General features: G+C 38.3%; 4 protein-coding genes across 4 annotated transcripts in view; 1 reads left to right on the forward strand and 3 right to left on the reverse strand.

Annotated features, from left to right (window-relative positions):
- fzd4 (frizzled class receptor 4) overlaps nucleotides 1–23 on the forward strand; it is a 10,599-nt gene extending 10,576 nt beyond the window's left edge. The window contains exon 6 of the mRNA XM_055028360.1: nucleotides 1–23. This exon is cut by the window's left edge and continues 3,444 nt beyond it. The gene's annotated coding sequence lies outside the window, so the exon portion shown is untranslated.
- A 22,522-nt stretch (nucleotides 24–22,545) lies between these two features.
- On the reverse strand, nucleotides 22,546–29,003 carry rab38a (RAB38a, member RAS oncogene family). The gene is made up of 4 exons (XM_055028361.1): nucleotides 28,512–29,003; nucleotides 25,513–25,793; nucleotides 23,501–23,652; nucleotides 22,546–23,416 (listed from the first exon to the last, which is right to left on the reverse strand). The coding sequence occupies exons 1-4, from the start codon at nucleotides 28,711–28,713 to the stop codon at nucleotides 23,221–23,223; spliced, it is 831 nt and encodes a 276-aa protein (XP_054884336.1). The 5' UTR covers nucleotides 28,714–29,003; the 3' UTR covers nucleotides 22,546–23,220.
- Nucleotides 29,004–30,081: 1,078 nt separating this feature from the next.
- Nucleotides 30,082–37,831, reverse strand: ctsc (cathepsin C). Its single transcript, XM_055028971.1, has 8 exons — nucleotides 37,487–37,831; nucleotides 37,089–37,234; nucleotides 35,398–35,552; nucleotides 34,537–34,692; nucleotides 34,237–34,355; nucleotides 31,923–32,054; nucleotides 31,518–31,750; nucleotides 30,082–31,259 (listed from the first exon to the last, which is right to left on the reverse strand). Exons 1-8 carry the CDS (start codon nucleotides 37,644–37,646, stop codon nucleotides 30,993–30,995), a joined length of 1,368 nt encoding a protein of 455 aa, XP_054884946.1. The 5' UTR covers nucleotides 37,647–37,831; the 3' UTR covers nucleotides 30,082–30,992.
- Nucleotides 37,832–46,267: 8,436 nt separating this feature from the next.
- On the reverse strand, nucleotides 46,268–107,533 carry grm5b (glutamate receptor, metabotropic 5b). Its single transcript, XM_055028303.1, has 18 exons — nucleotides 106,235–107,533; nucleotides 100,956–101,468; nucleotides 99,554–100,003; nucleotides 99,319–99,433; nucleotides 90,965–91,039; nucleotides 90,285–90,459; nucleotides 67,850–68,085; nucleotides 66,120–66,241; nucleotides 64,194–64,318; nucleotides 63,908–64,076; nucleotides 63,271–63,397; nucleotides 60,214–60,331; nucleotides 59,873–60,059; nucleotides 59,575–59,733; nucleotides 59,322–59,447; nucleotides 57,922–58,104; nucleotides 57,119–57,285; nucleotides 46,268–55,497 (listed from the first exon to the last, which is right to left on the reverse strand). The coding sequence occupies exons 2-18, from the start codon at nucleotides 101,103–101,105 to the stop codon at nucleotides 54,420–54,422; spliced, it is 3,762 nt and encodes a 1,253-aa protein (XP_054884278.1). The 5' UTR covers nucleotides 101,106–101,468; nucleotides 106,235–107,533; the 3' UTR covers nucleotides 46,268–54,419.
- Nucleotides 107,534–115,726: the final 8,193 nt, after the last annotated feature.

The following is a 115,726-nucleotide window of genomic DNA, read 5'->3' on the forward strand; positions in this document are numbered from 1 at the left end:
GTTTCTAAGTGGCCTGTGCTTTACATCTGCAAGTTTGGGTGTGTGTTTGTGTTTAATTAATTTCTCAAACGGATTAATTCATGGAATATTTGATTTTGTGTTTACACTGGTACAGAAAATGTAAAGATGTGAGCTGAGATCTTCGATCCTCCTAAAACCCACACTGTGACACTTTTGCACAGAAAACAATTTAGTGAAAGGATTTATGTTTTGCACATTTGATGAACTTTGTCCACTTTTTTAGGTTGGACAATGCTGCCACCTCTTGTCTCAGAAGACAAATTAAGTTTTGATGCTTCACTTTGAAGCAATTTCCTCTCTCCCAAACTTATCAGTAAACCTTTCCATTTTCTCTTTGGAAATAATATACTGGACCAATAAAAATTAGTTTTAATACAGATATCTTAGCCCATCGTGTACTGTGCAGCATGTGCTTTCAATGATTGGTGAACTGTTTGTGAAATTATTACATCAGAGTTGTGTGCTGCTTTAAAAGTACCACTGTACCATAGTGACATATTGGCAGTGTGGTCAGGTGTAAAGTCCTGCTGAAAAATTAAATCTTTGTCTACATTGAGCTTGTCAGATCATTTAGTATGAAGTGTTCCACAATTTAACAAGTAGATAAAACTACTGATTTTCAAAATATCCCTTACTGACAAAATTTCCACCTTTGGCCATTTGGGAGACACAAAATACAATTGTATGTGTCCTGCTTTCTATCTTGGCCAGTATTTGGTTATACAGTGCTTCACCAAAGTGTTCATACATCCAGTAACTAATAGTTCCTTAGATGTTCAGAGTTTAGGATTATCTTTTATAATCTAATCCTGCTTTAAGCCTCTTCATAATTCCCAAACTATCTGCTGTGTTCATCCATTTTCATAATGCACTTTATTTGCTAATGTTGTCTCACGGAACAGTTGTATGCATCCTGAGATGAAATTACACACAAGTGTCATTTGACCATTGTTGATGGTCTTAGAGTTTATTCAACCTTATCATAAAAGCAAACATGTTTTAGATTCTTATTTACTTATAAAAAAACTGAAACTTGTGCATCATCTCCTTCCACTTCTGAGTTATGTGCTACTTTGTGTTAGTCTATCTGATAGACTCTATTACATACAAATTAATTAAAATACAATGACATTTGTGAATGTGACATAAAAATATGTTAATGTTTACATAAAGGCATAAAACAAAGAAACTTGTTTGATCAAACCTGCATTAACAAAAACATTTTCAATCTTGATTTAGAAGAACGAATCAATTCTGGTACGTTTGAGGTTTGAAGGGAGTTTGATCTGAACCGGAGGAGCATAAAAACTAAATGCTGACCTCAACTAGTTTACATCTGGTCCAAGGAATGCTGAGTAAGCAGGTCTCTGATGACCTGAGGGATCTGAATCGTTCGTACTTCAGAAGTATCTCAGCAATACGTGTGTCCGTCTTCCTTCAAGGCTGCAGGACCAATCGGCTCTGTCCAACTCCAAAGAACTTCTATTGTGAAATTTGAGTTGTTAAAATGTTTCACTGTAATTTTCAATTAATGCCCAGTACACTTGCAATAAATATGCTGTTGAAATCTGTTGGTGCACAAGCTGTTACTGTGTCTCCATGAGTAACTGAGCAATAGACTTTCATCCTCAAATGCACACTGTAGCATACACAGTAATATTTGTAACAAATGAAATATGCTAAACATTCAAAGTTAGGTCTCATTTTTTGCAGAAATGCTTTGTAAAAGTTAGGAGGTGCAGGTATTTTTAACTGGAAAAAATGAACTAATTTGTATTTTTGCCTGCATATTTGTGTGTGTGCGCGTGTATGTGTGTGTGCATCTGTACGCATGTGTAAGCAGAGAAGATGAGGCAAAGCGTCCAAATATGTAACCGTGCAGCTCCAGTTGCCTTCCTGTAATTTTCGGAGTGAATTGAGTGTTTGTTTAAGAGCACGCTCAAAAGCCTGAGGTAAAGGGAAAGTGACAGCATCTACGGCTTTATTGTTTCCACATGTGGCCACATTAACACACACACGCACGCGTTCTCATAGTTCTCTAACACACGCATGCAGATAGAGCTGTAAAATTTCCAAACTGCACAGCCTGCATCGTGTTGCTTCTATTTCAGCTTTATGTGTCTGCTTTTATTAATGTGGCCTCAAAAACATTTTCCAGCAAATGCCACAGGTCATTTCCATGCCCAGGCTTCTCCACCGAGGCAGCCATTTGTACATTTATGTGGTTAGCTACACACACACACACACACACAGATACACACACACAGACACACACACACAAATCTTTAACAGCTAACAGCTCAAACTAAATGCTGATTTTCCACCCCAGAAATGAAATAAAAATTACACTTAAACATACCCATAAGTGACAGCTTTACATTACAACCTCTGGTTATTAGCTTCTTGTGGCCAAATTTGGACACATCAAGTTCATACGCAATAAAAACACAGAAATATACACACAGAAATACTCATTCTCTCTTGTATATTTTTTGCCTTTTAGTGGTATTTTGGTGTCACTTAGGATGAAATGTGTAACACCACATTTTCAGCATTGCATTTTCAGACCTGGACCTCTTGTGTGTGAACTTGTGTGCATGCTAAGGATACACAGCCAGGTGTGTGTGTGTGCATGTGTGTAAAAGGACTGCTTAGAGATTTGGGCACATAGTTTTTAAGACGGAGAGAAAAAGTAATGAGCCCCCAAGGACAAAAAAAAGTGAAGTGAATACAAGAGCTGAAGAGAAAAAATGTATGGGGTAAAGGGAAATGAATTGAGTGAGAAAAGGAGGGTGTAAAGGAAATCTCTCATCATCCAGCAGCAGAATGTTGCAGCTGTTCCCTCTTAGAAATGTTGAAATCGTTTCTCCCCGTTCTGCTCAGTGAATATGTTGTACGGCTATTCTGAAGCAACGGTCACCACTGGGGGATTCTGGGTGACGTAGTTGTCTTGGCCAGAGAGCCAGTGCGTTGGAAGACGGATTTAAAAATGTTGGTTCTCAGGCCAAACATGTTAACGAGCTGAGACCGACCTCCAAAAAGCCTGGCCAACAGAGAGATTAGAGAATTAGTCGCCATAAAGTTAAAACAAAGAGGGTCTTTCTGCTTGGCAGGGCGCGTGAAGGACTGAGATTATTCTGTCAAAGACAAAAAGGCTCAGTTTTTAGGGTCAGGCTGGATATTTGAAAAGGTTTTGATGTGTTTTGGTGAGAGGAGTGAAATGATCGTTAATTGTTATGTTAAAATCTATGAAATATGAGCTTTGATTGGTCAGATACATTTCAAACATACATTCAACCTGAGTTGTCTGTAATCTTTAAGGGTTTGTTCTTTTGGTTCATTGGTGAAGAAAATGGTATTCAATATATGTTTTATTCTAATGTCAGGTTTTGTTTTTCCTCCTCCAATTATAAGCTTTGAGTCGCTTAACGATTTGAATCCTTTTTTACTCATTATCCCTCATTCTGAGATCTAACCTCACATTTCCAATGGATAAAGTGTCCTAATTGTGTCCAGTGGTCAATAGGAGGTATTAAAGAACATATATTTCCAAACCAGAGATTTAACAATGAAACCCTTGGAGATTAAGTACTAGTAAATGCACTTGCAAATGTGTTCACAAAAAATATTGTTTTCTCAATGTACACTTTTTTACAGTCCAAAACTACTTTAGTGTTAAACACTGATGCATTATTGATACTGCTGGTAAAAGACCCAATAGGCAAAAACTTCCTGTTTTTTGTTTTGTTTTCCAACAGTAAAAAAAAAAAAAAATTACAAATGATTTGACTATTTCTTGGGCCAATTGCATAATACAGTGTTTTTTCACATGAACATAATATTGTTTGCTTTAAAGTATATATTCACAAAAGCAGAAGAGAGAGATTACTGAATGCTATTGCACTTAGTTGTGGTTATTTTCTGTTAGGTATTTTGCTTTTAAGTCTTTTGCTTTCCATGTAAAATACTCTGTCGTATTGACACAGTAACTATATATAAATAATAACAATACTACTAATAATACTAATAATAATTACTTATTCTATTTCTTATTATATCAAATATGATTGCACTAATAACAAAAAGTCAATGACACATTTAAAGAAGGAATGGGTTAACACCATAAACTGAATTAATTCTGCATTTGTGTGATTCAAATGTTTTGAATCACACAAATGAAGCCTAATGCATTTTGCAGCATTAGGAAACCCTGAGCCTCTTTCACCACTAGATGGCACTCGTTGTCCAATCTATACTCTTTCTGCGGGCATAATTTCAGTTTTTAAAGCTTCTAATGAGATTGGGAGGTAGACGATTTATCATTTGGTCTAATCTCCAGAGACATCAAGCTCCACTTTGAGTTCAGGAGGCACAGGTTCAGGTTGTATCCATAACACTGATGCATGCGGTAAATACAGACACTTTCTCTCATCGTCCACTCAGAACCCAAGATCAACACGGTGCATTAACTGCATTGTTAATTGCTTTTAATAATTCTGCTCTACCAACAATGAGCATCTCAACACTTAGCTTTTAAACTATCAGTCCCATAGGATCACACAGATAGAGATGGTTTCAATGTGCTCATGTAATCATCATCAGCAGTAAAATCGTCATAAATTCAACCATCTTAACGTATTTCAATACAAATATTCCTACAGTACCAATATTTTCTAGCGATAACGTTACAGTAGTGATATGTAGCCTCATGTGGCTAAGAAGCTAACAGAATTTCAGCAAGACATTTGTCATCTATAGAAACATCTGCACTTCAATACAGTCACTGACGTTCATTAAAGGACATTAGAGGGGCGAGCTTACAAAACAAGACAGAGAAAAGATTAAGAGTAAAGCACAGTTTCAACATCAAGCGTCATCTAGTATCTCATAACTAAGTCCTAGCTTGCTGTTTTTCCACAAACTGTACTGGCAAATACATTTCAGAATGTAATCAGAATATAATTGAAAAGTTTAAATTATGTTTGTCTCTAATATTCCACGTAATTTAGCAAACTAAGTTAAGCTTCATTATGATGTTTGTGTAGTTCATATATTGTAGCTAGCGGTTAGCTCGCTAAGCTACGTCTTTTCTCACCTTGATAGCGGTGGATATATTTTTCGTGGAAGAACTTGTATCCTTTCACACGTTTGTTGGTGGATGAATTAGCCGCTGCGATTTCCTCCGCATCAGCGAAAGAAAGGGCTGGCAAATTAAGCAAGGACGATGAAAAGTTACCGGAGGAGGAGAGCCATTTTCAGAGTACTTGAATTACAATAACCAAAACAGGAAGTGTCACAGCCCTATTAGATACAGCTTCCGGTTGCCCTGAAAAAGGTCTATTGTCATTTTGGACAGGGAGCAGGAGGGATACAAACAATTACACAACCAAACCCATTATAAAAAATTTGATTCTCCAATTTACACTGATACAGCCCCCCTGATAACCAAAATTTTAGAAAGTTTACACAAAAAGAAATTTATTAACGCAAAACAAAAATCTTGCTTGTGTGGTTCCCCTGAACCCAGGGCCAGGAGGTTCTACTTGCTCCCCAAAATCCATAAGGAACCTGAAAAATGGAGCAAACCTCATAAAATCCCTCCCGGTAGGCCCATTGTCTCTGATTGTGGCAGTGAGACCTATCACACAGCAGAATTAATTGATCATTATTAATTGATCATTATTTATATCCCCTATCAATTTGGCACCAAAGTTATATTAAAGACACCTATGATTTCGTTGACAAAATCAAATTAATTTCTTTACCTCAGGACTCTATTTTATTTACAATTGACATTGACAGTTTGTACACAAATATTGATATAGATGAAGGAAAAACCTATTTTTGAAATATCCAAATTTGAGGAGGTCAGATTGAGAACTCATATAGTTGTTAGAAATTAATTTAAAAAGAAATGATTTTGTATTTGATGGCCAATTTTTCCTCCAGATAAAAGGCACAGCCATTGGCAAAAAGTTTGCACCGGCCTATGCAAATATTTTCATGGCCGAGTGGGAGGCTGGGGCCCTTAGTACGTGCAGAATGGCCCCTCTGCACTACTACTGGTACCTGGATGACATCTGGGGGGTCTGGACTCATTCGGAAGCAGAATTTCAGGAATTCCTCCAGCACCTGAACATACATAACCCATCTATCACAGTGAAGTCCACTACCAGCGTTAAAACGGTCGACTTCCTGGACACCATCACATATAATGGAGAAAATTTTGACACGATACACAAATTGGATATTTGGGTCTTTTTCAAACCTACGGACACACATGCTCTATTGTTTAAGACCAGCTACCATCCGAGACACACTTATGCTGGTCTTATCAAATCACAGCTCCTCAGATTCCACAGGATTTGCTCACAGGAAACAGACATTGAGGAGGCAACTAGGACTCTGTTTTCTGTTTTAAGTAAGAGAGGATATTCCAGATCTTTCCTGAGAGCATGCAGGAAGAAGTTTCTTGAGTCCAGACCTCCCGATTCCTCCCTCTCTCTCTCGCACATTACAAACGGTTAACTACTGTTGTTCCTTTCACATCTGAACCGCTAACAGATAACTGTCTGAATTTTCCGTTGACATTCCAATTTCTTACCAAGCAGGTAAGTAAAACAGATGATTCTACCTGATTAATAAAGACCAAATACAATATCAACAAAATGTATTTTACACTAAATCAACTTAATTGGAAATAGAACCCGGCCCCGGGACTTGATCACCCTGGGGTGCCACCACCGGCGAGGGCGTCTGGTAGTAACGGTCGAAACGCCCATTGACCCAGTGGTTCACCACTGACGAGCGGGTTCTGAAATTAGCTACACCTATTTGTACGTCTTAACACCGGGGCGGCTCATCTGAACCGGGGTTAACGTTTTTTAATAGATATACATACACCATTGATTAAAAAAGAACTTCATCTTTAACCCTACCCTAACCCTAAATACAGTATTTAGAGCTGTACATTTTTGTACAGCTCGACATTAGGTTGCTTAATATTAACTATATGCCTATAAAGAAGTGTCTCTTCTAAAGCAAAGAGACATTCACATGCATCTGTCCCTCCATCGGTCAGCCACTTCACTGTCAGATTTAAACTTTGTTGCAATCCTGAATAGGAATGAGACAATTAGCTGAAGCCTGTGATCCAGGGCTCACCGTGTGCTGCTTATTAAGGCCGATCCAAAACACCCTGGCTGCACACCTGTCACACTTACATGGAAATCAAATGGCACCTGCATGAAAATAAGGAGCATAGAGACAGAGATGTCCATGCATGCACGTACACACACACACATAAACCACTACACACACACAAAAGTAAACAAGCAAAGTAATTAAATAAGCAACAAAATGTCATCAGATAAGAAATAGGAAAGCAGATAGTTCCAGGAACAGCAGAGGACTGCAGAGTGATGTTTTTTTTTTTTTTTTCATTTGATGCTTCACACCTTCCATCAAGAACAATCAAAACATGTTTTAATGTGAGTTTTTGTACAGTTACATTAAGGTGTGCCTTAGAGTGGCAGTTTGTATTTCCAGCAGATTATCTTAATTTATTCCGGTTAAAAGGTTTTATTGAGCAGATGACAGTAAATGTGATAATTGCAAAGCAAATTAACCCCTGACCACTAATTTGTAACTTAGAGAGATGTAAATGAATAAGCAAAAAGCTGAACTAATCAGATGAAGTCTCATCTATGTCCACGAGGCATATTCAAGCCCAACGCACAAATACTGTATAGAATACAGCATCTGCTGATGTCTACAGCAGCATTTGCTTTGAAAATATTTATTTAGTCATTCGCACGTTTTGTTACCAAGATGCAAACATCTACTTAGCGAAGTCATCTGTGTACTCCAATGTCCAGCTAGAGTTGTAAGAATGAGCTGTGAAGTGTAAGTGTTGTAAAATAATTCATGTTTCTATATTTCAGTGGGTTTTTTTTCTGTGTTTATATAATTTACCCCTTTGTGTTTGGACAAATGTGAAAAGAAAAAAACATTTTCCTCATTTTTACAACCAGTATCCGTTTCCCGAGAAGGACACTATTTTCCAAGGCTATTCTGGGAAATGATTTTTATTTAAAGATATTCTCTGTGTTATTTTTTTATTTTTGCATGCATTTTATTTGTATTTAAAATATAGTCAACAAAATCAACCAGAAGCTTGAAACTTGATTTGACTTGATTTTATACAATGAAATAAGTAGCACAAGGCTAACGTCAGCTTCAACTTTGTTACATAAACATTTACAAATGCTTGTGATTACAATTAGTGATTGAGGCAATCACATGGCAGCAATTTGACGTATTTAGGTATCTAGACATGGTGAAAGAGTCCAACCCGATTACTGACTGGCACCAGATAAAGTGCCCATTAAGGTTATTTTGCTGTGTGATGAGTCTGATGAGTCTAACATTTGACTTTCAAGGAATGGAGAGCTCCATCTCAGTGAACATAAAGGGAGAAAGTCAGACAGGAAAGGCAGACAAAAAGGAAAGAAAAGTACAAAAAGACAGCAAGGTAGACAAGCTGAGCTTCCACATCAAACTATGACAAGTATCCTCCAAGCTGAAAATATCTTAGCACCTGCTTCATACACGTAGACAAGGGGATTTTTCTGGGCCACAACTACAGAATAATATGTCATCCTCTGTTGCCAAGTCGTGTGTTGTATGGCATCTGTATCACTGGTTGTGATTGCAGAGAAACAGGCAGAGGGAAGGATACACCTGCTCCTCCCCTTTGTTCAGCCAGCTGCCACCTGTCGCCTGGCTGCTCTGTAGTGGTCTGTGGTGCAACCTACATCTATTTTTGTTTTTCCATTTGTTGGTGTGCCTTAAATCTGTGATCCCTGAAGCTGACAGTCATGCAAGAAAAACTAGATTTTTATGTTTCCTGTGCTGATGTGTTGCCCTCAGGTGTTTTGGTTACCCACTAGTTATTACTATGTTACAACACACCTTTGAGCAATGGCAATATCTCAGGACACAGTAACACTGATAGATTGGTGTTCCTAAATAAAAAAAATCTCATGCATTCAGCATAAGCTGGCCACAGTGAGGTGAGTGATCCATCTTGCTCTACAGCCAGAAGGTAACTTTCTGCAAAAACTAATGGGTGATTCAAATGTCAGACACACAAGTTTAATGTCACTATTACTGCAATGTCAAGAAAGCAACATCTACAGGGTTCCTTTACTGATGGACAGATAGATGTATACAAATATGAAAAACTATTTGGTTCGCTTTTTTATTTTCATTGCCAGGCCTATGATACGATAAACAACAGTTGTTTTTGTTTCGTTTTGCTTTACTTCTTATTGTCTTTGTGTCATTCTTTATTTTATGGGGGAAAAAGTGTGATGTTGAAAAATAATTTCTCTGTTTCTCTGGTGACCAATTCAGGCTATACTCCACAATGATTGTTGGAGATACACACCAGCCCCTCTCCAACCCTGTGTGAACAAGTAGATATAGAAGATAGATGAATGTCGTCTCTCACTCTCCTACCTGCTCTTATGGTCTTTCATTAGTAGGTTTATTTACCATTTTTTCACTTCATCCTGTGTCCTTCTCAAACACTCACCCCACTTCACAATCACCCTCCACTTCCCACAAACACAACCTTTTCTTCCACCTCAGGTTAAGTCCCCATCGTCCTGTCCATGACTGTTCTTTCCTCCACAGAGAAATTGCAGCAAAGGATTCACTGGACAAAGAGGTATGGCCAAGAGAAAGAAAGCAACAGAACAAACAAAAGCGTTGGAAAGCATCTGAACAAGTTAACAGAAACAATCCATTTCACCAGACCACTGTGTAGGATTTTATGATAAAACTGCAAAGTTTCAGAGTTCACCAAATAATTCTACTTGTCTCACCCTCTTTTCAACCTTTATGTTCATAACAAATCTGTTTTGTGGTACTAAACTGCATGACCCATTTCTACTTCATTATGTTACTACTTGAGACTGATGCCTGAAAATCCTTAAACTTCTGAGATTGAGAATATTGTTGTGTTGTTTCCTTATGTTTCTTCAAACCATTGCCAATACTCACTGAGACCTCATTAACACCAGGTGTAGACCAAACCATAATCTAAAGCAATCAGAGAGAACATAAGTGGTCTCTCTGGGTTTCTGGACTAAGAAAGTGAATTGCATGATTTATGAGAGCTTCCTGACTGTTTTCAGTCATGAGTGTTTCATGGTGGGTTCTACATGGAAGAGTTTAATCGCAGAAGTGCCAATGAATCCACGTTGATGCAAATGCGTGCAAGCATTTGCACATCAATTTAACATTTTTAAGTCTGGCCAGTGATCAGATAGCAGTCCTGTATTGGACTCGTACAGAAGAAATTTCTTGCCTCTTAGAACTACGGCGACAGTGTACAAAGCTACACTGACAGCAACACAAAACACAGGTTCTTTAACACAGATTACCTAGAAATGGAGCTATATGAAACTTCTTATCTCATTATGTGAGGCTGTTCTTTAAAACAACCGCACACACAGTGGGACACACACGTACCCTCACTTTCCGATAACCAAAAATTGGTTGCATGGCTTATGAATGAATGTGAATAGGCAAACCCACAGACAGGTTGTGTGTGTAGGTGTGTATGATGTGCACCGGGCAGTGCAGCATGACAGACAGGCTGTAGATGCTCAGTCTAAATCCTCTGGTGGGCAGGTGCATGGCTTAAATGGATTCCTAAGATAGAGAAATATGAAAGCCCAAGCCACATCTGTGGCTCTGTCTTCATTCTGTCTGTGAATAAAGAATCTGTGTTTGGTAATAATTGGGCATCTGCTTGTTCGGTCAGATGTTTGTGATCCAATTTGCTTTTAGAAACTCATTTTGATATCAGTAATGTAATCGTAATGAAGTTCTCTGTATGAAAGTTGCTCTGTTTTTCAGGATGACATTAATTACATTTTATAAATTTAGGTATTATGGAAGGATTGAGGCATAGAGGTTCACACAAAGACAAAGTTATTTAAGAAATATACAAAAAGCAACCATCTGGTATGAACTTACCATATTATTACATGAAGAGCACTAATCTGGCTCTCCGCTCCTTCAGGTAGCTCCGCAGACCTCCGACTGGCTGTTCAAGCTACACTGTTAAACATCACCTTAGTTCACTTCAACAGCTTTGTTCCTTAAAGGTCCATGAGTACAAAAGAAAAACATAAAATACCCTCAAAAAATAAGTGATTTTTCAAAAAATTCAGAAGCTCGTACGAGAACAAACAAGTCAACAGTAATGTTTAAATCAATGTGAAGTAGGCTCAGCTCGGTTATGGATTTTATGTCACATACACCCGTTCAGTTAACCACAGTAATGATGTGCAGAACCGTTGAAGCATGGATGATAACCCTACATAAAAGAAGAAGTATAATACTGGTGCTCGCTGTGTTGACATCATGACAGGTCCAGTCTCACAATTGATTTCAAAGGTACAATGAAGGAATAGAGCTTGCTGATTGGTAGAAATTCACATCTGATTTTGGTGACATAAACTTTGGATCATAAGGAATGTGCTGTTTAATAATGTACATCTGTGTGTGTGTGTGTGTGTGTCTGTGTGCATAAACTGGTCCAGAGTGGACAGCATCCGCATGAAGCCCTGGAGCAGGAACTTTTGCCAGCTTCTGGCACTACATCAAAGACAGCAAGATGGGCGACAGAAAGAGAAAAAGACATGAAAGTGAAACAAGGGGATGGAGACTAGAGAGACCTTGCGTTACACAGCATATGGCTTGTGTGGGGAGACAGATGTCTCTGTTTTGAGGGGAGAGGTGAGCTCACAACATGCCCTGTTGCATCTGCAATTGTGGAACCCCAGTGGGAGCAAAAGACAGCTGTAGTTCCTCACTGGGACTTTAAGAACTCATCCAACCTTTCTCTAATGATATTTTCTGCTTTCCCCCCAATCATTTTTGTCATTATGTCCTCATCAGAGCTTAATCTAATAAGTCCGGCTAAGTTCCTCAGGCTCTGGCATCTTTTTTGCTAAGTAGCAGACGGAAAAACTCTGTCTTATAAAGCTTTCCTATATATAAGCCATCTCAGTTTACATGACAAGGTTTTAACAACCAAGTTTTTATTGGGATGTTGCTCATCAATCACAATACCTTATGAGATATAAATTATTTACCTGCTCTGTGCCCTTGCATTCTGCCTTCTATCTACATGCCCTCGCAGTAAATAAAGACAGATGACTATTGTTCCCAGGGGGTCTGATGTGTTTGCCCCATTTTTCCTTATTCCCTCTCCCTGGGCCTGAGATTGTTGCTGATGTAGCTGTAAATTACACCACTTGCGTTTATGTTTGTGTCTGCATTGATGGAAACGTGTGTGCAAGAGAGCCCTTATTTAGCAGAAAATGAGGGAATTACAACAAATTGTGTGCTGAAACAGTAACAGCAGCTGCACATTCAACTCTTCTTTGGCATTTGACAGCATTGAGGACGAGATCACCTGCGATAAAATTCACAGTCCCGTGTTGAAGAACAGAAAACATTTTTGCACATTTGCTTCCTGACAACTCATTTGTCATGCTTTGACAAGTTTTTTTTTTCTTGTTAAAAGACAATGGAATTATTGTCAAAAAACATTAGTCACAACATACTAATATGGGAAAAAGATGCAAGTTTTTTTGTTTTTATTTATTTAATTCGTGTTTCTTTACCTATTTGTTAGTATTCAATTTGGATTTTGTTTAAGAGAACAAACATGTGGATTCTAAAGGTTTAATAATTTGATCAAGACCTAAAAAATTACTTTAGCAAAAAAAATTAGATTTTTTTTAAAAGTGTTATTTTGTATGCTTTATTTTTTTCCTGAGGAAAGAAGGAACATGAAATCAGAGAAATGTAACAATTAAAAAGCATAAGACCTAACAAAAAATGGGTAAAACCTTTCCCATGTTGATAAAATCTAACCTCTTACATAGTATACTGCTGTTGCTGAACTCTTTTCAGACTGGATCTTTCAGGATCCAGTCTCTGGTTTGCCTTCATCCAGCTTTCAGTATCAGTGGGATACCAGGAATGCTTAGACCGAATTAACTTGCTGCAATATTTGCAGCCGTTAAACTAGGAATTAATGGGTCGTGTGTGTAACATTAAAGATGGGGCTTTAAAGCTTCCCCATGTATCGTTGCTTTGGAACGTAAAATCCATTAAAGCAGAAACATCTAAGCGCACATACAAAGACAGAAATATACGTCCTGGCAGCTTGATTCCAATTTCTTTCCCTCAGGTGTGCAACACATGAAAAGAAGTGGGAGAATGTGAGCAAGATGCAAAGGATGAGTGAAAGAATGAATGAAAGAGAGAAAAAAGGAGGAATAAAAACAAGGGAGCACACGTTTTATTTTTATGGAAACAAAATCCCAGCAAGAGATAAATAAAGACAGTCGGCAAGAGAAAGGTCTGTAGGATTGTGGGACAGCCAAGGACCGGTGGAATGAGACGACATCCTCTGTTGCCATGACAACTGCCTCCTTGTGAGCCATCACTCGGTCCCATGCTTGTTCGCCCACATAGAGGAGAATCACACAAACACACACGAGCCTTCACTCAACAGGACAACACGTAAACATGCCCCGAAACTCCCACACTGGCTGGAAACTTACCCATCCGCCCACCTCCCGCCTCCTCATCTTCCCTCTCGCTCTGCAGCCGTCCATCCATGGAGTCTGCATCCAACACATCAGCCATGTGCGTCACTGTGGTTCCAGTCAAAAGTTGTGCTTGTCACATGATACTCTGAGGTTTCCCCTTTTTATGTCTTAACACAAAGACATATTGTCGCAGCTGTTTCTTTATTTTTTAATGTGATGGGAGACGCAGTGAGAAACAAGAAGGGACTTGTTGGTATGCAGCGTCTGCAGCGCCAGATATGTATTACCAGATAGTGCTGCTAGGCACAGTCGCAGCTGCTCAGCCTAGTCCGCAGTCACTGATTCCAAAAGTACAAATTCGCACTCTGCATTTCAAGTGAATAACAGAAAAGATGACCAGCTAAATGCATCTGCATAAACCTGGGAGGATACAGCACGGATACACACAAACACACAGAAATACACAAGGTCACATCACTGCAGAGATTCTGTGTGGACTAGGTTTTCTATGGATGCGTAAGAGGCTGAGCGTACTGCTGACCAATATCCCGTGTTGCCTTTTCCCTGCCAAGGCAAAGTGTGCCAGGAAACACACTCCCACAACCTCACAATGACACATGCTGTTGGTTCTACGATAAGATCTGTCCTAGGGACAAACGCACTGCAGAGGCAATTAACTTCCCAAGCAGAGAGAGACTTGATATAAAGACAGAGCAATTAGATTTTTACTGAATTACTCCGACAAGTCCTCCCTCGGTTTTCTGGAGTGGAAAGAGGACTGAACGTACACATTAGAAAAGTGTGATTGTGTGATGATGTGATAGGTAAACATCCAGGTCGTTTCTACAGATGGCAGTGCAGCATCAGACATACAGAATAAAATTGCTTCATCAAAAAAGACCAAGCAACAGCAGAAGACGGTGGAAGACAGCAGAGGGGTGAAATTCAATGTGAGTTGTGCAATCGGAAGAAAAAAAAAACCTTGCAAGATATGAGCCTATCTTAAAATATATTTGACTCCGCACTGCCCTCAGTTTGAGGATGAATTCATCCTAGGCGTTTTTGTCCTCCAGAGAATAATGCACAGCAGGTATTTGGATGACAGGATAAGATGCATTATGCATATCTTCAAAATTCACTCACCAATGTCCTTGAATGTTTTCCTTTCTAGTGTTTGCAAGTTGCAAGGTCAATGTTTTCCCAGCAAGTACTGTGAGAAACCCAGAGATCGCCCTAAGATGTCAGTAATCCTCAGTGGTAACGTACACACAAATCTGTGGGACAACATAAGCATCGCTTCTACCTGACTTTGATCTTGGAAGAGCCTTCGGTGAAAGTAGAGGAAGGGAAGGGTTGTGAGGAAGCCTTGGGAATCAGCATTAACCCAAGGTTCATGTCCCCTCTAACTCTGCAATGTTGATATTTGAGCCTTAGTCTTGACTTCTTGCCACAGAGACAGTGTTTGTAAATTGAAAAGTTGTTGGAAAATTATCAGAAAAAGTAGACCTTCTTGGAAGAATGTGAACGTGACAGTACGAGAATGTACACTTTTTTAACTGGTTTACGTACCAGTCAAAAATTCTGACTTTGGAAAACATTTTAAATAATGGCACTTTTTTCATATCAACGAAAGAAAACGTCTTGCTATCACTCTGTTGAGGAGATAACACACAATTCATTTTTCAGTCTCATCTGGTTAGAGTGGCAGCTAAGATTCTTTGAAGTCAATATTCTGTATGATTCAAGATTAAAAATGAGCTTAGCAGAATAAAGACTTGGCATGGAGATTTTTTTTCCCATGATAAATATTGAGATCTGAATTGTTTGCTTGTTGTGTCATTAAATCAATCAGTTTGCCCTGAAGAAAGGTTTAATGACCTCTGGCTCTCTGCCTGGCAGGCTCCATCATCATCTAAAAAACTGACTTGAGCATCAGAAACATGCTTTCAATTGATGCACAAAGAAAATGTTGAAATCTTCACCTCCGTCCTCATGTCTGCCTTTTGCACTGGTCATTTTTGTAATATGCAGCCCAATATCATCGGTGATATAAGAAACTTGCAGATCTTTTGAAGCACAATCTTACATAGCTCTTCATATAAAGAGTCACAGGGAAGGATAATGTTATATTTGATTACTCAAATCACACTATTTACTGATTTGCTTTTACCTTCTCCACAATTTAGATAAAGTTGACCAAGACCAACTAATAAGAGCAGCGACTATTGTTGTTTTAAGCAACTATCAGTCGTTTAAGAAAGGATGAAAAGAATAGATCTTTCATGAGACAGATATGCTGAGTCATATATAACAAAATTTGAAGTAATTCAAAAGTCGCATAAGTATGAATGTAAAAGGGTCAGTTTGTTTGTGACAGGGATCTAGTAGTCTTTTCTTAAAGGCAAGAATTTAGACGTTTCCACAAAAACAGGCAGAAAGAAACTGGTATGTGTATAACCCTACTAACACACCATGGCTCATGCATCTTCAATAACCTTACTTCATTTCATTAACAAAAACATCCTATTGAGAACAGAATATAGAATGTCATTTTACTTAATTCCCTTTCTATGACTTTTTACTGAGGTCACAGAAAAAATAAGTTGAAAATTACTTTTTCCTTGGATGAAAACATCAGCAATTTTGTCTTCGCATACTGATGTGGACTAATCATAAGTTTCACAAGCAGGTGAGTAACACTACAAGCCCATCGAGCTAAAGGAACAACACACTAAAAACTCACAAACATACAGGCCTATATGCAGGCCTCTTCCGCTAGCTTTTTAAAACATTTATTTACAGATCAAACTTGACACCAACCACTGCACAAATAATTGTGTTCACAACACACTATGATCATTGTTGTTGGAAAAATGCTCCAGTAATTGCATCCTACAAGAATTTGAAGGTTCATTACATCCATGATGATGATGATTTATCATCATCATCATCATCATCATCATCATCATCATCATCATCACCATCATCATCATCAACAACATAACAGAAATTTACAGCTTTCCTGTAATCGGATTGCTGTCACAACTGTCCGATCTGCAACACTCAGACCATTCTCTCCGAACCAGCCCCTGACTTTTTCAGCCAGACATAACTATTCTAAGTCATGTGAGAAGTAAATACTCTCCAGCAAGTGTCATCAAGAAGATAGCAGATACCTAATCTATTTGAGCAGGCTCCCTTTTAATGTGGAGGAGTCCACATTAGAATCCTCTGGGACTCTGTCAAAAGTCGAACATGCTGATCCTGTCCTCAAAGACGAGCCAGACGCCATTCAGAGGGAGCTCATCTAAAAACAAATCTAAAAACAAATCTTAAAGTGTAATCACTGTCAGGTGTGCATGTGTGTATGTATGAGGGAGAATAACTGATGATGAGTTTGTCCTTAATCACGAACCAACTCAAAATTCTGCTTATATTTTTCAATATGAAAAAGCTTGAGGGTTATTTTTTTCATTTTTATTTTTCATGTGTATGTGTCTCATTTTTTTTCTCTTCATGACTGATAGTCTCCTCACTTTGTTGCCCCCACAAAGTGCAGTTTATCATTTCCTAAAACAAGCAGTCAGTTATGCAACAGGGGAAACTGTCCTCTGCTCTCCTGTTGTAGAATTATAAAGGCAACCAGACCTATTATAATGTTTACCTCAGCAAGACAGTACATGTAGAATGAAGATACATCAATAATTTATGTTTCTCAAATTAACAGGTAGAATATCCACTTATCTTCTGTACCCAATTCTGTAGCCGATTGCAGGGCTGGTGCCAACTTCGAAGTATGACATTAAGTTTAAAAAACAAGGAAAAACTAAGTGACACCAGTTTAAGAACAACAGTAACACTCTTCAGTTACAGAAGTCTTCAAAAGAGCTTTAAAACGCTCCCAGAGACAAAGGCACTAGGTTTTCATGTACTCTGAGCACTGTTTCATAAACAATTTTAAAGAGAAGTCTAACTATGAACTGCAATTCATAGGAAGTGTTTGAAGGTGCTAAGACAGTTCCTGAAAAACAGGCAAGTTTTCCCAGCATACTTTGTAGATGAAAATATTCACTAGTGCTGTAGCCTCATTAGGCTTAATGAGGGTTACAGATTATAACATATGCAGGAATGAGCACTCTGCAATCAGTTTTAAAACCGACTGAGCAATGGTACACAGCTTTGAGGTGGCTCAAAGACAAAAAATTAAGCTGAATCAGAACTGCATTATGCAACATAACAGTGACCCAAAACTACCAGTAAAACCAGCAATGATTTATTGAGAATTAAGAAAATTAAAAGTTTTGGGCATATTCAAAGCCCAGAACTCAAAAAGCACCTTTTTGAGATGCTTTTCATTGATTCCAAACACATGCATTGCACATTTGGTGATTCTGTATCGAGATTAAGAATTCTGTAGTCCCTTTGAAGGCTAAATGCACCGCAAATGCTTAACCACAGTCTCAGCCTGAGGGCTACGTTAAACTTATTCTTAATATCCCTCTAATGGCAAATGTTGGCACTGAAAGTGTTCACAATTACGCGTTCTGTATTTTCCAAAAGACACAAAGAAAAACAAGTGGGCGCACAGCAGCATTTATACACACACATTTATCGATCAAAGCTCAAGATGCAGACGCTATTTTCATTCGTCCTGCTAAGTGTCTCCAGGCTCCTGCTATCGATTCTCTTTTACTGCGTATTCATTTCAGAGGCAGGGAAAACCTGCCACAGCCTCCCCTTTCAACACTACTCTCCAAATTTATCGACTGTGTAGTAAGTCTCGTTCTAGCCTCAGTCTGTATTTATACTGCAGCTGGTTTATCGAAATGGTTATAATATTTCATTATTCAGATGGATGTATTTAACTATCGTTGAATTTTATCTCAAGGGTGAATCTGTTGAGGAAAGTGTTCATGCTTTTTTTTTTTTAACCCTTTATGAATAATAATTTAAAAAACTCTTAACCTATATACAACCTCATCTTTTTTTTTTTTTTTAATGAAATTTATTCGAACATGATACAAATATAAAAATAAAATAGTGCACAGTAACAAGAAGTGCATAAGAAAGAAGAGAAATACAGATTTTTTGTTTCAGTTGACATATCATGCTCAAAATGGGGTAGAAAGAAGTGAGAACTTATAAACTCTTACCCCTAAACACTTGAGACTGTAGAATCCTACTGTCATTAAAAAAATCAAAATCAAAGTGTCAGTCAGAAGTAACAGTTACTAATATTTACCTATTCATTTTCCCATTTTTATACTGGTTTGTCTTTCTTAACCCTTACACCAAATTATCTGCAATTCACACCTTATTGCTTTCTATTACACGTATGTGTATCTATTGAAAATTACCTCTTTGTACTTTCTTTTGAATTGCATTAAACTGTTGCTTTGTTTTAAATCTAAATGTAACTTATTCCATAACTTTACACCTGTAATTGAAATACAGAAGCTTTTCCTTGTTGTTCTGAATTTGCGGATCTTGAAGTTTGAGTGACCCCTCAAGTTATACCCCCCTTCTCTTTCAGAAAACGTGCTCTGTATGTGCTCAGGTAACAGCTGTTTAGATATTTTGAACATAATTGAGCCATTTTAAATTCTACAAGTTCGTCGAATTTGAGAATTCTGGATTTTATGAAGAGCAGATTCGTATGGTCATAATAACCGACATTATGGATGATTCTAATGGCTCTTTTCTGTAGGACGGTTACCGGATGTAAAGAGCTCTTGTAATTAACTCCCCACACTTCACAGCAATATGATAGGTATGGTAAAATCAGGGAGTTATATAGAATATGAAGTGATTTAGCATTCAATACATGTCTAGCTCTAGCCAATATGGATATACTTCTACTGAGTTTACTCTGTAAATGTTTAATATGAGGTTTCCAACTGATTTTGTCATCTATTATTAAACCGAGGAACTTATTAGCAAAAACCCTTTGTAGAGTTACGTCCTCTATTTGAACTTGGATTTCAGTATTTTTATAACAGTTCCCAAAGACCATGATTTTCATCTTGTCCAAATTTAGGGATAATTTGTTATGGTCAAACCATATCTTTAACTTACTAATCTCTGAAGTGACTGTTGAGAGAAGACGTTCTAAATTGTCGCCAGAGGCTAGAATATTTGTGTCATCAGCGAATAAGATAAATTTTAATACATTGGACACTTTACTGATATCATTTATATAAAGATTAAATAAAACTGGTCCCAATACTGATCCTTGTGGTACTCCACAGACAGTCTCCTGCCAATCAGATTCCACCTCTCCCAATTTCACAAATTGTTTCCGGCTCTTTAAGTAACTCCTCATCCAGTCAGAAATACTCCCCTAATTCCATAGCGTTCTAATTTTTTAAGTAAGATTTCATGATTTAATGTATCGAAAGCTTTCTTTAGATCTATAAATATCCCTACTGCCAGTTTTTTACTATCTGTTGCGTTGGTTATTTCTTCTATTAAGTCAGTTACGGCCAGTGATTTGACCGGTTTGCTCTGAATCCATATTGACTGCTGATAAGTAGTGAATGTTTTTCTATGAATTGTTCCAGTCTTTTCTTACATAGTTTTTCCAGGATTTTAGAAAATTGTGGGAGAAGAGACACAGGCCTGTAGTTAGTGAAGAGGTGTTTGTCGCCAGTTTTATACATTGGTTTGACCTTAGCTATTTTCATTTTGTTGGGAAATAATCCTGTTTGAAATGATAAATTGCAATATAAGTTAGTGGTTTAGAGATACCTTTAATTACTATTTTAATAGTTTTCATGTCCAGATCATCACAGTCAGTGGAAGTCTTATTTTTACCGTTATTCACAATGTTTATGATTTCTTCTTCTTGTACAGGGCTGAGATATGAGGAGCTGGGATTATTCTCAATTAGATATTGCTGAGTATTAGTAGTGGAAATAAAAACTGGATGAATGTAAAATAATGTTTATATTTTATTACTTAGTGCTGGAAGAGGTAAAGAAACAGGGTAAAAATGTCATCCTGAAATCATGTGCAGTATATTCACTTCTTATTCTGTGTTACTGAGAAGTCTTGTGATCATGTCCCTTGTTGGTGTTGCTCCATCACTCGTTTTCCCTTTTACACGCCAACACAAAAAAACCAAGAAAAAGGGACAGAGTATGTACAAAGAGTAACTGTTTCTCTGCTGGTAGTGGGTTGCCTTAGAGACCAAAAAAGAGTGATATGAATCTGTAAACTGCTCTGATGATTGGTGTATGTTTTTCTTTCTTTTTGTCTGTGTGGGTGTTCAGAAGAGGGTTTTGACTAAGATGACAGCAGAGGAAAATCCCCACACAACTCTAGCCTTTGCCTAACCTTGCTGTCCAATTACATTCACACTGTGATTGATCAAAAATGGGGACATCAATGTCAAAAAATGTCTCATCCAGTCACTAATGACTAATAATCAACAGGCATGGCAAACTGTACAGCCGTGTCTAATTGACTCTAATATTTTACCTAACAAGAAGAGAAGCAAACCACAAAGTTAAATCAAGCACAAAATGCAGAGGGAGATCTGGTAATTAGTGTCTGTAGCTATTTCAATCTAAAAGCCTGAAAGCGCTTTTCTAATTAGTCATCAGTAATAATAAAGTCTACTTAAAGTTTTTGGGAGGGATAAAATGAAAGAAGAGACAGATTTAAGTAAGCGTATTTTCCTGAATGCAGTCCTGTCCTAAGCTAAGGGCAGGTCAATAAAGAACAAATAGTCTCTGTGGAATCTGGGAATATAGAGGGGGGAGGATTGTTATTTTTTTTAAACGTTATTCGTGGATACACTGTATAACAACAGCGTGAAACATTTGTCATGCCTCAAGAAAAACCAATACAGATCAATACAGATATATATAATACAGTATTCAAGAAAAAGCTAAGGGGCTTCGGTTCCCAACAGGACATTCAAAGAAGGACAGATTTTAATTGTAATAGCTATTTTTAGTGAGTTTTATATCACTCTTTGATATAAAACTGAACTTCATTGTAAAATGCAGAAGATTAAGTTGAGCTTTATTCAATTTATTTTATTTGTAACTGGCTTTATGACCCTGTCCCTATATTTTGAAATATTTTAGTTTAATAACTTTTTTATTAAATAACCCCGTTTTAGACAAACTCAGAACTCAAAATGAAATGTGGCAATAAACACAGGAAAAGATAAATGGTTCCTCCCTTAAATATAAAAAAAAGATAGGATATTCTCATAAAGGGATTGGTGCAAACATTAGCGTTAGCTTTTCATTTTAAACGGGTAGGATATTCTGAAGAAGGAAGTGATATTTTTGTGGTTTTGTCGTGTATATAAATTGTTCTAATGCTAAGCTAAGCATAACACTTAAGCTTCCACTTCAAAGTCCAGTCACTCAAAGATTGTTATTGTTCAGTAGGAAAATCTGCGACCGTCATGTTTACAAACAGAAAACTATAGCGGGTTGTGTTAATTGTAAATAAATTAACATTATTATCATTACAGTAGCTACTCCTAGTATCTGCTCTAAGCTATTTTCTCAGCAATTGCCGACTTCTTCAGCCTGCCAGTGCGAACCGCTGTTGCATATGGTGCTCAGTGCCCTCTGACAATGTATGAATATCTAGCAATTCATACATTGTGAGATATAATAGATTATTACTCTAGTTTCTCGCTGGAAGTAACCTTTAACATAAAAAATAAAATGGGGGGGCTACTATTTTCATGCCTTGTTCTCTGTCATAGTGCCTCACATTTCTCAACAAAAAACTTTATTGAGGGCAAACAGTAAAGGGGTTGAATCCAAACGCCGTTTGGATTTCTGCTTATAGCAATTTGCATGATTTCTATTTATGTTGGAAGAGAAATTAGAAATTAAAAAGTTCAATCCAGCAAAGTTTTATTTCGTGTGAACAGCTTGATAATTACAAATACATCTTCAGTTCTACCATCTGTCTTAGCTTGTTGTATATACTATATACATAAGTATTTGCATCTGAAAGTTACAACCATTTCACCGTGGGAAAGGCATTTTATGTAAAACCATCAAATACAGATAACAGTTTTTGATGTAGCACAGATCGCTTTATCACACAGAACTTTACATATTTCCTTATAATAATGCTTGAAAGTATGTCTCTGTGAGAAAAACATAAAAAGTGCAACATCAGTGCACTTATAAATAAAGTGACGACTATCTGTTGAAAACATTAAATAGATGCGTTGGGAAAAGCATTTTAGTTACATTCATTTAATATGCTATACAAGGCATTGCTGGTGCCACCATTTCTGCTGGAACATGGATAAAAAAGACATAAACCAAATGAAAAGATTACTGTGTAAGGATGCTGGCTTTTGTGCACTTTGAAGTAATTTTGCTTTTGCTAGATGGTGAAAATTGTCCCACATTTTAATGGATAGGAAAAATAGATGAAGAGAAAACGAGGGTGGAAGGAGGGAGAGCAGAAGAGAGTCACCACAGTCTGCATGAAATGATTGGCTCCACAGATCTTTAGAACAAATATCCTGTGATTTACCGAAACCTCACTGGGCATCTGCTTGTTAAATGTGTCACCATGATAACCAAAGAGTTCGTGCCAATGCTTGAAGACACTCCGGGGGTGACCCTGCCTCTGACAAGTGGACACAGCTGCAGCTATCTGTCTTTTTCAGCCGATCCAGATCATGAGCCAACTGGCTCTCTGTCACCCCGCCACACTCCCCCAGGAACCCAGACAAGAAAAGAGTTGGTACCAGTATCCTCCACCTGCAAAGACAGTCCACATGCATACAGGTTTGTGTGAAACTACTCTCAAAACAGGGACATCCCACAGCTGAATGTTTTTATTACTGAGATCGAAAGCAAGAGGAGCAAGTCCCGCCTTTATCCTTCTCTAACTGAGGGGTGATCGTGTCGGGAACTTCTGATTGCAGCATGTCATTTTCGTTCGCGATGATGTGTTTCACCAAGCAGTTCGCTGCCTCATCGATGTTGATATTCTCCTGAAAACAACATGGAAAAGAGACAGCGATGTGAGGGAAAACAACAACAATGTGGTTTACAAAGTGATGGCTACAGGGAGACGACTAATTGTTATCGTGAGGCTATGAACGATTCACAGATTGTAAATCTTTACAGAAAGCAAGCTAATGAATGAGAGGGCTGACAGAGAGCCAGTTAGCAGCAATAATACATAAAACAATCTGACCTTTCCATTCTGTAAGTGATCTGTTTGCAAACTCATCCATTTACACGTGACCGTAAAAATAAACAAGTGAAGCAAAAACAAAAAGATGTAACAGGTATGTGAAGGAAAAGGTTATTTTATGTTAACTGAATTGTGCATTGGCTTCCTTAAGGTTACAATACCCTGAAAAATGATTTGCCCCCTTTTGTCACATTGGAATGCACTCATTTGTTCTGTGCTATGCTATATTATCCTATGTTGTACAACACACTGCTACATTATTCAGTGAGATATACTACACAATGTCACAGAATGCTACCCTACTCTATACAGTACTGTACTCAGAAATATCCCAACAATACCACTGAAAACATAACAAGTGAAATAAAAAGACAAGGTTAATTCAGGTGCTCTCCTGCATGCTTGTGTGCTACATTACTGAAATATTTACTGTAATTAATATGCAATATTGCCAATTTCAAAACCATCCCAATGATTAATTTTAGCATTTCAATATAAAATGTTTGATTAATAATTATGAAGGTGATTTAAGCATAGAATTAAGCATGTGTTAGCCATTATAATCATTCAGATAAAGTCATACCGATGTAATTAAACATTACTGTAATGAGTGGCTTAAATTTCAAGCTTAATAAATACTTTTGTAATGAAAATACTCAAGTACAAAGTTGGCAAAATTCAAACCAGAGATGGGAATATAATTTTGACCCTGAACTCATGATGGTTCACTGCTTGCACCATCATGAGTTTGGATCATCATGAGCTGCCATGCACTCAGGCAGCTGATTGCATCCCTGCAATCCATGCACAACATCTCTGTTGTCCACTCAGACTTTACATCCATGGACCATTAATTCTTGGTCCATGAATTCAAGGTCCAATAAGAACAGATCAGACACAGCAATACATGTTCAGATTTTTCTGACAAAACCATTGACTTGCAGACATATAGACTGGTCATAGACCGGTAATATTTATACTGACTTTCTGTCAATGTTTGCTTGGACTTTATTCTCCATGCTAATGTGAATTTTTCCTTTTCCCAAGTTATGTGTCATATTATTGGCCTTTCATTTTTAGCATATTACACATATTTCAAAGGTTCCACATCAGGTTTGGTCACTTATAATTTTGCGTTAAAATGTATTTGCATGAGACAAATTTTGGACAGTCAGAAAGTAGATAGTACTCATATGTTATTAATCAAACTTAATTTCTGCATGACTGACTCACAAAATGTGAAACTACTGCTTCACAGTTTGTGTAGCCGCTAGAGAATAGAGCTAATGTATTCCAACTGCATTCGTGGACAACCCTTTCTGGAAGACAAAGCACCTGATGCAAGTGCAGCTGACCTGGAAAAACACATATGTAGTGTTTGCTGAGAGTCTCTGTGGAAAAGGAGCGTTGCACCATTACTGAGGATTTATTCAAATACAAATAGAAGACTAAAAGTCTGTGAAGTTCAGCTCATCCCATTTTGAATGTGTTGTTTTAGTGGTGTCCTCACAAGATAATTGGTTGTTGGGTCAGAGTCAAGGATGTCAGCTGCCTCTTCAGGACATTTTTATAAAACAGTCCTTGAAACAGGGGCTGCAACCACTGAGCCCGCCTTTAATGTTTCTGCGTGTACACACGTCTCTGTTTCTCTCACCTTAGCAGAGGTCTCGAACCATCCAACGAAGCCGTTCTCCTGGCAGAACTGCTCCATCTTTATTCCATTGTTGGTCAGTACTTCCCGACCCTGGTCACATTTGTTAGCCAGAAGCACAGTGGCTACATTTTTCCCATTGGATAGTGTGAGCTTGGAATCCAAGTCCTCCTTCCATTTGGTGACGGCCTCGAAGGAGGCTGGCCGAGTCACATCAAAGACGATGAAGGCGCCCATAGCTTCACGGTAATACACGCGGGTCATGTTACCAAACCTCTCCTGACCTGAAAAAATACACACATAGACACAAAAAGAGAGGAAAGAGTGATGAGATCAGAGATGAGAGAATAGACTAAACTTCTAAGCGTTTTCATACAGCAGTTGGGCAAATTCATGCAATAATTCATTCATAGCTCTTTTCTACTCAGTACGGTTAGAAAAGCTCCGTCTTCATTCCATTATTGGTCAGTACTTCCCGACCAATAATGGAAGCCTCAAACGGGTGAAGAAGAAAAGATTGGTGGTTCATTTGATGAGTCCTGCCGTGGTGTATCTGACATGAACAGGTGGATAAAAGCACAGTATTAGCTAGAGAACAGCTGGCAGCATGTCAGTTTAACTCAAGGACAAATCAGACAAGCAGGTTGTCTTCAAAGCACTTCCCTACGCTGTTAAGTTCAATAGTGCTGATTCAAAGCAGAAAGTTGCACCTTAAGTTACAGGAGACCTTGGTGTCACACTTTTTGGTGATAACCACTTTTTAAATGAGTGAGGAATTTAATATATTATTAGTCTTTTAAGAGTCCAAGTGTCTGTCCAAAAATAGAGACTATATTACCTAACGATCTCTTATAATAACCACAAAAAATGTATACAGTTGTTACAATAATTATTTTCATTGAGATATTTATAAAAGGATAAGATGAGGTGCAAAATGAGAAAAATACAAATCAAAGTTTTAACAATAACATTAAGGTTTAAAAAAAGCAGTTTTAAAAACTACGTGCATATATAAGTATTAATTAAAGTAGAAATCAAAACATGTCTTGTGGACAACGCAAATTAAAATAATCATCTGAAGATGGAATCTGGAGGTTTATTTCCAAAGGGTTATAAAGAAGAAAACGGCCAACAGATTTTTTTAGAGAATATTAATGAACTTTTGAAAAAAAAAAAAAAACACATTTCAGGTGGGATAAACAAAACTTATACTTTGTGTTTTAAAGCCAAGCTCCAAATTCTTAATGCATTTGCATCACTTTGAAAGACATAAACTTATCTGATTTTATTTTACATGCCAGAGAAACTAGCTTTGCCATCCTATGAGCCCCAATATTTTGAAAGATGGCCGACCAAAATAGCACAGTCAAAGCTGTTTATCCTGGGAAAATACACAGAAACAGCGAGTGATTCATCATGCCACTGACTGGAGAAACTGAAGTTTATCATCAACCACAAAACCTTTTCCCACAAAGGGAAAGCCTTCTGATGTGACAGCTACATTTTCAGTTTTAAATTATGATTTTAAGAACAGATTTATGAACAGTGCATATTATTTAAAAAAAAGCTTTATGTTCCAAACTGAATGGGGAAACAATGCACAACAAATGAGGTTTTCCCACCTCTGGAAACCTTCATACGACTTTGCAATTCTTCCTCTGAAGGAGAAGGTTTTCAGTTCATAATGAAAGCTCTCTGTACACGAAATCTTGGGCCTCAAATCTCCCTCACGAGTCTGAACCACATGACTGCTTGCGCTTACTGGAGAGAGCAAACAGGAGGGGAGAAAGCAGCAGGTCAGAGGATTCTTCTAAACCTCAGCCGACACTCATGTGATATTGGAACCGTTGTAGCCTTCAGGTTTGTCATCATGCCCACTGGCGTTCAATCGCAAATGAAAAGAGGCTGAATTATTACTCATTTCTGTGGGCAACAAAAGTGTGAAAATATTATAAACTCTATCAGGATGTATGAATAGCGTTGCTGTAAGAACAGTCATCGCCAGTCGACCGTCTAAATATCAACATGCTTCCGTTTCACGGTGAAGCAACTACGATGTGATGGCAAAAATGAGCATGTAGCAATGCACTGGCTGATCCCACATGAAGAATTATCACGTTTTTCTTCTGCCTACATATATATGTGGACTTCATGAATCACAACTCTGTGTTTTAAAGAAGCTGCAAGGTAGAATGATTTACTCAGATCAGTTTCTACATTTCAGTTTTTATGTCTGTTTTAAGCTAAGGTTATTCTGATGCACAAATGTTTTTTTTAAAAATAGCTTTATATGTCTTTTACATCATATTTTCTTACTAAACATGTATAAAAATGAAATAAAAAATGGAAAACTCATCTGAAACGCAGCTGACTGATAATTCTCTTTTTTTCGTTATTATTATCTTTCTGACTGCTTGCATCTAATTCCATCAGAATGCCGCCCTGGGTGGTGAGCCACATCATCCATATTAACAGCTGTCACTGTCCTGAAGACCTAGCATGTGTTGAACCTGAACTGAAGAGCCTCCTTCATTAAAATCACTTGAAATGTTGTTTTTTTATGACATGAAATGTTTCTCGTCAAATGCATGCTTAAAAATTGACTCTAGAGTCATTTGATTTATGTGAGGCCTTCACCAAAATATATATATATATATATATATATATATATATATATATATATATATATATATATATATATATATATATATATATATATATATATATGATATAGTGAGATATAGTGCCCATAAAGCAGGTTCACTTAGTTGCTGGTGGAGATACAGACAAAATTAAAGTCATGCTTCAAACGCAACAACTTTTTTTTTTCCAGAGATAAAAAGATGACTTGTTCCTCAGTGTGCAGCTTCTCCTCCACCACATTTTAATAGTTAGTTTGTTAAAAGCCAAGTTGAGACGTTAAAACAAGTTTGACTCCTGCTGGCCTCCACTGGGTGTTCCTCCCGTTCCGCATACTTTGTGCGTAAAAGCGGGCACCGTACCTGCGATGTCCCACAGCTGCAGTCGCACCGTCTCCTGGTCCCAGCTGAGGACTTTGAGGGCGAAGTCCACTCCGATGGTGGCGCGGTAGTTGGGGCTGAAGTTGTGATGCACATACCGCTTGATGATGCTGGTCTTCCCGACCCCGAGGTCTCCTATAACGAGAATCTTGTAGAGGTGCTCCTTGTGGTGGTTATTTTGCATGGCGACCGAGGAGGGCGAGAGCTCAGCATGAATCCACCGTAATGGAGAGGACTCGGAATATGGCAAATAAATAAATAAAATAAAACACTCAGGGAAGAATGCAGAGACAAACGCGGAGAATGAAAGGAGGAGGTAAGGTAGTAAACGCCCTGGCCCCTCGGAGAGAAGTGGAAACGTATGGACCTTGTGACTGAGGAAGGGCCGCTGCTGCTGCTGCTGCTGGCGCTGCTGCTGCTGCCTGGGAGTGACCCTTTCCACTACACTAGAAACACGCAAAACCGGGATTTACGGAAGTCCTCCTGGATGATCGAGGATAAACGATTATCTCCACACGAAACAGGGTGGGAAAAGTACCAAGAGCATTTCCACAAGTTAAAGTAGCAAGCGAAACAATTGAATTCAAAAGTAAACAGATTAGATGTCTTGACCTTTAGGATTCTGGTTTTGTATTGTACTGTAAAAAAATATGATCATTGTTATTCCGGTTTTCAATTATGCTCCACTCTGTGTTGGTTTGTAAATAGATTATGCAAAAACGTTATGGCTGCAACGTGACAAAATGGAAAAAAAACAAAAACAAAAACAAAACAAAACCAAGGAGTTAGTATGTAAACTGCATTCCTTTATCACCTTTTGCAAGTTAAAACCCAAAAGCGTATGACATAATAAATCAATTAATTACAGTGGTTAGCATGGAACTGTAACTTCATCTAATTAAGTTCCCTTCAGGATTTTGGCAATGAAATAGCTTCAAAAACAAGCCCATCAAAAAACAAGAATCACCAAAACCCAAACAAAAAAAAAGTTACACGTCAAGGGTATAATGATCAGTCAAGCACAGGGTTATATACTATAAAATACATGTGAACTCTCTTAAATCCCTGAATGCTAGTGAACTCTGAATGCTAGTGAACTCTACCCAGTTTGAATGAGGAGAAGCAGATAAAACTCTCAGACATCTTGTTGTTAAATGCACTCTCCCACATCAGTCAAAATTAGCTTCTTGAAAGTGCCTGCACTGATTACTAAAGCATGTGAAAAATGCATACATAACAGTTTTCTTTGTCTTATCCTTTTTAAAAATAAACACATCAGAACTTCAAAGCTTTTTTTTTACTTGCGCATACGACTAAAAGGAAAGGTATTAAAAAGGAGAAAGTAATGGATCCCCACTGCACTGATCACAGAATATTTACTTGCTTTTTTGCCTTTTACCAAATTTGTGCTTAAACTGATCAACATAAAGCCCTTGCAAAAACAATTAGTGGCAAATCACTTAAAAGGATTTCTAAACAAAGTCAAGCATTTTACTTCAACCGAACAAAAACAAACATATCAATACAAAAAAAAGGACAAAATAAACACATATTGTTTTTTGCAAAGTGATGCATCCCTTTATTTTGAGAAATTATCTTTGCATGCTCCACGGGGAGCAATCCACCGTGAAACATGGCAGCAATGATGTCAAATTGGAAGCAAGGACAAAAGACACATCGATTCTCTGCAATGCTTTCCTGAGACAGAGAAAAAAGTCCTGTGCCGGACAACTGACAAAACACACACTGATAAATCATTTCCCTTTTAAATGTTCAATGTAGAATTTACAATCCGTTACAGGACAATCAATCCATTCTGGCTTGTGTTGGCAGTAACAGCATGGATTTAGGAACAGCATAAAAATTAGCAAACATAATTGGAGAAAAGGAGGAACACTGGATTAAAAAAATAATAATAATAATCACATTCAACATCAAGATACAAATCTGCTCTATCCATGTCATTAAAATCTAGAATAAGAAGACATAAGGTAAGAGTGTGTGGTGAAACTTTTAAGAATGATACGAATCAAATACAGTGGTTGTATTTTTCAGTTTTTTATACATCCATGTTTCAATATCAGTTTAATTTATTCATAGGTATCAATCTTATAGTTTTAGACTTCAGTAAGCATTTCAGATTTTGAAAACTGGTGGACAATCCTACCCTTTTCAGTTTCAGTATTTTTAAAACTCTAAAAACACTAAAAGGAAGTAGCAAGGAAATGTTTCCATTAAAACTTCAATCAGTGACTTTTCATGCATTTATGCATGTGCTGGGTCAATCTTTTTATACATCCATGTTTCAATATCAGTTTAATCAGTACAAGGAAGCCGGACCACAGCGTTCCATGTGATCAATTGCAGTTTCATATTTTTAAGTCAAGATTGAAACTAAAGACATTCCATTTATAGAAATTGTGATCAAGGCACTCATTTGTTTTGATTTTGAATTAAAAGCATCTACAATTTGGGGATGGGGTTAGCTGCGACTGCGATGCTCTCGATAGCGCACTCGTCGCTTCCCCGGCGAATTCGGAAGTAGCCGTCCTCGCCCCATTGGGCACCCCAGCTGTTCTTCACAATCCAGTACTTCTGTCCGGTCTTATGGCAGCGGCCGTAGCCCACCAGCAGCACTGCGTGGTTGGTCAGCTCGAAGGGATTGATGGAGTCTGCAAGGCCCGTGTGGTGGTAGATGCCTCCTTTGTAGTTCATGAAGTCAGGGTACACCTGTAGACAAACACTAATCAATAGTAGTTCACCTTTTTCTACCATTTTGTTGTGTTGTATGAGGTTAATGTTATCTTTTTGTTTAGGTTAATATCAAAGTCCACAGTCATGCCTATTTTAAAATGAAACTTTTGGCATAGATCGCCTTTCAAAAGTTTATTTATAGTAAGACCTCCATCTTGCAGAGACACACGTAATGCATTTTGCAGCAGAGCTAAGATTTGCATCTGAACATCAGACATTAAGCAGCTGTCGTACCTCCAAAGCAACACCTATCGGTCCATTCTTGACCAGTTCCAACATCATGGCCGTCTCACTGCAGCCACCGTAGAATCCGCCTACGTATCCATACTCTGCGGTGTACATTCGACCGCAGTTTGCAGGCACGCCACAGGGAGTGTCCTTTGCCGTGTACGGAAAGCAAGACTCATCCACAATGCCAAAATCCTGTACATATTTCCCAATCAGGTAAGGGAAGCCCCCATCGCAACCTTACAAGGGTGAAAAAAGTAGAAATCTTTAAGTAAATAAAACACTTTTTAAATGTTTGCTTATCTCACAATAGACTGCAGATATTACTCTACCAACAGAAAAATCTGCTTTAGCAGAAAATGTTTTCATTTGTATTGGAAATAATGTCAATCGTTTAGAGCATGAGTTTACCTTGCGAGTATTCAGAGCAGGAGACCACTTGTTGAGGACTAAAGACAGGGCCATCGCTGTTGTTGGTGAGGATCCGAACCCGAGCTTCCAGCATTCCCATGGTGGCGAAGGAGTAGCAGCTGCCGCAGGATGCTTAACCACAACAAAGATGGAGAGAAAACACTGCTATGAGAAACAACATGGAACAGTGAAAAGGCAGCTTTTTAAAAGACGCTTTGTCCCTTTACATGCAATAGTTGACAACATATAATATATAAAATATAATAACAATAATAAAGTATTTTTTGGACTAAATTCAGCGCTGAATGTTTTTCAATAGTCTTTCCCACAATATACTTAAGGCAAGTGTGTTGTGGCGATGGGTGCATGCCAATAGAATGAGGCAGTCACAGAGAACAGATTAAATAAAGTTTGTATACATGAGTCAGGCGTTAGGTCGCTAATAAAATGATCTAAGGAACCAATTAGGAAAGGAGCAGACGCCACAGGGATGTGCTGGGCGATTTAATTGCAGTAATGATTCAGGGTGAGACAGTAGAGAGTATATTTGGGACTAAAGACTTCAGCTTATTAGTAGCAACAAAGTAAAACAGACTTTCGTTTTGAACCAAAGGTTCGAAAAGTTCTGCAGTTTATGAGAAGACTCGAAGCAAGAACAAAAAGAAATAAAAAATCCATTTAACCTACAAGATAGAGCGTTACAGAGGGTTCATAGAACATGATAAAATTTTGATTAGATAAAAATCACAAATATGTTTCTTTTTTCAATATGTCAATACTGTCTTTTAGTCCAGAGCCGTCACATTACAGGAAACACATCCATGTGTCTCTAATCTGTTATCAGCAGGGCGTGCTCATCATAAGACCGTTTCATATTCCTCCTGATTGCTGCTCAAACTGATGTGATTGATTCGGATTTGGTCACAGATTCCTCTGTGTTCTTTTACCTCTTTGACAAGTGTCACATTCAGACTTTTATTTCCTCAGGCAGAGGAGATTTTCAAAGAGGCCCATCTTCCAGTGATGCACACAGGCACAGCCTATAGATCACACACTTAGACATCTGTGTGGCTGTTTTTTTTTATGATGCTTTGCAGAACAAAGAGATTCTTCAAGCGATGAAATTCCTGGAAAGTTCTAAACAGTTGCCCTTCAAATCCAGATCATTGTAGAGATAAATTATTTACAAAGCAAGTTAACCCCGAGGTGAAGCGCTGTCAGGAGTTGGGTAGAGAGAAGGATTTTCAGACCGTAGATTTTTCAAGCAGAGCTCACAACAGCTAACAAGAAAAAGAGGAAGAAGAATGCTTTATAAAAACAGAGCAGCAGGGATTCAGTAGATTTCAAGCTCGATTATGCAGGAACATTTCTCATCCATCTCATTATAGATATATCTACAAGGTAAAACGCTTCTTCTCGAACTGTTAATGCTCAATGTTTTCGTGTTGATGTAAATGCTTCATATCTGAAATCCCCCTATCTTACTTAAAAGACAGGGGGAACAGAAGGGAAGAGAATTTAGTCAATACTTTGATCAGAAAGAGCAACTGTTTTTACTAAACGAGTTATCACTGGGCTGCGTAAAGTCCTCAGGAGAACATTGCAGAATGTTCTTTTTAGCAACCCTGCTGCAACATGCAATTTCTCTTCTCCAGCTGGAAACACTTCACCGAAGTATCTGCTCATTTAAAAGACACAGCAAAGCAGGAAATAAATGTCTCATGTAATTTGTTCAGATAACTAAAGCGCAAGAACTTTAGATCACATTTGGTATGTAGCTACGTCAAACTTTCTGTGAAAAACTGGACTCGACTCATGCAATAAAAGTAAAATAAGCTCCATAGCCCTCCACAGTACCTTGAAGGGCTATTCCATTGAAGCACCTTGGATTTCTCTAGATGCTTAAACCCCACCCTATAGAGGCTCTCTCAGACACTCGAAGCACTCTGCTTCTGCAATCTCTCCACTCACACTCAGCAGTGTGCAGAAAACAGGAAGAGAGCAGCAAGCAGACCCAGAAGGGCAAAGAGGAAAGGAGGCAAAGCGAGTGGTGAAATGATTCTGAGTGGAAACTATTACTGGCAGCTGTCAAACGTAAACCTGCATCTGATCCGTCCGGCCATTCTAATATTAGTGCTAAAAATTTTAAGTTCCTTTGAATTAAAACAAAAAGATTTGAGTTTCTCACTTAGACTAGGTTAAAAAAAGTTAGATTTAAAACTTCATAAAAATATATATATAATTTTAAAAAGGAAATGAATTGATCAAAAGAGCACCTTTTCAAAATTATTATATGACTGTAATGAAAGGTCACCTTGATTTCTCACAGGGCTAACAAAGTTGACGCCATCAACGTTTCTCCAGTCCCAGTGATCGGGGAGGGCTGCCGCCATCTTGGCTAAACCAGCTTCCACAGGAGCAGGGCGAACACGTCTGAAGAAGACATCAAGACGCAGTTTTAAAGGGGAAAACCTGCGCCACACGTCTGTGGCAAGCCAACGGCAATTCAATCAACAAAGATCATCATAAATTGATGTTATTTAGCAGGAAATCAGATTTATACATTGTCTATCACGCAAAAAGGATGAAATGAGGAATGGACCAAAGCGCTCACACAGGGATACGAGAGGCAGGGCCGCCTGCTCTGTAATGCAGCTCCCGCAAAGTGTACATCTCATGCTCAGGATACGCCACAGCCTTCCAGGAGCTCTGAACGGTGTTGATTAAATCAATGAAGTCCCCGTTGTTTTTATACGGCTTCGGGATCAGTCTGGGGAAAGAGTAATGAAAGAGCTGATGCAGATTTTATCCACGGAAACAAACTTCAGAAAAAGCAATCACTTTGAGGACATACTGGACATTTCACTGGACAGAAAATCTACAATTAAATTAAAAAACATAACATATAGGATCCATTTAGGCTTGTCTCTCATATTAAAATAACATTCTAGCAGATATTCATCATTTTCAGTAAGCCCACAGTTCTGTAGTAAGTGTTATTGATATCCTGTAATACTCTAATCCCTACCATATTGTTTCTTTACTAGCTATAAGCGGACAATCATCTAAATTACCAGAAATAAAGACTTTCAAATGTCATTTTGAGTGCAATTGAGAATGCATGTGAGAAAAAGATGGCAAGAAAAAATTCAGTTAGAAGAACAAAAGAATGTAGACATTTTACTAAACTTTCTGCAAACAAAACTCTTTCCTTGAATCATGTTATCACAGAAAGCAGTTTCATGTGACCAGAAACTGTATGCTCAGGCTTTCATAGCAAAAGTCAGATAGCTAGATAAGGTTTCCTCACACTCACGAGGGGTACTACTGAAGTAGAGAAAATCTAATATGAAGCAGAAATGTAAGAATTGCACATTAGTTCTTTTCATATTCCTCTGGATCCCTTGATCACCAGTTCAAGTTCCTATCGTTTGTACTTTGCCAAAATAGTCCCAACTGTTCGTAATTTAGGTACCCGCTGCTGAAGACCGGCTTAGAATCTGCTCTGGGCGGCACAGGCGTCACCCTCTTGCCCACAAAACAGGCCCAGTTGCGCCCCAGCACATCGTGGACCCATCCTGGCAGGGTTTGGTCACAGTAGCTGGTCACCTTGGAGCCTTCCTGGGTGTACTGCAAGAGTCAGCAGACAAATTAGGACTTCTAGTCTTATACACACAAACACACGCTATATTTTTCTGAAAAAAATATAACACTTTTCAAGGTCAATTATTTACAGTAACTTCTTTAAATGATGTTCTTTATATGCAAACTCAGTGCCAGTAACAACTTCACATATACTCAAAAATTGGGCTTTTTGTGAAGCATTTAAGAAGCAGCAAACTTCTTAAAATAATTTTATACATAACATGGTGCAAAACTTTGACTTTATTAAAAATGTTGCATATATATGTATATGAATTTACTTAAATTAGATGGTTTGCTGCTACAAACCCTACTTTTAAACAAGGTCTATATATTTTTCATTTTCTAGGGTAAATCTTGCAGTTTTATTCACTTGATTTATCTACTTCAAAACCAGTTTATGTGTTTCGGATCAACCTGCCTTAAGGATAGTTTTCTCATCTTTCAAAAACCGTTAGCTCACATGAAAGGAAATTAGATACAACATTCAAAACAGTTTTATGGTCAGAGAAGCCAAAGATTAAGTTACTTGGCCACAATGATAAGAAAGCAAAGAACATTAAAGCTCTCTGGAATGGTAGAAGCAGTGTCATGCTGAGGCTACAGTTGGTTGCCAGCGTTGGTGCTGTACCATAAAATTTATAAGAACAATATAAGAAGAAAACCCATCAAACTGGGTTAAGAACTCATAAAGCAGGCTAACATTAAACCTTCAGAATAGCTACAGACCTCAAGTCTTCTGAAACTTTCTGGACTATGCTAAATGCCAGGTACATGACTGGACCCACTAAATTTAAAAGAGCTCTGTTGTGTCTCCAAATCCACCATGATGATAGTGACAAATATTTGTGAAAGTATTGTATGTACATGTGTGAGAATGTATAAAAATTGCAACCCTAGCTGGATAAGATAAAATGCACAGTAAATGTTTGCGCATTTAAATAGTCACTGAAGTTGTTGCGTATGCCTTTAACCCAAAAAGAATGACTCATAATTAATTGAAAACCCACAATCAGGTCTATGACAAGAATGCATGTATGTTCTGAACACTTGTTACTGGCACTGATGAAGAGTTAAAAAAAAACAAAAACCCAATCAGGTGTTTACTGAGTCAGAGGTTCCAGAAGACAGTATGATACCAAAAAACTTGCAAGTCATAACAAATAATGAGGAAGTTAAATCAGAACAGAGGCTGGAAAATAAAATGGCTGGGAAACTTCCCAAATTTCAATGTCATGTGAGTGACAGGAAAATAGCACATGACCAGGGACTTAACTTTAACTCTACTGCTTTTTACACCGTCCACCAATCTTTACACACTATCAGAGTGCATGAAAATAGGAAATGAGAAAGGGTGAAAGCACAGAGAGTTAAAAATAAAATATTCAACAGCAAAGCCAACAAATTCCATTTACCAGTATCTAAATGACAGATTTGACTATGAGTGAATCAGCAGAGCAAAACATGCACTATCAGATGTGTTTGATTATTAAAGCTAAAATGCTGAATTTGTTTCACTGTTACCTTGAAAAAGGCAAACCATTTGTAGCCACCGAGCACCACCTCAAAGCCCTGGTTGTAGATGAGGGTGAAGAAGCCCGTGGTTCCCAGCTCATTTGTGGCGATGGACAGTTTCTCCAGGGTCACAGTCACTGTGCTCTCACCTGTGGCTGAAGAGAAAACATGAAATCACATGACTTCATAACAATCTAGATAACCTCTCAACTATCAGAGCGTCTAATATAGTTTCAATATTTCATTTTCTGTCTTATTACTGAATCATAACAATCATAAGCAAAGAAATGTAACACTGAGCCAACAGCTTATAATGACACATTCAGCTTTCTTGATCTGAAAAAGGCCTCAATGTGTCACATGATGTCAAAAATCAATCAAGTGCTATTTCCTTCTTAGCTTCTTACCCTCAACAGAGCAGTTGACGGTCTTGTCGTGTCCCCCTTTGGACACCTGGAACACCCATGTCCCCAGCAGGTCTTCATAGGTGCAGTTAGCCGGTGTGTCCCCCAACGACCCCTCCACCCAAAGCAGGGTCACACACACGAGAACAGCGCTGAACCTCATGTTCACTCGCTGCCAGCTCACCTGCACAGACAAACACTGGGAAACCCACGCAGGTGTAAAGACAACAGCGCTCACCCTGACTGTCAGGCACCTGTCCTGCTATTCTGCCCCTTTTCACGGGCAGCAAGTGGCGTAAACTCAAAGTTTACCCTCAATTTAACTTGTTCCGTCAAGATGGTTCGCTACAGCTCGCGTCACAATACGCATGCGCGGCAAACGGCTTCCTGTGGATCCCAGATGCTACGTGAAACCCAAAATGCTAACTTCTGTTTCATACTTTATAGATACTTCATTGATAAATAGCCTGAGTAAACTCTGTGTAAACTCAATAATGACCTTGTGAGTGCAAGACATCATACACTCACGGTAACCAAGACGCAATAAAACCCAATCAATCACATTTCCTACCAAAATAAACGCGCATGACAGCAATCCTCTTGCTGCCGTGTGTTCTTCGTTTCTTCTTCCCCTTTTTAGTTTCGCTTTAACCAGAGTGGTTTTACGTAGTCATATGACCGCTGACGCTGCTTGAGGAAACAAACAGGAAAGGTATTGTGAAGTATACCTTTTCTGTTTGATCAAAGGTAATCAATGTGTGACCTCAGTTACAGACACAAATTAATCAGCCATTTACAAACACAGTTGTTCTGCATCGCAGAGAATAACAGATTCAGCAACAGCATTTTCATGATGCACTTCATCATTTTAGTTATGTAACACTTTTGTTATTTAGATTGTGCAAGGTCTGCATTTTAATGAAAAGCTTCTTTTCTAAAAGACTTTTCACAATATTTTCTATTGTCTATTTTTTTTTATTCCAATTTAATTTCACTATGCAATGAAGGAAATATGGACACTGGCTAGAAAGATCAATATTGATAGTTTTAGACCCAAAGGAATATTGTTCATAGTATATGTTAATTGAATTAACCCTCTGATGTGTGAGTGACTGACTATACAGTCTTCTGTGACCCGGGTTTTTTGACCCGGGTTACAATCAATGTTTTTTGGGGGAGCGTTTTTTTTTTTTTTTTTTTTTTTGCTTCTTTTGTCATTTTGATTCAAAATTATGTTTTGTATCATACTTTGTACTGTGTTTTATTTTCACACAACAATAATTTCATGTTTGAAATATTTTCATTTTTCACTTAAGCATTTTCAGAACAATCTGTAGAACGTTTTTGACAATTTGTTGAACATTTTTAAAACAAAATGGCAACAACAGCAATTTTACAACAGCATTGATGAAATGTCAATAATTGACGATGTCAATATCCATTATGTGGATGTGTGGACATGGGGGAGAGCAAAAGAGCATGTTTATTGAAACTGGGTGGCTAACCAAGCTAGCTAACATTACTGTCTATATTCTTTTATGCTATGTGTATCATGCATGTGAGTGTATGTGTGTGTGTGCATCTATCCATCAATCTTCTTCTGTTTGTCCGGGGTAAGGTCGATGGGAAGCAGCCTAAGTAAAGAGGCCCACGGTTTGCTTTCCCCAGCCACTTGTTCCAACTCCTCTGGGGGAAACCTAAGGGGTTCCCAGGCCAGCCGAGAAACATACTCCCTCCAGTGTGTACTGGGTCTTCCTCTGGGTCTCCTTCCAGTGGGACGTGTCCAGACCACCTCACCAGAGAGGCGTCTAGGAGGCATCCTAACCATATGCTCCTCTTGACGTGAAGGAGCAGCGGCTCTGCTCTGAGGCCCTCCTGGATATCTGAGCTTTTCAGTATCTCTCAGGGAGAGCCCAGACACCATATGGGGAAAAATAATTTAGGCCGCTTGTATCCGTGACCTCGTTCTTTTGGTCGTGACCCAAAGTTAATGACCATAAATGACAGTAGGAATGTTGATTGAAATCTAATCTAATTGAACTGAAAGTAATTAAGCTGTACATAGGGCTGCACAATTACATAATTAGGATTATTGCCTTGTTTTTGAAGGGTCCTAGATCTAATCTTTTCAAATATAAGGAAGCCTAATTCTGATGTATTTCATCTCTTGTCATTTGCTAACATATATGCAATAAGAAGCAATGAAATCTGATATTGAGCGTATTATATCAATTAACAGCTAGTCAGAAACAGGCCTTGAAGTGTCACAAGATATCAAATATTATCTCCAACAAAGGAGCTGACTGTCATGACTGATTTTTGGGGTGTATAACATCACCCCAACATGTCCACATGTATGCATTGCATGCAAAAAATGCCCATAGATCACCAATAAATGACATTGTATTTAACTGTGTTGTAATGTGTTAAATTCACAGTTAGGCAGAATGACAAGTGTCAGCAACTAAATGTTTTAATTTTCTATACAGACATTTTTAATCCTGTAAAAAGTATGTTTTCAAAAAGTGGTTTGAGTGCAAGTCTGTGTTTTATGTGCTGCTGTTATGGTTAAAAGAGACCATGATGCCTTATGCAATGAGAATACAAGGCAACATGATCTGATGATGCTTCGAGATCTAAGCATCATCATTAGATCGTTAGATCTCGAAGCAACAGAAAGTCAGACGTCAAGTGAGATTCTGAGACGCTGCTCAGACCATGTTTGCTGTCTTTGTCCATCACAACCAAAACTGTGTATTCTAACAAGCTCTGTGGGAGAATTTTCTCCTCACTTGTCCGCTGAAAGAGGTCAGAGAGTCAGCCTGCCTCTTATCATGTTTGTGTGTGGGTGTCAATGGCTGCTGATGGCTCTGTTATTAAAGGGGTTAAAGAGCTTATTTTAGCTGGCGGGCACTTAAGGGAAGTGCTGGAGGCTTTTATCACCATGGTAACCATGACATGGACTGACTCATCTCCTTGACAGACCATAATAAGCACTCATCTGAAGAAGGGACTGAAGAGGAATTAGTCACGCAGTCTCATTAGTGCCATTACGCTGGGTTTGCACGGAGGTGCGAATGCATGTGATTGCACTGCTTTTGGGACCATGTGTATGTTATTGCATTTATGGGATTTTATGCCTGCAGGCGAGCACATACATGCGTGCAATAAAGCTAAGAGAAGAGAGGGAAGCTCGGGGGGTGATGTTTCGAATGTTAACGGGCTGAACCCACTAAGCCTCAGTGAGTGACTCATTGAAAGTCGTGTTTCAATCTTGATACAGTTCTCGCTTTCACAGGCAGGAAATTAAAACTTCAGCAACTCTGGGTTCGCCTTTATTGGCAGCCAGAGATTTGTTCTCTGCCTGCTCTGATTCCTCTCTGCCACTTTTACATGCTTTCTTCTTCATTGAAGCTGTTTTTTTTATTCCTCAATTTCCGTTCACTGAAGTGTTCTTCTTTGTTAGTTATTTCCTCGTGTATGTAATAGTTGCTTCATTTACAGCTTATACAAACACTACGAATAATATTTTGAATATTGAGTAAATTATTTCTACCCATCCCCAACAAAATGCTTTTATGGACATTAATCACATTGTGGATGTTTTCTATCCTGGTTTTGAGTGAAACGTTAACATTGCACTAAAACAGCACTGTTTTAGCCTCAGGATATTTAATGCTATTCTTTTAGTAATCAACTCAGAGTTCTGTGATTCTTGTACTTTGAGCTCTTTTTCTTGTTTGAAACACTGGGTTGGGATTAAAGGTGCTGCACTGTATTGGCTTTATTCCTATTTAAATGATCGAATGCTTAGTATAAACATCCAACATTTCTTGTCCCATTCGATTCTTCGTTCTAGAAGGGTTCCCCAGAGTTCAATTCTTGATCCTCTTCTTTTTTATTTGTACCTGGTTCCTTTGGAGTCTATTTCTAGAAAGCATGGCATTTTCTTCCACTGCAACTACCTGATTTACCTACTTCTAGCACCTAATAATCTATGTTTTCAACCCCTGATAAACTGCCTTGAAGGTATCAAGTCTTGGATGGGCTCTACATATTTTGGGCTTCAATGAAAGAAATATAGAAATTGTTTTAACAAAGACCCCGCTTATTCATTTTTTGTTCCCTCAAGTCATTCATCAAACAGCATGTAAGAAACTATGGACTCAGATTTTAGATGTAATAAACAGATTAGCTTTGTTTAGCGAAAAGGTTATTCGTTTTGAGGTAAATAGCAAAACTTAAGCACCAAAGTATGACTTGAAGAGAATAATTTATGCTTTTATGTCAACTTGTCTCAACTATTACAATGCATGCAATGATGGTGTCAGTCAAGAAAACTGTTTTACACCGTAGGCTTATTAAAATTGCTGCTGCCCCCGTCTTTCAACTGGTTCACTAAGATATGAGCCCATCTTACCAGTCACCTCCTTCCTTGATTGTCTCCCTGTGAATCACACAATTAATTTCAAAATCCTAATGTTGACTTATTAATGCTGAAATGGTCTTGCTCCTTCATTCCTCTCTGGTTTGCTTCAGCCTCATCTTCCATCACAGGTCCTTGAATCAGCCGACCTGCTGGTTTTAATTGTTCCAAAAAGTAGGCAGAAAATTAGAGAAGATCAAGTTTTTTTCTGTTGTGGCTCCCAAACTTTGGAAATAAAATAAGGAATAAAGGGAGACAAAGTGTTCATTAAAAGGTTCTGAAACTACCAGCAGGGTCAATAAAAAGGGTCAGACTGGTAATTAAACATCTGACAGTCTGAGGAAGGAGTGTTATAGATGGGCAAAAATGACTTCTACAGGAGTTTGCCTCCACCTACACACCCTGAACCCTGGCAAGTAACATAGATCTCCATTAAATTGATATATCAGCTCTACAGGGAAGTTACAAAATAGAAAATGAAAGAAGTGTTGGCCTGAAAACTGATAGATTTTGAATATTAGACAGGCATATTCACCTCCTGCTTTTAAGTCTCTTAAAAACACATTTTTTCAATACCATTTGCCCCATTATATTATTGTTGTACAACACTGAGTGAACATGCATGCGGTTTTTAAAATATGCTTCATAAATAAATTGTATTGTTACCTAAATAACAGTATTATTTATGCATTTGTACTGATTTGTAAAAGCTTTCATATCTGATATTTTGATACATTCCAATCACAAATTTACGTTTTTTGACATAAAGTAGGACGAGTTTTTTTTGTTTTTGATTTTTAAAAACTAATTTAGAATTATTGAAATTGGATGGAGAGTTTTTATGGGCATGTGTTTTCAAGTCCTGTCACAGTTTCTCAATTGATTTTTTGTCTGAACTTTGATTGAACCAAAAACAAGAACATGCTTTCTTCTAAATTAAGTTAAGATGTTAATATAGGTTGAGGGGAAAAGTCGTGTCTCAACCACACAACTGATCACTCACCATTCTGCAAACAAATACTATATGAAAAAAATGTCTCTGCTGCATTATTTCCTTTCCATTTCACTATTATGTACTCATTTGTGTTGGTTGACAACATTAAATGCCTAGTAAATGAATTCAATTTAGTTTTAGTGATGATGATAGTTGGGAAGAAATTGCCATGATGCCTTCTCGGTTCATTTTATGAAATGGGGTCTGGCCCTGTCTGCATTTAATTTAATTTATTACTGCATTTATGCAAGAATAAGTAATTTATGAAGCAGTCAACAGTTCAAAGTGGTTGAGTCATCATCAGCGCTGTTACATACTTGATGAGATTTGACTGAATATACTTTAGCATGATGTCTGAAAGGCATCAGCCTACTCATTTTGGAGTTGTTTTAGCATGCCTTAATGGGAGTTTTATGATCATTTTAGTACTTAAGGGTTTTTAATTGTCCGAAGCGTGTCTGATGTTATCTCTCAGCAGCAACACTGCCTCCCTCTGTTGTTTGGTGTCCGTGCCGATTGATCAGAATGAAGAAAATCAAGAACAAGTTTGTGTTTTATGTGGGAGAAACTCAAGTTAAGTCACTTTAATCTTACATTGTTACGTGGACTCATCTGGTGGAGCATCATGGCTGGTTATCCATGCAGTACATCCACAACTGAACGAAGTGCAACAAAAGGTTTTCACCTTGACAAAATATATGTTCTTGCCCCATTAACATGATGATTCCCTTATACTTTTGAAATACTGCACAAATATCTTTACACAAAAAAAAAGAAAAATAAATCTTAACCTTAGCCATATTTTAACTCTGAACCAAATCCTTACATATTAAAAACAGGAAATACCTGATTTTATTTGAGCTCAGGTTCATCACCATGGTGATGGGAGGTCTCCATCAATTGGTGTGCAATCAGTTAAGAATCCTCACAGGAATAGAAAAACAAAAACACAGCCTGACACTCACTGTTAACCACATGCTGTCATGACACCCCTTTGCCCACTCAGACTTTATATATAGGCCCCACCTGATTGCACTAAACCAATCTCATTCCATTTGCATACAACTGGTAGCAGTAAATGGAGGCTGTCAGACACTTTGTGAGGATTACTCACTGCATCACAGGGTTCATCCAACCAGAAAGAAGGACACAACGAAGTGGAAGAATTGTTTTATGGGCAAACTAAAGTTCAAAAACTTTTCAGTATCTGTAACTGTACTGTTACTGTAGACAATAACTGATACTGTGTTACCAGATCTAATAATCTAAAAAAACACCAATGTGTGAATTACAGAGACTTTTGTTGTTACAATGGTAAATGTTAAAGGAAGGATGTGATCACGACATCACCCAGACTCATACATCTTCATAGTGGGATCATAAAAAATGAACTGGACCTCTGCACTATTATGTCAGTCATAAAACTGACAGTGGGAGTCCCAATTTTGTGAAATTCATTTTTTGCACGTTTAGAGTAAAATAAGGAACAAAGGGAGATGAAGTGTTAATTAAAAGGTTCTGAAAGTACCAGCAGGGTCAATAAAAAGGGTCAGACTGGTAATTAAGTGTCTGACAGTCTGAGGAAGGAGTGTTATAGATGGGCAAAAATGACTTCTGCAGGAGTTTGCCTCCACCTACACACCCTGTACCCTGGCAAGTAACATAGACCTCCATTAAATTTATATATCAGCTCTACGGGGAAGTTACAAAATAGGAAATGAAAGAAATGTTGGCCTGAAAACTGATACACTTTCCAGTGTCATAATGTTGCTCAAGTTGGGAATCCTCCCATAGTCTATAGTGATAATAACTGGCTGACCCAGTATTTAATAGCATGAGAGGAAACATTTTAACCCTTTTTGTACAAATGTAGTTCATGTTTCCCAATGCAAGATGCAACTTTATTTATTTTGTTTGCATCAGTGGTTCCTGAACCTGATTCTCAGAGCACACATCATTTTTACTTCTACATTATTTTGCATAAATCCTAAAAATAAATGATGGCTTTTGAGCAGGCCTCTGCTGAATGAGAATGTAATTTGTCCATTTGAAACAGGATACAGAACCATCTCAAACCTGCTACACAGCATAATGTGAGGACAAAGGCTGATTTAGACATGATCTAAATCAGATATATCTCCATTTCTCCAGCTGTCGTCCCCGATTTCATCACTCTGGAGAAACTCACCAACATAGCATTTTGTCAAAATGTTCATGTTTGAGTGAAACACATTACTCATAGATGGTAACTTGTTCAGTTTTGTTTTCAGGTTGAAAAGATAAAACTGAATGTACTTAATAGACTATGATATATAGAGGGAACTTTCCAGGGACTCATAAGGCTCATATTGAAAAATGGATAGTCCCTCAAATAATCTGTTATTGACACAGATCTGGCAAATGAGCCCGTTACTACATTACAAGTAAAGCACATCACGCCCAGATAACTTCAAAAGTAAAAAATAGCCTCAATTTGCATTCTTGTTTGCTTAGTTGCATGTCAGGCTTTCCATCTACATGAATCATTTGCTCACTTGCAACAATTCTGTGGTTTCAGAGCAATTTCTCCGCAAAAGGCACAAAAGATGGAAAAAGATAAGTGTGGAACTGAGTGACAGAAGGACATAAAAGAGGTTGAAGTAGGTAAATCAGATGATGTGGAGAATGAATAAACTGTAACAGGATGATTTTGCTGTCTTGACCTGTACACCTGAAGATAAATGAATGCAATGTGTTTTGGGGGTGGCTGTTTTCAGGATATATACTTATATATCCTGTCATGATTTCGATATGACGTGGAAGGAAATGGAGGGGGAAGTAAATATCACAGAGGGTGTTGCGGTGCTGTCAAGCAGCCTTCACTGACTGTGTCCAGCAAATTGGCCAGAAAACTGACAGACAACTCTCTCCAAGTCGTCAGCGATAAATCTGAGAGGTTTTCTTTCTTTTTTGACATTAATAAATAATGGATGAGCAGAGCGTTAGTAATGATCAATGCCATCTGAATGTGGGACTGAAGATATTTAAAATGCGTTCAGAAGAGCTGATAAAGTTAAATCATGTTTTCCATCAATTCTGTGTGGTACAAATATAGACAGAATGTGAAAAGTTTAAGTTCATTTGATTTACAAAAAACATATTTTCAAACAAAAATGTTTCAATCGGCTTTAGTAAAATTTTCAAATGTTAAGACGTCACAAAAACTACATGAAATTAAGTTTATTACTTTAGCATGGACGGCTTAATAAGCCACATCACATCTGAAAGTGCATCTTAAAATCCTCTTTTATCTGTGTTGAAGATGAATGTTCTATATGCTTTCGCTCGGCACTATAAACAATCAAAAATCTGACAAAACAGCGAGTCAAACATAGATTTTTTTTTAATAACAATAATAATATTAATTCAAATGTACTTTGTTGTTCACTTACACAATGATCATCAGTGGCAACAAAAATAAATCTAAAAGGCCGGACATTAATTTTACTCTCCCCACCACAAAAAGCCACATCCCAGTTCTTTTCCCCAGGACCGCTCCATACTGGTCACACAAGAAGAGGTAAAAGAAAACGGTAACCATAGTTTTCACAGTTGTTTGTTAAAAATACAGAGGTTTCTCTGAGCTTTCTTCCATTTCAAGTCGGCTGTCTTTTACTGCCCAGCGGGGGGGGTGTCGGACTGTGGGGAGTCAAACTGCGGTGACTTTTGTTAGTGCCACACTACAAAAGCAGCACACTGTGAGCAAAAAGTGCCCCACACAAGACTGAATTTACTTGTCCTTCCACTACAACATTTTAATGCTTTTTCTGGTTCACCAAGTTTAATTTTGCACAGGCTTCTGATCCTCATAGATTCTAACTCTATATTTTTAGCACAGAGCTACTCGTGAGAAAAGAGCAGATTAGATGATGGCTGAAGCAGAGCAGAGAGGATGCAACATTTAGTGCCTTGCATAACTGTTCACACCCATTGGTTTTTCCCCACATTTTCTTATGTCTTAAACATTAATGTATGTTATCTTATGAGACAGAACAGCAGAAAGGACAGCACAATGGTGTTGTCGAAGGGAAAGTAAATAAATTTCAAAATAAATAAAATTGAAAAACTGATAGGTGTGACAAACATTTGTATTTAGTCTTAATCTGATATCACTGAGTAAAATCCAGCCCAAGTAACTGCCTTAAAAACTTGTTTCATTAGTAAGCAGAGAATACCTGTGTGTAATTTAATCATAAGAAATTACAAGATTTGAAAATGTTCAAAGGTATGTGAATTTTTTACACAAATAAGCATGTATGAGACCAAATTATATTGCACAGCTATTAAGGAGAAAATAAGATAAAAAGAAAGAGAATATAAATGATTAAATAATCTCTCATGTCCCTAGAAAAACGAGTAATATGAGCTAACTTGTAACATTTTAAGGATTTTGGAATTGTAATACAATTTGCACAAGATTTTTTCTAATTTCTCACTGTCCTCTTTATATGTAATTGGGAGTTTAATTAATTCTCTGGTTACTGCTTACATAAAAACATAGCACTTTAAAGGCTTCACTGAAGAGAGGCACTGATGATAAAACTGCATTAATGGAACACCAGCAGAGTCAGAGGAAAGCCTTAAATGAAAGACATTTATCGTAAAAGAAAAAATAAATAAAAATTCTGCAGCAACCATTTTCTGTCTGGAGTGAATTAAGTACTTTCAAATAAAATCCTTAGTAACACAGACTAATAAATCCAGCCCACTTAGCAGAGAGAATTTAACTCATTCCAATTCTCTCTCAATAAGTTTATGATAACTCATCATCACTTTCCTTTGATCAAATGAAAGCCTGAGTACTGCCACTCTGATGAGCGTTGGTTCAATTAGGTTTTTGAAGATAAATCTGAGCTGCAAACAGATTGGAACACAGCATTCGGCGGTAATTTATATGTTGATGAGCTGCTGTTGTGACTGGAATTTGATTTTGTGCTCAGGTCATCTGCACTGGAAAAAAAAGAAGAAGTAAACAAGCACATTTGCTCATAAGTGTGTACAATCTCGCTGTAGCTGAAGTCGGTAATGAAAGTGGACAGTTTCGATTATCTCAGAGGAGCAGCGAGAGGATAAGCATTCCTTCTACAGGCAACGTTATTTTATTTATTTAGCTAATACTCTGCTATTTAAAAGACTCTGATCAGGGATATTAATGAGGATTTTTCATTCATATCTTTTCCATGGCATTAATCTTCAGCAGAGCATCTGTGTGTGAGGAATGTACAACAGCCAAACTGGTGTTTCTTTAATGTTAAGGTTTACTTTTCCATTTAAATGGGAAGAAAAAATAATAAAAGGCAAATTTTATAAACCATACACACACCATTTTGACATAATTCTGCAACCATCTGCTATATAATCTCACAAAATAACTCAACAGAAGCTCATTAAATAACATATCACTTTCTTACATATGTTGAAGATAAATTAATAAATATAGCTTCCTTTCTTGTTCCTAATATACCACACAGGCTAAACTGCTTGTTCTTTTCTTTATGCGCTTCATCATTTCCATTGTACATCATAATAAACGTTTGCTTTGCTGGAACAAAATTAGCACTTAAATAAATTAGCAGCTTTAGACACACATACAAAAATACTTTTTAGTGGTTTGTAAGATGCCTCTCGCCACCCTCAAGGCTTTGGGTTTCTTTATTCTTACTAAATGCAGCAACTTCATCCACAGACTACAAACAAAGCAACATTCTGGACGTTTATGTGTATCTCATAATGTATTTTAGAGTACAACTTTACAGTGAAAGTGCCTTGAAACCAGTATTTTTCTTATGGTGATATTAAAATCTGATTTGTTGATTTGCAAGTTTGGAAAATTGGAATATTATTGAAAAGTTATTTTAGATTAATATGTGGAACATAATTAAGTTTTAATATTGTGTATGTGAATAATCCAGCTAATTTATGAGTGTTATTTTTTGAATAGCATTTCAATAACATTCCAATTTATTTGCTGCACCTGTAGTCCTGTGAATTATTTTCCAAATGTTTGTGCACTTTGTGATGTGCTTTAAAAATAGGACTTTTTTTCATTTATGTTTTGTGTGTAGAGAACATAAACAAAACCCACAGTAAATTTGAGAAAATGAGAATATCATCGGGTTGATCTGCATTAATCAACAATAACAGTCTAACACAAACAATAACAATATAATGACCGAATTACCCTCATAAGAATGTTCATTATCATAATTACATGACAGTATTTAATGGAACATTCAAAACAAGTCTCTCCGGGTGTGTCCTGACAAAGTGCACAACCAGATGTCTAAGTGGTGTCTGGGCAATAAATGCAAATATATTTATTCTGAAAAATAATAAGCAAGCAGGGCATTACTGTTCTAAAGCAGGAGTCCTCAAGGCGCGTCGGAGTCAAACCTGCGCTGGACACACTTCACATTGAGTCTCCGAAGCACAGTTTGAAATGTATTAAACTTTTATTTAATGCTTTCAGTGCTTTTTGGCTTAAGGGACACTTGAGATTGTTGCTGGGGCCCTAAAGAAAACCATTCACTGTGGGCCTTGTTAAAATGAGGGCTGACTCTGGCAACAGCTGAAACAAACAAACAAACAAAAAAAATCTTTTCTTTTTTAAGCAGTCAACAATTTACTTTAGAAAATATTTTTATTAAAAAAAAAAATCCTGACTAGATTTGGAATGCAATCATCTAAGTTTAACCTAGACACAAACTTCAGACTCCTACATTGAAAACATATGTATAAATACAAGCTCACTTCTTCCAATGCAACTGCTTCCATAATGTTTTGCTGGCTTTTCAAAGGTCGTGTTTTAAAATGGTTAACAGCGAGAAAAGATAGCAGACTTGATACGCATGATGAACAACTGATGGCTTGCAGATCAAGCAAAAAAGAAACAAAAACACTTTAAAACTACAAATTCCATCATTGATCTTTATGAAATTTGGTTTAATCATATGTTTGTTTCTCCTTTGTGGAGAAGTCATAATCGTTAAGTGCACTAGTGTCAGACCTTACAAAAAGTCTCATGTTTTATGCAACAGCAATTCAACAAGATCCTCTCTTCGTGACAAAACCTCTGTCATCACCATATCATCAAATAAACCTAAAAGCCTAAACCTTGTTGAAATGATGCTGGGGGGAGGCAAAGGGCATGACATCAGGATCGGCTGACTTTTTAGCGTGAGACAGGAAAGATGTTTTGATAACCACTGAAATGGTTTTAAATGTTCAGAAAAGGGCTTCAAAATATCTGAATCTATTTTTTTCACCAACTAAACAGACGGAGTATGTCCGGATTAAAGAAATGTTAAAGCTCAGGGATTATGTGTTCAATTTATTAGAGTGTATTTATGAAAGTGAGTTAGAAAACAACATTTTGAGAGGAAAAACAAAAATTAAAAAACCGTTTAGACTTATGACTTTATCATGAGCGCAGAATTAATTTGCTCGATAATCACCATTTTTAAGCAGTCTGTATGAAAGAGACAATAAATTAAACCAAGTTGCCAGAGAGTGAGATACATCTTAGCTTTCTGCAGAGGCTGCGCTTCACCCAGGAGGCTCCTACACGCAGCAGAAGTGCTACAGTAAGCTTTTTGTTTGTTTGTGAACCCAATCTGACAGCAGCAAGCAAACCATTTTCTCCAGATCGGTTTGACATCAATGCAGGTGCAGAATTCCTACACAATTTCTATCTAAAAGGTTAATTCTTCTCCAGACTTGTATTTTCCTGTTTCTTAAGAACAATTTTTCACATCTGAGTAAAAACCTTCACTTCAAATGTACAGCTATTGATTGGATAGCAATGTACTTGCATTGCCTGCATGCTTTAAAAATAATATGAAATAAAAAAAAACAAAAGTAAAAAACAAAACAAAAAAAAAACAGTATAATTTTAAATTCTATTCATTCAATTAAAGATGATTACAGCCAGGGATGAACAGTAAAAATGTGGTTGAAGTATAAACAAAGAGTAAGAAAATAATGAATTTCAACAAATACAGATTCAATACAAAGCAAAGCAAAGTTTCAAGCTATCAATCCTCTATCCTTACAGAGTTATCCAAAGAGGGCTTGTAATAAGAGTGGCAATTTTGGATGATTTATAAAACCTCAGGTGTGGACTTTGTATACATATAGATAATATTGCTTCTACACGGAAAAATATGAAATATTTATCTAAAATGTATCCAAAACAATAGAAACAATTTACTTTTTTTTTTACATTTTTTTTATGAAACCACACATTTTAACCCACAATCTAGTAAACTAGACACCTCTTACCCCTTTGGCACAATAATCATATTAATAGCAAGTATCATAATATTGTTCAATTACGAGACATTTGAATATGATTTGTCACTCACACATTCAGCATAGGAACACAGTTTCTCTAGTCGTAACACATATTTGTACTGTATAACAGCTTAAAAGCATCAGATTTTTTTCTCTTTTTTAACATTGGTTGATATGTAAATAAATTGTCTTTCATCTCGATTCAATTAATTTAAACAAAACAGGTCTGTCTTTGCATGCCCTTGTTATTTACAAGATCACTTTGTCTGAGTTTGTTCTTGCCGGCTACAGTGGAGCGCAAATGTTAAGCAAACATCAGACAGCTTCTCCCTCGCGGCAGACGAATGCACATGGTGCAGAAAATACATGGAGACGGTAGTGGACGATATGTCACAGGAAAGACTTTGAAGCACTTATTTTTGTTTTGAGAATTGCTTTGAAATTTCTTTTAAATTGAGTCATACATAACGCAGTTAACCGAACTAAGGTAAAAATGCATGTATTGTGCATCTGAACCGATGGATGTTTGGTATTGTGTTTTTTTTTTTTTTTTTGTTGACGCTGAAACAAGCAAAGGCCTCGTCTCTCAGAGGGGTTGTGTGGAATGCATTCAGCTGCACATCTCTTCTGCTGCAACCCAGAAAGCAAGCGTTGGCACATGTAAATACATTCGCTTTAAAGGCATCCCCAGTTCTCTACAAAGCCAGTTTGCTCAGACATCTACAAAAATGTGTCCGATTATGAGACAGTTAACTCTTCAGGATGTATCACACAGGACCAGGCCTGAGTTGAAAGCAACTGACATAAAATCTGAATGTAAGAGAAGAGATTTGCTTTTTCGCTGAGAGTGAGATGATAATAATTACACTACTCGGATCTATGTTCCCTCAATATAAGCATCCTGAAAATGTCCTCATGTATTTACCAGACAGAAATTCGGAAGGTACTTACTGTCCGCTGAAAAATGCTGCAAGAAGATAACTTTTATTTTGAAGAACTTCATAAGCAAACTGGGCCAAGTTTTTTCAATGTTATCTTTGTCGGTAAATTCAATTAACTCACAAAGAAACCCGCACATTCTTTAGGCACAATCGACTGAAACAGAATTTAAGCTGTAAGTCAAAGGGATTACAACTACAACCTATTAATTTATGTTCCACTCAACATCTGAAGAGGTTCCCTGACAGAGCAAGAGAGAGAACAGCAGCTGATATACACAGAATACTGTGTGATGACTGGAGGGGTCGTCAGAAGACTGAAAACAAATCGTCTAAATTTCGTATTGGTATATGATTAGGAATGGGCTGGTATGATGAAAAGCTCGAACAAAAAAAACTATGGTTTAAAGTAGTAATGTGAACGTTACGGTTAGGGTTGTCTAATTATTCCTTTAGTTCTGATTTATTCAAGTGATTTCACAGTAATATCACGTATTGTTATGCTATTAATTAATACAAACGACTGAACAATACATTTCTTTTACAACTGATGAAACTTTGATGGACAAATAAATAAGTATTTACTCAAGGTTGCAATTGTTACCCATGTTGTAGGGGTCAGAATCACAGACTAAACTTGGCTTTGAAAACTCATAAAGTGTTAACTACTGGTAGTCAGAAGTTTTTGTTTGTTTGTTTTGAGTTCCCCGTTGGAGAAAAAAACAAAACAAAAAGCATTTTCCCAAAGAAGCAAAATCGGACATTGTGTTTCCAAATATCCATTTGTGAACATAGCGTTTTGTGTCAGAGCAAATAAAATGTCAATAAATAAACTCGCAACTTATACAGTTAATAACAATTAGAGCCGAACCAAATGAGCAAATCTATGTCCAAATGGCAACCGAGCCTTAACTCTCCCTCACTTTCAGCAAGATAGCTGTTTCTCCCCCCAAAAAGAAAATATATATCATGGTTTCAGATGATATTCATGTCAGTGTTTTTACTCTTGATTGTGAACATTTGCCCATGCCAGTCATTTTTCACTGCTTTTTATTGAACTTGTGATAAAATATATCATTTCAATGGATAAATGGAAAAATGCATAATTTGTCTTTTAAAATTTAAAAGGTTGTTCAACAAATGACCTTTTATAAGACTGAAACCGCCAGCTAAACCGTCAATTTGTACTCCACTGCAAATGTTAATGACTTTTATTCTAATTCAATCTAAAGCACTGTTTTAGATTAAACAGGTTACTGCCACCTACTGGCTTATTGTATCTGGAAAATGTCATAACTGGACTCCAGCTAAGCCTTTTAGAATGTATTTTTGAATGCCACATATTAGCAGAAAAGCTTCAAGGACAGATCCTTCCCAATGATCCACCTGAGTGAGAGCTAAATACTGGAAATGTTCACAGGAAAAACGAGGCCTGGTCTCGCCACACCTCCTTCGTTCTCCCTGTCTCAAGTTGCAGGCGTAGAGCTACAAAAGATTTGGTCCCAACTGCCTCAGGAATAATGTAGAAAATATACATTCAGACTTACTGGAAGAGTAGAAAATATAAAAACACACTGATGTCATGAAAGCTGAACAAAATAAACTAAGCTTTTGGAACAAAATGTTCTAGATTAACACTGTTTTAGAATGTTAACACTGTTCACACAATGCACTTTCATTAGACACTAGTTGGATTTTATCACTGAAGACAAAATTCATGTGTCCTATAAATCCACTGCTATTCCTCACACGCTTTATTTATAATCGTGTCCTCACACTTTTGTGATTTGTGTTAGCAAATATATTTCGGTTTGTGCCCTTTGTCCCTTTGTAGTTCTTACAGGCACTCTCTGCTGCCGTATTCCTGTCACCTCTCCTTCTCTAAGTTAGAGCAAAAACACACTCAGGCCCATTGAAGCGCACACACAGAATCTGTAATTAGTTGTAAGCCAAGTTACCTTACGGCCACTAGCCCAATCGAAATGACAGAGAACCTCCAGGAAGAGTTTCTGCTGTTACTGAAACACATCCGAGTCAGAGCGGCCGTTTTCAATTCTCACCCAATAAAGACGGAGAGAAGATACGACATCCTCTAGAACACGCATCTCACTGTAAACATGTAAACACAAACACAGCTTGGTGTCTTCACCAACCAGCCCTCGATGATGACGTCTCCTCGGGTTTTGACTCCAAACGGTGATCAAACGGTTCTGCTTGATCTACTTTATCCAGATTATCGCCTCTCCCTCACAGTGAGGAGGAACTCTGACTGTAGTTTCTGAGAGTCAGTCTGGTGTACCTAGGTGAGGGAGGAGAAGGGGGTGGGTGGTTGGGGACAGGAGGGACAAACAAACCAGTCTCTGAGATCTGGGAGCCACTGCTGGATCCCAAAGAGTCACGGAAGGGAGAAGGAGGAGTAAGAGCAATGAGCTCCTCTTCCAGCTCAACCCTCCTGAGTGGGGAGTCGGGGATGCAGGCGACTAGGCTTCCTCTTATGGGGGAGAGCGACGGGGACGTGTGGGGATGAGGCAGAGGCTGAAGTGGGTAGGGCGAGCGAGGAATGGAGTGAACCGGACAGCCGCCCCGGTTGCCCAGACTGGGCTCAATGTGGGGAAGGGGCTGGACGTCAGCATAAGTGGTGAGGGTCGGGGGCATCGGGATCTCCCGGGGTAGCAGGTAGGGATCAGGGGGATGAGCGGCAGGGGGAGTGTGTTTGTGCGTGTGCGTTGGCGAGGTGGAGAGCATCATGCTGTTGAGCTCAGAAATGTTGGCGGTGAAGCGGTTCACCACGCAGCTGATCTGGTCCATCAGCGAATTCTGGCGCGGCGGTGGACGGTTGTCCACGGCCACCAGACGCCCATCACTCCCACCGGCAACGGAGCCACTGCTTGGAGGCCCGCAGCTGCTGCTGCTGCCGCCGCTGCAGACGCTGCTGGAGTACTTAGAAATGCAGGCTACCTGGGACTCCTCCCCCAAACTGGCTCCTATCCTCTGGCTGACGGTACTGATCGGCGACGGCGTCTGCGGCCGATAGGTGATTGAGTAGTGCTCTTCTGCTTCTGAGAGCTCATAGAGAGTCTTGTCTGTGCCGTAGTCAGGATGAGTGGGCAGGGAGGACATGGAAGAGAGGGAGGGCAGAGGTACATGCGGAGGCAGGTCGGATCCCCCGGAGTACCGCTCCTCAGAGGTTTTGGAGAAGGGTTTAATGACCGCTGTCTGATTGTTCTCTTTCTTCTTGATGTGGAAGGACAGCCGCTGCCATAGGTGGTTGCCTCGGGAACTGCTGCGCTCTGTCTGCGCCCAAGACACCGATTTACCATTGGAGCTGCGAAAAATGACAAAAGCCGAGAAAAGGAAGAGGAAAAAGTGTTTAGCGCTGGGATCTAGATGAGCAAATTCAATATTCTGTTCATTAGCCTTTCAAGCCTATTTAATAATTGTGCAAAGTAATTACAGATAATAAATAAAACATTCGGCTGGAGCTTTGTGCCAACCACATAAATCAGTTACACTTCATATGCTCATAAATGTTATTACTTTTCTCTGCCTTTATTTTTTCTTTACAAGATCTCATGTTTTGTTTTTGCTCTTTAATCACCTTTGCTTTTCCTCAGTTACAGAGATTCACATGTTGGTCAAAGGGCACAAATACACTCCTCATTGGCATGGATTTCATGTTAATTTTGGACTTTTATTGATGCATTTGAGTAACTTGAATGATAAGATAGCTTGCAATTTGTATGGATTTTTGAAATAATAAAGTTCTTTGCAACTTTGAATAAAAAAAACGTATCTATATATTACACATAGACATAATACACATAGTTATATCGATTTTAATTTCCTGCCTTTCTAAATTTCCTTTTAACGTTTACTTGCCAGTCCCTATGGTTGTTGTTGTTTTTTTCAGTCCTCCCTGTTTCACCTGAGTTCAAGAGATCTGTCCTTCGTTGCTCCTCTGTCTTTTTGTCAGGTTAATTAGTGCGATTAATCTAAAAAGGAACTCCTGATTAAACCGCGTACCATCATGGTAGGGGTAGAGACGATAGAACTCAAATCCCCTTTCAATGAACATGCAGGACGGGGCTTATGGAGATACATGCTGCATACTGATCTGGACGATCGATTTGCTGTGGCATCTGCAGTGTTTAGCTCAAAGTTGGACTTTAACGTCTGGTGAAGGTAAGCCAACGTCTTTTCAGCTGTTCAAACATTTGGTATAAACATTGATCAAACATGTCTTATTCCTCCAGTCTGCAAAATTATTTTCCGTCTATGTCTGTTCTGCCTGCTCTGACAACGACAGCATCTCAAACACAACAGTTTCCAGCCCTTTTCTGAGGAGACAGACAGCCCTGCCAATTACCACCACCCACAGAGGACGATAGGACCAAAAGAGACGTGCAGGGGAAGAGAGGAAAGAGAGGAACATAGACATTTTTTTACAGGGGTGTGATTGAGATCTTGCTTGCCAAGCAGGGTGAGCTGGAGCAACCTGCTGACAAATGAAAACGTGTCCCAGTCTTTTCTCTAAGACAGGGGGTGATGCGTCACTCCTTTTTGAGTCCTTTGATCGGTTCCCTGGCCGGAAGAGTGCGAAGAGGAATAATGTCCTCCTTTTCTTCCCATCACCTCAGCTCTTCATTTTCTTCACCATCCATCTTTTCCACTGTTTATATTCCCTTTTCTACTCCGCTCCCTCTCAGTGGGATGTCTCTCCTTCTTTGTCATGCCTTCATGAGGCAATTTTTCAAAGTTCACAATGAGGTCAGAAGAAAAGGTAAGCAGATTCAGGTGAATACAGGTAATCAATCTCTCACACAGCAGGAAAGCTATAAGTGGGCCTATTATGCACCTTGGACTGTAACTCACAAGTACCGTGGCGTTAAACTGAGCAGAAAAGCTCTGGGTGGGGGTGGGAAGCAGACTCTTACACACAGTTATACCTGAGGGTCTCTCCAGTAGAGCCTCTACGCTTAAACAGGTTGACCAGACTGGAAGAGCGGCTAGCAGCGGAGGATGACTTCCCATCTCCCACATGCATCCGGACCACGGTGCTGGTGGTGAAGGCACTGCGCACGTTACGCTCTGGCTTGGCCAGAATGATGTACACCTAAAATGGAACAGAGCAATCCATTCATAACTCTCTATTTTTTTGTTATTTTCACATAAATATTGAGAAGTCTCAAGTCTTACTTTCCCGAAACAAAAACAAATGAGAAGGCTAAATTAAATGAGCAGATTTTCTTTTCATTTATTTAAGGTTCGTAATATTTAGCTAATGCAATGCTAACCTGTTATGTCTTTCCTGTCACAGTCACCATTAAAAACTGCAGACACATTTACACATCAATAAGCAGACTGGTAAGCAGACCTGTGAAATTGTTGGGAGAGAACGGGATTTTACTCTGCCAACATTATACTCTGGTATTTCAATAAATTTATTGAAACACCAGGAAGGTTTTTTTAAATAAATATCTGATACCTGCCAGAAAACTGAACTGGGTCATAATTGGGTCTTGTGACATGAAAATGATGGTGGCCAAGTTAACAGAAAAACCGAGGAATCCATGACTGAACAACTTGGAGAGATTAAGCAGGAAATCTATGACAGAGCTCCCTCTCTATTATGCAACTGCGAAGCTTTTATATAAATGTTTACCAGTGGCAACAGTAGCTGTGGGTGGCACAACTAAACCAAAAATGTATCCATTAAAATGGTGAAATGCTATTTTCATTTTAACCTTACCTTGGGTACAAACATGCAGCACAGAGCCACAGTGGCACTGAGGCTGACACTGAAGCACATGGTGATGATTTTATAGTTGGAGCCAAAGTAGATGGGAACAAACGCCAACCAGATGATGCAGGTGGTGTACATGGTAAAAGCAATGTACTTGGCCTCGTTGAAATTAGCTGGGACATTGCGGGTCTTTTAAAGAGAGAGAAAAAAATTAAGAATCAGTCAAAATGTTGTAACTATTTATGATCAGGGTTTATTTTTGTATTGCCTTCTTTAATGCAGATGTGTAATAGTCACTGTTAGCTTTTGTCAACAAGCTTTAGAGCTGGAATGAATATTGATGCAAGATGTTTGCCCAATGACTTGGTAGTAAAGGTAATGGGCTCTGAGACTTAATGAACATCTATAAAACTCTTTATAGGAGAGAGAGGTTAATCAAGTGGCAGTAAACTTAAAACACTTATCACAATAATGTATTCTGTTTCTTACAGAAAAATGTAAAACTCTGCTCACATAAACAGCATAGTAAAATTAAATGTATTCACTGCTGTTGATAAAGTTTTCACACCAAACGTTCAGAGTGCTTCACCATTTCTGTTCACTTTTTATGTGAGGGGATAAACTTAATATATGTGAATGAAGGTCTTATTGAAAAGCCAATTCAAATTCACAGACTTCTGCAGAAAAATATGTCAATTAGATTAATATCTACCTGATAACACATTCCATAATTTTTCTGCATTACAAAAATATAAATAAACATCAAAGTAAACTTAAATGCAAACAGAAAAAAGACACACAAAAAATAATAATTACAAAATTATCCATTAAAAGAATTTTTTTTTCCCCCACGTGGCATTAGAAATTCAAAATGTTTTGTCACTGTACTCCCTGAAAATGGGAGTTAATTTATTCCAGAACCATGCTGCATAATCTACTGCATATGCTTACTGGCCTTAAAGAGAGAATGCATCTGGAAAGAATGTAATTAGAATAAAAAATGTGTCCATCTGTGATTTTATATAGTTTATAAGATTTATTCACAACATGGTTTGGTGCAAATAAGACAGATTTTCAATAAGAAGTGTCCTATTTTCTACCAGAGCATGACATTTTATGACGGTATCCACGAGCAACACTAGTTCAGACTGTTGGCTGTTGTAACTTGTCAATGCATTGACTCTATAAACCAAAATATTCACAATATTTTGGGTCAACAAATAGTTCTGCGAGAGCAAAGTCTGCCGATATACAAGTGTTGCCGATGTGCAACTTATTATTCGCCTCTGTCTGAGCTACAGTTTTGAAACCAACATAAATATTCATAACTATTCCTCTGAATGAATAGTCACAACAGAGATATTTTTGTTAATTAAAGAAACAGACAGGAAACATCAAAGACATACCTTGAAGGCATAAAAGGTACAGCTCAGGATCAGCAGGCCATTGTATCCCAGGGGGGCTACCACTCCGAGGTTAGTGGTGTTGCAGATAAGGTTGACCTGGCGGATGCTAGGGTAGTCGTTGATCACCTGGAGATAGTGAGAGGACAGAGACGGGACTAAGCTATGCCTGGGTTGTATCTTAAGATCCCGAGGTTGGTTTCTTTAATCATGTTACCGTGCTCTTAGTTCACACATCTGCAACCTGAAAACTTACATTTGGTGGCTCCATGAGGAAAAGGGCCACAATGATGCCCAACTGCAGCAGTATGAGGAGGAAGGCAATGATGAGCTGGGCGCAGGCTGACATGAAGCGAGGTTTCTTTGTACAGATCTTCTTTTTGCTCCCTGCCAGGATCCGAGCAATGCGGTTCGTCTGCAGTCGGATCCCGCACATCATTAATACATACATCACTTACTGTACTGGAGCTATTTTTAAGCTATCTGCTTTCAGTATTTCTACACAACTGCCTCAGTTTCAATGGGAGGAGTGGTGGCTCCATCCTATTTCTCACCTTGGTAACAAGTGCAGAGTAACTCATGGCAGGTGACAGACCGATTCCTAGTCGCTGGAGGTAGCAGTGGATCATGTGGGGCTTTGCAATGAGGCTGAAGGTGCACAGATATCCGAGGCAAATCCCTGCTAGTATAATGTAGCACAGCTCCCGGCTGGAGGACTTCACAACAGGGGTGTCCCGAAAACTTATAGACACAGTCAAACAAACATTAGATATGATGATGGAGACATTGAATCAAAACCCTACAACAATTAAAATATACAAAGATACACAATAACAAAGTTTAAAGAAAAAAATCTTTAGGTTTGAAATATTTCTTCATTGAAAAAGTTTCTTACTAGATAAAAACTGCAGTGACAAAGAAGGTAGACATTAGTCCGAGGCAAGCAAACACCACAGCAGCTATTGGTTCTGGATCCCCCCATCGCAGGTACTCCACAGGGATCGGGTCGCAGCCTGGAGAGAAAGGGTGAAAGCATGTGAAGAAGGAATATTAGAAGCAAACTTTAAATTGTTGTATGAATAACTTCAAAGCTTTTTCTGTGTTCACATTTGGCTTGATATTTCTCGTCATGTAGATCAACTATTGCTTGACCTACATGCAAAAATTATAATGAAGCAAAACCACCACTTTACATTACCCTGAACATAATTAAACTAATGGTGACTTGGCAATGCTGGAAAAAAAAAAAGTTAGATGTTGCCTCTTCCCTAGTCTTGAGACAAGGGAAGAGGTTCGTCTTCCAGGAGGACAAACACCAGCGATATGCAGCCGGAGCGAAGATGAAGTGATTTAGATCCAAGCATTTGCATATGTTAGAATGACCCAGAAAAACTCGAGACCAAAATCGAATTAACAACCTGTGGCAAGAATTAAACATTGGTGCTCACCGATGCTCTCCTGTCAATCTGAATGAGCTTCAGCTACTTTGCAAAGATAAATTAACAAATATATTTGTCTCCAGATGTGCTGGTGGTTGATGTTCGCAAAGCACGTCCCCTAACTTTCTTCCTCTTGCTTATCAGTGTTGAAACCAATCTGTGCCTGATTAAAATTCAGCAAAATTCTTGGTGTTAAGACTGTTCAACCAGCTGACCAACAAGCAGAAAAGACTCAACAAATATTTCTACAAACACAGCTGTGTCATAAATATGACATTCCTATAAGTTTGAATTAGTATAAAAATAATGATAAACAATATAATTGAATAGAGCAGCTCTTTGTCACATACAAATATATCTTAGTAATAGAACTTTAATCTCCTTACTCCTGAAGACTCATCATGAATTTTTCTTCCTCCATTTATTCTCTTATTCCTCCATAAATTATTCTGGCCTTTAAATATCCCCTAATATCTCCCTTATCTCTCCACTTCCTCTTCCATCCCACCTAGTTACCTAATTCTTTTCCTCTTTATCGCTGTCTTCTCCATTCGTGATGAGATAAAGGTGCATTAATTAAAGAGACAGCTCTAATTATATTCCGTATTTATGCTGGTGGACTTTATCTGGGTACTTTTTGGCCACGAGTAGAAAACCAACTTTCTTTCCTTGACTTTCAAGCCAGTCTTGCTTTTTCTTTCTGGAAACACGACACAATTTCTACAGAGGCAGATTTTTTTTTTTTTTGTATTAGGTTCAATGTTTTCAACATGATAAACAATGCTCATGAAATCAATAATGAAATGATGAAAGCAAGGGAGTGATAAAAAAAGTAAGTCTTCTGAAAAGTTGTATAAAAGCATAAGTTTCGATTTTATTTTAACAGTCAAGCACACACATAAAAATGAATGTATCTAAGTTCTGTCTCAAAAATACTCTGGAAGACGGCAACATTTTATATGTGACAAAAATTATGTAGCTTTGAATCCAAGGCTGAAAGTCCTCTGACATGCCCTCACACCTTTAGCTATGTCAATTGCCACATTATTTAGTTCATAGAGTTGCAGGAAATTGTGAACTGCGATATTCGACCAGAAGCTGAACTGGTTTGGGGTTCATTGAATCAAAAGTTTTGATATAAACTCAATCAAACAGTCTAAAGGGCTTAGCTATGATTGGTGAGACTCAAGTCTCACAGCAAATCCTCATTTTTTCTGTTCCTTTTCCTGCAATGGGTTCTTCTTATGTCACAGCCTCCATTCACTTCACTTTACCCTCATTTCATCTTTCTAAATTGTTATTTCTCTCCCTCAGCCGTTGTATCAAAACCTATTCTCCACCTCTCCGTGGTTTCAAATGTGTCTGACCTCTCTCGCTGTTTCTGGTGGTTCATCCTTGCTCTACCTTGTCTCTTTGCTCTGCCTTTTGATTTCTGAGTCTTTTGGATTTATTTTCCATTGGTCTGAGTTTGAAGGATCAAAATGTGTGGAGTTAAAACTAGATTTGCTTGAAGTGCTCCTGTTTATAGTCATGGGAAAAATAACATTTCCACCACTGTTAAGACATTTATTTGAAAAAGTCCATCCTTGTTGCTTCCAGGATGTAAGAGCAATTAACTGTAAAATCAGGCATTTTGACCTTTTGGTGATACGAAGCATATAGCTCCGTAGCCCCTTCTAGCAATCAGTGCAGGGTTATAAGGCTACTTTCAACCTATCTGAGTAAATGATTTCATATTGAGAAACATTACTCACATAATAAAACATCTAATAGCCTGTAGGATCTGAAATATTTCTTTTCGGATCCCACAGGCTTCAGCTACCATGTTGAATATTAAAGGTCAAGGGAGGACAATAAGAAAAGACCGCCCTCCGTCTACAGGACGAACTCCGACCACCGTTGTCAACGTCACCCCACAAGAGTTGAGGAAATGTGACATCAAATAAATTGGCAAGTGTCATATTTCTCTTTCCTACTCTCAATTTTGGTTCAGGATTTGAGTTTTAGGATGCTTCTTTTTGTGACAGTGATCCTTCATTTGAATTTTCAGCAGGGCTTGATTCATGTTTTAATCATCAAGCTCAGTGAGGGACATTATAATGAGCAGCTGAGAGCACAACAAGACAATCCCAGTGCTTCCAACGCAATAAAGGTGGAGTAAAATTCACGAGGTCTGTAGTGTTTTTGAATAAAAAATTTAAAGCCTCTCTTAATACAGAATAATTAAAACACTCATGACAATGTCTGTGACATGTAAAGCGGATGAGAGAGGCAGAGGTGAGTCAAAAAAGAAGGGTTGTCTAATGTGTAGTTGGTGCAGAACTTTTCAATTTACTGTAACAGCACCCTAGATGAGAGAACGCTCATCTCAGCGTAATTCTAATTTAAATTGCTTAATCTTTTCTGCATTCCCACAAGGAGTCACCCACTTTGAACAAGAACTTCTTTGTTACAACATTTTAGCATCTTCAAGAACTGAGCAAATGCAGAACCACAAACATACAGATGCTGACCTGTGAGGCCATCATTAGGCCAGGAGCCAAGACTACAGGCTTGACAGGTGTATTCATCAAACACAAACTCGTTTTCTTTGCACAGGGTGCACGTCCAGCAGCAGCTCACCTCACCCTTGCGGATCACCTGAAACAGAGACCATAAGCATTTTATTTTTTTTTACTGCTGAACAAGTGGCCGTTAAAATGCAGGGATTGAATTGGAATTGTATTTGATGACATTGCAGCTCGTATGCAGCGGCCTCAGTATATTTATGTAAAATTGAGCTTGTGTCAAGTCAAGCAGAAAATATCATATTTCTTTGAATAGGGGAATCTGGGAATGAGGAGCACACATAGGAACCAGTAAGGATGCAAGCATAGTGTAAGTTACATAAACCACAGGCTTGCATAGAATTATAAATCATTTGCTTTGTTGATTATAGAAATAGAAATTTGCACGAGACAGTTTGAAAATCACTTTTATGACATAAGATTTTGTGACGTACATTGGAAATTACTTTTGCTTGCCTTTTAATATTGCCAGGGGAAGAGCAACCACTGCAAACCATGCAAAATGAACACTTCATTTACAATATTGTTTTTGTGGCATTTAAATCTTTCAAAAAAAACATTTAAAGCATATCTGCCATCTTACCTTAATTTGCCCTTTGTCACAGGGTTCACTGCAGACCGATTTAATGATGGCATCTTTGCTGGACCAGATTTCATCATCAGCTATCTTCAGTCCACTGTTGTCCCAACTACCAACATTGACGTAGTCATAGTAGTCCCTCCCCATCTTCTTGAAATTCATTATTTCATACCTATTTAAAACAATAAAAATGTGCAGTGAACATATGGCACTAAGTTCCCATTGAGAGATCAAAGAGGTGGGTTATGGGAATTATGCTGGATATAAATCACCCAGCAACTTTGCCTACCTGCCAGGTGAGTCTCCATTTTCATCAAATAAAATTCCCTCCCCAGACACACCAGTGAAGTTGGTCTTCATCAGGAAGTCCAGCAGAGTAGCACCATCTATAGGCCGCATAGCATCACAAAGGCCCTGTGGAAATGTTAGCCATTAGCCTTAAGTATGCAAATGAATTCAAATTAATGCTCAAAATAACCATGGTGGTATGTAATTATTCAACTTTTTGGAACGATTTCCAAAGAAACATAAACATATTCTAATATAGTGTTTAATAAATGTGAAAAAGATAAACTTCATTGTCCCCAAGAGGCAACTTGTTTTACACCCAGCAAAGAACAAACACAAAAAATTACAAATACAACTGACAGAAATACAGAAATCATGGCAACACAGGTTCCTACAATTTCTGTTTAGGCTTTTCAGGTCAAATTACAATGAGGCTGGCACAAACATGCTATTTTAAACTAAGTCAAATAATAGAGCATTATTAACTGATTAGTTAAGAAATAAAATAAAATCAGAGGTGCGATCATTGATCTCACCAGAGGTCAATAATCTCAAAGATCAATGATCTCAATAAAATTGTGGGCTTTTTCATAAACATTCAAAGGACAACATTCAGATAGACGTTTCATTGCCGTTGGTCTGATGTTGCATCTTCACCTATTTGTCCATAAAACTTATTTAAAGTTAAAAATCGTTGACAATGCTGTCTGTAGTCAAGCAGTTTAACTAAGGGGATCTAAAGGGAAATAAACATTTTATCTGTGACACTCAACCAGATTTTCTGTGACTTACTGGAGGCTTGTTTGAATTCAATCAACAGGCAGTGAGTGATCACTTGTTAAAAATCCACCAGCACATTTTCCCAGCAAAAAGATTATTTACAAAAAGACATTATGAGGCTGGTAAACATGTTTCCTTCTACCCTATTGCCTTTCTGCTTTATGTTTAAATGATGTATTAAGTTCATGCAAACAACATTCCACCATAGCTGTTCTATACATCTAATACTGCAACACGTTTAATTTTATAAGCATTAAATCTTGAGCATGAGATGTGCAGGTTAAAGATGCTACAGGAATAGATATTTTTAGGAAATGCAATTAGTAGCGATGTAAGAGAGAGTGACAACAGCTCCCGTAACCATAAAGGAGAGAGTAGCACTTTTAGATGTTTAAAAAACATTATTGTAATGAGGTGAGCAGAAGAAGTAACCTATGTCGACAGCAATTTACTAAATGAAGAACAGGAAACTCAAAGTGCAACTCAACTAACCTAAATCACAAGAAAAAGAAAACAGAAACAACTTTCAGTTGTCAATCATCACTTCTAAGCTTCTCCTATGTAGGAAAGTGAACCAAACTCCGGTGGTGCACAAAGAAAAGGCCACTTTTAGAATGATTGCAGAAGAGATCCAGTTTAATTAGATGCAAATGGAGATTTTTGGCCTGTGTATGTAAAACGTCTGATGATATTAGACAGTGCATGAAAGCCAAACTCAAATTGGCAGGAAGAACACTCTCTGATGGAGTTGAATCACTTCACTCTTCACAGTCATGGTTTACAATCTGAAAAGCTCTTCCTCGTTCAATTGGGATACTTTCTGACTTTTTGTCCGACATGACAAAAAAATCAAAAATGGGAGTAAAGTCTGCTGAAACATAGGGACAGTGGAACATAGGGACAGTCCCCAGAGAGACTTTTGCACGGTCTATTCAAGTAATGACTGATGAGTCCACTTTGCGCAACAATGCAAGGTAGCGAGGCAAAGGAGACACTGCTGGACTCTCTGCATGAACTAAATGTAGTTGCACAGCCAAATTGGAATTTGAGAAAGAGCTTAGACAGTGAAACACAATTATCGACCCACTCAGCTTTTTCTGTACTGCTGCCGTGGTCCCTCGTGTATTTCTTTTTCGACTGGACCTACCTGATAGCCTGGACATAGAGAACGCTGCATGTTATGCAGGCCGAATGCCATTGAGTAAATAGCATTAATGACAAATCCCATCTTGGTGTCCTGTGCGTAATGAGTCTGCAGGGAATCCCTTCCTGTGAAGGTGAACAGATAAATAGATAAATGAAGCAGAAGAGGGCTGACAATTGTATTGATGAGTGTGGTTGGGGAAAAAAAACTAAATAATTTATTTGTAACATCAAAGGGCCCTTTTTCCTCTTCCTCTTCAGTCACTCCCCACCTCCACATTGCATTTCTGCATCTTTCTTGTGTCCTGTTCTTTTGTAATTCCTGTCCCATTTCATTAGAATAAATAAGAAATGACTCCCTTTGATGCAGCTCTGGAGTACTGCTTAGCCTATGAATGAAGTGAATGAAACAGACAGAGAAGGGGAGGGCATTGAATCATAATATGAAAATCAAGGGAGGGTTCATTCTCAAGATGAACCTAAAGGTCGTGTGCGTCCATGTGGTCTGTTTGTAGGTGTGTGTCCAGCCTTTCAAAACGTTTCCCCTCACAGCTATTTTGAATGCAGGACAAAGGTGACCTGAGTTTTCATCAATTCCTTTTTTATGGATAAAAGTTCTCCAGCCTAATCTGCATGAAAGTAATTGTTCGCATTGGGTGAAATTGACTCATCTTAACAGTACTAAATAACAAAGCTTCATTTCTCTTGCCACACCTGCGCCTGAGTACAATCCAACCTGTAGAATCAATAAATCACTTAAATAGAACATTTCTGACAACATAAAGTAGGATAAAAGATCTTAAGCAACACATCATCTGCCAAAAATCCAAAGAGAAGCAGACATCTATTAGAAATGGACTAGAAATATTTACAAAACCATATTGAAGGCTTTGAGACTCCACAATGAATCAATATGAACCACTGGAGAAACTGTGGACCTGCTCCACCAGATGAAAACTACTGGATGCTCACACATTTGCCAAACCGTATCTTGACATTTCCTCAAATTATTTCATATGTGACATCAACCATGACTATTACACTGAAGGACATTTACGTGGTTCAGCATTATTGAATGAATTCTTGGTCTGACCTTCAGTGGGTGACTTTACACTCCACTGCGCTTAGATCGTGGCGGCATGGCCTTAAACAAGCTGCTCCAAAAAAAACCCTCCAAAACCAGTGAAATTAAAACTAGTCTGCAGAGAAGAGTGGACCAAAAATCTCCACAGAAATATAAAAGGCTCATAGCAAGTTATCACAAGCACTTGATGGCAGCTGCTGATGCCAAGGATAGTGTTAGTGTTTTAGTTTAGGGACCAATTACTGTTTCACAAAGCAAAAGATGTGGTTTGGAATGTTTTATTAACATAGCATCAAAATTACAGTCTTTTGTTTTTACCTAGTGTAGGAGCAGATGATAAATGAATATATGATCCACCTGCTGTACAGGTGGAAACTGAGGAGATGTAAATAATAAATAGATGACCTTCACAATGATCAAGAGGTAGCTCTGACTTTAATTCATCTGACAAGGTAGCAATCAGTGTGTCAAAACTACCCTGGTCTATCACCTCAAAGTCACTAAAAACAGAACATAAATATGCTAGTGGTAGTCTAAAGTATTAGCTTGGCCAACACACTGAGCAATATTCTGAAATCAGAATTTTTTTGATGGCCTTAAACATTCAAGTGTTTTCTGTTTTGGTTATTTATCTGTGTCTCTCCACTTACTCTCACAGGTGCGGTTGTACTTGTTGCTCTCCTGTGGATGACCTTTCAGTCTGCAGTGAAACCGATGCTGCCAGAACTCCGGAAACCAAGGATTCCTGTGGTTGTTTTCAGGACGGAGCTTAAGGTAGTAATCGTCAAACCATTTCACGTCCGCTGACTGCAGCTTGATGGTAATACCCCCGGCTGCTTCCTCGGCATAGCCTTCTGTCACGTCGTACCTGTCTGCCCATCCATCGCTGGAACAAAAGGAAAGGAGAGAAAAGTGGTCATGTTTACCAAGTTTGAGCATTCAAATGAGTGCAATCTGTATGCCAATGAGGATACAAACATACAGTGCCTTACAGAGGTATTCAAATTATTTAAAATCCATATTTTGTAATGCTACATCTTCATATTTTAATGTATTTTAGTTTTATCTTATGATACAGACCAACACAGTGTAGAACATACTTGGGAACAGGAAATAATAGGATTGATTATTTCCAAATTATTTACAAATAAAAATTTTGAACATATGGCACGTAGAATATTTGTATTTATCCATCTTTATTTTATTACTGCAACATAGAATCCTTTGCAGAAACCAATTGTCTTCTGAGGTTGTCTAAGTAAAGAGAGCCCACCTGCTATGTACGATTTAATCGTTCAGCTTAACAAAATCTACCGGTTCTGTGGACATCATAAAGGTTTGTTAGAGCAAAGTAGTGAACAAACAGCATCACAAAGACTAAGAAACATAACCAGACATAGAGTGAAAGGAAACAAAAATAGAGCCATCACTAGTCAGAAGACACGTAGGAGGAAGAGATTACATCCTGACGGGCCATGTCCAAAATCCAACGGATCGTTTACAAGAGGGTTAAAACCACTAGGCACATACACACCCACACATAGCCAGACTCTCGAGATGATCTAGGTCAAACTGAGTTTGTCTGACTCTGTTGATAAACGGCAGCTATATGCATGTCAGCGCCTCACAATTCACCCCCACAACACATCTAGACACTGTAGTTTACATCTTTAGAAAGACACCTGGGGTTGCCACTCCTTTACAACGAACAGATGGCAACGTGGATGTGTCTGCATGTGAAAGGCAGCGATAAAGGGAGGGAAGTGAATTGAATGACAAATGTCTTCTCCTTCCACAATTATCACCAGCCTGTCACAACCAAAACAATGATCCTCAGTTCCTCCACTGAAAGTTAGTTTCTTTCAGCATAATTTTTGTTTATTTTAGCCTTTTCTGCCAGTGTTTCTTTTCTCGCTCTTCTCTCTGTCTCAGAGCCTCCAGAGTACAGAACTAATTTTCTCCTTCAGGAGTCCCTGCACCCTGAGTCACGTTGGAGATCCAGAGTGGAAGTGAACTGCTTCCCCTACCCTGCCTACCACAAAGTTCACCTCTGTCAATTTGTCCCTTCTTCTTGTCACAGTTACTGTCACCCTCTGTCACTGAGCTGTGGTCAGAAATCATAGTGAAATCATTTTTCAATTACCATAAATCGATGTAGCATGAGTAAATGTTTAGCCTCTTATTTGTATGGTGCAAAAGGTCAGTGCAATTAATAAGAGACTACAATCTTGTCACTGATACTCGCTTAGCTCTTTTTAAAGTTTCTATGAAAATTTGTTCTTTTAATCCAATTAATGGGGGCATATTGTGTTAAATTGAGTTTTTTGATTATTCCTTCATCTAAAACACACCTGGATTGTTGTTAACTGTTTAGCACATCTTTCCATCCCATTTTATCCCAGGATGCTTTTATTATCATGCCAAGGGATGAAATGAAATCAATTTGCAAAACCTTTGCTCAACCAACTACTTTGGGTGTGGGGAATAGCCTCAGGTGGTTAGCATTTAGTTGAAATTGACACCAGTACACAGGGCCAGCTTAGGTGAGATAATCATTGTCAATAAAGTGGACGGGCTGAGATTTTTGGCAGAAAAGCATGAGCAGACCCTTGGGAGGCACTTTATCTCTGCACCTGATTCCAGCTCATACTGAAGCTCTATGCTCAGCTGCCATATTCTGCTTGGCTTCTAACATCCCCGTGCTTTAGTTTTGTGATGTACTCAATGTACAACACTAGTAAAGTTCAAATGTCGACAAAGAAACTTTGAGATGGATGAAACACGACACAAACTTTAGTTTTCTTCCTCCAGTACCTCTACCTTACCAGCCAAATGTGCATATTGCATTACTAGAAAGATCCACTACTAGTGAAAGACAGGGTCTTATGTCTAAACATAAAAAAAAAAACTACTGGTATTCCGCATAGAAATACCATCAAAACAGCAAAAAGGATAAAAAAAGAGAAAAAAACAAAAACAAAACAACTTTATTGTTTATAGCCTGTAAATATCACTCTTTAGTGGTAATTCTAAGCTGAAAAGTGCTGATTTATTTATTTATTTTCGAAGGGATGCATTTGGTTTGCTGTCATTTTGAAGTTCACAACAATTAAATTACTTTCCTCAAGGACAAAAATACGAAAAATACAACCTTACTTTTATCAGTGAAAGTGATTATCAGAGTTTTTGCTGTACAACCCGTAGAATGTTCTATGAAATACATTTCCTGAATTTTAAGTCAAACACACAAACAAACGGGTTGTTACAGATTAAAGATTAACACTTGAGATATGCAGCTGTGTGGGTAATGATGCAAAAAAAGAGGAGGAGGGTACAGTATATGAGGATAAGCTGAGTGTGCGGACAGAAAAAAGGCTGCAGTTGTTTACCTATTATTTCATCAGAGAGTAGACAGATCAATCGTTTTCTATTCTGGATCAAAATAAGTGTTATAAATGACATTCCATCTATTTCTCTCTTTCAGTCTCCTTCCACATGTCTGGAAACGCAAGGCCGTTGTCATGGTTTTCAGCCCACGCTCAATCTGCTGTCTGTACTTTGTGTCTCATTAGAGGCACACTGGATCGTAAGTGTATGCACATACACCCACACACTCTCTCCACCCCTGTCACACACACGCACACACACACTTCCGCTCTTACTTTTCTATTCACTATTCAATTAACATCTGATGCCCTGCACCAATGTCACAAATGCTATTTGAGTAACCGTACAATATTCCAGTGTTGTAGGCCACCAAAATACCTTAAGCGTAACTTAAGCGTAACTTAAGCAAATCAATTCTAAAAAGCTGGGCCCGAGGCACCTGCCTTTCCTTTCTGTTCATTCAGGGTATAAATAGAAACTAGAACTCATTTGCAAATGGTTATTAATTTGTAGCTGGCTGTTTCTTGGTTATAAAATCTATCACAAGACTGAAGTTTCTGACTGTCTGGATTCCAGAAAAAGGCTTAACAAAGCCTTGGGTTTCTTACTTTATATGTCAGTATTACATAATATTACATGCAGAGTTACTTTGTACAGACGAATTTGCCTCACTAAATGTAGATGCTAAAAAATAAGTAGATTACAGCAATGTTGACTGTTCTAAATTCAATAAAAGATATTTGATCCTTCTACTTTAAAATGATTTATTCTGCTCACAGATGCAGCAATTTGAAAAGAATTGAACATGTCTTCAATATCAAACAGACAAATTAATATTTTAAATCATTTATTGATCAGTTAACACCTTCAACAGGCCACCAGTTCATCACAAGACACCATAAGACACACAAAAGGTAACCAACCATGGTCCTAAAAAGGTAAAGAAAGAGGCAAATTAATCAAATCAAGAACAGTGGCAACATGCAAACTCTGTGGAGAAGAAAACTGTACCATGCATCCTTACTGAGAAAGATCCACATATAAATTTCTATGTACCTTAAATCGACCAAATATGTGACTTATGGGCATGAAACAGTTTGAGGTTTTCAGTCTGGTATCCTTAACTCAAAATAAATGTCACAAATTGCACAATTAACAATTAAAGCAATTGTAGAGTAACAATTATTCCAGCATCTTCTACAATGATATAACTTTAATTAGTCGATCTAATAATATTACTATATCATCCATTTATTGTAATTTTGACTGCAAACAAAGACTTTAAGCAAAATTCCAGATTAAGCCCTCGTCAATTCTTTAGTAGTTTAATTTTTTAACCTTTAACCTTCTGCGCTTTAGAGTTTCACAGGTATAACAAGCTCAAGCAAAGAAACTCACGAGTTTCTTTTATCTCTTATCATGTTTGCATTATTCTCTAATTACCATATCAAAAGTCACCAGTTGAGTAAAAAGAGGTCATCATCTGTAAAAATATTTGACTGGATCTGAAGCCGTGCTGCCAACAGGTCACTTTAGTAATTATTGCCCATGTTCAATGATAACATGCCACTCGATCCCAACACACTCTGACAACATGCCACTCGATCCCAACACACTCTGACAACATGCCACTCGATCCCAACACACTCTGATAACATGCCACTCGATCCCAACACACTCTGATAACATGCCACTCGATCCCAACACACTCTGACAACATGCCACTCGATCCCAACACACTCTGATAACATGCCACTCGATCCCAACACACTCGATCCCAACACACTCGATCCCAACACACTCGATCCCAACACACTCGATCCCAACACACTCGATCCCAACACACTCGATCCCAACACACTCGATCCCAACACACTCTGATAACATGCCACTCGATCCCAACACACTCGATCCCAACACACTTGATCCCAACACACTCTGATAACATGCCACTCGATCCCAACACACTCGATCCCAACACACTCGATCCCAACACACTCCATCCCAACACACTCTGATAACATGCCACTCCATCCCAACACACTCTGATAACACACTCGATCCCAACACACTCGATCCCAACACACTCTGATAACATGCCACTCGATCCCAACACACTCGATCCCAGCACACTTGATCCCAACACACTCTGATAACATGCCACTCGATCCCAACACACTCCATCCCAACACTCCATCCCAACACACTCCATCCCAACACACTCTGATAACATGCCACTCGATCCAACACACTCGATCCCAGCACACTTGATCCCAACACACTCTGATAACATGCCACTCGATCCCAACACACTCGATCCCAACACACTCGCTCTGTCACTGCCATGGTAACCTGGCACAGATTCCACATCAGCATCTGCTGCTTACAACCAAAAACACTGCAAACACACAGACGCACACAATCGTCTACACATTACAAACAGCACAGTAAAAAAAACCTTAAGCCCTTAATTAGCTGGACATAAAAGCTTAAACACTATGTGCACAAAGTATCATGTATACATAAGTGTGAGTCGTTCAACAAATCAACTTTACATGTCAGATGGCATTTAAGCTAATAACATATAAAACACAGGTGCCAACATGATCACAAAATTTTATTTCCTCCATAATAAATGCTGCAGCGTTGTGTCTAATCCTTTTCAGTTCATCAGTGCATGAACTAAAGAGACGTGATGATGAGGGAGTTAGAAGAAAGGTCGATCAAACTGTATTTTGGGGCTTTAATAACTAATAAAACAAACATGATGCCACCACTTTCATGCGTCTGGTGTACTCAATCACAATAATAATTTAGTGTCAAAAACACAAGAATTCTCATTTCTCTGCTTTTCTCGCTTCCACAAAAGGTTTTTATGACAAAGTTGTGTTTTAAGAAATCTGTAATCATCTTAGGAAAAGCCAGTCCAGTCTATCTTTGTAGAAGTTAATTCTTGGAGGAAATAGAGACATCAATAATAACAATATATGCTGTTGTTGTTCATTTATCATGCAAAGAGAACTAAAATTATTTTTTTTCGTAATAAATTGCAGCAGTTTCCCTACAACACAGATTAAAAATGCGTCTTCAGTTGTGTCTGATTCAAATTGACTTATCACAAAGGTTTTCTATCAAATAACAGATTCTCTGATGTTCGTTTGCCTTTAGACAATTTTCTGCATTGTAGCCTGCTGGAAAATTAAGTTTGTTCTTCAAAACATGAGCATTGTCTCCTTGTGTCTCAGTTCTTTTGTCTTTATTGTTTTTCTTATTTATGCCGGAGACCATGACTCTGTCACTTGAATAGACTTTTTGTAGTTTCTTGGTTTTGTAAGTCGCTGACTTCAATGTAAGTGAAACTTGCAGCATACACACACATGCCCTTTAAACTGTTGTTACATTAAAAAAATAAAAAATCTAGCTCCATGTTTGGTCATTTTCTGTATGAAGGTCTCTGACATGTGGTCTTCCAGTATTATTCTGTAATTAGCATGAATTATATAAGAATAATTATAAACATATAATGATATACTACTTAAAAAAATCTTGATTTAAGTGCAACTTTCACTTTAGCAAAAATAATAATAATTAAAAAAAAGTGAATTACATTTATATTAGCAAACACTGTGACTTCTGATAGTAACAACTTCATTATTGGAGGGTTGGACAGAAAACATCAGCTACATAAGAAAGGATAACAAGCTTTTTGACATGCAGATTGATGAAGAGATGTTGAAGCTGATCTGAGGTCTCGCTGCAAACAGTAACTGTGGAGATGAACTGACTACTACTGAGCGATGACGGCTCATCTGTCATGGACCCCAGCCAAATAGAGGTCAGGGGTCACTGTGACAACAGCAAAACTCATTTAGCCAAATGTCAGAACTGCATCGCACACAAACACTCTCTCTGTGTGTGTGTGTGTGTGTGTGTGTGTTGTGTGTGTGTGTGTGTGTGTGTGTGTGTGTGTGTGCGTGTGCGTGTGTGTGTGTGTGTGTGTGTGTGTGTGCGTGTGTGTGTGCGTGTGCGTGTGTGTGTGTGTGTGTGTGTGTGTGTGTGTGTGCCATGGAGGCAGAGATACAAGACTCTGCCTCCATAGGTATGTGTGTATTCAAGGGTGTAATTCAGTGAGTGATCGGACCACTTTACACGCCTATCATTCAATAACGCACAGAGACAGAGAGTAGAACAGCCTGAGCCTGCTTATCGTGGCGGCAGGTTCATTTTTACCTATCTATCAATATCAGACCTCATTACCCTCTGGCTCTGTTTCTGGCTGCTCTCAGCTGCTCTCAGCCCTGCTTAGTTTCCTGTTTGTCTTTTCTTCCCACATCTGGATCCACTTCCCTGCTTTTTGTTTTTTTTTCTGTTTTTTTCTCACATTTCTCAGCCATGCTGATTGCCTTCTTTTTTCTTTCACACCACTAACAACTACATTATGTAGCTGCTTTTGTGCAAATTTTGTTTTTATTTGAAGAAATCTTTAAGGAGAAAGGTGTGTGTCGATTTAAATAAAGCTCATGAAAGTGGTGGCAAGGCAATGCTGAGTGCTTCCTGCTGGCGTTTCATCAGCAGGACATTTGTTTCTATGACAATTTCTTGAAAATGTAGCTAGTTTATAATGAGATGTGATTAACTCTTTGCTTATTTTCATACATTAAAGTAAATTTGTATGTGCTTAGCACTGAAAAACAAAATTTTTTGCCATTAGGAGAAACAAACGGTGGATGTTTCCACTTTTTGCATCATTTCTCACAGTGGAAATGCAAATAGGTCGTCTGTGTTTATAGTGAAGATTATTACATTGAGATTGAACACAATTCCAAGTCCATTTGGGTTAAACAAGGAACAATATTTGCTGATACAGAATCAGACCTTAGAAGGCTGGTGCTATCCTTGGGACAATCCATGTTTTCTGTCGGTGGCCCAGAAAAAGCTCCAAAAATATCGCGACATATTAATTGTAGTAGTTTTAATCTTCCTCCATCGCTGTAGTTCTGAAGGGGAGCTCAGACAAAATTATATCTCTATATGACATGTTTCGTGCCAGTCAGACTCAAGGCATTGTAAGGCATTTCACTGCTCCCCTATGTATTGCTATGACAGGCCCTAGTCATAAAATCAAATTTTGGCAATGAATGGTTTATGCGAGTTATCAGGAAAGAAAAAATTATTTACCAAATCCAAGAAAAAAAAGAACTGTGCTGAGAAAATGTGTCCTCTGCCAAGATCAATGCTTCATGTAAACAGATAATAACAGTAATCACTTTGAAATCTAACAAGTGCAATTTCTGCCAATTCCCTAAATTTATCAAGACTGATTGTGAAATATGATGCAGACGTTTCTGTTTGACCTTGTTAACGAAAACACCAACAAGTGAAGAATACCTTCTCCAAACTATGTCTACAGACGCTGCATACAGAGAAGATAGAAGGGGAAAAAAAGATTATTTACAGAACAAGCTCTAATAGAGAAAAATGTGACCTCAGTAATAAGAATTAGGATGATAAAATTCCCATTAGTGTTGCTTGTCCTTGTCTGTAAAATAAAGATATTAAATGAAGAGTTTTTTGATAAATAAGAGCGGTCTACTCTACACTAAGGGTTCAGAGGTGAGTCTGTTAGACCTTATTCAAGTTGACTGATTAGAAAATATTTTCACAAGATCTTTTCTCAAAACAGTGTCTACTGTACTTTTACCTTGAGCCGACATTTTCCATCTTTGCCACTTGTCTTTTATTTTTTTAAGAAAAAAAAAACGTGTTCTTCAAAAAAGGACATAGAACATTATTCTCTATATTTCTCTCTTCATTTAGGTCATAATTAGGTTTAATTCCTAAAGCAAAAACACCAAAATCAGTTTTAGAGAAAAACATTTAGTGGCGAAGTAAAGTGAAGGGACCCATTTATTTGATGACCTAAAACTGAAATAAATTGTTATTAGCATGTTTGTTGAGTGTCAGTCGGGTGATTTTGGGTGGTGACAAAATGACACTACTGTCATTACTAATAGAAATGGATGAAATTTCTTCTAATTCAATTAGTAATTCTTAGTAACCCTTCTTACTTTTGTGAAGAAAAGAAAGAAGATTATATGGGAGTAAATGATCTAAACTCATATCAACTTTATGTTCAAAATCGAGTGAAATCAGATTCTTCTGCTTTATAAAATTAATGAACTAAACTTTATTTAAATATAAAGTTAGATTCAGAAATTGTAGGAATGAGCAAACAGATGTTTTCTCATTATTAGAAGTGCAGCAGAATTACCCGTCTTCACTCTACCTAAAAGACACGCTGAAGAAAAATAACTAAATAGAAGGAAGCAGGAGGTGCAATAAAATAAATAGATGTAAGAGGAGAAGCAGATGAATGAGTGCAGATAACAGACATTATTTCCCTTCCAGCTGGGGTCTTTATCTGGATGCAGTCAGGTGTGGGAGTTTTACACACAAACTCAAGACACTAGTTCACAAAAAAAAAGAGCAATATGAAAGTAACAGGTTTTACTTGCTCATCAATTTTAAGCCACGGATAACCAGGCAAAATGTATTGTCTGCTGAAGATGAAGAGAAAACAAGACAGCAATATTGAAGAGCAGCAACAAAATACAGGTCAACACGGAAAGGAAAACTGAGGAGAGAGGAGGATGAAGGAAACAGCTGAAAGAGCAATCGGGTCACAGAAGAGGCAATTAGACGTATGAATGAAAGACTAAAGGAGGTGAAGAGGTTAAAGACAAAATCTTCTCTGGGATATGTCAAGGCGGAGAAGGTATAAAGTGACACAGATAACATCTCCAGGGAAGAGATCGAATTACAGGCGGAGAGGAAAGAAGATCAAAAAGGGATCTCAGTTTTTTACACAATTTGGAGTATGTTTGCAATGTTGAGAAACAAAGACCAATATGTTTGAGGAGAAGATTTGAGTTGAGCCATAGCAAAGCACACACACACACACACACACACACACACGCTCACACACACGCTCACAGTGGGACAAATGTTGAAAATCTGATGTTAGAATGAAAGAGTTGGCGGGAAACACAGACTTTGTATTTCATCTTTTCCTTCAGGTCTGGCCTCATTACATTTTATTGCTTCACACATAAAAGTGTGGTCTCTCGTATGCGACACAGCAGACACTGTAATATCACCTGCTGGGGTTATACACCTCCAGCGTACCATTACTCTTCCTCCCTGAGTTTTTTTATTTCGGCCTCATCTTTATCACCATGGTGGCCTTCTGGTCTTTTTCTTCCCTGATCCTTTTCTCAATCTGAGCCTTTTGAACCCCTGTGCTATCATTTTATTTTTTCTCTCTGTTTCCCATCATGCTCTGAGGTTTCTATTTGAATATTCCTATGCCAAACCCAAGCCCTTGTAAGCGTGGAGCCACATGACGGCAAATTTGCACTATTTAGATGATATTTAGGTGGCATTTCCAGTGATACATGATGAGACACTTTGACCAGAAAAAGCATCCAGAGTGTCCTGTTAAATTTGCTGTAAAATTGACAGTATTTCAGTAAAAGATCACTCATGCCTAAAATCAAACATGATGGTGGTTGTGCGATGATCTGGGCATTTTCTACTTCAACAGAACAATCACCCAAAGCACACCAGCAAGATTACGTCTTAAACTTCTCAAAAGAAACTAAATGAGGTTTTTTGAGAAGCCCAGCTAAAGTCTATACCTTGAAAGTTAAAAACAAAACACTGATACAACAATTTGTTTTAGAATCTGTGTGGGGAAAAAGCAAAACCAGAAGAAATGTGTAACACATTTTCAGAGCATTGTAAAAAATTTTAAAATCGTCATTTACCCTGAAAACCCAGAAAATATTTAGCTCTAACTTCTTCTAAGCCAGTGCTTCTCAATTATTTTCCGTTACGCCCCCCTAGCAAGAACAAAACTATTCGCGCCCCCCACTCCCCACCGTGACTATCCATCTCTGCATAACATTTTTTTCCTTATTAACATTAAAGAAAAAAAGAAAGACATATGGTCAAACTTACAAAGAATAACTTTATTAAATTGTGTTTTAAGTCTGCAACAGAAAGATTTTAAGTGCATCAATGCCTGAAATTAAAAATAAATAAATCCATGTCTACTGCTGCAGGCAGTATCAGCTCCTCTGCTATGGTGTGGGGCTTTTTGCACTGCGCAATTTGGTACGCCACCTTATATGATGCTAGCAGCGCTCGATGGTTTACTGAAGTAGCCTTCACAAAGCGGGATGACTGTTGGCAATATTCAGCACGTTTTCGCTGAAAAAACTCTAGCGGCTTATCGGCGTGATTGGGATGTAACGTATTTAAGTGACGCGCTAATTTATTTGGCTTCATGCTGTCCGCTGCGAACATTTTTAGACACAGCAAACACACCGGTCTTTCCTCTTCTCCAACATGTAGTCAGTGAAGCCAAGCGCTAAATACGCTTCGTCGTATTTCCTCTTCTTAGCTTTCGGTTCACTTTCTGTTGTCTCATTATCTTTGTCTCTCTCCGCTTTTCTTTTCATCCCTGTTAAAAACTTTTTCATGTTGGGGGTTGTTGAATAACGGAGGCCAGAGACAGAACGCAGTCGGAGCTCTTTGTTGACTTAACACTGCTAACCAGGGCAACCTGTTGTCTTGTAAGTCGTAAAATGTTGCACTGTCGCAAACGTGACAGAAGTAACAATGAGAGCGCCACTGCCGTCTACTGTGCGCAATTACACTTTATACTAGTACGGCCAAAAAAAAGCCTGTTCCCCAGGATCACACGCGCCCCCAGGTATCGCACCGCGCCCCCCAAAGGGGGCCCGCCCCACTATTTGAGAAGCACTGTTCTAAGCCAAGAGATTTTCTGCTGGACTTTCTGCTGGTGGCAACATATTTTATGGAAATGTCTAGACTAAGATCCATGTAAAACATCATGTCCTGGTACACGCTTCCTGACATATGGAAATGCACATCCGTCAGTAAACAATTTTACGTAACATAATGATACGCCTGTGGCTTAGAAACAGGAGTCAGAACTATTTCCTGCTTTGCAATAATTATACTGGTTGGCCCCTTCACACAAGGACGCACACACATACTGCTAGTCAGTCTGTTTGACAGTAGGGATTAGTGAGCAGAGCAGCTAATGCCCGATAATGAGCATCCAGCTTATCGCCCACAGAATCATGTTTGCATCTGGGAGAGTGTGCTTATCAGAAAAAGAGGAAAGGGAGGAACAGACAGGTCTGCAGTAAATTAACTGTTTCATTAAGAGCTTTAATGAATTCCCCACTTCTGATTTGCAAAACATGTTTCAGTGTTTTTTTTTTCACTATTAGCGTAACTAAAGGACTTCATTTACTTCTCAGTTATTATTATTAAAGTCATCACAATTATTCTTGATTAATTTTAGCCCAAGCTAATATTATCACAAAGCTTTGATTGTTGAAGATGTTTTGAGACCAACATGGCTGTGACTCAGATGTTTCTATGAATCCACAAACAGTTAGACATGAAATTAATTTCAAAAGCATGGAACAGTGAAGATATAAAATGATGATCATCCAGTCAAAGAGATTATTGTCAATGTTAATTACAAAGTATATGCACTGAAATCATCCAGTGAAACAAAATCAAAATTTCGAGCCTGTTCATGATTATGAATCAAGTGCAAGAAAATGTTTATCAGTATCAATATTTTATAAATAAATACCAGTAAATTGAAAGGCTAAGTGAAAGATGTCAACATTTTGGTGAAAGACCAAACTTCATGCTTTCATGGAAAGAGTTGTTATCCAGTTGTTTAAATTTAAATTAAATCCCCAAGTTAAAGCATTATAATTATTTAATAAAAGAGTGAATTACTTTAGTAACTACTAGGAAAAAATGTATTTTCACCACTGAGAGGGGTTTTTGCTTTAACATCGCCTCTTCCACCACTCTGTCGAGGACAAACTTTGTCTGGCAGCAGTGAAAAGGCAGATTTCACTGCACTGCTGGTATTATTAATAGGATTTATTTATTGCATCAATTTCAAAATCTATAGTTTGAGTACTTTGAAAACGGAAAACAAGTGAAAATAATGTCACAGATTTTGAATACATTTTCATGGGTCACAGCAGAAAAGTTGAAAGGGCTTCATCGACTCGTGCTGTTCTGCTTAGGCAGCATAATTCTGCCTGAGAGGCGTCAGCCGAAGGATCTCCCATTACTGCACAAGGACACAGCTGGAAGAACACTTATAGCACACAAGTAAACCTCTCGATCCCTTTTTTTTCTGCAAACTTCCTCTCTTTTATACACTCTGCCTCTGTCTTTCCATCATTTTTTATCGCCCTCCGTCCCAGTCGTTGCTATGGTAACAAGCTATGCGGGGGCAGCGGTGCAGCACACAACCCCGTCCTCCAAATTCCCTGGAAGACGGGGAGAGCATGGGAGACAAATGGATAATAGGTCTCTGGCATGCATTTGAAGCATTTTGAAGAGAATAAATGTCACTCGACCCCCAGGTGAAAGGAAATATTCTCCACACTTAAGTGGCAATGCAAAGTCAGATCGTTTGATCGAATAGTCCACAACTCCGAGGTGAATTTTAGTCTTACGCCTCTTTCGGTGGACGCTGCACCTGCCCGACACCTGCAGACTGCAGTCTGTCTGCGGCTTCAAAGCTACTAATGCGATTTGACACTTTCAGGATTTCACCAAATGATTGTGAATTCCAGACTGGCAGCTCTTATGCAATATGCACCTAAACAAAGTGAGCTACACTGTTAAGAAGTGAACTTCAGAAGTCCTTCTTTTCAAGTCAAACAGCAAGTGTTAAATCACTAAAAGTAACCCTGGAAAAAACTGCATTGTTTTTCAAATCTTAAATGCTAAAATTACCAAAACTCCTTACCCAAAAATGTTCAGAAACTGAAAAAAGAGCATATCATTTAAGAGGACATTTTAATATAAATCAACAAGGTTCTGTAACCATATTGAAGCATTACAAGGTATGGAATAACCTTGGTAAGAAAGGAAAGCCAGTACAATTTCAAATAAAGTCAATTTAAAATAAACTTAACATCCAATATATTTAAAAAATATTCTGTTGAAAATTATGTATATTTCAGTCAAAAGGATATAATTCAATGGAATAAGTAATGTACTATAAACATAAAGGTCGGGGAAAGACAGAATCACACATCACATCTCATTCAGCATAATCTGTTGGCAGGTCAACTATGACCTCTGAGCGTCCAATTCTGGCGTTTTTAGATGTTAAGATGGAAGCCATTGTTTGGAGAAAGCCACAAGTCCTGTTCACAGTTTACCACAGAGCTGAACCTTGAACCTTGAAAACTCCTTACAGCATGCCATGTGAATCAGAGAACTATCGGTTTCAACAACAACACAAAATGTGTCTTATGTAACCCAACAAACCTTGTACTGTTTCATTCTAACATAAGATAAGAACATAATTTTATTAGTCTCCCATAGGAACACAATGACCAGCTTCTTTAAGTCGATTCATCACATGACATACCAATAATGTTCAAATTAGTTAGTGGTAGTAACACAACTACAGATGACTCAAGAGGTTTTTAGTACTTTCCATTTGTCCACAGAAAACCTAAATGCACCCACACATTACATGAACCAATATGTGGATGTCTTAGATAAATGCAAACAGTTCTAATAAAATTATGTGGTGAAGATTTTCCTCAGTTACTTTTAATGCTCCTCACACTGAATCAATAGACTGGTCCTGTAATATGATATCAGACATAAAACTCTGCTGTTCCACTTTCTCAATGTTCATATGTTTTCCTTGGACTGTGGAGTTCTGCGGTCAATCCTCAAATGAATTAAAGTTCACATTTCTTTTAATTAACTCCAAGCAGAGCTAAATTGAGGAGCCATTTATTTCCTGTCCAGGCACTTCAGGAGATAGCCGAGCAGCTTACAGATAGCCTTTCAAATGTGTGATGGATGAAGTGTATTGTGCAGAGGAGACAAAGCATCTGTAAAGGTTATGAAATAAAGTAGTAGGAGAAAAAAAGTCAAGTGTTGATATGGGATGGGAGTGAAGCGGGGGCAATGAGCACAAAATGCAAAGGTTATTTCCTTCTTAAAAGGTTTGCATGCACAAGAACATTCAAGTATCAAACATGAAACAGGGAAATTTATTATGGTGTGGATTACTGGGACAACAACCATTAAAGGGATTATGATGTGTGTAAGGATGTGTGTGAATGTGTTAATGTACTTGAGCACGCAGAACCACTGATGTAACCGTCAGATTAATCCCTCTGAAAAATGAGCAACAGCGTGCCAAACAAGAATTTTAAAACAAACAGTGCAAACAATCTGCTCAAATAAATGATCAGTCATTTATTTGATTGATCAAAGCAATCAAATAAATGCAACGTCTCAAAGTGAAATATATATATTTACTCTGCACTACCGTCTCTTTGCTCCGCATCCCTGTATCTCGTCCCCTGACTCTCTAATTCCAAGCACTTTTCCCATTGGAGTGCCGTAAGAGGATAAGACCATTCGCTGGGAGAGCAATAAGAGGATAAATCATGTGTGTATTTGTGTGTCTCCCCATATCAAAGCCTGCCTGTATGTACAAATGCCTGCTCTTATCCAGGTGATGCAAAAGTTGGTCAGTTTGAAAGCAACAGTGTTTTTAGTAGAAATGTCTCTGCATGTTAGAGACCATTGACAGTTCTATGTTATTTGGGTTAAGTGTTATGTGGAGGTTCGTTAGCAGGTCCACTTGCCTCTGGCTCTGCCCTACATACTAAAAAAACAATTAATTCCCTGTCAAGAGACTCATTGTTCTGCGTTTCATTTTTCCAAAATTTTTCTGTGATTTTTTTTTTGTTGTTGTTGCAAGCATGAGATCTGTGCAAAGACACAATAAAGGTAAAAGAGCCCATAGGCTCTTTTACTTTTTGGGTAACATTCATACCTACTAACCCAATACAAACACACAAAATTGGATGCACACCCATGCACACAACCCATAGAGAGTGTAAAGCGTGTACTTTACACTGTCAGGTCCCGGTAGCATTTCCCCAGAGGAGCAAACCATCGCTGGTCCCAAGAGGTGCTGCCCTTCATTCCGGCGTGAAGAAAAGCAGACAACACAACCCTCCGCAGCAGTGGAGCAGCCCCTCAGGCCAGATGAGGGCTGGTCGCCATCTGAACGACCCCAACCCAGACCCTGAACCCCAACACCATCCAGTGATGGGACCAAAAAAATCCATGTGCTCAAACAAACCAGCCTTCCAGAGCAGCTTCATGAGAAAACAGCTGCAACATTCCATCGGGACATGAACACACGTCAGAAATTCACCATCCACAGGGGGGAGCTCTGCCCAAAATGCCAATGAACTGAGCGCAGCGCAACAGCAAGGCAGTGGCTCTGCATGATACCACCCTTTCCCCAAAACTTGAATGCAACAGACCAGACACCATCAAACCCCATGACAACACTGGACTCACGTTCCAAACTGTTTAATGCTTTCTAATGTTGAAATTTAAAAAGACTAGCAAACTGCATGTGTTTTGCCCATGTTTGTTTAATAGCAAAAGCATTGCACCTTATTCGCAGACTTTTTTTTGTCTCTGTATGAAGGAATCAGGAAGTGGAATAAAGCAAAAACATGAAGAGAGAAAAGCAAAGTGTCAAAAAGTCAAGAGTGTGCAAAAACAAAAAGGAAATAGAGGCCAAAAGACAAAGACAGGTACTGACAGAAAACAGGGAAGTACTGGTGAGTTGAATAAAAAAAAATCTTTGATATATACGGGAGTTTCAGTTCAACAGCTTTTTGAAGTCAACCTAGACTTTTATTGAGGTTTAAAATGTGAAGACATACACTTCCTGTGAGAGTTTTTTGATATGCTTTTGACACATTTGACACAGAGGATCAGAGAGATCCCAGATACTTTCATAAAATATTTCTTTTATCAAACTCAGAAAAAAGGGCATCATGTGAAACAATAAAACAAATTCCAACACAGTCAATGCCAGGGCAATGTATCAGCCTATGAAAGATGAAGGGCCTTTGTCTAACAAAATGATCCAACTGAGCGCTGTGGGACCTATTATATTTCAGAAATCCATTTCCCTAAAAGCTAAAATTCAATATGACCAGGATTAAAATGTCACTGTTTGGATTACTAAGGCAGGTGTGCCTGGAGCAATTTTGTGGAACAATTTACCAATACAGATAGAAAATTGGCATCCCACTGATTACAGGACAAACGTCTGTCTCCTGAGCCACCGTCCACCTCCTTCCAATGCTGCTACTGTCGTCTGCAAAAATGCACCAGTCTATGATCCACCATTGACAGCCATGAGGAGTGTCTTTGTGCTGTCAGTCATGCTCATGCACAACGTGCTAATGAAGTGACTTTCCATCCCAGCAAAACCACTTTTCTGCAGTCATCAGTGCCTATATGCTGAATAGTCTGAGGACTCATGGCAGGTTATGTTGTGGTGAACCAGCTGCAGCATAGCAGAAAGCAAGGGGAAGAGTGTGATGAGGATGACTGACAGCACTAAGGCCTTCCTCCTGGCTCTGATTGGTTGTTTTCTAACTGAGTGGTGTATTTCTGCAGTTTGTGGGCATACTGAGAGAAGGCAGAGGAGCTTAATTTTTTCACAGATTATACTGTCACAACACAATGATAATTTTAACCAATATGTAAAAAACATGTTTTTAGAAAAGTCACATACAGCAGCCAGTGCCAACTTTAAAATAAGTTGGCATTGGCAAGAAAGTAAGTGCAAACTGCTGAAATTGTCAACAGATGACTTGTATTTCAAGTCATGTCAGAAATAATTATATTGCATAGTTTTAAAAAAAGTATTATCCAACTCATGAAACAATGAAAAAAATATTGTGCTCCAACCTGACCCTCGGAACAACAAGGTTCACCAGACATCCGTGATTATTGTGGGAAAGTGTTGAGTTGTCCCTTCGCTTATTGCTGTGAATTTGTCTCTGACCACATCTGGTCCTAATGTTGTCAAGATGCTGTATTTATCCCCCTAATGCGGGTTAATGCATATTCCACAAATGCAAAGGATTGAATTGGAAGCACTTTGCGTCCATCATGCAGTCAAAATTATGCCCAATTATACTTAATTTTGCTAATCTGCATAATAAACACCCACATTTATAAGAGAGGACAGAGTAGTGGAACAAAAACGTCCAGCTGTAAACATGGCAGCTTTCTGCAATATAAATAGCAACGAGGAGAATCACAGCCAGAATAGTGCGAAAGGTGTCAAATTCTACATTTTAAAACAAATACTGTATGCAGCACTTTCACATAACTCAAACAAACCCAACTTGAAATATTCGTATGAGACTACAGAATCACTCCTGTAATAGAACAACATTCTCTTTATCTTCACCCTCCCCTCTTAAGCATCCATCATTCATTACAGCAAATTTGTCAGTGTTTAATTAGCAATGCTTTTTCACAAACATATGAAAAATGGAGCAGGATTTATTTCCCTAATTTCTCCTATTAAATGACATGGGCAAATTACCATAACCCCAGCAAACATAACAAAGACTCAAATCCACTCACAACCAGAAACAGACTCTGTAGGGACACACAGTAGGTGCATTGTCGAACTCTGATGATCACGTTTCACAGTCCAGTATTTTGTGTTTAGACGGGTAACTTTAAGGAAAACAATAATCCCTCAGTGGAAACCATCCTCTTCGTTCTGATTTGAGACCCTCAAATCTCTCCTCCTATTTGTTCCCTGACTGAAAACCTCGAGAATGCAAAAACTGAGTCATTTGGGAAGGTGGAAGGCTGTGACCTTGAGTAAACAATCATACTGCACTGGACACAATTAAAGTCTGACAGAATCCAGGCAGGTGGGTTCAATGAGGGACAGAGAAATGATGATGTAACGATAAAGCCCTGAGAAAGTGGAGAAGAAAGAAAACACAGGGGGAAAAAAATCTGCCCATGAAGGTCAAAAAATGTATCATAATCATATTATCAATAAGTGTGTTTTCAGTCGTTTATCTAATTTCAAGCAAAATACGTTTATGGATCCAGTCATGCAGACTTAGACACACAGATCACCCACGCATGCACAAACCCATTCACATAAACACATGCGCATGCGCCGCATGTAGCATCACCCTGCTGCTATGCTGGATTCATCCAAATATGGTGGAGGATATTTCCATGGCAACAGCAGACAGAAGGGGTGCAGACTTATGTGGGATGATCTCCATAGAGAGTCTGCTTGACTTCTGATTCAAACTACTGTTGTATTCGATTCATTCACCAAGGCAGCCGTTCTTTCACTACAGTTCCTAAATGCAAAAAATTTGGCCTTGGTTATATTCTGGCTGCCATGGCAATTCACCCACACAGCAAAAACTGCAGGGCATGATGCAAAGCATGTGAGCTGTGATTTTTTTAAGTCATTCTCCAATCACTTTTGACAAGCCAACGCTGAGATTGTTCTCCTTTTTTGTCAATGCTAATATTATGTGCAGTATAGATGACATCAGGAGAACATGTGATGCAGAGCTGCTGCAAATTATAAAAAGCTGCTGCAAATTATAAAAAAACAACAGATCATAAATTGCAGAAATGGAGATGACACATACCAATGGGTCAGGGGGTGCAGGCTGGGCTTGGAAGCAACACCCATATATATATCACACTGTAATAACAGTCCAGATCATAAAAAAAAAGAATGTCCCTGTTATGTCACCACGTAAGTCACAGATATTATACCAAACTCCAAACCAGCTAAAAGATATGGGTGGAAGAGACACTGAAAGAGATCTGTGCCAACCATTGGTAAGACCTCACTGTTCAGTGAGCGGAGAACATTTTCCATAAAGGAAAATAGCAGATCGTTTCGTAACTTGACATGATCGAATGCTAGTTTGTGCTCTCAAACGCCATGCATGTTAATGTGTGTAAAGTCCAGGCAGTGAGTCATGTATGCCGACAGTCATATATCTCAACCCAGCCACTCTTTAATGAGGATGCAGCCCTGTGGCACCACAAGGAATTATAGGACTAAAACAATCAATAGACTGGAGCAGATAGATGTGCCTGTGCGTCTGCACTGCTAAGAGTGCATGTAAGTCTGCTGGTGATGTGTTAGCTGGGTGCTTTAATTCAGTATTTATTATTTATTTAGCCAACTGTATGGGAGAAATAAATCCGTGATGCTGTTATAACACTGTGGCATTTCTACTTTCACTGAATTGAGAAAAAAATGTAGAAATTAAACATTACTTTGGCATTTAGAGTCATAGGTAAAACACAATCACTCGATCAGTACGGATTTTAATGCTGAATAGAACTGATGATTTTTTAAATATAACATCACGAATACTAAACAACACACTTCCTACTCCATTACTGCTGCATTTTTTTAGGTTCAATAAGAAATCCAAAATTTCAGAAAAACTCGGAACTCAAAAGAAAATCCAGACATGTAGAATTAAATATCTTTTGTTCATAATAGTAGAAAAAGAGACAGGTCACAGAACTGACTGGCCAGAAAATTTTAAGACATTTTAAATCCTTGCAAAAAAAAAAAAAAAAAGACGTCATCAAGTATTTTCAAACTGTATGCTCTTTTGGTACTGTAATTATCCGATGGTAAATGAACATCTGCTCAAATTGCTTAATCAGAACTTCACGCCGCAGACCCCCAATGAGTGGGTACCCCACCCATGACCGTGTCTAATTTATAAGTGCAGTGTGTTTATGATACAGATGCTAATGGAGGCTAATATTCAATTAACTGGACTGATTTCGTTAGATTTGACTGAATCAATTCTAACTGGCCAGACACAGAGGACTTCCAGACATGAAGTGTAAATGCTCTATTTCAAGGAAACTTTCACGTTTACTTTCAGGAGAAGAAATGCCAAATTTTGAAAAGCTTCTGTGAGTCTGACTTAAAGTCCCACACTTTAGCAAGTGTGTCATCATAACTTTATGTAGTTAAAATGTTGTTCAACAAATTAATCTGATTCTGATCAATTATCCCCTTGTAAGTGTAAACAGAAAGCTTTGGGTAAGTTTTAGATGTCTGTTGAGCAAAATTCAGTCCGTCCAAGATGTTTTGATGTTTTGTTGTATCCTTAAATTACTGATTTTGCACCAAAAGGCAATTTTAAGACATAAATAATTGGTCGCTATTCTGCACAGAATGCTTATTCTATGTAGTAAATCATTTTGCAGGTGAAGTTTTAGGAAGCAACTGTGTACGAATGTCTTGGCTCATCATTTGATCATTTTTCTAATTGCATTTTTTATAAATACAGTCAACTTAAAAGCTTTTGTTTATCAAAGTTGCGCATAAACCTCTTTAACTTTATGAGAACAGAATGCTTATCTCTATTTTAGAGTCTCTGTCTATCATCTCCTAGACAAACAACAGATTCATTGCGGTCCATGGCTTTACCTCAGTTGCCAGAGAAAGACGATGATGAGGATGCTGACGATGGGGACAGTGATGAGTGCAGGATGAGTGAGATGATAATGAGCATCATGCTGGCGATGACAACACAAATGATGCTGCGATCTACGATGACTGAAACACACAACACTGATATCTGGGGGAGAAGTAGAATTGAAAAGAATTATGTTTTTGGTATTTAATGCAAATAAATCACAGAATACTGTTCCCATTCTATCATAGACTTGTTTTGCTGTCTACAAATAGGGCAACTAAAGGTGTTGAAATAATTATTCATGCTTTGTTAATTAACAGTTGGCATGACAACTAAACCTGAAGCTGCTACAGTGGAGCTTTCAGAAATACAAATGCACAGATCAACATGTAATGAATGTCCTTTTTCAATGTTTCTATTACTAAGAAATTGACCAGGTGACATTTCTGAGTTACACAAAAGCATTATGTCTGATTAATTTGCAAAATCAACAAGAATGTATCTTTGGCATATGAGTGCATACTGATGAAACTACGTGTTTATGTCCCACAAACCATCATTTGCACATCTGTCAAATTCTCATACTAAAAGCAAAAGAAGATCGAGTCACTGAGCAAATTGCTTCTCAAAACAGAGGAGAAAATGTAATTTTAGTCTTGCACTGCAATCTGATTCAAAGAAAGGATGTCAACAGGAGTAAAGTGTGAATTTATTGAAAACTGAATCTGTATTTGTTGACATGGCTGTTGATGTGGAGAAAAATTGATACTGCACAATCTAAAACATCTTTAGGGAGTGAGTCGAGCTGGATTTAAAACAGATTAAGCTGATCGTGTTACTTTGCTGTGATTTACACCTACTGAGTTTTTAAGATGAATGACATTGTTTTTATAAAATACTTGGCTGGGATTCAGACTCTCCAAATGGCCATTCTTTGCAAGTGAGATTGCCTGATAGACATGTATTCATTAGTTTAGTGCAACTTTCATTGTAAATCTGAAGCAGAAGTAGTGAATGCAAGACATGAAGCAAATTGTGTTGCTTTTTGAATTCCTCCCATATTATTTTTGGCCAGTTTTCTTATGTCTGTATTGCTTCAGTGACATGCTTTTTTTTTTTTTTTTCTTTTTGCCTTTTTTATGCGTTTCATTTTCAGTGGACTCGGTGTCATTTGAGAAGGAGAGCCTTTTTCTTAGGGGACAAGAAATCAAACATCAATCAACACAACCGAAAGTCGCTTTACAGTCAAACTGACCTGCCGACAAGAAGAAACTCTCCCACCACTTTCTTGCGCTTCATCGCCATGAGAATGTTGCGAACGGTCATGCCTTCACAAAAACATGCCACTACTCTGGCCTTGGGCAGGTGTGCCTTCAGTCTCAACAGCAGACGATCAAAGCTCTGCTCTCCAGCGTTGCTCCAGATTTTACCTAGAGGAAAAATGTGTGAAAAAGAAATACGTCTCTGACCCTTATAATGTGCTTGTTTTTATTCCCTTGGCTAAAAAGAAGATCCTGGGAATTTGTTGTGGCAAAATGTCTTTCCTTCACAAATAAAAAGTGGAAATATTTGGTGAATGTTTTATTTTATTATATATGATTGAAGTACAGAGCATCTTTCTTTTTTGTTGGATGTCTACCTTGAGCGTTAGGAAGTAATGTGCTGTCTTATTGGCGTTGACAAAATAAAAGGTAGCAAATAAACAAAAACAATAACTGACAGAAGTGCTCTTTCACATGCATAAACAGCACTTAGTGGGAATTCAATCTCTTGCAGATGTATTCTCCTTTATTATCTTTGTGTCTGAACAAACACTAAATTTGAGATTTAAAATGATTAAATTAATCCCAATTTAAATATTAAGTCAATATAATTTAATGATAGATTTTGTCTGGTTACATAATCTGTGGTTATTTTGTCCTCCATCATCTTTACCTGAGTGGGCGATACAGATGCCCTCCTTGGCCGCCATGTCTTTGAATGCTTCCATGCCACTCTCACCATAGTTCCCTGAACAAATGAGAAAAGGACAGCCAAGACAGCTTCAGTGTCGGGGTAAAGTTGCTTTCACAGCAGCAGAGAAAATGCAACTATTCAGATATATGTAGAGTATACGTAGTTCATCAGTAGAACTTTTCAACATTTTCATGGTACAATTACAACCCTATTTTCATTCTATATGATATGCCAAAAAAACAAGTCATAATTCGGAAGAAAAAAGAAAAAAAGGTACCTGCTTTTTCAAGTTCTTTTAAAATGAAACTATAGCAAGTGTGGTGTGAATACAAATTGAGCTATCTTGAGTAAACATTGCTTTAGTTGCAATTTACAGCTTCGCGGATCCAGAGATAAACCTTCTTCTCGAAATCTGTTTGCAAATAAATACACTGGGATTATAAGATATAAATACATCTTTTCTTTTTCACAAATATAAAAAAAGTACTTTGTGTTGTTGAACTACATAAAATAAAAAAATATACATATTTTGAAATTTGTGGTTTTGATTTGAAACTGTGAAATTATTTAAGAGGGAGGAATACTTTTGCATACTGACAGCAACAACTTGATTTCTTCTCGACCACCCTGAGCAGTTTGACTTCATGCCAATGAAAGCATATCCCCATCGTTGCTCCCCTTTCTTTGCCAGAGAAAGTGGGTGACCTGAAATTTATGCTAATGAAGGGTTGTGCACACTGGCAACGAATGTGATAGGATTCCCCTCTCTGGTTTCTAATTCTAACTCTCCCCACTTCATTGAAGGAAATATCAAAGCTCTCCAATCTATCTCTGTTTTTAAACCTCTAACATGTTCAAAACAACAACTACTTCCTAACTGGGCATTACTGATAGCAGTTTATTTCAACATAAACTGATATTTAAAAAAACAAACAAACAAATCCAGAGGAGAAATATGAAATGATATAGATGAAAAAAGGAAGACCTGGATCATTATGTGAAAAAAAGAGAACAGAGAGAAAAGACAATGGAACCGTGGGAAATGAAGGCTCCAGATCCCAAACCACCGTACAGCTCACTGTGTGTGTAGTTAGACCAATGATGAGGGTGGTGGAGTGAAGTGTAAAGTCCTGTAATTAGTGTCTCAGTGAGAGGAGTGGGAGACAGATGGCAGAGACCATCCTTTCCATGTGTACTTTGAGACGTGCACTCACATTCTCGCTCACACATCCACTGTGGCACAATTACCCCAATCTATAGAGCTTGTAACCTACTTCATTCTGGAGTCAGGATTTCTGTGGAAGACCTTCTTTTTTCAGACTCTCTCCATTCCTCTGTTTCTGTCCTTCAGATACATATGCCTGGGTGCTATTAAACACTCCCACAAATACACTGAACACACACGCATATCCATTCATCAATCTGAAACAGGTCAGAACCACAAAGAAGACAGCGTGGGCCGAGCAGTCCCATCACTACTGCATCAAAAATGTCTTCCATTTGTGGGATTATTTCCACAAAATCCACTTTTTTATGATGTAGATGTCCAAATTGGATCCCAAGTGTTGCATCCAGCTTTGGCAGCAGAAAGGTGGCAGTAGAAAATTATTATTATTATTATTATTATTATTATTATTATTATTATTATTATTATTATTATTATTACTACTACTACTACTATTGTTACAAACACAGAATGTACAGTTCTATCTGTTAATGCAAAACATGTTCTGGAAACAGAGAAACCATATCAGGCGTCACTCTTGTTATTAATATGAGAAATGTGGAAATAAAAGAGTTGCATAGAAACTGGTCTAACTTTCACATTTCAGTAACCAGCTGAGGTTCTACTGTAACTTATACACAAAGAATTGAGTCTTTTAGGCCTTCAGTTCCCCCGCTGCCTGTAGCTCACCCTGAAATCCGTCCTCATTTTCTGCTTCCCCTCTCCTTCTTGTCAAAGCTTGACTCTGAGAAAAACATGTAGTGATTCTTTTCTCTTTTTTTACTGCATTAAGGGCCCCAGCTGTCTCACATTCTTCTTGATCTTTCTCCTTCCCTCCGTCTTCTCCCAGACTTCCTCAAAGGGTTCATCACATCAGTGGAGGTGTTCAAAACAGCATTAAAGTTTCCTCAGACGTATGTAAAATTATTTAATCAAAAAAGAAATAGCCAATCAACAGAATAGGTCATTAATTTCGTATCTTTTTTTCTACTCATTTGCCCACAGTTTTGTTTTTAAAATCCTTCTTTTACTGGTCATACATGTAACTTAGCAAGAGACAAGCTTCAATCAAAATTGATCTAAATGGGTTTCACTTGGTGAATTTAAGAGCTAAAAGAGTGCAGTGACATCACAGAGATATGCCTGGTGTTGGCAAAAGATTATCGAAATGTGCAAAGGTTACAGTGGAAGTTATGGATATCATGGAGACTTTCTGTGATTAACTGCTTAATTACACTGAGTGTTACACTGTTTCCCAGGCGGGGATGGGTTTGGGAGTTTTATGGTTCTAAATGGATTCCCTAACTTAATCATTTGTCATAAATGATTCCAAAGTAGCTTCAAACCCTTTAAATTTGCTAACAGAGTTGGATTTTCTTAACATAAATCCTGAAGTGGTTATCTATTCCAGTCACCAGTGATCAATGAGACACAAAGGTAATGAGGTGTCTCAGAATCTGCCTGAATCTTTTTACGAGCCTCTTTGAATCCTCACATCTCAGGATGTTTTACTACCAGCATGACAAATTATTTGGCAGAAGGCTTTCTTCTTCTCCATGCACTATGTCCTTTTCTACACTGTCCTCCCATACCAACATTACCTTCACTTACAGACCACAATGTGATGCAAGGTAAAGTGACAGGAAAACAAAAATGATTCATGGACAACAGAAACAGACAGAGAGATAAAGCCAGGAGATCACCAGGACCCGAACCAAAAGATTGAGAAACAAGAGACAGAAATGAGAAAAAGTGAAAAAGACTAAAAGAGCACACTTGAGCAGAGACATAGGTGGAGAGAAGCCTGGCATCTTGATTAATTGAGAGATTGATCAATTGCGGTTAGAGTGAGGGTGGGTGACACATGAAGTTTCAGGTCAATGAGCTCAATTGAGCAGAACTCAGCAGAGCCAAGCAGAAAAAGTCGAGGAAAAAAGACAACATGCTGACCTTATTGTTGGATTGTGAGTAATTATTGGTGCTTTATCATTAAACTAACAACTATTTAAGACAGATTAAGGTAATAAAATATATTTATTTACTGGAAACCAAAGGAACATTCTCCACTCTTATAAAGGTAATTCTGGAAGCAGCATGTCTGTTAAATAGATAAGGTCCCTTTGCAAAATGTGAAATATTTTCCAGTTAGTATCTGAAAACTACTGTGTATCAAAACAGCTGCAAGAAAAAATGATTAATCTGTTTGAAACAAAAGCCTTACTGTATATTTTGTAACATCCGTGACAGAAGTTTGCTTTGAATGTTTGTGTAAATACGATGAAGCAGATATATTTTTACTGACTCTCATCACACTTTAACCATTTCACAATTTAGAAATCAGAGTTGTAAAACCTGTAAAACAGTCAGAGCAAGTTTCCCCCGTTGCTAATTTCTGAATTCTCTGGTTGTAAAAACACATTGACACTTTTGCAAATTGCACGTATCTAATTAGGGAATTTGTTTCACTTATTTGTTCAAATGTTTCTGACATTCTGTTGTTAATAACTGTTAATGCACTGAAATTTGAAATAGTAAAACTCTGCATCTCTTTCATTGCGCATCCCGTTACAAATAAATTTTAATCTTAATCAGTAGGAGGCGCTATTTCAGGTGACCATATATGGAGAACTAACAAACTTCAGTCCTTAAATAAAGATAAAGAAAGAAAGAAAAAAAATATGATTTTATGATTCTACTCATCTGACTAACGATGTCCCACAGAGCTCATTGGAAATCTATTCATGCAGCAATGTGTTTTATGTCATTTCATACATGCCCAGAACTTAAAAGCCCTTTGTTGTTTTTTTATGATTGTTTTACATCTTACTTGTGCTTTGCGATTCATCTAAGAACTTTGCTTTAGCGACTTCTACTTGGTTTATATCAAATGTTTAAAGTGTCTTATTGGTCATTCATTGATGAATGACGCATCAATAAAAATCATACTCAACTCAACTTTCTTAGTGAAGGTGTGAAAGTAAAAAAATAAGCTTTGAGTCTCTGCAGATTACTAGAACAACCACAAACTGTTTTGTTTTGCAGACTTTAAATGGATACGTGAAACAAACAGAATGCACTCACACTTTTGCATGCATATACTACACAAAATTTTCAAGCAACACAAATTTATTCTCTCAAATATTCCACCCTTGTCCAGGAGTGTTTCATTACTTCAGTGTAATCATTGTGCTAATATTACATGTATTATTCAGCTTCAGGTACATCAGTGTCCCCTGTCTTTGGCTCCCAGATGTGAAATAGTAATAGAAATTAATGAGCCTCTCACACGCATGCACACACACACACACACATACTGATCTTTCTCTCGTTTGGTATCTTCTGAATGCTGATTGATCTCCTACCCTAAGCTTTCCACTCATTTCCTTTCCTCTCTTTCCTTCCTAATCCTTTCAGTCTTCTTCATCTTCCTTCTCTCTTTTTGCTTGTGTATTTTTTTCTTCTTTTTTTTCAAACAACGGCGATGCCTGCCATTGAATGTCACACCAAGGTTATACCAGCTTGTCTGTGTGAGTACAAAATCCAGCACTTTTATGGCAAACATACACATTTGTACACAGTGCAACAAGCACTCCTGAAATTCCCACACAGCAACACCACATTCTTCTCGTCTTGTTGCTAAAATTAAAAGCCAAGCTCCCAGAAACGCGTTCGTATGGAGATTAGTCACAGTGAAGGAAAAATGGTAACGTCACACACGAGACAAATGTTATTCCTTACTCCTTATGCAGGGGGATAAATATACCACAACATCTTTTAAACGCAAGTTGGTTTTCAGGTAAGACTGTTTAAGAGAATATACACAGCCGTGCATACATATTGATGTGTTGTGATGGGTTATGAGATCTCACATACTCCTGTTTGCTTTTTTGTTGATGAATGGCAATAAGAAACTGACTGTTAAAAGGAAGCCGCAAGAAAAGAGCACAGATATCAACTGGCAGTGGGAGGAAACATAACAAACATGCGGAAGAGGCCAAAATTAAACATTTTTTGACATACAAAAAATGCAAAACACAAGGGATGGGCATTCCTGGAAGACACGGAAAACCATCTTGCAAACGAATGGCTCAGATTAAAGCCTATTAATGTGATAAAATGGCACAGTCAAAGTTTTGATCTAAATCCATACAAGAAACTGAGGTAAAAGTTGAATGATTATTTATAGATTATTTCTAGATTATTTATAACTGTGACTTCAATATTAAGGAAGTCACAGTTACATTCAGTTGAAAACACATGTGTCTAATTCAGCCCCATATCAGAAGTTGTCATATAAAGGCTGTCAGTCATGACCAGCTCTTTTTTTGTCTTTTTTTTTTACTGTTGTGGTGCAGACTGGTGATTTTGAAATGGGTCTTTTTCATTTAAGAGAGTGTGGATGTGTGTTTTGCCCAAAAGGGGCTTAAAATATGATAGTGGTCCCCATTTTTAATAGCACTAATATGTTAGTATAAACCACTTGACAGCTTGTCTCTACTAACTTCAATATGAAAAACAATTTTCTCAGTGGGCAAAGTTAATATGACAGCAGTCGTGCATAACAAGGTCAACCCTGCTTCTTTGACAACACTCCGGTCACTGGAAATCACATGAATATACTGGAGTGTGATTCTTCTGAGTGAAGCCTTGGAAACAATTGCCTCAATAAAGTTATTTTCTTTCCCAATAGAGACTCTAATCACCACCTAATCAGTCTGAAACATGGAAATGTTGTGATTCCTTCAGGATGAGTCTGAACTACCTGAAATCCTCCCTGATCAGAGCAGTCGCTCAGACGCAGCTTCTGTCTGCCTGCATTTGGTATTTCTCCCACACGTCGAATAACGTACAAATTTGCGAACATAGCAGCCATTAGTAAATAAATAAGTTACTCTATCTCTGTGGCAATCATATTTATGTATAACAACAAAACTGAGCATGGAAGACACAATAGTGAGACATTCTTTAGTCCTTCATCCCCACACTAAAGAATGTCTTGGTGCAACAAAGACAGTCTTTGTCACACAATAGATAGGCATCTATTGTGTCTATTTGAATGGACACAATATATGTCTATTTCAAAGCCATCATAAGATGTCTTGCATAATGTCAAGAACAAAAGGGAGACCTATGGCAGGGGGAAAATATTCACATCATTGCAGATTTATTCTGTTTTTTTTTTTTTTGTTTCACTTCAAACAATTCAGATCAAAAAGCAAATTTGAAATTTAGACAAAACTAACCAATTTAAATACAGGAATGATTTTGATATATAGTAAGAGAAAAACGCCATCAATATATATGACTGTTGTTACATCGGCTTGCTTTGGAAAGATGTTTTTCCTTTGCTGAATGAAATCATTATTCGTAAACTACATTTTGTACTTATTCTGGTTGGTCTGATGTTAACATTAGTCTCAGGATCTGAACATTTAGGTAAGACAAAAAGCAAAGCAAAACAAACAAACATTGAGAGAGTAAATACTTTTTACACAGTATATTTGAAATGATTGTGATGGATTAGATGTTTAATTCGCTGATTCCAAACATCCTACTGCTTAATTAGTTTGCTGAGTACTTGAGGAGTGTTTCACTTTTATCTCTTCTCATCTCCTCATGAACACCAAGCAGGCAATTACTCAGGATTGTAAGTCCCCCCAACAAATTTTGTGACATCTTTTATTTCTACTTTTCCTTTTACAAACTTGTATTGAATAACAACTAAACTAAAGCAGTTTTGTCCTCATACAGGAAAACTGATCTAGGGCTAAGAATGAAATGAACAATCTTTGAAATCTAAGATTCTTCATAAATCTTACATAAATCAAAGTATTTTCGATGTGTGAGCTGCAGTTTTACATGCAAACCCAATCATGCTTGTTAAATACATTTTTATAAAGTTCAGCATCAGCTATTTTTCCTCATTTATATTATAAATGATACACTCTGCTTCCATCCCCCCATTATCTGAAAGCTCACACCATATGTTGTTTGAACATACTGTGCCTTCATAGAGACATGCCACCCTTACACACATGGCAACTCCAGCAAAATAGACATCTGAAAAGCCTGATGACAAAATCTTGTACGTGAAAAGGTGTATCTCTCTGTGAATGTCTGTCCTTATCGCTGTTTGTGGACATCCGCAGAGATTGGATTGCTTTGTCCTCCACCTCAGCCAGTAGCCGCACTATCTCCACCATTTCCCAGCAGTAAACTGGGTGACTGAGTAACTCAACATCCCAGCATGTCAAACAATGAAGCGCAACTGAAGGATTATTTCTTTTCCTTCAAAAAAAAAAATAGTCATAGCATAAAATTAACCTGTAGGTCTCTACATGTTTCTCCGAAACCTTCCTCTAGAGTTTTGGGTGTTTATTCATGGCGATTCTTTCTCAATCAAAATCACCAAGCACTCCATCTACTCTGGCATAGCTGCTGCTCTGCTTCCCCTGACCTTTTTGTTCAGACTGTCCTGCAGGCATCACCTACTAATCTACTTCCCTAGTTTTGGACACAACTGCTTTATCAGCTTTCTGGCAGGCTTCAACCTAGCCAATGCAATTCAATTTCTACCATCCTCACCTTCGTAAAGTGAAAACGTCAGCCTTAAGCGACTCTGCTGCAGTGGCAGTGCTGCAAACTATTCGCTTTATCCTTTTCTTTCAGCTGGCAAAATATAACCCTATTTTATTTTTTAAGCTTGTTTTACTTTCCTTTTCTCTTTGGTTAAATAAGAACCTTCTAATATAATATTATATAGTTCACATTGCTCCTCGGACATTGTGCATATACTGGAGCAAAGAAATGTGACATCGGTCAGATTGTAGGATCAAAGTGGAAAAAAAGGCCCAGTTTCAAAACCACAAGTTTAGAAATCACTAAATAAAACTGAAGTTTAATATATGTTTTTTTTTCTTTGTGTTCGAAAAATGCAGTAATAACAATAAACAAATATTATGATAAAAATAACTTCAACAAACGTGTTAGAAGGCTTTCGAAGCCATAAGTTTAATTGTTGCTTTTCAGGTTTAAATAAAGAAAATCTTGGAATCATGCAACTGCAGTATTATCACACTTTAGGATTCTTTTAAGGGTTTAGTTTTACCTTCAGTGTGGATAGCAGACACGTAGCTCCAGTTGTATCTTTTGACAATGTCCACCATGGCTCGTGCTTGCTGAGCATCTGAAGGGACCACTCGCATAAAATATTTATAAAGGCTCTGAAATAAAGCAAAGAACGAGTGAATAGAGAATAAATTAGCAATTAACTGAGATGAAATTTTATTAACTAATTCGTATTTCAATTTATAACCAATTTCTTCTGAGATAGACTGGCTCACCTTATCACTGAGGTCCATACTGGTGGCAGAGTAGGCGATCTGCGGTATGTTGAAAAGCTGCAGCAGGTTCTGTACCTGGATGGCCACAGAGCTCGACCCCGGTCCAATTAAGCCCACAATGGGTTTCTTTCCCCGCATCGGAGTAGCAGATGGGTCTGCACACTTCATTGTCGCTCCTCCTCCTCCTCCTCCTGCACCTCCTCCTCCCCACGAGGTCACACCGCCCCACTCCTCAGCCTCATCGGAGGACACAAGAGAATCCCGTATGAACTCGATGCTCTGCTCCAGAGCCACAGCCGAGTGCCAACACGAGTCCCGGATCTCGCAGCCCAGAGTGATGTTGGGAAGGATGTTTTGGTCGGCGTTGATCCGGTCCAATGTATGCATCATGGCCTCCACCCTCTGGATGCCATACTGCTCACGAACCGCGCCACACTTGCGCTCATGAACCTGAGCAGACAGAATTCAAAAACAAATTCAGAGTCATAGCACTGTGCTTTACTTTTATCAGAAAAAATGACCAGATTAAGAAAAGACAACAATTAGTGCTTCACCAATTTGAACTGTATTGTAACTTGGCTGCATTGCTTAATGGGCTGTTGTTTATGAGGTTTCTTTTGCTTTCTTCTTTTTGTCCAATTATTCATAATGGGATGAAGAAAGACAAAATTTCAATGGGTGAGTGTATTGGTTACTGAAGCAACTAATGGAAATTAAATGCTCCTAGTGCTCCAGAAAAAAAAGGTTTCCATTGTCCTTTCTTTTGTAAGTTGGACAGCAATGTTAAGATTCTCTCTAAAGTAATATCTAAGTATCTGGCCAGAAAAATAACTGGTAAATGGACTGATAATAATTTAATTTTTATTTCATTATTAAGGGAACGGTTCAGAATTTTTAAAATAAGGTTTGATTAAAATATTGTGAGCAGTTATCGTCTCTCCAGTGGGTAACCTTCTACTGTTTTCCTTTAGTGTAAATCTGGATTAGTTGTTTCTGAAGGTTAATGCTAATGGATAATCTGAGGCCAAAGTAGAGGCTAACACTATTTTAAAACTTTGCTAACCACAAAACCACAAATGCGTTATAACCAACCATTAAATTTATGATTATTGACACAGAAAATGGAGGTGGTAGTTGTTGCACCACCACTAAACAACCTGACAGGACAAGGTTTAAACCATTTTAGTCTCTGGGACCAATTGATCTAGATTTATACTAACTGAAGATGCAGAGAGAGTTATTTAGTTTATATAAGACATTACCTGCTCCTTTCCTTCTAAATTTGCATTACTCTGAGAATTGTAGTAAAATTCAGGCAAGGACAAAATTTCAGGGTTTCAAGTTTAGAAAACTGACATCAGGTTGCAGACACACACACACACACACAAAAAAAACAATTCACCTTATCAGCAGGAGGCTGGTGATGGACAGAGAACAAAGCTCCAATGATGATGTCTCCAGGCATGTGAGCCACGACTCTGCGTTCACTGGGGTCAGCTCCTTCACACCACGCCCAAACTGACGAAAGCAGCAGAAGCCACAGCATCATCATGGTCCAGCGAGGTAATGAAGCACAGGCAGCTCTCAGATTGTATGTGCACAAGTGTCACAAGGTACTAGTGTTCATTGAACAGCCGGGGTGACCATCTCAGGCGCTGATGGCACGGTGGAAGGCTTGAAATAAAACTCATCTCAGTATTATCCATTTCCAACTTGCTTTTCGGGGTATTTTTGTATGTCAAGGGGGTAGCATTAGTGGGACAGCTGAGACAGTTGCTTCAATGCAACCTGGAAGATTCAGGAGAGAATTTGACAAAGATTTTACTGATGGTTGAAGCAACTCCACAATCCCCCAGTTACCAGGCTGAGACGGTTTCCACTGGAACCGGTCAATGAAAGACATGTTCCCAGAAAACTGTAGGAAGAAAGAACTCAATTAGTCTTAAAGCAAGTAACCACAAAGTTTTGTTAGATACATAATCAACCGATTATATGTTTAAGAAAAACATACTGAATCACTTAATAGAACTTGAGATGAACAGAATCTCGTTTGGTTCTGCATAGGGTGGACTGTGGCAGTGACGGTGAAAGTTGGTGGTTGCTGGTTTGAAGCCTGTTCTGCCAAGCTCAGTCTGGGACTGCTGTATAGTAGTGACATGTGACTTGCAATGAGCTAGAATATTTAAATTATTTATTTATTTAAGTTGTGCTGAATCCAGCAGAATTTCTGTTTAGAGAATTTCTAAACAGTGTCAGTCAAAAGATATTAAATATCTGATTCTGGAGTTGCAGCATCTGTGGAAATAGGTCAGAAACTTTTGTTTCTAATGCAATTTTGTCATGTTTACTCTTTTGACTTGACAAGCAAAGTTGTAAATGCAAATATTCCTCGTAATTTCTTCTGTTAAGGCATAGGAGAAGGCAAGATGTTTGCTGAACAGCTGAGACAGTTGGGGAATTGCTGTGTTTGGCATATTAAATAAGTGGAATATTTTGCATTAGGAAACCTTAGTATGCCAAATCTTGGTTAGTTGTTGATTAAAGTCCGAAGAGATTTATATCACTTAGCATTAAGTTTCCTTGAGCCAAATACCAGGAGAAATTATTATGTAAATATTACAAGATAAGATAATATCCATAGCAATATGGCTGACCCTGGATAGGTCAGCTATACATCATACACTCATGAAATATATCTAATCTGAAAATAATATTTAGCATCAGTGTGTCTGAGTAACATTTTTCTTTTTTGACAACATGAATATATATTTGCATGGGGAAAGGAGTTAGAAGCAAATGGAAATACAAGGCAAGTGGATTTGTCTCAGACAAAATATGTGACAGTAAAACCTTCAGATTTTGCACATGGTCTCTTTGCTAGAGAGGCACCCTGTCCAGCCATTTTTGCAGCTTAATGTGATGACTAGAGCATTGGCTGTAGACCAGCTCTCTACATGCCTAAGGTATTGATGCCTGACAAACACTGGCCCAGCTCGTGCACTATGCTTCCTGGGGAATAGTTCTACATCACTGTGAACGAGCAGAGTCGCCACTGACTGTGTCAACATGATATCAATATCTCAAACACCACAGCATTTCACACCAGAAGCAGCTGTGAAAAACTGCTGCCTTTCTGAAAAGATTTCTGTAACATTCTAATGTCACTAACGAGGTCCAATACGTGTACACTCTGCATCTCTAATTTGTCTCGCTAATATCTTTAGGCTTTGCCCTTTTGTGACTAGACACAAAAGTTAAGAACCAAAATATTTCTTAAACTCATGGGATTAGATTGTTCCTGATGGCTCCAAATAAATGTTGAGCTAATATAAATCCTTAGGCCAAAACTTTGCCAAGGCTGTTGCTTGTGCACTTCGATAAATCAGAGGTCATGCAGCCTCTGATTTGTATCATTTAAAGACGCATTATTATGTAAGTTCCAGGCATATAATGCCATTTTGTAGCACAATCGGTTGTTTAAAAAATGCTGTGCATGTCAAACATGACTTAAACAAAACTTGACTTTGCATCTGAATTGGGCTTCTGTCTCTGTAAGATGCTCCTGCTAATTGCTGCCGCTAGTCTGATGGGGATCAGCTGGAGACTGCTGCTCTGAGGTGGAGTTTTGTGGAAAAGGCGGTGCTTGGCAAGAGCAACCCGCCAAATGGCTTCCACAGGAGATTAAAGGATTTCTCAAACATGCATGAAACATTTAAAACAGAACTCCAGGTATGTTTTTGAAGAGGGAATAACATTACAACACAAAGTAAAGATAAAATAAGTCAATTTTAATTAGCAACCCACTTAAAAAAAGCTGAAAACTGAGATTTCATGCTCTGTCAGTTTTGATAGACCGAAGTGGATCTGAATTAATCAGAAGAAGCAAATAGCTGAGGAGAGTAAATCGATGTTAGCGCAGACAGAACGGCTTATCGGGTCATTGCTATAACAGTTAGCAGTCACATAAATTTTGCTACATTAGTATCTATGTGTGATAAATGAATTGAAACTGAAATTTTTAAACTTGCCCGAAAAATCTGAGTGGGAAATAATAGTCCATTAAATTTTGGGAACAGAAGTGACATCCATTCAGCGAACCTTTAACCAGCCATCTGCCTGCATGTCTCCAGCATTCGGTTTGACATCACTACGTCACCAATGCTTCACTTCAATCAGCCGATTTAGAAAAGCAGAAAGAAACGCTGAGTTACAGACCAAGGTAGCATGAGTCGGAATGCGAACACAGAGATATTGTTTGCCGAAAACTGTAGATAAAAGTCAGAGTAAGACAAAAGAAATGAAAAAGCGTGAGCTGTAACTAATAGATATCACCAGATGTAGTCTGTTTGAATCAAAATGGGCGTGTCAAGCTGGCGGGAAGACTCACTTCTGCTCCAATAATGAATGAAAAAAACTAAGCTGTGCTGTGCATGTACTCCCAGTTAATTATGATGCAATTGCATGTCAGTCTCTGGTTCTCTCTCTCTCTGCTTTCCATTCGCCCTGTCTGCTGGTGAAACACATGAGCAAGCCAGTGCTGAGGTTTAAAAAGGTGCCTCCGGTCTCGGTGCGGTTTCATAGTGGTGGCATGTTGCTTGTTCATGACATTCAGATTTTCATTTTGGCTCTAATATCAGCATATTAGACCATGCAGGCCTGCTGTGTGTCACTCTTGTCTCAGCAGCGGCTCTAGCCATCCCAGAGTCATCTAGAGTTTCGGCATGTTGATTGTTAATAATGTGCGGGATGCCAGAGCGTCAGAGCCGTAGTTTTCATCTGAATACACGGGTAATGATGTAACATCGTCACAGCTTTATATTAGAAAAGCAACAAATATTTTCATGTAGTGTATGTGTTCAAGAATTCATAATTTTTTTCAGTTTGACGCAGTCTTGTGGATGCTTAGATCCTTCCAAGTTTGCAGCAAGATGTTGTACATCTCTATAAGTCTGTTGTTAAGAGTTTGATCTCCTCTGCCATTTTCTGTGGCGGAAGCATCATCAGAACCAGGGACTTCAATAGGCGAAGCCACTTCATAAAGAAGGCTAGTTCTGTTGTAGGGATTACTGTGACACCTCTGGAGAGGATAGTGTAAAGAAGGATTCTTCAGAAAATCAAGACAATTGTGGAGAACCATGAAGCTGTTACAGAAAAACAGAGTCTACAACAAATTCACCATTATACAGACTGCTCTAGGAGATACTTCCTACTCACCGCCATCTCCATCTGCAACAACTATTTGGAGAACCTTGAATAATATGAGTTACAACAACATTTAATTGTCCTTTAAGTATTTTTCCATTTCAATTTTAATGCTGGTTGTTAGCTGCAATTCAACCGTGAAGACGGCATACAGGCCTCCCTAAGAGAAATCATAGGAATGAAACTGCAGTCCATCATGTTTACTCATATATATTACAATTTCTGCAAACTCCATCCAGTTGGATTAAACTTGGATTTAAATATAAAGGAGACACAAACAGTGTCATGATGAGGCCAGGTCTTCTCCTCGGGATTTTGGCAAAACTGTTTCCAATCACCACCTTCCTTAAATATCCTTTTCTACATCAACTCATCACCAGACCTTCAGATTCAGTGACAGTACTGGTCCTGACCTCTGAATAACTTCAGGCTTGTTGAGGTGATTCTAATTGTTGAATTCTCTGTCCTCAGCTCCAGCTCGGCCAGCTCCCAAACCTTCGTCTGCTTCGACGCTTCATCTCCATCGTCTCCTCGACTTCAGCTTCGAGTTTCCTCTTGCTTTCCATTAAACCTCAATAATCTGGCCTTTGACTCCAACTCTGCTTTTGGTTCCCTCTTTCCAAGCACTTAAGAGCAGCACAAGTCAGGATTATAACCTGACCGAGTTTAAACTAGGATGACTGAAACATAATGGCAAGCGTTTTTTTTATTTTTTATTTGAAATGACTCCCTTTCCACTGGGCTTCCCTCTGAAATTTCAGGGTAAAATCAAACGCATCACCTCCATGCCTGCGTTAAAGGTTTGCTGTGAAATGAAGTGGATTATAGCAATCTCTCCCAACAAAACTCCCCGTTTTTATCTGAGTCACTTACTGGGTTCCCGTATCATTCTCTTCCATGTTGCTGCCTCGTTGTTAAGGCTTAATGGGCAACTCATTCCCTAAAGAAACGTTTCTTGCACAGCATTAAGCAGTTATACCTTTAGTTCTACCTAAATTACTCACAAGTGTACAATAAACCTCAATGAAATAACTTCTACACCAACATAAAGCGGGATGCAAAAAATCTTCCCCTATTTTGCAGCCTTACTTTTTATTACAGTGCATCTTATTAGTCCTGATATGCTGTTCTCTGTGTTGAGAAAACCTTTATTTTATGTGGCAAGAAGAAGACATTACCTTCCACAAGATATGAAGAAATGAAGTTCTTTTTTCCTCTCTGTTCTGCGTGGTTAAGGTAGTTGTGTTTGTAATTAAAACAAGTGCAGCAGTGGTCTGGAGAATTTATCTAAACCGGAGTAGCTCTTTTCATCATATGCAGCATTTCAATGCAAATCCCATTGTGCTCTTTCCTATCAGCAGATCAGAGGGAAGGGGATCATCAAAAGGTGAATATACATCAATAAGCTGCGTGCAATTATTCACCTAACCAAAGTGGGAAACAAACACAGGATGGAAAAAGCGCAAGCACCCAACATACCATTCACAAATGGATGCATGTCCACCCACATGAATTTAAAAGAGGTCCATTCTGTTATCACCCTGCTGGACTGAGCACTTCACTCTCCTGCTGCACAGAATCATTCTCTGAGGGCAAACGCGTATGCTGCTATGTGGCTGCATACATTTCACAGGAACCCTTAAAAAATAAAAAAAGACAATACCGACACTGAATCATGTTTTTTCTGGAATTAAGCTGTAAAACGTAAATAGGTCACTCTGATTTTTTCTGTTGTTCCCCATTCAAGGAAGGCTTCTGCTCTTATGCTGAGTGGGCGTTTGGCAGTGTCTCTGTGTTCTTATTCCTGAGTGAGGGGGCTATCTTCTCCAGAGATCCAGAGAAAGCAATATTTTTCACAGTCTTATTATTTTTTTAAGGGGTTGTCAGTAAAGGTCATCACTTAATTTCTGGGATTACCTTTGTGACATTTTAGGAGTGATTTCCAAAGCGCAGATTAAAAATACTGCCTACAGAAGTTAGACTTTTTTTGTTTGTCTGGTTTCAGGTGTGCACTTTGTTCTAAATAGGGAATGTCTGGTACAAATTAGTTATTATCAGGCATTAAAGGCTGAGAGCAGACACCTGTACGGCTGCTGCACAGTTTGACAGGCTTACATGGTTGTTACACAATCTCAGTAATATGACCACATGTGTCAACAGCCAGGTGGCACCGCTACCTGACGCAAACATCACAAAAGGTGTGCAAGAACAGAGAATGCATAACTCACCGGAAAAGCATTGACCTTTTGTCGCCTCTCCTGCAAGCCGTTCAGACTTTCCTCTGATAGTCGCTATGCAGATACCTGTTTTAATCTTTTTTTTTCTTTCTTTCTGTTGTTTTTTTTTTTTTTTTTTTTTTTTTTTTTTTTTTGCAAGCATGCATGCATGTATTCTGAGTTTAATTACCAGACTAAGCTGACATTTGGCAAGCCCTCAATTAATCACCGACGAGCAGCGTCTGGTCAAAGTGCCTGGCTCTCCAAGGAGAAGCACTGGCGCAGCGCTGCAACAGCACCTACCGCAAAATACGATGAGAGCCCAACGTTTGCACCCAGTCTAACTAAGCACGATTTAGAACGACCGCAGGACGCAAAAACCTGACAGAGACACCGTCTGAAATGAAGGCTGCTGCAGCGTGCACAGATGAAACGCGGGGTTCAGTCCCCCCGTCTGTCTCACGGATAACGACTGTGTCCCCCACTCACACCGGAGGAACGGGATGTTTTCTTAAACTGGGTTACCTTCTGAGTGAGTCGCGGCAAAAAAAAAAAAAAAAAAAAAAAATGTTACTGCAAGTTAATGCAAGAAAAGTGCGACAAAATATTTCTTCCAGTCAGAGAACAGAACACTGAGTATATATACCCTTAGTGGATAAATTACGCGTATCTTTCATTGCAGGCATGTTTCTCTCAAATCTTAACTCAGATCTTTACCTCACATGGTCCTCCATGTCTCTCTGAAATCACCCTCGCGGTCCCGCTTCACAATTCAGATGCATGCTGGCACCACAGACGAAAGAGACTGCCGACACCCCAATGTCAAACAGCCCGAAAGCAGCAGCAGCAGCAGCAGCAGATCGCTGTGCAGCTTCCGAAGCTTCCTCGGTTTTCCAGTCACGCACACCTGAGCCTCTTCTCCAAACACCTCTCTCCTCCAACACACCCCTCTGCTCCTCCTCTTTTCAGCACATCTCCCCTCATTTCATCCTCCCCCCCTCCTCTCTCTTCACCCTGCTGCCTCCCCCTCTCCTCAAGCCCCTCTGCTGCTGCTCAAATTCATTCAGCAGAGCCACTTGTCTGAAGCATTCTTCTCCAATTTTCACAGTCAGCTTTCAGCTTGCACCACTTTCCTGTCCCGTACAGACCCAATGAGGTGTGAGTATTCAACGTTTTAGTGTACCTGAGGCTTTCAGCTGGAGTACAGTCTGGGCACTTTTTATGAAACATTGGGTCAATTTTTCAGTCCACAGGGTAACAAGGTTTTGAAACAGTTGCTGATGATTCTGTTTTCTATGTGAATGTGTGGGTTATCTCTGGGTACTCTGTAGCTTCACAGCCCAAAAACATGTCTTCGTCACCTCAAACTGTCTTCAGGTGAGAGTGGCTCTATGTCCTTGCCTTACATTGTCCCATTGTCTCAGTCCTGTTGCATTAAATACACCTACACCTGGATACATGTAGCATGTCTGGTCACCAAGATAATCCTATATGTGTTGCTTTTAGCCAAGCAGATTTTAGAGTGTGTATTGATATAATGCATCCTACCTTATTTGGTACTGATTGTAAGGTAAGGAAATAGTCATGGTGTATTTGAAAAAAACCTGAACTTACCAAAATATTCCGATGCGGTTGAAGCTTTTTCATCTAACCAAACTACACAATCTAATATGACACCTGCCAATAGTCTAAACAATAAACTGCTTATTAGCACTTCAGATTGTTTTTATAGTGTTAAATCAGACTTCATGTTCTTCAAGTGTTAGAAATGCGCCTGAGTACATATTGAATTGCAATGGTCATCTCATTATCAATATAACCAATGGACCACTTCAATTGAATATTTGGTAGGCTATAATATTTCAACAGATATGCCATAAAAATTTGCTCTCTGATAATTAATGAATAAGCTTTCACCATCCATTATAACCACAACTGATATTTCTTAGCAGTCAAGTTCAGACAAAGTGGAGGGGATTCTGTGATGTTAGAAAAGAGACTAGAGAGGAACATTTTGTTTGCAACAATATCCAACAACAACATTGGTATCCAATGTTATCCTTGTTGTAAGGTACCTTAAGTTGGTCCATTCAGTCTAGTTAATCCTTGCTGCGTTGTAAGAGAGCCGGTGCCTTACAACCGAATAGTCCAACAGTCTTGTTTTTGGACTGTGGGAGGATGTACATGGACAGAACCCACACATGCACGAGGAGAACATGCAAACTCCAGGTCAGGTTTTGAACCCAGGGCCTTCTTGCTGCAAGCCAATACCGGGCAACAGCTGAGTACAGAGTTTAATTAGCTAATTTCACAGTTTTTCAAGTTTGAAGCTGGAGCATAGTTCAGGCCAGCCACGCAACTACATTTCAAGTCTGTCTTCTGAAGTATATGCAACAAACTCTATTCATCATGAGCTTGATTGTACAGCAAGCAGCATTGGTTTTCTAATTTACTACTGGAACACTGATGATGTTCGGTGGGATGTTTTTGCAACTTTATTCAAGTTAAAGTTGAATTAAGGCCGATGAACAGCATAAATAATTTTGTCCTTTTTTGCCTCTTCTATAGTAACTTTATTCATTATTATGAAGGAGAACATTGATAAACTGAAACTCTTCCTTGACACCATGGGCAGACTGAAAAGATTGACTTTCCTGACATTTGCTGCACCATAACCATGGTTTGATTTCTGAACTAAATGGTACCCAGCAGTACCTCAAGTAAACCATAACATTACTATAGTAATCATCAGACGACTAAAAACAATGCAGACACTTTTGAAAATTACAAGTCGACAGTTTTTCACTAATAAAATCAGTGAAACTGAAATGTTGATGTTGTTTTAGATACGTTGGCCGAGTAAGATATTAAAAAACTCCTTTACCCCATAAGCAATGCAAATAGTGACAAATATAAATAAAATAAAATATTTTGGAATTGAATTGATTGTGGTTTTAGAAAGGCAGCGAAAAAGAGAGTTTTTTCACTAAACTCTCAGTGCTGGGATATCTAGTAAGTTCATATGTCAGTGTTGGCAAGGACCAAGTCAATGCTCAAGGTTAACTCCTTACTACAACATTGCACTGTCTACAGGATTGTAATAGTGAGTGTTTCAAAAGGCAAGTTGTCTTCAGAGCTGGATGATGTGAGTTGTTTGAAGAATCCACTGAACAAATCAACAGGTTTGGCTTTCCAACATGATGCCACCACTCCAAGTGAATTTTTGTATTGTTAAAAAAAATAAGGATGCAGGTGAGATGTTAGACTTCATATACAGAGCTCCTTGTCTCTCTGTACTTTGCCACTTATGGTTCTGCCGTCTCCTCTTCGTTTTCAAAAACTCTCAGGCTGAGCCTCCTCTGTTGGTGATTTGTCAAGGGCCAGAGGCAGATTACACAGGGACTCATCTTTGTATCTTGATCACAGTATTTATCTGCAGTTTAGACTGTTGGCTCTCCATAGCAAACTGGTTAACTCACATCTAACCATGTGTGTTAACCAGGCACTTTATGGCACATTTAAATGCATAATTGTGCCAATCAGAGCAGCTAATTTGATTTCTTTAATAGGCTGTGTTAAATTTTGTTATACAAGATATCAGTCGATATTAGGACACCAGCAAGCAGAACAAAAATCAAAGCCTTCATTGTTTCTTTTTCTCAGCTGTGTCTTTTGCTTGTTTCCTGATTTCTCAGTTTTTTTAATGCTTCTATAAAAAGGTGGATGTCAGCTTATTATGTTGTAATTGCCCATTTATGTGCGTTTAATCAATGTTTCAGATCAAGATAGACTGGGTGTATCTCTTTTTCTCCTCACAGATCAGACAGCCACCAGAGGTGACTCCAGGAGATGACGATGCAGAGGAGGAGATCAATTAACATTTGAAGTTTCAATGCGGTCGCATGAGAGTAAAAGAGCCATTAACCTGTACGGATTTGTTTGGCATCCTGCTACAGAGCCACAGGGATTAAATCATTAGTGATAAAAAGTCAATATAAATCTAATGGAAGCACCTCACTAAGGTCTCCATTATGCAATGAAAACACAGAGGCTGCCAGACACAACAAGTTTCTTAATACTCTACAAAAATTTGTATTTCAAATATATTCTTTTCAGATCCTTTGAATGCAAAATATGACTGTTACTATAAAATTTTTTAAAATATTTTTCTTTCTTTTTGTGTGAAAGAAAGCCAGAAGTGTGGCTTTTCCTCCACTGTGGCTAAGCAGACAATAAGATTTCAGAAACAGTTTTGTCTGGAAGTACAATAACAAACTGCACCTTAATGTAGCTCAGAAATTTATGGATCAGGCATCAGGTATTGATTCTAAACAACATTTTCAAATTGTTGAGGCTTTTTTTTTTTTCTTTAGATTTTTGTTTTTCTTTTGCAAAGGAATATCCCCAAAGGTGTCCAAGAAACAGAGAGTTATCTGGAAATACTTCTATCTCTGAAATGCGTGACAGGTTGCTTGGACTAGGTCACCTAAACGCGTGCAAAATGTTTTCAACTGTGCGTACCAAATAAAAGAAGTTAAGAGTCACATACCTCAGCTTGCAGGGGTGCATACTCCCACAGAAACACAGCAGTCCTCACCAGTGCATCACGGCATCATGCTCACTGTGGTTAATCTACTTTTTCACTATGGCAACAAATGAACACCCTCCTCTCTCTCTCTCTCTCTCTCGCTATAACTCTCTCTGTCTGTCTCTATCTTGTCTGTCTCGCTTCCTCTCTGCTCCAATGAGGAGGCTTTGTCCGTCACAGGTCTCCCACCATCTCTCTGTTTGTTGTCTGTCTCTCTTTCTCTATCTCACTTCACACCTACCTCCACGATACCATCTGGAGATGCATACTGGTACAGTAAAGCCTGGGGAGAGATCCAAAGAGAGATGGAGATGGGTCTACGGGATACATGCGGGGGGCAGGTTTAGAGCTTGGCTATGACGAGGCTTGGATTAATTTGTCTGCCAAATGCACTTGGGATTAGTGAACCATTAAAAGAGCATGACATATATGCATACACATACACAGCTGTACATTTTTAGACTGCCGTGTCGTGCAAACACATGAAGGTTGGACTCAGTGGTAACCTTAATCTGTTTTCTATTCTATGTTTTCTTACAATTATGGGCTCGTTTTAAAACAGGAAAGCCATCAGACTATCAATAGTTGAATAGAAATTGACATTAACAGGATCAGAATAATAACTTTGGATTCAAGGAGGTTTCTATGGTACTTGAATTTAAACACTGACACAATCTCAATGGAGCTGAACAGAACATAAAAAGGCTGGAAGATGCAGAGATCTAAGCACAAATTGAAATGATTTTGAGTGACAGTGTCTATAACTTTCAGGTCCAGTGAAAATTGTCCGGATTATTCTTGGAATTTAAGTAAAATGTATATCAGAACTTGGATCAGATGAAGAAAAGTGATATACAAGCATACTGAGTGACTGTTAAGGGATTGTGCTCAACAGAATCAGCCATCAATTTCCACACCTGTTTAATCCTTGCAGGATTATAAGGAGTAAATGCTCATCTCCAGCAGTCATTGGATGAAAGCTTGGGCACACCCCGAACAGGTTTTCAAAAAGAAACACAAAGACACACAACCAGGTACATATCACTGAGAACTTAGGACAATTTAGAGTGGTCAATGTCCTTTACCTGCATGTTCTTTCATTTCTCGTCCTCAGGGTCCAATGACCTGCATGTTTTAGGTGCTTCCCTTCTGCCACACACCTGACTTGTATAAGTGGGTGATTAACAGCCTTCTGCAGCATTTGATGGCATGCCAAGGACGTCATGATTTCTTTTGAATCAGGGTGTTCTGGAACAGACACATTTAAAACACGTCAGACAGTGGTTCCTTGTTAATTCAGAACACATTTAAGTTTGATACTAACTCATTCTCATAATTAGAAATGATTTCTGAGTCTTCTTCGTGCTTTCAAACCTTGCTGGTCACACAAACCAAACATCATTCCTTTAACCGGTGAAGCTAACTTGCCCTTGTAAGAATACAGAGAGGTAGGACTGTCTCTACCCCACTTGGCAAATGGAAACAGCAAAAAGACAACCCCAGAATTGTGAAAATAATGACAACACAGCTCTTGATTAGGTCAAACAATGACTGGATAATCCTTGAAAGCTTCCTTGGCACCCAAGAGCACCTCCACCAAATGTCTCAGGAGACACATAAATCTTCTCCAGACATAAGATTTATTGCTGTCTATTTCTGTAATTCAAACTGTTTTATGTTGAAGTGCTTGTGCTGCCTCCATCATCTGCGCCAATGGGTTGTGAGCCACTGCTTTCCTATCAAAACCAGAAACTGGTCAAGTATTTACTTTGTGAATCATTTAGCTTCACTCCTTCTGATCTGGATTTAATTTTTTTTTTTTTTTTTTTTTTTTTTTGGAATGGTTGAATTATGAGCCTGTTGTAAGGAAAAACACAGACTCCAAGCAGATACATCTTGCAGCGGCCACCATCATCCATTGATCCAAATTATGTCATGCATTAAGAGGTGACTGATGACCAACAGACCACAACAGGGTTAGTGATCACTTGAATGCGCTATTTAAAAAGGAATCGACTGCCAGTAATGGCTTACAGGATCACTGTAAATCATAAATCACTGCATACCAGATGTGAGCTGCAGACTAAGCTGTTCCTAAAACACATTTGGACTTAAAATGTGAGCTTCTGGACGCTCCATCCTCTAATTTTAGGATGCAACTTAATCCCCCTGTACATTTTTATGCCTTTTACCATAAAGTAATACTGGCCTTTAGGACCAGGCCTTCACAAAGCAAAAATAAAAAAATAAAAAAATCATATTTTCACTTATATTTTTCACTTGCAGGTTCATGCAAACCTTAAAGAACTCTCTGCAAATCACCTTAGGATCACTTTTTATGGTAAACATTTATTGGTTTTGTAAAGCAGAAAAATCAGCAATCAAGTTGCCTGTGTTCATAAGCAGACATAAGCACACACTCTCACACACACACACACACACACACACACACAAACAAAATGGTAAGCAGAGGACCCAAAAAGGGACTCTTGAGACTTTAGTAGTACAAATTAGTCTCAATAATTTAATTACAATTGATCAAACTGAGACAATTCAATCTCATGTTATAGAGTGTAGCATGTCAAATGATGTGGGGATTTGATTTAATGATAGAGCTGAAGGAAATCATCCTATTATAACAGAATATGAGTGTAATCTGACACTGTTGGGCAGAGTTTATGGGGCATGTGGGAGAGGAGAAAATAGCAACAGTTCCCCCTGGTTGGAGGAAAATGAGATGTCAGTGACAGAATAAACTCTACAAGAGGTAACCCAACACCTGCAGTCCTTATGTTTGCATAATCATAATCAGAGTATACATCAGAGTGTACTCAGCAGATGTGTAACATCCATCGGATAAAATATTCTTATTTCCACATTCCTCCACAAATCACAGAACAAGAGACTCCGTGTCATTCAGCAAATCGATTATTCAATGGCATTTCTGAATAACAGTGGATGCCCACGCTTGCCATAGACACACAGCTGATCTACAGGTTTGACACTTTTCTGTGATATTTTCCCTCTAAGTGGGACAAATAGGGAATTAAAAACATCAGCTTAACGCCAGCGGAGAAATGAGGACGTCAATTATAAAAGACTCACTCTAATTTAAACGCTTCCTGCCTCACAGACCGCATGAAGATTGGGTTTTAATGATGCCCATTTATTTCATGGTAACTAGACAGGTTTGTGATATTGTGATGAAGACTATCACATTGATTTCCTGTTTCCAATAGGATAAGACTGAGGTAGAAGTCAAACAAACACATCCCCTGTTACATTTTTTACAAGAATCTGGTTGCCTTCTTACACACCACAGCTCAAAATAAGATAACTTATGGAAATTAATTTATTATAAAATTACTGACAGGTTTTTTCCTTGCAGGCTACATATGCAGAATACCACGTGGATTGTTATTACTAGTGGTATTTTTGGCAACTTTTTAAGAGTTTAAAAGAGCTTGTCCTCAAATCACTGCAGGCTGCTGTGAAGTCTGGGTGCATCCAAACAAAAAGCAGCCCTGGTGTTAACTGTCAGCACCGGCTGACAAGCTGTCACAGTGTCTCTGACTACCTGAACGCTCCGATAACACGCTCAGCACATAGACTGGGGACGCTGCAGCTGTGTATTAATTCTCCCCAGCAGGAAGAAAGCGATAACCTGGGGAAAAAGTAGTTTTTTTTGTTTTTTGGGGGGTGATCGGCTATTGCTTTATTTCTTATCAAGAAATATGTGGTGTGTGGAGTTAACTAGAAATTTATTTCTTAAAAGATTAAATCACCACTGGATGTTTTTCTAAATACAAATGAAGCACATAAACGAGAGCAGATCATGACCTTTAAACTCTTTTAAGAGAGTATGGACACAAGCACTTTAACCTGAGTCAGCCCATTCAGTGGTCGAAGTGCTTAATGAATAAAAATAAACCAACATATACATGGATGAAAGAGCAACGTATGCCTCACTATTGACTGTGGAATGTGTTTTGTGTTAACAGTAAGGAACAAGTTCAGTACTTTAAATATAAAAGAGATAATATTATGTTGTAATATAATACAACAACATAATGTTAATATAATGTTCTAGATAATGTCATTAGAAAAGTCTATAAGGACCGTGTTTACATGCCCGGATACACAACTACTTACCGATCTAAAAAAGGT

Source organism: Poeciliopsis prolifica, unplaced genomic scaffold (genome assembly GCF_027474105.1).
Source record: "Poeciliopsis prolifica strain line A6 unplaced genomic scaffold, Auburn_PproV2 SCAFFOLD004, whole genome shotgun sequence".
Taxonomy (NCBI): domain Eukaryota; kingdom Metazoa; phylum Chordata; class Actinopteri; order Cyprinodontiformes; family Poeciliidae; genus Poeciliopsis; species Poeciliopsis prolifica.

What these genes read in the sequence shown, in the direction of transcription:
- rab38a (XM_055028361.1), bottom strand. Translation starts at nt 28,713, where the DNA reads ATGCAAAATAACCACCACAAGGAGCACCTCTACAAGATTCTCGTTATA. An exon ending in GCAGCTGTGGGACATCGCAG is followed by an intron (nt 25,794 to 28,511) that starts GTACGGTGCCCG and finishes GTATTTTTTCAG; the next exon opens with GTCAGGAGAGGTTTGGTAAC. An exon ending in TCCTCTTGCTTTCGATCTCA is followed by an intron (nt 23,417 to 23,500) that starts GTAATAAAAACA and finishes CTGTCTTTGCAG; the next exon opens with GTGGAGGATACTGGTACCAA.
- ctsc (XM_055028971.1), bottom strand. Translation starts at nt 37,646, where the DNA reads ATGAGGTTCAGCGCTGTTCTCGTGTGTGTGACCCTGCTTTGGGTGGAG. An exon ending in CGTCAACTGCTCTGTTGAGG is followed by an intron (nt 37,235 to 37,486) that starts GTAAGAAGCTAA and finishes TTTTCTCTTCAG; the next exon opens with CCACAGGTGAGAGCACAGTG. An exon ending in CGATAGGTGTTGCTTTGGAG is followed by an intron (nt 31,260 to 31,517) that starts GTACGACAGCTG and finishes GTTTGTCTACAG; the next exon opens with GTGTACCCTGACTTCATGAA.
- grm5b (XM_055028303.1), bottom strand. Translation starts at nt 101,105, where the DNA reads ATGATGATGCTGTGGCTTCTGCTGCTTTCGTCAGTTTGGGCGTGGTGT. An exon ending in GTATGGACCTCAGTGATAAG is followed by an intron (nt 99,434 to 99,553) that starts GTGAGCCAGTCT and finishes GCTTTATTTCAG; the next exon opens with AGCCTTTATAAATATTTTAT. An exon ending in TCCTCATGGAGCCACCAAAT is followed by an intron (nt 59,448 to 59,574) that starts GTAAGTTTTCAG and finishes CACTATCTCCAG; the next exon opens with GTGATCAACGACTACCCTAG.